The 121,896-nt window shown below is 45.1% G+C and overlaps 4 protein-coding genes across 4 annotated transcripts; 2 read left to right on the top strand and 2 right to left on the bottom strand.

Annotated features, from left to right (window-relative positions):
- Nucleotides 1-3,591: 3,591 nt before the first annotated feature.
- On the bottom strand, nt 3,592-68,570 carry LOC131269332 (netrin-B-like). Its single transcript, XM_058271684.1, has 7 exons — nt 67,367-68,570; nt 8,606-8,794; nt 6,361-6,510; nt 5,183-5,278; nt 4,205-4,270; nt 3,862-4,063; nt 3,592-3,733 (listed from the first exon to the last, which is right to left on the bottom strand). The coding sequence occupies exons 1-7, from the start codon at nt 68,568-68,570 to the stop codon at nt 3,592-3,594; spliced, it is 2,049 nt and encodes a 682-aa protein (XP_058127667.1).
- Nucleotides 68,571-72,955: 4,385 nt separating this feature from the next.
- Nucleotides 72,956-76,504, top strand: LOC131269331 (uncharacterized). The gene is made up of 5 exons (XM_058271683.1): nt 72,956-73,154; nt 74,953-75,132; nt 75,193-75,898; nt 75,975-76,176; nt 76,244-76,504. The coding sequence occupies exons 1-5, from the start codon at nt 72,956-72,958 to the stop codon at nt 76,502-76,504; spliced, it is 1,548 nt and encodes a 515-aa protein (XP_058127666.1).
- A 499-nt stretch (nt 76,505-77,003) lies between these two features.
- LOC131269330 (glycine receptor subunit alpha-2-like) lies at nt 77,004-78,874 on the bottom strand. Its single transcript, XM_058271682.1, has 4 exons — nt 78,795-78,874; nt 78,128-78,308; nt 77,660-77,973; nt 77,004-77,031 (listed from the first exon to the last, which is right to left on the bottom strand). The coding sequence occupies exons 1-4, from the start codon at nt 78,872-78,874 to the stop codon at nt 77,004-77,006; spliced, it is 603 nt and encodes a 200-aa protein (XP_058127665.1).
- A 3,250-nt stretch (nt 78,875-82,124) lies between these two features.
- On the top strand, nt 82,125-86,730 carry LOC131269329 (probable G-protein coupled receptor Mth-like 14). Its single transcript, XM_058271681.1, has 5 exons — nt 82,125-82,161; nt 82,274-82,545; nt 82,788-83,518; nt 84,087-84,250; nt 86,705-86,730. Exons 1-5 carry the CDS (start codon nt 82,125-82,127, stop codon nt 86,728-86,730), a joined length of 1,230 nt encoding a protein of 409 aa, XP_058127664.1.
- Nucleotides 86,731-121,896: the final 35,166 nt, after the last annotated feature.

The raw sequence follows: 121,896 nt of genomic DNA, 5'->3' as shown, positions 1-121,896 counted from the left end.
CTCATTTAACACGTTGACTACCATGCCACCCAAAAGTTGGTGACAGCAACAATTTGTTCTAAAAAGTTTTTGACCTATTTATTGGTAAAAAAATGTAACATAAAAACAATAGTTATATTAAAAACAAGTTCTTTGGGAAGCTAAGTCTTTGCTTGGCTTTCGTAAACCGTCGGATTAACAAATGTTATTAACAAATTTAGGTTAAAAAAGATTGTTCTAAAAACGCTTGTACTGCTAAAAACGCATGGCAGTAAATGTGTTTAATGAAATATTGCATTCGAAATTATGTAAAATGTGCGAAATATGTAAATGAATACTGAATAATGAATAATGAACTATAAGAATTTGTAATAAAACAGCGTGGCCGTTAACGAGTTAACGATAATCTGACTACGGTGCTCACAAAAGGTAAAGTTTAAACTTTTTCTTATTTTTGGATTATTTTTATTTGGTTTGAACAAATTTAGCATTTTTTTAATAAAAGATACTTTAAGGAACCAGTAAAATAAATTTGTTATTGCTATTGAATGGACTACAAGAAATTTGATATATTATTATAAGTGGTTAATATTGCCTCAACTTCCCCTAGACATCATTATTCTTACACCTTTGCGAAGCTTTTCCCAAGCAAGCACCCCCCTGGAAAGTGTAAGGGAAGAAAGAGTGAATCGGGAAAAATGTGCGTCGGTGTACGTGTTTGACATTTAGGCTCCAGCCAGCGTTGTTCCTTGATTTCTCTTTAAGGAAAGAACGAAAGGACGAACCCTTCCATGGCAATACCCACGCCGAGATGTCGTTGACCCTTTGATTTCTTTCGGATATTTTTTGTCTCCCTCTCTCTCTCTCTCAGAAACACACTCAGCCAGACACATGCTCTGTAGGCGAGTAAAAGTAAAACACAACACCTTGTTGGATATTGTTATTGGTTAGGAAAACTTTATATTTATATACATAAAAGATTCTCATCACAATCTTTATGCGCAATTGATTTTTTTCTCACGTTTTTGGCTGTGCACGTGCGCGGAGGTGGGTGGTGGGTGGGGGTGGATGGGCCACCACCACCACCACAACTGCCGTCGCGTCGTACACACTGCGTTCGAGCATTCATTAGCTGAGGATCAGCTTCTCGAAGACACGCGATGTTAAAATACGATCCTATTTGCTACTTTTACCATTGCTGCACGCGTTCGCTCTGGCTACTCTTTCTTGGGTTAGTATCGCACGGTTAAATATCCTCGTATGTGTATGTGTATGCACTGTGCATCCTAGCTCCTCCGCTTTCGTTCACCCCTTTTTCCACCCCATCTTTTCCCATCGACTTGCGGAAAAGAACATGATATTAAGCACGATAATATGTGTGTTATGTACGTATTTGTTGTATGATTTCCTTTTTGCGCCCTTGAATTGCTTTCGCAACCTCGAAAGTAAACGTGTTTTGTTAACGTGTTATGTTTTTCACTGTTTCACTACGGCTAAAACCACGGAATAGGTATGTTTTCCATTTCGCTCCCCCCGATGACGGGTTTTCCCGGCTACGGGTTGCAGAATTATGAACGGGGGTTTGTTTTCGAAGGTTTGGAGAATTTCAACACACGGAGAAATCACGGACAAACACACGACCCGGGAGGTGTAGCACCTTCGTTTTTTCTTCTTTATCTTCCACCCGTCAGCTTCCTCCTGAAGTTTACCCTAAACGTTGAGCGGTTTAATACACAGTTTGCTTCGTTCGTTTCAATATGTTTAGTATTGGCGGTTTTGTTGCTGTTTGTTTGCTTTTTTTTAAATATTACTTCTTGTGCTTCTGTTTGTTTTCGATTCTTTGATAGTGTTTAGTTTCCTTCTTTAATAAGTTTAGTATTATACATGGACCCTTACAAGTCGAGTCAATAATCCACGTGTACCGTGACTGCATCTGTGCGGGTGGGCTTGCATATCCATGTGTGCATTTGTGTACATATGTTTGTGTGATTTTATTAAATAGAAAACTCAAGTTGTTTTTTAATGAGCCAAGAAAAAGCGAAATGCTTATTGGACGAGAGTCGGAAAAATATTTACAAAAACAAGAAGCACAACATCTTGTGGCTGTAAGCACGCACGGACAGATGTAAGTGACCGAAGCATCGAAAGTAAGAATTCAAAGAAAATAAATAAGGCTAGAAAAAGGAAAAAGAATAATGAGAAAAGTGCAAAGTTCAAATCGACCGAACGTAAAAGGGAAAAGTATAATCATTCAAAAAACGCAAATCCCATCAGACGCAAACAAACCGATAGCACACGTACAACTGTACACACATGCACATGGACACATTGCTGCACTTCTGGCGTTTTCGCGACCGACTGCATTCAGGATTGCATTACTCCTTCCTTTCGTTTTTTTTTCTTTCGCGAAAGTAAATATATATATTTTAACATATGTGTATACAGATAATGATAAAAATACAAAAAAAAAAAAACTCCGGAAATGTTCAAGCGCACGTGCGCGCGGGTGCACAAAGCCCCTGTGGACCCCGGGGTTTTTTTTCCTTCCTATATCCTGCTTTTTCTGCGTTTGATCCTTTTTCTTTTCTTCAATAGCTGCTACGAGAAAAAGGGTCATTTTCAGCCCTGTTTTCCTACCTGCCGCCGACTTACGGCTTGTCACGACTGCAAGTTTCTCTATTACGATTACAATTATATCTTCTTGGCGTTACAAGACGACAACTACGACCTTATACAATGGCACCGAAATGAAAAAAAGAATAATAAAACAAACAAAACTTGTTGCATTGGGTTTCATTTGAAGGAAAGCGAGTACATCATTGCCAATTGTGCCCACGAAGTTGCATAAGAATGTTGAAAAGGCGTTTGGTGAGGTTAGAAAAAAGAAACCAAGAAAAAAAGAAAACTAAAACAAACCTTTCCAGTACTCTATACAGCTTTAATAGAAAATAATAAACTATGTTATGGATCAAAACAAATGTTTGCGAAGAAACGGAGCCGTGGTCAGGCAGAGAGTTTGCAACAAAAAAGACGGACGAGAAACAAAGTACATATGTAATGCTTAATATCCTACTTTAAAATGGCGGCAAGATAAGGAGAAACACATTAAAAAATTATAAAAACAGACACTGACAGATTGCGGGGTTCTCTGGGATATACGATTCTACGCTGGAAAATACTATTGACGGTTTGCGGTGTGCAGAGAGGAAGACGCTCCCCCACCTGCCCAATAACACACCTTCTCCACCACAGGACCCCTTCCGCCCCTTTCCGTACCACCTCACACGCTTCCATTCCTGAAACCAATCACGAAATCGAGCGTTTGTGCAGGACCGTTTCTGTTTACGGTGTTTACTCGCTCGATATGATTCTGTTATTGGAGTTTTGTAAAATGTCCCTTTTTTGTTTTAATTTTCCCTTGGTTCACGTTTCGTGTGTATCTTCGTTTGCTTCTCTTTCGCTTTTTGGAACGTCGAATGAGAAGATTTTAAAGAAAACCATGTGACGTGAACACGCTTACGGTTCAATTAAAAGGGTTCCTCTGTTGCCTCTGCTGAGGCCGTGTGACTCTGGGGCGGGAGGTTGGTAAGTGTGTTGGCGTGCGTGGGATGCTCAGTAGCAGGACCCGGCCTGCTGCTGATACCGACGCAGGCGCCGATTCCAGTCGTCCTTCCACTCGATGATGATCGTCTTCGGGCCGAGCAGCAGATTTTCGGGATTGTTCTTTGCGTCCATGCCGAGTATCAGGTAGGATCTGTTTCCACAGTGAAGAAGAAAGGAGAAAACAGCACGGAGAAATGCGAAAAGGAAAACATTGGTTGACTTTTTCTAAACAGGCTTTTTCCCGGCGCGGGAGTGGCCAGATCTCAACGCCGCACTTACTTGTTGATCTTGATGTTCGGACACCGGCAGTCGAGATTCTTCGACGGCACCAGCAGACCGATGCTGGACTTGCGCTGGCTGGCGGACAGGAGCGGCCCGTTCGACTTGAACACTGACTGCACCTGCAGGTTGAAGCGAACCTCGTCACGCGGACCGTGCTTGCCGCCGGAAGTCGTTCGTCCGGTTACCTTCGCCATGATCGCTGGTTGAGAATGGAAAGATATACATTTAGCAAATCGATGGTTTTCCTCCCCAATACGCCTTTAATGATTTTTAACAAATCCTTGAATATGTTGCTGGATACTTAGAAATTACAACACCATTTATCTCATGCTCAACTCACCATAATCACGTTTGCAGAACTTGTTCAAATTCAGCCGCTTCGTGTCGAACTTACATTTGCCGCAATCTGCAAGTACAGAGGTTCAAATGAAAAATAAAAAGCTAACTCATCTTTGCTTATTCACGAAGGATAGGCGGTGTGTCGTAAACCCAAACGAGTGCAACACAATGGTTTTGTTTTCATGTATTTTATACGTAAGCTCACATGCACTTATTTTGATGCGCGGTTTCCACACTTATAGAGTTTTTTTTATCACAAAACATATAGTCTCGTTGTGTTTGCGATATTTGCTTAGTATATATTTAACTTTTCCCCATCGAATAGGCAAAATAAAACAAGTAAGCCATTGAGTTACAGCCTGCAGCTGCTATGGTACATGGATCATTCTCTATAAAAAGAAAAATTTCAAAAAAAATCTAAGAAGAAGATGATTCTATGATAAGCAATGAAAGAAGAATTTTTATTGCTAAATCAAAATATGTTCGAAATAAATGTACATACACAAATCAAACAGAGGTAGTAAGGAAAATAATGCCACCAGCTTGTGCCATTATAACACTAACATTAAATATATTATTTTCATATTTAAATAGTGCTGTTTTCTATTACTGTTTCGCGTTGTTTTTGTTACTTTTTAAATGCACAAAATATGGTTCATGTAAATTCCAATTCGCTTTTGCTTTTATTCTAACTTGGGTTTCGAAATACCAAAAGCGAAAGGAGGCAATATATGTACTAAGCATCGTTCACTCTGCTCTGAACATTTTTGTACCACTTTCTGCTTTATTATTATGTTTTGTTTATCACTTTGTATCTGTTTAGTCTGAGTGTATCATTAAGTCTGAAAAATATTGTACTCGAAACCTTTTAGTTGTCATTTTTTGTAACTTATATTCACTTAAATAGAGAATCAAATTGTTAATTCATGTAAAAAACCAAATCGTTCCGCCAAGCAAGGAAAGGAAGGACTATACTCACTTTCTTTGGTGCTTTCGCTCGCATCGGGATCGTACTGGTACGACTCTGGAGCGGTGTTCTGCGCTTGGTGGTTGATGTTTATGACACGTGGAATTTCTGGAAGCGAAACGGAAAAAACACATAAACGAAGAGGGCGGTGTGTTAGTTTGCCTGCCAGAGAAAAAAAGGCATCGCGCGAACATAAATCAGCCGACTAGCGTATGCTGCGCGATAACGATAAGGGGAAGGTTGCACACTCTCGCACACAAACACACAGCCACACATAAACACAGGAATAGATGAATTCAAATGTGGAACCACATGAGGCAGCATAATGGAAGGAAAAAGGAATTGGATCGACGACGATCTACTACTGTGAGTTACTGCAAGGTAACGATCCTGGGGCAAGATAAGTCTCCGCGTGCAGTTTGGTGTGCCGAAGAGTGTGTATATGTGTGTGTATTTATCTTGAAAATGGACGACGACGATGTGGGATTGTGAACGGCTCCGGGAGGGAGGAACACAAAATCCGCACGATGTTGAACATAAATCAGATCAAAGATCTGCACCGAAGATTAGTGGCGCGCTGCCTTGCCTCCCTTCCTTGTCGTGTCTCCCACGAACGCTAGTGTCAACTGCAAACGCAAAGCAGTGAGAGAAAAGAAAATCCACGCCACAGTGCGATATTTCGACATCGAAACACGGCACGTCGATGTAGGTGCGATTGGTTTTCGACTCTGTGGTTTGAAGTTTTGACCGCGAGCTTTTCTAGATTGTCCACCCAGGAGGTTGGCCCCTTAGTGTAGCGTGCAGGGGATGGGAGGACACACTTCCAAGTGGTGGCCAGTTTATGAACGCTAGCGCGCGTGCACTGAGACCAAGAAGCTCTTCTTCTTCCACATCGTCGACCTCGAAATGGATTGCGATTGTGTCGGGAATGAGGAACGGGGGAGAGAGGGGGAAGCTTTCTTACCGGTATCAGGGGCCGCAGCCGAGGGGAAGAGGTTGAACTGTCCTCAAATGAAACAAAATACCATCCAATACTGGAGCGAAACCCACGTGGGACAAAGCGAACGGTCGGTAGAAATCGACCTCATTTTCATTTGCTTTGCGAGCAGATGTTACTCTACAGCGACATTGGTCGGTTGGGAGGGGAGCGGGTGGCAGGGTTGGGGTATATATGTTGACAGTCTACTTACTTATGCACGGTGCAATATGCGAGCGGCTCTGCTGGTAGCCCCGGGCGCATCGATTGCAGTTCAGCCCGGTGACGCCTTCCTTGCAGGTGCACTGGCCCGTCGTGTGGTTGCAGCTTTTGCCGGACGATCCGATCGGATGGCAGTCGCAGGCTAGAGGTCGGCATATGGGGCAGTAGAAGAGTCGAGGGGAAACAAAATCGTAGAAAAATAGCACTGGTTAAAGCAAAATAGTTTTTGACAAACGTAATTAAATTGGCGCGATTCGCGGATTCATTTCGTCTACAGTCCGCCATATTGAATTTGTCTATGCAGTCGTCGATTAGAGTCAAAAGATTCGGATGTTCTTCAAATTTCAAATTAGACAGTTTAACGAACATTCATAACTCGATGGTATCAGATCAATTTAGTTTATGAGACATTGATACTTCGAGGTATGAAAGAAGAACTTAGGATAAATCTGTACAGTTGCTTCTTCCAAATTTCTGTTACTCGACTAAATAAAAATCAAAACGGTGCTATTGGTAGAATAAACCCTTGCTACACTAATTCTAGAAATATCAGCAATTGTTCATAAGGTTTAATTATGAATACTCCGATTAGTTTCAAATTCTGAATCATGAAACCGAACTTGGAAGAAACTAGTTCCATTCAGAACTTTAAGCCCCAACTGGTTGGGCTACTCCTAACTCGGTTATACCTTTTGTGCTCCCGATGGTCAATTACTAACTCACTGGTTCCTGTCTTTACGGTTAAGGACTCTATGTTGTCCTCCAAGTATTTAAGAAGTTTGTACCTACACTCGCATAATTGCCTTTAGAGAAATGTGTGGCATAGTCTAGGTTACTTGGATGCATCAATTTAAGTACTGCTAAACATTTGAGTTCTATTTATTCTGTGTTGCTGTATCTAGCTGTCTAAGTGGGAGCTCATCCTTAGTCACACATTGGAGTTAAATGCCAACGACAAAGTTATTGGATGAACTGAGAAAAGGCAAAACAAAACGCTCGACAGGTGACATTCATAGAGTACGCTAGTGAAGTGTTGCAGGGACACGGCAAGATGTAATGGACTACAATCTGAATCTAGCAGAAGTCGTGTTATCTCCGCAACAATCGATCGATTGGCAGAGAAACGAGTTTCAAGGTGGTGGTGCAGTAACTCCGGAAGCAATCCCTCAAGCCGGGCCAGCATAAATCTTGTCGCTGTGTGTCGGCATAAATAAATCCTGCCCCGTAGCTGCTGTTGTAGCAACGACACGGTGTACGGGAAACGCTAGCTGTAGCTGCTGCAAATGTCTTTATTATTTACTTTAATTAAAACAAAACCATTCATTCATCACGCACCGGGAGGTTCGGTTACAGCCAGGCAGCACCCGAGCGTACCCCGAGCTGCTGCTGTTGCCGCAGTGTCTGGCCGGGGTGTCTGAGACTCGCCAACCCAGGGAGGGGATTGCCGCGAAACGAGAGGCGAAATCGTAACAGTTGTAAAATATAAAGCCATCATTAGTGTCGAACAAAGAAAAGTGCGATGTCGGGAGGTGGACGACCTGCTCTCGGCGTGGAGGGATCAGGTGCGCTTGGGGCTGCAGATCTGAGAAGGCGGGTGCCAGAGCAAGTGACAGCGCGACACCGCTAGTAAGCACGAGGGTGAGTGGGCGATGTACAGCGCTACTCTGTCTCTCTAGACTGGTCGGCTCCAGTTCCCTGCCCGAAGGCGGCCTCGTGCATCTGGGAATATGGGGCGTCTCGGAGGCCGGTGGGTTGGTTCCGCGTGCGTATCAAGTTTCGGACAAGCTCGAGAGACATGCCCAGATGCCGTGGGTTTCGCATGCCGCTTCGGTGGAACCCAGGCCAAGGCGAGCAGTAGTACCAGCCAATCTCAATATCCCTTATCGCTCGCAGTACCTACTACTCGGCGTGGGCAGTAGGCGTTCGACAGGCGGTTAGCGATTCATGGCCCGTCCCCGCACTTCAGCTCCGTCACGTTGAAACGATACGAAATCGAAAGACGCACATAATGCTCACTGATTCAATTAATTACCAATAAATTGTGGCTTTTCCACGAGCGGAGTCTAAAAGCGGCCTTGAACAGCTCAAGAGGCGAACAAAATGAGCTCGCGAGGACTCATAAAACGCTGTCGCTCTCAAGGGAAGGCTATTTCGTGGGGATTTCTTAACGCTCACCCGGACGGCTGCTTACCAGGGTACCTGAAGGATGGGTGAACTTTACAAACAATGCTACTCACGCTTGCAGGTCTTCTTGTGCGTGATCGGCTTGGTCGGGTCCTTGTAGTATCCTTCGCGGCAGTAGTGACAGTGGCGTCCGGTCGTATCATGCCGACAGTCGATGCACACACCGCCCGAAACGCGCCCGGACATCTTGTACAGGTCGAGGTTGAACCGGCACTTCCTGGCGTGTCCATTGCACTGGCAGGCTGAAAAACAGAGAGAATGAGCAGGGGAGGGTTAAGTTGGAGGGTTTACGTTTAGTATTCGATCGAATCGGGAGCCTTTTCGCCTGCCGTGAGGCATTAAAGGAACATTCAATTGAACGGGACGCTCCAAAATGAGCTGCAAATCGGGAACGGTTGTCCGAAGGAGAAGCGTCAAGTCGCTACTTCACGGCTTTTCGGGATGAGTGTAGGTGGAGGGGAATGGCAAAACAAAGTGCAGGGGGATGTAATTGATAATGCATTGCTCCCCGAGGAGTCGAACCGATGCTAGCGGCACCGGAGAATGTCCCTCCCTCCGGCTGCGCCTATCAGCGGAAGCCGGACCTTTTAAGGCGATTTTGTCGAAGGACGGGCTGTTACGTGCAAACCGCAGCGCGTCGGAGTGTGTCCACAGGCCCAAGGAGAGCCTTTTGGAGGAAGCAATGGTGGACAAAAAGAAAGACATCAGCAATTTGTCGCTGCTGGAGAAGGGGTTTACCCGAAGAGCCTCCGTCTATAACGTCCTCGCTGCGGTGTGAGAGTCTCGGTCCTGCTCGAAACCCGGACGAATATGGAAACCTACCTAACGTCGTGAGGCCATGTCGGCGTGATACAGGCGACGTGACGATGGCTTGGCCCTCCCCGATTGGAGCTGCTAGTGCGCCAGAGCTTCCGAAGAAACCGTCCGCAACGTTCCCAAAGTAGATGGAATTCCTGATACTCCTAACCGCTCCCGTTTGCTTCCAACCAGGTTCCAGAATACTCGACTCTCCGTTTGGATTTGCCCTCCGGAACGCACACACGTTTGCCCAAGTGTTGTGTTAACATTCACCGTGGACGGGAGGACGAATCCAAAGTTTTTCGGAGGCTTCTCCTCCCGATTTTCCAGATTCCCCAAATTCCCTTTTCCAAGGCTGCCGAGGTATGCGACGACCTCTTTTTTTTGTTTTGTTTTTGGTTTGTCGTTGCTGGTGTGTGATTGTTTTGTTTACCTTTTCACCTTCGCCTCGAAAGAATGGCACAATCGAAACCCAACGGTGTATTCCGCTGCCTTCTCGGTTCCACTCTTCTTCCACCGCTTCCTACTTATCAACTTCGTATCGAATCTCACGCTTGTGCGTACCGTGCGTAAGAGACGTCTTCTGGAATGTCCGTCCGGCGGGGCAGCAGCGAGCAAAAACACGGGAAGGATCAGGGCATTCAATTGGACCGGTTTCGGTCGCCGTGTGTCGTCCGTGCGCCATAAAAAGCCGCCATCGGCGAGATCGGCCTTGCCCAAAAAAGGCACTCAAATTAATATCAATAAATACTTGCCAACATTGTGCGCGCCGCCGTGCGCTGCATGCACCGCGGGACCTTCCGAATGCTGCCACACCGGGGGTTGGGGTTGGGAGGCCGCGGGAATTGGGTTTCCCGAACCGCGGTGAGTGACGTATTGGCGTTGATCGATCGATCCATCCGATCCGATCCGTCGATACGCGGAGTTCGAGCGATTACACCGTCCGAGAGGGGCCGCCCGTGGTGACGCGATGGTCTTTTCACCGGGTTCGCCGCAATTCGTCTTCGGCACGTCACTTCAGGAACTTGTTTGTTTTTTTTGTCTGTGTGTGTCTCTGTTTTCGGTTGTTTCTTAATCGGACCTTGAGCAGGCGAGGGAACCCCATCGGTAGCCTTTGATATGTGTGACGCTGTGATGTTGCGTTTGCAAACCACTCCGGTGCTTTCAGCTAGGGTTGTTTCTAATGAATCTTTTAGCGAGATTCAATCATATGAATCTTTCGACCAAGATTTATATTTGAACCTTTCAAGAATCGATTCCTAAAAATGGTTAGATATCTTTAATGAATCTTAACAATTCCAGCATCGATCATGAATTTTGGAGCGTCATGAGTCGGTTACTTAAGGACTCATGCTCGAGATTCACGTTGGATAATTCTTCTGACGGATCAATAAACAGAAGCAAACTGAAGCTGGGAATCAGTTGTTTAACGATTCTTGACTCTCCAAATCGATGCAATGAGTCATGCAGATTCATGAATTCACGTATGAGGATTAAGGATTAAGTAATTATAAAGCATGTGAAAGTAAGCCAAATGAATTTATATCAATGAATTCTTCGGACAGATCAATAGACAAAAAATCAATAGCTCGCAGTGTAAGGTGCGAAGAATAGCACCAAACCAAGATCTATGGAGAGAGTCCTAAAGATTCATGAATTCTAAGTCCTCCTAAATCCCAATTCTAAGTAGTCCTAAGATTTACAACTAAGCCAAATGAATTTAAAAGAATGAATTCATCTGACAGATCGATACAAAAAAAAATTCAACTGCGAGGAATAGCATCAAACTCCAAATCTGTTCTTCAAGAACTCATGAACCTCAAAATCGATGCAGAGAGTCCTAAAGGTTCACAAATTCTGAGTTCTCCTAAATCCTAATTCTAAGTTCTCGTAATTTGAAGTAGTCCTAAAGATTCATAAGCAACTAAGCCAAATGAATTTATAAGAATAAATTCTTCTGACAGATCAATAAACAGAAGTAAACTGAAGGTCAATGTGTAAGGTTTCCGCGCATCAAACTCGGAATATATTCCTCAAGGTTTCATTAATCTAATAATAGATTAATGAGTTCATGGAAAAGGATTAAGGAATTGGCCAAACTCTGTATCTGTTCTTTGAGAACTCATTAAACTTAAAATCGATGCAGAATCAGAAATCTGAATCTAAATGACTCAACTTCTAGCTTTTGTGCGATTACCTTCGACCTCGTATAGTTCCTCAACCTCCAGCAAAGACTCCGAAGAGGTAAGAAACACAAATCACGCACGGCCCTTTGGCACTCAATTCCCTAATGGAAATATTTAAAAACCGGATGGGACGGATCGGACGCCCGATTTTAAAGGCGGCGAGCGGAAGAAACAATCAATCAGCTTTCATCAGCACCGACCCTCAGAGCCATTTATGATCTATTTATTTTTGCACTTCCATGTGAATTCCGCATCCCTTGCGGCGTGTGCTTTCAATCAACACACGCCCGAGCGGTCGAAATGGGTCCCGTCTTCCAAACCGGGAGGTCGGCGGTCTGTGTGAGAAAGTGTCTGTTTGTTTTGGTTGATTTGAACCGTCGTCGACCTTTCGCTACCTGACGACGCGTATCGGGGATGGGCAATCCGTCATTGGCAACTTTACGATGCTATAAAATTAGTACAATTTACAACCGCCAGCAACAACCCCAATCCATCAAAAAATCTCTTCTTCCCACAGGTGTACGCTCGTCTTTCCGCTTCGGAAAAGGCGCTCCGGGGTGGAGATGGTGGGGTAAACTTCCGCCACCATCGCCGTCGGTTCCATTAACCTCGTACACCAATCTCGGGCAGCTTAATTAAGGGAATGAAAGGGCCCCCCTGAGGTCATCCTAGTTGGAATTGGAATGGAAGGTTTTCCGCACGACGCACTAATCTTATCAAACCACCTTTTAGGTGGCGCAATCGAATGAATCACCCCTTCGGGACGGAAATCGTAGATCAACTCTGACGGCGGTGGGTGTTTGAAAAACGACATTCAAATCAAATATAACACGGTTATTGATCGGTGTTCCTCAAGGGTATGTAATTTCACGCAACACAACATACGGGTTCCGATTGATTCCGACGGTTTTGTCATTCGAACATCCCCCTGGCGATCTCGGGCGCGCTAGGAACGCTAAAGACTGCGATTTGGGAATGTTTGCTAGCTCCTTCTCCTCCTCCACCTCCACAGGTGGCGGTGTAATAGTGTGTCAAATCGTACTAATTATTGCACACAAAGCTTCGCCGAAGAACCTCCCGCTGTGTGTTGTCGAGGGCGCAAGGGTTCCACCGCGCACACGTGAAGGGGATGGACAGGGGGGTTTCGGTCTCGCTGTCCCCGATGCCCAATTGTGGCACCAAATGCCAAATCTGGCCAGCTACGGCGTGTGTGTGTGTGTGTGTGTGTCCCAATCGGCCAACGAAAGCCAAATATGGCACGAAAAAGCTGAGGCTTTGGTGAAGGCAGAAGGTCTGAAGAGGGAGGTGACTTTGTGGCAATGCATCAACTCCGCGTGCAATGCGCTGCAGCGGCACACACCGCGGGGGTTACCTGGACGTGTGCTGTGTCCTGTTGTCTGTCACCACCGACCCCATCTTCAAACACATCGCCTTCTCGTCAACACTAACTGTGACGATGCATCGATGCTGAAGCGAAGATCCCCGGAAAAGGAGTCTGCCGCGGTGCATCACGATTTCGCAAGCCAGAGGAGCAGGACAGCGAGAGGAGACATATTGTCCCGATTTGGAGTTCTGCTTCCCGAAAAGGAAAACAACTCTCGGAGCGGTTCGGAGCTGCGTTTTCCCGATCTCCCCTCAACGTGTGAACGCTTTTCCTCTAGCGCGTGCAGCGTGATTGCTTCTGGATGATAACACGGCTGTGTAAGAGGGCACGTCTGTGTATGATTTGCACTCCAAACTCAACCCATCGATTGAGAGGCTTCAACCGAAATGAAGTACAATAAAACAATTAATTAGATTTTGAAAAGCAACGCCTTCGTTGGGAAGTTAGCATTATGAAAGAAGAGTCAGAGTAGAGTTTGAGTTGGTCCCTCGGAAGATTAAGCTATGGTTCTTCAGTTCCTTTCAAACTAAATTCTTATAGCAGGGATCTCTTTAGATATTTTGGACTTCCTCACTCACTCAGATTTTACCTCACTCATATAACCTCCAGAAGTGAGGTGAGGCAGAGTGATACATGTCCATCAGCAATTCCTTAGGTCAATTATCAAAGAATGCTCACGTTTATCAAAGATAATTTTCACATGCCCCTTTTCTAAACGACAAACTTTATTTTAATGTATCGAAAGTATGATTCGACATATTCCGCGAGAAGAGGACAGTTAAAAAGTGTAAAAACTTTAAGTGAAAGTGTAAAAAAAAGTGAATAATAATAATTGTTTTGTTTTTCAAATAAAAAGATAATGTAAAAAGTAACAATCAAAAGGTAAAATAAACTCGGTTTTAACCAGGCGTTGTAGGATCTCAGTATGAATGCTGTTTAGTAACATATAATCAGTGGTAAAAAGAACTAAACATGAATAATTGTGTTGTTTTTGAAATAAAAAGATAATGTAAAAAGTAACAATCAAAAGGGAAAATAAATTTAAGTATTGCAAGGCTACAAAGTACAAAGCAAGACATTTTTTTATATCTCAAGGCTTATTTTATGCTCCTTTTTATCCACAAATTAGAAAATTAGATATTTAAAGGACGGATAAAATATGTACTAATTTTAATTGTTTTGTTATTACTTTCACTTTAGTTCCACGTGAGTGTTAACTAATGAAATTCATGCAAAGAGCGATTCATAGCGAGTGTCAAGTGTGATTACACAGATTTCTTAAGAAGTGGATAGGTTTCAGAGATTAGTTTAGAAGCTAGTTATTAAGATAATAATAATGGTTACGTAATTAAAAATGACTAGCTCCACTCAAATAAATATATGTATTGCAAAACAAGATGATTTATTCATTCCTTGGTTTTAAACGCTCTAATTTTCAATCCTTTTGTCCACAAATTACAAGGTTATGTGGTCGTAATCGTTTTAAGTGCAACAAAACATGTTTTTATTGTGGTTTTTCTTTTTACTTTTTACTTTACTTTTTTGTGATATCAGTTCAGAATGGTTTACAGCTTATGAAATTGATGCAAAGCATACTTCATGTCGAAACCGAAATCTGAACCAAATCCTGAGATTCGTATGGCTCGTGTGGTGACGTATGGTTTAAAAGCTACCGTTAAAGGCCCACCAAAAACGTTAACTCCCAAAAACTCCCGGAGATCTGCTTGCATCAGTCCAAAACCAGTTTACGAGCCCCAGCGCGATGGTGGCTGTAAACCCTGATCGGGTCGGTTTGGCGCCTGCAATCCATCATAGACGTGTTGCAGATGTTTGAAACAAGCGATGTAGGAAATGGTTTACGAGGTATCGCTTCACAAGGCTGTAATCCCTATGCCACATTTTTTCCATTCGAATACGATACCTTCGCAAGGTTGGGTCTCATGTACGACGCAACCCTGTTTCGTTTTGTTCCCCAAAACGTGTGAAACTTTGCCAATAAAAGTCATCGCATCGGAAATCGACATGCTGTCTGTTGGAAGCTGAAGAGACAACCATTTTAAATCGAAATAACATGTCGCCAAATCAAATACCAAATCGACCATTCGGATGGAAGCGTTCGGGGCGTCCTACTTTTCCCGGGGACCTGGGGGAGTGCCGGTTGATTATATTAGAAACGTTCGATTTCGGCGTCCAAAGATGAGGAGTGGACCGCTTGCGCGCTTGGTCCGCGGCTGGCCTCAATCAACAGTTGACGATAATCGAGTTTCTGAGGAGTGACAGAATGGCACGAGAAGAAAAAACACGCCCCAGAAGCGTCGCGGGAAGCGTTATAATGGGAAAAACTTGACTTAATTTCTTCCTTAATGAAGCACACTTCCAGCCCCCGGCCTTAACTGTTATTATCTTCAGTGTGTCGAACGTTACGCTTACTGCTAAGGCTCTCCTCTTTGTAGAACTCGCCACTTTGTTTTACAAACGGTTTTCGAAACTGCGATCCCGAACGAATGATATCCACCGGCTAACAGCGCTTCAGACACGTGTGTCTCGATATGGCAGACATGTTTACAATACGGCCTGACGCCGAGACGCAGCTGATAAGGAGCGCGTCGTGCGGGCGGTGTGTCGAAATCCGGATCCAAAACGGCTGTCCGAACCGGACCATGAGTCCACGGCGGTCATCATAAATTGGTATCAGATTCCGGCAAATGCTTGGCCAAGTGACAGAATGACAAGGTGAACATAGAAACGGCAAGGTGGACCGTCGAGAGACAGAGGGTAGTCAGCAAACAGTTAGTGTCGTTAGTGAGGAAGCTTGGATGCTGCCCGGCACTATGGGCCAAGTACCGCGCGATGTTGGAACAAAACGGGTAGAAAAACAATAATATCCTTTAGAAAAATCAATTGCGGTTAAATATTGTTTCCATAAAGCTTTTCAAAAAGTGGTGATGTACTACTTCAATATAACTAGTATATAGTATAACTTCAATAAAATATTGCAATTAACACCTAATAACCAGAATACTAACTCTAAATGACTATGGTCACGTTTTTATCACATCATAATGTGAGATAAATTAAAAACAGAATTGATTAACTGAAAAGAAGCTCGTCGTAGGGTAGTATAAGATACTAGACAAATATTCTTGTGGTTAATCCACTAGATCCAATGCTCCAAATTGCGTAAAAACATCAAACGTGAGCATCCAGTGTTGTGTAGTGGAAAGCGCCACGCACACACATGTATGAGTTTACCCAAATAATCACCTTTGCTGGAAAGTCTACTGTCAGAAGTGTTTAAACAAATTATATTATATCGATATATGCTCACATTTAAGTGTTAATGGTTGATGGTTAAACTCCACTGTTTTGGTTGTGTTTTACAAATTAATTGAGGAGTGATATATTTTAAAAACAATTTAGAAGAGATATGTTTTAAACATAATTTTCATGATAAATGGCTTATTTACAGACAAATGTCAAATAAAAACTAATAAATGTTCCCATAATGATAAAAATTATTCGAGGTGCAGTGGTTTCTAAAAATTTAATTACCAATATTCAAGTACATTTGAAATTGACTATTTTCCTTTCATTTAATGTGTTTTGTGGTATATTGCAACTCTTTACCAAATTTTGAACGACAGTTTAATACTAATGTTTTATCCCTTCCTTTTTCCCTTAGTGGCGCTGTGCGGTATCGGAACCCGGTTGGACCAAATCCAAATTTCTCGAACAGGTTTGTGTTTTGGAATGTTTTTTCTTTTTTGTTTTTTTAATTCGTTTCTCCTTTTCCCTTCTTGCGCTGGGTGGCGTTGATTTAAATTATGTAAACAGCATAAAATAAATAACGCACCATATCGGTGACGCTTCTCGCCGTCCCGGGGCCTCGGTGCTGCGATCTTGCGAACTCCGATTAAGCTTCTTCGTTCTGTTTGTTTGTTTCTCTCTCGCTTTTCTTCTGAGTTTTCCTGTCGTCCTCGAGAGCACGGTGCTTTCGATTCGTGGCCATTTATCTTCGTTCGAACACTGGTCGATTGGTTTTTGTTTGTATTTTGTTGTTGTTTTGCCCAATGTTTTCGTTACTTATGAGCGTGTTGCTTTGGGAAGAGTTAGCTCTACGCGTTGACATTATTTTGTGACGTTCGTTTGTTCTCCGTCCTCAAATGAAACCATTTTAATTTCCACCCGAAACGACCATCACAAATTAGCGAAATGGATAGCAATCTAAGGTGGTGTGGTAGAAAAAGGGGCACGAAACGTCAAAGAAAACGGAGCTCGGTTTGGTTAGGAACCTCTTAGAGACCAGAGTGACATACTGCCGACTCGATTATGGGGGAGCTCGCGTGGACCGTTTCGAGTGGGACGCACGTCCGCTGTCCGAACTATGATAAATGCAACTCAGGAATTGACCGGACACTCTCCCCCCCTCCTCCCCAGCCGGAACTCGTTCTCGCCGCGGGTTCTAGCAGCCTAATGGCGTTCGACGGCGGATCGTGATCAGATAATTACCAGCAAATCCCGCACGGAGCGGATCACCGGATGGACAGGAGGATTGATGAATCCGTTCCGTTCCGACTCGAGAGCGCGAGGGTGCGACACGTTCGGCTAAGTCCTCAACTACTGGCCCACCCTAACGGTTCGCCCTCTGAACATTCAGATCGATTTCGTTGTTCGAACGACGAGAGCGCCTTTACCCCTTCGCTTGCCTTTTCCCAGAAAATCTCTCGACACACACACGCAAGCACACCACCCACGCAGGGGTGGTCATTCAATTCCCGCGCCAAGGAGGATTGTGCTGGCCGGCTTCCAACACGAAACCCTTTTTCCCACCCCGCAGCAATTCTCTTCCGCCATTCGCGTTCGTTTTTCTGCCTGATTTTTCGTTCTTCACACTGTGTCGAATAATTAACAGGACAAAATTAGTCCCTTCGTCGCAGGCAGCTGTACCCTAATGTCACTTATTAGTGACATTCTGTTACCAACTCCTACCACCCCCCTACCCCGTGCTCACAGCTCAGGTGTGCCAGCGTTCGACGTACGATCGGACACCGAAGGTGTTTGCGAAGCCGGAGCTTTTCGAGGTCCGCCGTTGTGAGCGTTATGGTTACGGATATCATCATTAGTATTAATGACACGCCAATTAAAATCATTCGCACCTCGCACGACGCCGCCTGTGCACGCCGCACCGAGGCCGAAACGTGCATTCCGTATTATTATTGTACCTCTCATATGGCGATTCACCCGGCATTTTCTCTCCCTCTTTTTTTTTTTTTGTTTTTGCCTTTTGGTAAATCTCTTCCCAGGGTAAGGAATGCAATCTACAATGAAATTGTTGCGGAAAGTGAGGCAATACGGACTCACCCGTAGCAGAAAGACTCAATATAGAGAAATACTAATTATTTATATTAATGCATGCCAAAGATATATAAGATTTTCAATAGTTCAATCCATTGATGCCATTCGTGTTGATAACTACTATATAAAACAATAATATATAAGTATTTTTTAAAAAAAAAACCTACGGTCTGTTTATTGAAACAAAAATATTCGAAACTACTATCACCGTCTTCTGTGAACGTCACAGTTTGACGTTACGATTATTTTTGGGTTGAGGATTAAAGGTGTGAACAAATTTGTTATCAAAATAATCGTGCAATTCATGGCTTGAAAAAAGAGCAATGTTGTAAGTCATCCAAAAAACTAAGAAATGAATAATGTTTCCCAGAAAAAACACCACAGCGCGTAGTATTATTTTGACTAGAGTTAGGTAAATCAGATTCGGATTCATTAACTAAAACTACTCTTTGCATTGTTTTCGAGATGCATAAATCTTTGAATGTGAGATTCATGACTCTTAAAAGGTTGGAATGATAGAGTTATATAGTCCAAAGAGTATGGATGAATGAAGAATGGTAAGGATCGACTCATTTTGTTTTATTTATAATGAATCCTTGCTCATCCAAGAATGAAAGATTGACTAGGATTGATAAAGATCAATTGTTGTTTCAATCTATTGATGGTTTAACCAGTCTTCAAAGATTCATTTCATATTAATGAATTTCGACAAATGATTCACCAGACACAATTCTAGTTTTGATTTCGCATTTTGAGAACCTTATATTCGTTTTGACAACTAATGCGTATTGCTCATACCATTTTAAAGATCGTTTGGACAGCCTGTATTGATTTCGGTCGCCAACTCTCTTTTTGTTGTAGCTATATATTGTACTTATTCGTTTATCTCCATCAAAATTATGATGAAGCGTTTCGCTCCATCTGTACTGCGTTTGTATGCGTTTACACCCTTCAGTATTAATTTTTCTTCGGCAATCCCGGAATGAGATGTGAATGCAGTAGTGATGGGCCACCCGTCGCTCGGTAGAGGTCGACCTGACGACAATTCAATTATTGCCAGCCAATCCATCACCCGAATTCGCAAAGCGGTTTCCGTCCTCGATTGCATCGCTCAGCCAGGATTCGAGGATTTCCGAAACAGGTTCCGGAAAGAGGGGAATTTAACAGATTCTGATATTCCATACCGACCCAGGCTCGGTGAGGGTTTTCGAGCAGCAAATAAATCTCCCGACGTGGTGTAGTCGACGGAACGCAATGTGTGCAGCTGAACAAACCACCCGCCATCGTCGTCGTCCCATCGAGGACGTTAAAAGTTTATGATTTTACGAGTTTTCGTTCGTCGATTTTGAATTTCTTCCTTTTTTACCGCCCGAATTTTTTGTTGTTCTGCCAGCAAACACCAATCACAGCATCCGGCTCTCTGCGCAATCGGATTGATCGATCGCCGCCGTGCTCTTTTCGCTCACTTAATGGTCACCCTCTACCCCGCGGACCTCCATCGCCATGCTGGAGGATCATATCAAATGATTTTAATGGAAAATTTATTTGAATTCCGATCCCCGGGACGCCGAGAGGAATGGAACAACGTGTGGTGTGTACCGCTGGAGATTGCGTGCGCTATCCGTCCATCCATCGTCATCCGTGCCATTCGGGGTCGGTATTATCATCGTCCGGATCCGAGCGGCGGGCCCTCGAGGAGAGGGGGTGGAATTTTTTGGGCAAATTGGAATTTATGTGCGCTCGCGCGAGTGAGAGTCCGCCGAGAGTTTATGACGAGCCGAGCAATTAATATCGATTTATCGCCTATCGGAGGGAGCAGACGGGTTGGGCTGAGCCGTCGATAAAAGATGGTGGCGGGTCAATCCCCGGGGTTCGCCCGATGACTTTCTAGCGATGACGATGCTTCTAAGACGCTATTAGAAGTTGATGTTCTGAGCTCTCGGATGATTTTGTACAGCGCATTTCTTAACAACTTATCTTCTGACAGTCAAGAATAGGCTTTGGCACTAGATCTAAACCTCTAGACGGAATGTAGAGGCAAATACTTGGGGACGGTTTCTCAACCCACCGCCTAAGAGGATTGAGTACTTACAAACACGGTGGGGTTATTATGCGGTAGTGCGGGATCCACCACTCGGCTACCATGAACCGTAACGGAAGAGGGTTTAGGGACCAATTCTTGGCCACCGGGTCCACCAGACAAACTAATAAAATCGTCAAAACGTAGGAATCTGAGGCGCATTTACAACGAGCAGTAGACAGTTTTCGCCGCGCGTGGGCAGTCGCCATTGTTACCGATGGCCTTTAATTGTGTTCGCTCGCGTGTTTTTCTGTGGTTTTATTTCGTTTTTCGTTTCGTTTTCGAACCGACTGCCGACAGCTTCTTCGTAAAGCTGTGGTCAGTTTTAACGATCGCCATAAACCGATTTCACCTCGCGGCTCCCATGTCATATGTACGCGAGCGTTTGGGTTTTCTGCGTGCTCATAAAGGGAAGTGGTCGCAGGCAGGCGCCACCAGGCGGGCCTGTACGTACACACACGTCCATCGACACGCGTCGAATGTCGGGGTATAGCTCGGGAAGTAGTCCGTGTTGGATACCGAGCGAGAATTCGACCGAGGTTTCACCCGAGGTACTAACCCAGGAATTGCCCCATCCCTCTTGGGGTCGCGGGTAGGAGGCTTCAGCAACCGGATCCCACTGAGAATACCGCCCCCCCGCGCGCGTATCCCCCTTGGCCTAGCCATGTAAGACAAATAAACCTTTGGCGAAACGCCGATGTTTATGCTCCCCCGACCGAGTCCTACCAAGTGCGATTGCGTGTGTTTCCGTGGCTTCCGCCAATGGCGGAGAAATGGAGCACGTCTCGGCAGGAGTTGCCACGAACGAGCGGGATATGAGGGGTATCACACGCACCATGTGTGTGTGTGTGTGTCGACATATCTCGGGTACCCACATCTGGGTCTCACGCCTTTGCAGCGGGCAGAAGGCATCAGGCAGGCATCAGGCCTACGCGCACTCCTCTCGCACGCGTTTGCGGCCACCATCGTCGACGCCTCTCACCGCGAGTTTTTCTTTTTTTTTTTGCGGTTACGACTTACGAACGCAAATCCACTTTTCTCCCAGCGCGCTTGCGTCCGTTGCGCACGACGTTGGGCAATCGGTCGAAACGGCCCGCGCCTTCGCCTTGGCTTATTACAATAAAATTATAATAAATTACCGGTAATGGTGATCATTACGCGCAGTATCGCCATTATGATCGTGATTATGAGCGCAATATTATTGCGATGCATTGGATTGCTTTGTTTCTGCTGGCACGGGCAGGCAGAGGAGGCGGCATTGCGCCGTCGAGCATCTTACGGCTCTTCGAGACGGCGTCGAGAGTGACGGTGAACGTACACCACATCACGGTACATCTCGAGCGACGCCGCAGCAAGGGCTCGTGCAGCGTGCAACTTGAACCACTCGAGTGATGGAAGGGACGCTCCAAGGTGCTTCCTAGGGTGTCACGCATGCGAAGCCCGACGAATGAGTTAAGTGTCTCGAACCATCCTCCGCTGCTTGTTCGCCCACCTCCGACGCCCGAAGTCGACAGTACGTAGCCGAGTGACAAACTCCAGAGTTCCCAGCGGTACTCCACATGCCTGCGGTCCACGTCCAAGTTGGATCTTCGACAAACTTTTCACGCTCCGTTGACGCTCGCTTTCGTCAAGTCCCAACTGCACAGTGGTGTTCTGGTTTGTCAACATGGATATCGCATGACGGCGGAAACATTTATAGTATTAACGATTTAAAAACTATAGAGTACTCGCACGAATGATCGTTTACTGAGGATGCATAGTATGTTTTGTAATTGGTATATAATGCTTGATATACCAGGGTTTTCGATACGAGACCAATACTTTTAAGTATCTGAACGGCATGACATATGGAACTAAAAAACCAACAGTAGAAACATTGACTTGACCTTAATATTATAACGAATTATCTAAGGGTTGTTGTATTGTCGTCTGATACGGATACTCGCCGACCTCTTCTTGTCAAAATCCAAAGACAAAAAGTTAACAACAAATGAAAACGCCAAAAATTCGCTAACCTCCTTGAGAATAGCTCGCTGTTTTAAAAATTACTCTGTTAGGATCAGAACCGACGCGATCAGATAGTTGGTTAGCCTGATATCTTAAATATGCACCACGAGTTTAATTCCAGATACTTCTCAGTGTTCTATTGACGTTGGTGTTCAACGTGGATTGTTTAAAAATTCTTGTGAAATAACTCGAAATCAGATAAAATATAAAAAACTCGTTAGGTCTCTGAAATACCTCATGTTTTCGAGCTAAAATGCAACTCATAATAGCCTAAGTTGTGTAATTAAGAACATCGATGATAACCAAATGATATGAAAATAAAAAAAGGCGTCGAAGGTTATTTCTAAGCCATCAATGTGCTACTTTTCATGCATTTCAAATGTGTTATCGTGATTGGATCTTTTTCTTAACGAAAGTAAAAATATCAAATTCTTATCAACTGCCAAGCTACTCTCACCTAGCCCACTGTGCGGCTCGGTGCCACGAAATAGGCCAGCGTGTTCGTCACTCCGTTGTAAGGCTAAGATTCGGTCCGCCTTCCGCTACATATTTATTGTCTCAGCTCAATCAATGTATACTTCGAACGGCTTGTTTGCGTTTTTCCGGCACGGAAAATCCTTGGAAAAACGAGGCGGGCACCGTTCAGCGGTGATGATTATTTTTCGACCGTCTCGGTCAACACTGGTCCCGCCCGTTTTGGCACTTCGCACTTTGGCCCGGGAATAGTATCCAGCTTTCCATGACCATGGCGCCCGGCGCAGTTTTCATTTTCATTTTCCCCCACTTTCCACAGTGTGCACAACTTTCTTGCCCACGACACGCGCTCGAATGTCGGTGGCGGCACCCCTTTTTGGCAGCAATAATAATCAGCGCCACTCCATCGACACGTTCTTCGCATGTCGCAAGTGCGCAAATAACACGTCGAGTGTCTTTTTTTCTTTCCAGTAGTAAACGATCGGGATCGCCAGCGAACCATTAACCTCTCGATGCTCGTGGCTGGATTTTCCATCCATGACGCAGGAGTAGGCTTTCTCAAGAAGGTTCGTAAACGTAAATCTACTTACAGGGTTTCCAGCCATATCATGGAATGTTTCAATAGGTAGAGAGAACATTTCAAAAGCATAGGGACTATTTTCAACCGGTTGAGAGAACTTTGCAATCATATAGGAGAATGTTTCAGACAGCTAGGAGAATCGTGCACACCCACCGGGGAGCTTTGCAACCGGTTAGGGGAGCGAGCTGCCAACTTCACAAAACTCATCGTTTTTATGCTAAGGAATGATTTAACTTTAGATAATTCAATATTTAAAAAACGTACATATAAGTTGTTTTCATTTAAAATAAAACAATATTCTCTGATTTTTTAGCTTTTTTTCGACTTGTTGCGAACGGTTCGGTCAAATAGCTAAACGCAAAGTGGCAAGTCAGTGTGTGATATTTGATGTGAGGTTCTCCACGTATACCGTACTAAATTCGTTGCTTGACAAACGTATGTAAACTAGCTGATGCAAAATCATAAACACAAATTTTAATTACATTAATAGACAAGTAAAAATACACAGTAATTAATTTACTTTTCTTACGTGAACGTACAGGGGTGGATCAAAGTAAACAAGCAAATTACAACAAACGAGGACTTTTGTGAGGTTGACAGCTTGCTCCCCTAACCGGTTGCAAAGTTCCCCGGTGAGTTTGCACGATTCCCCTTGCTGTCTGACACATTCCCCTATATGATTGCAAAGTTCCCTCAACCGGTTGAAAATATCCCCTATGCTTTTAAAATGTTCTCTCTACCTACTGAAACATTCCATTATATGGATCTAAACCCTGTACTATTGACGAGGCGGGAAATACAAGCGCGCCCGCCATCGAAGGGTTTCCCGAACAGTGGCAAAACCAGCGCGCTCCACTTGAAACAAGGAGAAGATTGTTTATTTGGATAGCTTATTGACAGCGATCACTTAATTAGCGGCCAGGAGCAGCCGCAGCCGCAGCCGCTCGTTTGGTTTCGTTTTATTTCCACCCCCCCCCCCCCTCCCTTCCCCCCACGCCCCACAGTAGTGTGTGTGGTTTTCCGTTCGGATGTGTTTTATTTTTCAGCTCTTTGCTTCGCAAGCGGAACGGAAAACCGCACACCACACGTAGCGGCACGTTATGGCCGTGGCAAATCATCTGGTAGGTCTCGGTGGATGGAGAGAGGGGAGGAGGGTGGGGGAGGGCTGGTGAGGAAGGTTCTCACGTTGGACAGTTAATAAAACGGTTCATTTGTTTACAACGAGACGCGTCGAGATGTGGCCGGGAGCGCACTTAACATCTTTTCGGACGGGGAGAAGGGCACCGGCACCTGAGTGCAACCGTGGGAGAATTTTCCCCATTTTCCCCCCGAAACCGTACGCTACCGCTCACCGGTGGCAGGCTTTCAACGCACTAGGAAAAGGCGGGCGAAGAGGAAAAACAGAATGAAATCTTTGTTAAAACAAACCAAAAACCCGGGAAGCTCTCGTCGGTTTTTGGCGCAGTTTGGCCATCGGAGTGTTCGGTCCGAAACGGATATATCGTCATCTGTTAGTAATTAGAACATCCTCCGAACCACGCTCGGAGGCCAAGGCCCCCAGGAGAGGCGGCCGGAAATGTTTCGAGAGTGTTAAAAAGCATGTGAGCTGGCGATTCTCCAAAAAAATAAACAGAGTTGGTACGACACCGACCGAGAGACTGACCTGAGCTGATGGTTGCCAGCTGTGGAGAAGGAACTCGATATACCCGCGACACGCCGATGCTAGTTCCCCATTATTGGGGCGTATATCTTCGACGTTTTTATTTGACAGGTTTCGTTCGGGAGGAAAACTTTCGTTCCGAGTGTCAAGGACGACCCGACGGTCGAACGTTGTGGAGGTTACGTTCCTCACGGAGGGCTCAGTATAGGCATCGACTCGCATTACGCCAATGTCCAGGGGAACCGGTCAAAAAAAAAAAAAAGCAACACGGAACATCACACCCTCAAGCGGCATTCGAACGAGGTATGGGTATTTTCGACTAAGAGGAGGTCTTGGAATGAAGACATCAATAACCTACCACCTAGGAGACCGTGAAAAGTTGAGCCGCCGTACCTCATCACCGCTGAGGAGCGCTGCAATCAAATTATGATAATTTGAGCATTACCCCGTGCCCTTCGATTCTACTCAGGAGACCGATACACAACACCACACCGGCGGCCTTCGTCGACGTCGTGCGTGCTGGGTATTTTCGCCTCCCTTCCCTCACCCCTTCAAGAGTAGGTGGATGGGAACCATATATAACCCCACAGTGGAGTATACCCTTTGATTGAGGTGATTTACTCCAAACTTTCAGAGCTGAGCTCTACTTAAAGCGCTTTTCTTTCCCAACTCCCAAGCCGGTTTTTATTCATGTTTTACGACATATCTCTCTGTTAACCAACAGATAGGAGATACTGCGCGAGAAGAGGAGTTTGGGATGCTTTGGGGTAGCTTATCTTTCTCCCCATCCACCGGGAGGCTCGAACCGACGACCATAGGCGCTAGGGAATAGATCGCCCGCTCTACCGTCTGAGCTATCGGAGCCGATGATGACGGATCGACTATTGTTCGAACACAATCGGACGCGCTCGGGCATTGGTCGTTCGTCTCGTACAACGAGACGTGCGGTTCAAACTCCCGACCCTATCAACACGTAGCCACACACACACACACACGCACACTTTGTTTATGGATCTTGAGGCACATCGCTCGTTAGTAAATCCGACGCCAAAGGCTCCATAATCGGTTGCACCTCATCTCCTTCACCACCGAGGTGGAGGATGTCGTCCCCCAGGAGGGAGTGTGGGGGTTCTTCTCATTTTTATCTATAACCCCTTCTCCCCCACCCCCGTGTGTGTGTGTGTCAGTCCCGTTCGTGTCGATTGTCCGGCTGTCAGCCGCGTAACTTTATCGCTCTTTTACGACCATAGGCACAATTTACGGCCCGGTCCCCATAAACGCTCTCGCCTTTTGGGAGCGGGAGTTTGCGCCACCAAGTGAACAAATCTGTCCATCTAATCAGAGGCTTCTGATGACGGGTTAGGCGTGCGAGCTCGCTGCATGCCTGGCAGAACAGGGCGGGAAGGGTAAAGAATCGGACTCGGACCGCGTCGTCTTCGTCCGATTTATTTTAATTATTTATCCGCGTGAGCATTCCGCGAAGGAAAAATTCAAATTCCTGCAAACAACGCCGGGCGAGTAATCCGAGAAACCGCGTCTTTTTATTTCGTCTTTGTCTCTGGTTGGTGTTTTTTTGTTTGTTTTTTTTTTTTTTGCGAACGGGGAAAGCGAACGCCGAATGACAATCTCAGAGACACCCATAAATGTCAGAGCGCTCGTTAGCGCTCTCTAGGATAGACTGGCTATATAGGCTTCCAGCCTCGAGTGAATCATGCGTCGTCGCCCCAGCGCCATCGTTTTGGTGGGACGTTTTTAATCGTTTTGCAAACGACGCCAACTTTTCGCGACAGGCACGAACGCACGCACCGGAGTGGAGTTTGCGGGATCCGACCTCTGGCGACACATCGACACTTTGGCCGACAAATTGAGTCTATTTCTGACGCGCACCAGCAGAAGACCCTAAAAATACCACCAACTGCTGCTACGGAAGTCCGGCAGATGTCGATCCGGCTCCAATGCGAGCACTCATGGTCCCCGTGTTCGTGGGCCTTGTGGGTACTCGGAGCACGGAGTTGGCGATGATTCGGATCGACGCCAATGGTACCATTTCCGATTTTTACGATGTCGCCTGCACCGGAAGGATTTTAACGAGGCGCAAACGGACGCTGCGCGAAGACAGACAAAGCAACTCGATCTTCACGATCGGACCGCTCGATCCGGAGCTGGTGCGTACCAGCCCGATGTAATCCTTTCCCCCAGCGAACCGAACGAGCCGAACCTGAACGTATGATGACGATTGCTGCTGGACCATAAATTATGGAGCACGCCGGTCGACCTTTTACGACTTTTTGGGGTCGCATTCCGTCGCGGGCCGGGCCTGCTGCAAACCGGGAATGGGACGACGACGACGATGAGCAAATAATCACTCCGAGTTAATAAAGAGGAGTGCGCCGCCACCGAGAAGAATGGACGGGTCCGCGAACCGAACCTGGTATTTCTGCACGAGATAAAGTAAGATAAATGGAGTAATGGGCTTACATTAAAATCTCCCAGGCCCCAGTCGATAGTAGAGGTTCTTGGGGAAAACGATTATTCAGGGAAAGTAATGGGTTTTAAACCACCTCCTATTACCTCCTGCTATCCAACTCCGGGGAGGAGTTCACTCAAGTCCAGTGATTCGAGTTCGAAACCGCAAAACTCATGTGAAAAGTAACAAAGGTGAAGAATTAGTTACGCACATAACATACAAGGAGAGAGTCGACATTAGCTCTCCTGGTTGTAAAAGTCGACCGAAGGAAGATTTATCTGCCCCATTTCCTTTAGGGGGAAGGTGCCCATCCAATTATCGGTAGTAAGGAGCTTCGTATATCGTGTCATTGCATCGTCCTGCACATTGCAGCTCCTGAATCGGAACAGATCACGTCTCTGTGGAGCCCCCCGGGGGGGCAAGTTTCTTAATGAAGCACGGGCGCAGTTAAAAGTAAACGGGCTTCCACCTTCAGAACACATCAATCCCAAATGAGTTCCTCTTTGATGAGTGGCTTCTCCCCGAAGGAACTAAGGTAGGAGTTTGCGGGTGAAAGTATCTAACCGTTTTGCGCGATGGTTATATAAAAGGTACTTTTTTTTGCAAAACTCAAACACAACGCACTCCCCAACCGTACCCACTGGCCCCACCCTCCGCGTCTCTCCGTCTCTAGCAACAATCCAAAACATAAATATCCGGCAAAATCCCACTAATCTTAAACGGGCCCGGCAAGATAAATCGTAACGCAACAATTAATTTCCGATCCCCTTGCCTTTGCGATGGCGATGGTCCATAAATTGTGCCTTCGTTCCATCGCCTCCATTTGCTCTCCCCTCTCCCCTCCCGTTTGGCGAAGGGGAGTTTGCAAAAATGCATCCGAAAGGTAAGGGATGAAGACATAAATCAATGCACAACTAATATCTTGATTAGGAGAGTGCGCGCACCGTGCGTACCCTCTGGTCACTCGGGGTTCGCGAAACGCGAAACCGCAGAGGAAGGTCCGTACCGCTGAACCCTCCTCCTCCTAATTGCACAGCGAGAGGGTTTTCGCTTTACTCGGTTCTTACTCCCGGCGAACTCTTTTCCATCCTCTTACAAATGAATTCTTTTCCGAAGTAGTTTGTACCTTGAAGGAACGCAACTCGCGTCCCGAGAACGTAATGAACATGAGCCAGCAAAAACGCACGGTTTTTTTGGGGAGTGGTGGTGGTGGTGGTGGTGGGAGCCGCGGCTACCGAATTGGACCCCGCTCGAGCATATCTGCTTCCGTGGCGAGGGTGGCGAGTTTGCATAATTTCACCACCATAAATCTTCATTTGGAGGTAATTTAGTCATCATAAATGTCAACCACGTTAAGCCGTTGTCTCTGGCTATGCTCTCCCTTGCGGTTCGGGGAAAGTGTAGCGAAACCGCGTGATGAGAGCGGCGAGAGGAGGGGGGGGGGGGGAGACATTGGAATCAGGGCTTTCTCTTTCCTCTCCCCCATCTGACCAACCGATGCCGACGGCGACATTCATTCAGACTCGCTGTGTAGTCTGCTTGGGACGTGACGCTGTGCCAACAGACGAAGACAATGTCCTCAATCTACCTCCAAACACACCCACCCAGCCCACTAACTCACTCATCCCGCGAATCTTTTACGCCTGACAATACTGTGGCGCAGCGCACAATCTCTTTAGCAACAGTGATTTTTAGCGTTGATGGTTGTGAGACGGAATGGAATAGTTGCACGCAGTTTGTATTCCCAGGGAAGACAATGCCTGGGACAATCCATTAATCAGGAAGGGACCCAACTCCAGAGCCAGAATCCTTTGGAGAGACTAAGAATGAATCACACTTTGGAGGATTGTATTAAATTCAGGTTCTAGTTCCCATAATTCAATATCTGGACTTACCGAACCTAGGTGATTGAGTTATCACCACCTATAAACATCATTAGGTAAAAGGAATTGGAATAAAGGGTTCAAATTAGCGAGCTTCCAGACCTCTACACCTTAGAATCCTACTAGGTTCAGTTCTGTCAAAACTTGGAGGGAAGCGGTTGAACTCAAGATATTGTAGAGGTCGCTCCAAATTTGTTATTAACTAACCACCTTCGCTCTGTTGTGCGAGCAAACGTTTGCTCCCACCGTTCATAAATCAAACGGACACCGATCGTGCTGCAAAATCCCCCCCCAAGATATTCGACAGCACTCGCGGGCACTCACACAGTTTATTTATTTTCTTCCTGTTTAAGGCACCAAACAGACTACTCCCACTAGGTGCTGTGGTGCTGATTCGATTCGCTCGCTTGCGCCGTGCGGTTGAGGAGGAGGAGAATGGTGAGGAGCTGGGTGTTGGAGGGCTTTATTGATAGAGTCTCCTCGGAAGGGACAACTGTCTGTCGGTGAGGAAGAAATAGTACGTCCCGACTCCCCTCGGCCTATGTCGTCCAAACATCTCGTGTACACATTCTTACACCAATGCCCGCCGCACCAACGCCATCAACTCTTCCCCGTGACTCTATAGGAGCCGTGTGTCCTCTCTGCATATTGGAGTTGCTGGCGTCTAGCAGGGCATAAATCTTGCTGTAATAAATTAACTACTCGAGCTACGAATTTGTTAAACCGTGGGGATTACGGCCGTTGGGTAAACATGAGTTTACATTTCTTCTTCCATTTTGTATTTATGTGCGAGCGTGTGTGTGTGTGTCTCGTTTTACTTCGATGCTATGTTGTTCGATAAAGATAGATCACAGCACTGTCACAAGCTGGGCCCGTAAGCGGGTGGAGGCCTTCGAAGGTGTCGTTTCGCCCCCCTCCGTTCTTGCGCTCAGATGTTGCTGATGGTCAAGAACCGAACCGCGTCAAACCTCGTCTGAGAGGGCAGCCTCCTAAGAGCTGCGTGTGCGTGTCTCGATCACCAAACAGGGCTAATTGATTTCCGAGTCCCACATTTCTCCAAACACCGCCGAAACCGGGTGCGTGCTTGCACGTTCAATTTCGTTAGCTCCCCAAGACGCAACTCCTTAGTCTCCGTTGACCCCTCAGTCTCCTTCGTCGCTTGTCGTGAAATTATCACCCAAAACAGTGCGCGAGGGCCTAGGAAAACTCAAGCAAACAGAGAACCTGGGGCTTTCACTTACGTCGACGTCGACGGCGGTGAGAAAAGGGTACTCATCTCGTAGCCCGCCGATGCACTGTCCGATGTTTGCGCTGCTCTACCCGGGCTCTTATCGGGTGCGAGACCCATCCTTGGGCCCAACGTTCCTCCGCCGAATTGGCCGATGGATTAGGGCATTTTCGGGTGCCACTTTTGTTTGTTTGTTGTCGCATTTCCTTCCTCCCAGCTCCCTTTCCCATCTCCGTAAGCCGTTTAAATGCGTGCCGCGCATTAAAGTGTCCAACGGTGTGAGGGCCCTGAGGCGCGGTGGTGAGTAATGAGTGATCCTTCCCGCTGGCCTGGTCGAACACTGACGTGTGTAACACTTCACACGTCTCACTCGGAGATACCTCCAATAGGGTGTTTTTCATTGGAGGGAGGGGAAGTTAACCACCCTCTTATAAGAAAAACCCGAAACCTTTCGGACACCCCGGGGCCTCTTCTTCGTCGACGTTTGTCGACAAACCAAACTCGTGTGTCGTTTTAGCATCAATTAGGCACCGTGAAGGCCGCATTAGGCGATGGCGGGATGCATGCGTAAATGAACCATAAATAAAACTGACTGATCTCAAACACGAACCCCCTCTCCAGTCCTCGAACCCACCGCCAGCTGAATTGTTTTGTCCCTCCGGCCGGGTTTGAGATTTTCGAAAAGGAAATGTCCAAACGTTCCGTTTAAGAGAAACCCCCCGCCGGTCGCGCGGTTTGGCATAACAAGATAACGCCCGCGATAATATTGAACTTTACGACTGGAGCTAATTTATTCGCATCAATTCGCACCCCACCGCCATGTGTGTGTGTTGGGTGAAAATGGCGATCAATAATTAAAAACCGGTGCTCCTGTTATCGCAAGGTGCATCGCTGGATATGGCCTAACCGGGCCGATCGTTACCGGTTCGGTTTATGAATCTTTTATCGTTTCGTACCGTCCAGACGTGTAGCTGTAGGACTGAGGTGATCGGTTTCCGTCGATCGGCGGTAGCAGCACCATTTGCATTGGTTGTGTGTTTTTATTTTAATGTCCGCTACCACTCGGGCGCCGAGTTTAGATTCCCGTAGATTTTATCACCCACTTGAGATCGGAACCCGGTACGCAGAGATTATGTTTCCGCAACCCCGATCCCGGATCCCGCATCGTGTGTGGTATTGGGAGGGTTTTAAAATGAAACCTCAAACACGGGGGTTGAAATATCAACTCGTTTATGGGCAACATTATAATCAGCGATATGATCAATTTAAAATGGAAATCGGCCCGATTGGAAAGGATTCGTTCGGGTTTGCGCAGAACGCAATGTAAATCCTATGGTGAAACAAGCTACACTGACTCTTGAGAGCTCTCCTTTCGGGAACGATTCAACATTGCAATATCCGCAGATGAATCCGATATCTTAGCTATAAAATCACTCGGAGCTGGAGATGCAGCTCAGTTTTGGAAGCGAATTATACTTGAAAAAACTGTAGATAAAATCGATAACGTAGCTATTGGATCACATGGAGTTGGAGCAGTGAGCTACGATATTGGTGAGCAAGCTCAGTAGTCTTCATCCACAAATATCGCTCCCTTGAGTGCACATCTTTTGGAATCCAATGAAGGTTGCTATATCTGTAGGATGCATTCAATTTTTTTGGTGTTACATAAATTACTGTTGTAAAATAGTAACTTTTTAGCGTCAGGTAGCTCAGTTGGGATGAGTCCTTACCCTCGAATTTCGTTGCCTTCTGTGCTTTTTTGGGAGCGAATGAAGTTAGGAATATCTGTAGGATGCATTTGATTTCTTAGCTATTGTAATTTTGAGCCAAGAAACAGTGACTTTTAAACATGAGGTAGCTCAGTTGGAGTGAGTCCTGCCCCAGGAGTCAGTGCTCTGACGCGTTAGATATTGACAGACAATATTGTATGGAATTTGAGCGGATGAAGTCGGTCATTCAATTTTATCGTACCCATTTTTTTACTGTCAACAAAATTGGGTTCTTTAAAACGACGTTCTGACATCCGATAAAGTATCGTGTGACAAAATCGTGCGGCTCATGTTCTGCGGATAAACACCCAAATAAACTTAAGCTACTAAACAAACTATCATAAGAAATCTTTTCCGTAGCTTGAGTTTGAGCTGGAGAATCGCGATTTTAGCGTAATTGAACACACTTCGTGTGTCTCCAGACTGAGCTACAATGTGACTTGTAGGTGAACCAGAGGATAGGTCGCTGACAAGCGCATGCAACACCACCAGAAGATTGATTGAAGGTTGTTTGCCGGCGGGAATTGAAGAGGACTCTTTTCCATTGCGCATCCGCACCGATCTTCATCTGGCGGACGTACCGCAAGCTCGACATCAGGTTGAGCTCAATCAGCGTGTGACACGAAATAAAACCCCGCGTCGTCTACGAGACGAGCCCGTGCGCAATTTGTTTGCCGTTCGTCAGAGGGACTGGACTGGGGCAGGAAATTCGGATCGGCGCAATGCAATCAAACGACGAATCGTCAGAAATCCGAGCGTACATCTGCGGCTGGTGTCAGATATGAGCGGAAATAGCGTGTATCGCGTCGGGAGATAGAGATTATAACCATCTGTTCAACATCGTTGACGCAACGCTAAATACATAGTATATCAATTAGAAAAGTGTTAATGCATCCTCGCGCAGCACACAATGTCTTAATTCAAACGAACGGTTACGGAATGGTGATCCAGGCGGATCGCTGGATATTTATACGTGAATTAATGTTTATTGAGCCATGAAGGATACGACACGAAGAGCATTTTCTTCTCTTCCACGGGGAATGAGGCTGGGCGGGGCCCCGAAGGATGAAGTTTTAACCAATTTACGACCGAACCCAAACGCGATGACAACCCCGTACACACTATCTAGCGATCGGGACGCGGTTGAGGGTTAGAGGGGTGTGGGTGTTTGTTTTGTTTGTTCCTTTTCCACCTCGTTGGCTTTCCTTTCGTTCTCCGTCCGTCCGAGGATATATGGTACCCTCCTTCCTTTCGGTCGCTCCCTTCGACGAGGTTCCCGAGGGCGATCCGAGAACGAGGACTGTGGCCATCCCAAACCCTTGAACCAAGGCCAACCCGAAACGATGTGTGAAGAAAGTAGAAAGAACAGGAGACCGGAGTCAGTAGGGAACCCATACACCCACACACCCACACTCCCTCCTGGAACGGGAAAGTGACAATTCTGATCGAGGCTGTTCCAAAAACGTTGGGATTATAAATACATGCGTGTGCCTGCGTCCCCCTCTCACTCCCTCGCTCTCTCTTTCTTCCCCCCGTTTGGAATCTGAGGTCCCCTTATCGTGTAGACGAAAACCAGATCAGGATGTCGCTCGTATCCTCCCGCGAACGGAAGGAGTGTGGAAAAATGGAAATAAAGAATCCAAAACCGCTCCAAATCCATGGGACCGTTCAATTAATTTTATGGCCACTAATTTGTGCCTCCTAGGGTGGGGGCATAGGGGGGTGGGGAGTCTTTAACATTTTTCAAGTGTGTGTGTGTGTGTGTGTGAATGTTTTTTGTTTCTTTTTTTGAATATTAATTTTCCATCCCCGAAGAAGCGAAGAGGTAAACACACATCATTCTATTGGTAGAGCGTCCAACCGAGCGTGTATGTTCCGTCTATGGCCTGGAAGCGAGGGGTGGTGGGGGTGAGCATCGTTTATCTTTACGCGTACAGCTATTCTACCTCCCGTGCCTCATCACTACCCCCTTTATCCCAACCCAAGCTCTCAAAAAGTGTCTTTCGACGGAAAAATTGCCGCACGCGATTAAGACATTCCGGGATGCAACCGGGGTGGACTGTGCAGCGCAAACTGGAGTTTTAGGGAAGTGGAGGTTGGCTGGTGGCAGGGAGGAATTTACATATTTCTCTTCGCGCCGTGCATCCTCTTTCTCACCCCCTTTCGGAAGCCATCAATTAAAAGGCAGTAGTTGCTGATTTTCAAAACCCTTCGCGCTTCGATTAATCATATCGCACCGGTGTGGGGTTTATTCATTCTCTTCCGTCTTTCCGCTTGAAGGGTTGGCAAGGAACACACACACACACACACACAGAGTTGTTGACGGTTCGAGAAGGATCTGTTAAGGAGATGCAGGTACACTGCGCTGTGTCGGCTTCAACATCAAAGGGCTCGGACAGGGCGGGTTTTGCGATCGATCTTGTTGTGCTGCCTGGTGGAGGAATTTGACACCGGTACAACTCGATGTGCACAAGCTTCATGTACACACACACGAACACGCGCGCCGATCGATTGAGGTTGAGGCGCGTGAGATTGGAATGAAATTTGTCGCCGTCCGCTCGATCGAAGCCGTAAATCAATCACGCCAAATGCCGTTTGACACTTCCCCGCCGGCGGGGGAGGGGGACAATGGAGGTGGAAAAGGACGCACGACACCGGCCGTGGACGTGGGAAAGCCCTTTGCCTCACCGTTCCCTGCCGCGGCGGTGGATTCGCGAACCTGAAGGGAAGCCAAGAGCGAAGTCTGCGCCAGCGAAGAAACAAAATTAAAAACAAGAAACAGGTTGGTAAGGACCGCAAACCGGTGGTTCGGTTTGCGGTGGAGGGAGGGGAAAGGCAGAGGGCGTGTATTATTTGCTTATTTATTTTGATTCCCATCATTCTTCCCTCATGTCGGGACCATGTTTTACTGTTTTTTGTTTTTTGATTTTCGCTCCGTGGGTTCCTAACAACAAAGTTATTAACTCGAAAATCGTCGAATCGATCGAAAAACAAAACGAGACGGACGGAGAACAGCCATGCAGACGTGTAATTTTCCCCGTGCAAAGCCGTCCATCCTCGCGAGCTCCCTTCCCGCCGACACATTTTCGATGCAAGGGAAGATCAAAAGTAAAAACAAAAAAACATAAAAATGGACACAGTCCAAATGTATGGACGGAAATGCGAGCGCGATCGAGAGCGATTTGCAATTATGGGACGCGAATGGGTGGTTAACATAATTACTTTGATCGGGCAATTTAAGCTTTGAGGTGCACAGACACAGACACACGCAGACATCAGCAACAAAATCACAGAAATAAAAGAAACAAAGGGATAAGGGGTGGGTACGAGGAAGCGGAACTGCGCCACGGGAGAGGGCAATCATCTTCCCAAAAAAGGGAAAAAATATGTTCCCTTTTGTTTTTTGGAAAGGAAAACACTTGCACGCGGCATTAATCCATCGCACGGTGGGATAAGGAAGTACCATTAAGTGGACATATCAAATATATAAATATCAGTTTGTAAATTTCTCGACGTACTTTTCAGTACAGATATTAAGTACAATATTTCTTAATGAAATTTGCTTATAAAATTTGTTAAACTGACGGTGATCCAAGTCTAAGGCAAGACGTATCTTCCCATATAATTAGTTTTAGTATACCTATCATTTTTATGTTGCATTTTCATATATTTATGGAACAAAAACGTTTTAAAACTAATGACAGCTGGCTATCAAAAATGATTGCCATGGCAATCGCTGTATCATAAACGCAGGCAAATTCGAGTAGCTGAATTTTTCAGGAGGTTTTGTTTATCTGTTTTTTTTTTTAAATAGAAAAAACCCAGGTGCGTATTGAGGCTATGTTTGATTCGCTATCAAAGTTTAAAATTCTAGGTTTTGCTTCATTTTCCAAAACCAAACATGTTATTTTATTGTTTGTTCCTGTTCATATGGGAAAATTTTATTTACTCTCTTAGAATATATTTTTCAATGTGTTAAAATTAAAAAACAAATCAATACAATTCTAAATTAACTAAACAACTCGTATTTCATATTTACGTTAAATATATTCAAAAAATCACTTTAGAATAATACAGCAACGCAACGTCCGCCTCTTATCCCACCGTGCACCGCGGCAACATGTCCGAGACCCGACATCGTGAGCTGAATTGGGCTTCGAACGTGGGTTTCGGGGTTTTGTTTTTCGGCTTTATTTTCCCAAACTTTTCGGGAAGGGCCTTTGCGGGAAAGGGAAACTTGTGTCGGGTGCACAAGTGCCCACGAGATCGATGGGCACATACACACACACACGCACACGCACATACACTTCACAAGGTACTTCGCCCTTCCCTCGCGACCTACCAAAATATAATCAAAACAAACAACGTAACGATGCGAAAATAATTTACGAGCATCAAAGATTATGCGCGTGCGTGTGTGTGTGTGTGCGTACCCTTCAATGCACTTTTGATCCCTTGCTTTCTCCCACCCTTTTTTCTACATTTTTTCTCCCGCCCCAATTCAACATTGTTAAACTCTTGTGCGATAATTCGTTCCGCGTGCTGGAAATGAATTTAAATTATTTGGCGCTGGTTACGAACAGTTCGGACCGAAGTGGTGTGCTAATTTTATATCCAAGCCCAAATTGAATTTTATCTTCACCTCTGACCGGAAAACTTGCCGTTTATGTGTTTTTTAAAATTGTTTGTTGGAGTGTATACGATAGAAAAAAAAACTGCTGTTTCAGTTGGAGCATTCCTCACGAGAATTAAAACAAGTCTATGTTCAGTATTCACCACCAAAGTCTTGTGAACATGAAAAATTGTGTATGTAGAAAATAACAGAAATATAAATAATGTATAATGTAATACCATTTTATTTGTTGCAAATAAGATGTGAACTAAACTGAACCTCTACATGCCAACGCTTCAAGTTGACGCAATCTCATTCGTTATAATATAAAAAAGATTGTTACGAAAAGAGTAATCTTTTGAATCTAAAATTTGTAAAGCTATTTGTAAGCTATAATTTTGAACTAGTAGTAAAGTAATAATACCATAAGTAATGATAAACTCATCAGTAGGGGTTGCATATCAAGTGCTTACATATTACTATGTTAACTAATGTTCTTCTTCTTCTTGGCGTAAGGACCTCTTGGTCATGCCTGCCCGTTAAGGGCTTACGAGACTTGTTTCCCTGTTGTACGTGGATAGTCAGTCCTCTCGTACAGGGGAGGGTCCGGTCTCGGTTGGGATTCGAACCCAACTAATGTTGTGCCTTGTTATTTCACAACTGCATAATTTAAAGCTATTATTACCCCGTCAAATTTACAGATTTCAACATTTTTTAAATTCAACGTATTAAACAATTTTTTGATTGACCTTAACTAGCGGCGAAGTGATCTACACACGTTTACGATAAATTATGTATGTTCTAGTAGAAATATGTGTTTGCCATACGAACGATAAAAGTAACATAATATACCTGTATTTATAGGTGGGTAATTAAAAAACAAGTACGAAGTGTATCCAGTGGTTGTCATTACAAAATGTTATTTTCCAATTTGATTTCAAAAACCATCGGGGATGACAAAATAAAGAAACAAAAATCGTTAAACCCAATCGTTTGGTATCTTGAGTGTTGGATTGGGGAAAAATTAGAAAATTTAGAGAAACTGGATTACTCAATTCAAACAATTACTCAAGATTATCGATTTGTGAAGAAAACATGTTATTTTTGTTTTGTTGTTTAATTTCAACGTTGTTACATGTTTAAATTAAACAACAAAACACAAAAAACATGTTTTGCAACTTTTCGTGACGTGATGTAGACAAATAATGTTCGATTGACCCAATAAACTAATAAACAAATTTAAAAAAAACACCTCTCATAAGTAATGGGTGTTCGTTAAAAAGTATAAAACGATGTTTTGTTTCCGTTTTGAAATGGCAAATTGCTTTACGGTTCGAAATTCATCACCGAATTTGTCTTCGTTTCGCCAAACGACACCCACATTTCGCCGTTGTTGAAACATTCACACATTTCATTCCTCGCGGCGAGCAACAGCCGGTGGTTGCGATGGTTTATTGCAATATTTTGTAAAACACGGTCATATTTTTGCAGCGTTTTAGGATGATTGCCGTTGCTTCCCCCCGCACCCCCAGCCGTGGTTATATTTCAATCTCCTTCTCACCCCCTCCCGGTCGGCTGCTTCGATCGTTTTCATATCGCCACTTCGAGCTCTTTAATATAATCGGCAATTAGCATAATATGCTCATAATCTATGCTAAACGGATGAACCGAAAAAATGGATGATCGAAGCCGTCCGATAATGGCCCCGGTGCGAAGGCTTTCGGGCGTTCGGAGGAAAAACCGGTGGTCGGATTATGGCTGGCTTTGGGAGCCTCTCTGGTAAAGCCTTTTTTTGTTGTTGTTTTGTGTTATTCAGATAAACGGAAGATCGCAAACGGCTGATCGAGTAGCGACAAACGGGGAGAGAGAGAGAGAGGCTTAGCTTAAGAGGCTGGGATTTCTCTAAGAGTAGGACATCAAAATAAAAAGAACAGGAAGGATGACATTTGGCATTTGTGGTAGGCAGCCGAGCATAAATCAATAGCTGCAGCTGTGCGCGCGAACTCTCTGAGCATTCAACGATCGCCAGAACGATCCGGGTTAAGTCGATAAGAAAAGGCTTAAACTCTTTCTTTGAAATAAGGATACTGAAGTGAGGTAGAATAAAACAGCAAGCTAACCATCCTTTTGTCAGGACCGGTCGCTAATTAAATGCCAACCTAGGTTCAGGTTGGGTCGATAATTTTCCAAACACTTTTTCTCTCCCGATCCAAACGAAAGATCAATGGTGATGATTTTCAATCGCCTCAAATCGCAATGAAAATAAACTCTCGAAACTGGGGTTAAAACTTTTAAATGTTCCCTCAAATGGCGCCCAACACACAGTTGCACACACACACACAGACACACATCACGCATCGCGGGAGCATCGCAATCGAGCATGGAAAACTCGGGTGCAACGATGCGCGCACATAAATCTTTATTTTTCCGTTTTTTTTTCCACATTGCACCCACGCCGAAAATTATTCCCAACGCTTGGTGACGCGGGGAGGGGAGGGAGGGGGTCGAAGAGAGGCGACAACCGGGCCGAAATACGTAGAAGAAAGAGAAAAAAAGAGGCGGAAAAACACTAAGGATCCGTGAAGGTGATGACATCAGGGTTTCGAGCAGACTCCGAACAGAATTCAAACAGGGTCGAGGAAGCGGGAGGGGGGTACCGAATGGAATGAAAATTCCATCTGTCACGCGACGTTGCAGCGTCGGGCACAGGGGCTCGGAAAAACGCTGACGATGGCAGGTGATGTTTCACAGACCGCGCGAAAATCCGCCTCCCATCCTACCATCCAGGATATGGAAAAGTGGGGAAAAATAGATCAGCAGCCACACGCAAAAGTTGTCAATTCCAAGAAGAGGAAACCCAACTCATTTTCTCGCTAATTTTGCGTGTCAACTGTCGCATTCGAGCAGACAAAATTACAAACGAAGGTTACGCCTAAAAGTTTATGCTATTTCGAAGTTAAAATGAGTTATTCCAAGGCCTTAAGTTATTTTAAGGTCAAGTTTTAAACTTTCATTCGTTTTGAAGTACATAATACCAGTTTTTAAATTCATTTTTCGAAGAAGGCATGCCTCTAGTAGCAGACAATGTTGTTCAACTAATGCCAGAAGCCAACTCGTTCGAATCGATAACAAAAATTTGATTGTTTACATTTGAGGGCACGAGTTTGTTTTTACATTCTGTATATTTATTGAAGAAGAAAGAAGAATTCTTAGTCCACAATTGAATGTTGAAGCTCCCTTTACCAGCTAAAGTTCAATTTTCTGTCATAAAATTATATTTGCATGATTTATTATCCTGATTGAACCACTTTCTTAGTTTTTAATAAAATGGAATACAATTCTTATAAAACTTGTTAATTATTTTGAACTTTAAAGATAAAAACATTGTTTGCTTTCTCGCACCACGATCCAAACATCGTCAAACATCAAAGTTCTACTCTTGCCCAATAATCTCTGCTCTTATTGGGACTCAACATTAAGGACAGGATAAATATGGTCTCAATACACTTTATTTTAGTAATAGTAATGTTTGTTTTGTTTTTTTTCTGATTGACTATTAAAATTTTTGATGTTTTTGGGTGAAAAACAAAAAAAAACTTTCCCTTTCACTTGCGAGGTGCATAATGCCTCACCTTCCCGCTCTACATCTTTTGATTTCTCTTCCACGCCAAAAACCGGGACACTGTAGAGCTCAGGAACATTCGACCGTGCGTGTGTGTGTGTGTGTGTTTGGAAATGCGACAGCACATCTCCAAATATCCATGTCCCACATGGTGCCCAGCGCTTCCCGAAACATGCGAAATCGTGCAGAGTTGTCGTCCCCGACGCAGCGCAATGCTCGTAAGAAACAACATCAACCCAAAAAACAAAAAAAAAAAGAAACAGAATGCTTCCCTGATTTATTTTCGCACATATGTTTGTCAACATGATCATTAGCGGTTACTGCGTGTGTGTGTGTGTGTGCGCGCGGCAGTTTCGCGATCCGAAGGAGTTGTCAACGAGGTGTCTGGCGAGAAATTGCTTCCAACGATTTCTGGTTTCGCTGGTTCGCGGCGTATCGAAGGCAATTTAGGAGTTTGGCACAATTCCGATGCAATTGAATTCCACGGCCCTCCGAACTCCTGCACAGCCCGAGGACGCGCTGTTCCTGAATTCCATCGAGAATGGGCAGGAACCGCAACACACGCGCGCGCGCGCGTGAGGTTAACAACATAATAAATTAATTGTGGGCTTGCCGACAGGACGCTGAGAATAGAGAGGTTGAATGTTTGGATAAAGGGAAGCTACTCAGGGTGTGTCTCTCCTGTGTGTGCCGCCGTCGGTTCGCCGAATGACTGATATCCCAGCGAGTGAGGAATCCCCTGGAGGCGCGCACTATCTGCCGGTCGAACAGATGGGCCGGGAAAGATTGATGCCTTTTTTTCCTACCATCGCCAATGAAGGTGATGACAAAATGGACCACTGGTTGAAAAGTGGCAGGAAAAACACAGCCACACACACACACACACACACACACACACACACACACACGGTTTGGTAGACACGTTGTTGTTGGCTACAGCACCACCCGCTGAGTAGTCGGTCGGACAGGTTTCGGTGCGAATTACGATGACTAACTGTCCAGAGGGGTTGGTATCTCCGAGAGGCGGAGGTTACTACTGCCGACGGGATAGTTGTGTACATTAGCCGGCTCAGCAGGGACCAGGGTTGGACAACGAGGTGGACTGACGGTAGAACTACTAGAGCGCTTCTGCTGCACTTCACAGAGCGCGTGAAAGGAAAATTATAAAATGCGAGGTGTGACTTATCGGTTTCGACACCTCGCACTCTGGTACGCACAGCTCCCGGGGAGGAGGAGGTGTCTTCGCCTGTGTCGGAAACTGGCCAAAGCTAGTAACTAAATATACTCTGGCCTGGTCTTCCAGGAGTTAGAATAACATCGGTGCGGACGGTGAGCGCAGTCCGGGACGGGAGATTGGGAGTTGCAAACAGACAAACAGACCAACACACTCCAAACATCCCACTGTAGAACCGCGGTCCCCGGTACCTGCTCCCGGCGCGCGCGAGAGAGATAATCGACACTGACACTCCGACTGTTTACCATCATTAATCGCGACACTTGTGCCCCTGCTTGGCGTGGCGGTGACGGGCGGTGGTCAGAGCTGAGCTGATAAGGTCCAGATGAAGATTTATGAGCTGCCGCTGACTGGCGCTACGGTGTCTGCGTCCACCGCGACGACGACAGGGTGTCTGCGCTATCTGCTGTAGGCCTTGGACTTTCGTTTGCGCCTCCATTAGTCACCTTTCGGCGACGAGCGGAGTTCAGGCCTTAGCGCGCTTTCCAGATTCGCAAAACAACAACGGAAGAAAACCGCTACCCACGGGTATTTGGAGGTGTACGGAGGTACGGCGTCCGCTGATAAGTGAGCCGTATTGACACAGAGATGCATAAGCGTCAGGAAGGCAGGGAAAGTCCGCCAGTGGATACCGAAGCGACCGCATGCGAATTCACGCCTCAAGTATGTGAGCTGCGCCATCGATAGGAGCAGAGAGATGACAAGGAGAGCGAGGAAAAGCAGACTCAGAATTGCAGGCAACTCACACACACGGGCAGCTCGAGAACGTCGGGACGGTGGGAGGCGTAGGGAAACGTGATTATTTTTAGGTTCCACAAGATAACACAAAAAGAAAAAAACACCGGCATACAAAACAAAACAACAGGCGGGGCGCACCGCGAATATGTTGTCGCCAGCTTGTCAACCGCTCGAGGGTGCGTGTGTCAGCGAGAAAAGAAACCAAATCTTTTCCGCGCGTACAGGGCACCGGGCGAAACCCCAAAAAACCCTTGTGCAGGCGAGACATCGGTCGGTATTTATACATCTTTATAAATATATACAATTTATATCGTTTAGCACCTTTCTCTTCCCTCGCCTGCAGTTTCCGGGAGCTGTCTGTGTTTTTATTGGATCTTGTTTTGGTTTGCCTTTGGGTTTGTTCTTACGCCGTGCGACGGCACGGAAATGGTGCTGGCATGTTTTACCAACTGCTTATCACACGGGATATGCGTCGTTGGTCGATCGTGGTGGCAGGTCCTGTCAAGCTGGACGGGTGTCACCTAAGCCAAGGTTTTCTAGAACTCAGACGTTTGCCCTTTCGCACGAGGCAGGAAGATGCCCAGAGAACTGTAGAGTGAGTCAAAATGGACGAGGCATATCTTCTGAGGTAATGATTCAACAATGGCTTCGATTAAAAATGGTGTCCCGAGGTTGCACGATGGCTACAACATAGATCCAATCCCCCAATTAAAGAGTTACCTTCCGACTTAAGAGTAATATTTAGGAAAAGAAGAACCTAAGACTTCAGGTATTACTTAATGTTTTCCTCAGTTCCTAGAGCTGTCATTCGAACTGAATTCCTAGCCCGGACCTATCACCGACATTCGCAGTCTACAAGTCCGCTAATGATATTCGCAGCGGTGAAAGAACGCAACGATACACTTGCTTTGCCTAAACGTCGAGGTGCTGTGACAGCTCCTGACAATCCTGTCAGAACGAGTCGCTGCTCATGGTTTCAATGAGCATTTCAATTCTTGCTCCGGATTAGAGAGGCATAATTACACCCGCGGTTGACTGCGATCGTCAAGATAGCAGTACCACACCGTACAGCGAATGATTGTCGTGTTTTGAAACGTCCATCAAAGGCACCTTCCTTTCAAACGGAACCACGACCGGGCGAGCGTGAGAACTCGCCCGATGCCAATGTCATTCGTCGCGTCCATTTGTCGACGAATGGTTTCAATTTTCACCCTTCGCCGTGACTCCAACGCGGGCGCGTGCTTGTACAGGCGGATATCGATTCGCGATAAGTAGTGCGTTATCAAATGCGAACTCCGGATGGGTGCGGAACGGTGCCGCAAATAACACATAGGTGAAATGGGCCGGTTAACAGAATATTTTGAGGAGAGATCTCTGGAATAGGTGGAGGGCATTGGAACCACTCCTGAATCTGGAATGGGAACATCTAGGGAACGTTGGTTTTGTCTATGGCGATATTCGAGGGTTAAATCCCGGGAGTTCGATAGTCAAACCGTCAGAATCGCCAAAATATCGGATTAAAAATGTCCTCTAAGCAAATATAAAGTTTTCCACGAGTTCGAACCCCAGTTTTCCGTTGGAGTAAAATTGTCTATAGCTGAATACGGTGCAGTTCCACCCGTAGAATACACAGTTTTCCTCATTTTGGTGGAAAAAAGGCGGCCAAGCGTCGAGTGATGTATAGCTGCGGCGCATTCCCCAGCTGGGGTTGGGAACTTCTCCCTCGTCGTAGGAAACTTACCCCACCCCGAGTCCCGAGCTAATGGCGTCCAATCCCTTGCGATCCACCAGTTGACCCTTACTCCTCCCTCTAATACCGCCTCCCTTCAGGTCGTTCGCAGAAACCTATCGATGTCACTTTTGGTCACGCATTCGAACGCATGATGCAACCTTAGCCGTTGTTTTTTTCCCTTCCTCTCTTGGGATCTCCTCCATTCCCGCTACCAGCCCCCTCCCCTCTCCCCACCGATGCGCTTTAATTCGATTTTAAATGATTTCAATCCTCCACCCCCACAGACACGCACGCCGATTCGCCTTCCTCCTACTCCCCTATACAACGGGGGTCGGTCAGGTTGATCCGGTTTCGTCAAACGAGGCGTCTTAAAATTAACTTAACTCGCTCATGTTAACTTAACCCCCCGCCCTGGGGGAGGGTTTTCAACGCGCGTTTCCCCGGTTTCCCGAGCGGCTGAAGAGGAAAATGGGCAGTAATGGACCTCGAGGTTGCAGAAATTCCTGCTACGTCAAACACGAGAGAACATGAATCAGTTTTAATGGATGGATGCTCTGCACGTATCGACGTGTGTCTTTTCCCCTCCTATGTTCTCGCCTCCACCCTCACCCCCAACCGCACCGGGAAAAGGTGAGGTTCAATGCTGTGAGTTTATGATCCATCGGAAACGGTGTCGTAAAGTTTAGCGCGCTCTGCTAGCTTTATTTAACACGAACACATTCGGGCCGAATTTTGTGTCTTTTTAAAAAGGCAACAACCAGAAGGTTTATTTGGGGGCCCGGATCGAACGAGTGTCATAGGGAAGTTTGAGATCTGAACCCCCACCCCCCCTGCCCGCTTTATGATCTCTTAAGCGCGATCGGAGCGGTTATAGCGCGCCCGTATCCGTATTTATGCGCTGCCAGACCAATTTTCCCACCCACCCCCACTCCCCCCCCCCACCCTTTTAAAAAAACAACACAATCGGACTTCGACGGATACGGATTAAGGTGCAACCGCACGTTCCGAAAGTTTTATATTTGTGTGTGCATGAGTGTGTTTCTGCGTGGAAAATTGACTCGTGACGAACTGTTTCCCACGCGTGCGTGTGTGCGAGAAAGTTGACGCATTTTCCCAAAGCGCCCAACAAACACACACACATAAATCTGGACTTTAGCTTGAGGACGGAAAACAAAATTGTCTACCTTTTAAGAAGTCATGCGGCGGATATTGGTGAAACGTGCCGCTGCATCGAATTATGCGGTGATTGGCTTATTTCCTTTTGGAGAATGGTACCGATTTCCGAGTCCCCAGTGTTTTGTTACGATTCTCCTTCCATGGGAAAATGTCAAAGGAGATTTACTAAAGAAAAGTCCAATGTTGCAAATGAGTCAATAAAAGCTACGTGTTCAAAACGAGTTATAAGTAAGAAAGCGTTTATCAGGTGATTACAACAAGAACCAAGAACTCAATTCTGACAAACCCATGTCAATAGAATTGTCGATATTCTGCCGAATATAATAAATGAGATGAACACAAGCACCTCTATACTGATTTAAACAAGCTATTTAAAACAATAGATCTTAACCTACAGCTGAACTCAGTATTCTTATCAACAGTGATCGACAAGTTTACACAGGTGAGATATTGGATAAGGCAAATCCTTGACTTTTAGATTAGAGACTATATTCTAGAACGGACAAACTTGTTTTGTCTTGATTAATGCCACGTTTCTATTTTGTCTCTGATATCTATCGTTGAAGAAAGCCGTCAAGCAAGGGAAGGTGACAGACTCATATTACACTCGAGGGAGTTCAGCTAAGCGACTGGATCGGGTTGACATTATCTTAAGGGTCTTCCAAGCAACATCCAGAATTTAAGAGGGACAAGCAACCACACCATTTAAGTGGGCTCCGAATTACCGACGGTGCGGGTTTGAACATCCGGACGTGTCGGTTGCTGTCCCAGCCGGTAATAATTAAACAAATTAACGCGCGTTGTTCGCCTCCTTCCCTTTCCTTTTCGCCAAGGGCTTCCCACCCTATCCCATTAATTTGTACGTTTGTTTTGAGCCCATTCGAAGCTAATCACACGACACACACACGAGCGATCGTTTCGGGATGCGGGAACTCCACGGAATGGGTCTCCGCTTTCCATCCGTTCCCCTTGATGCGCGTATGCGCGCCGCCAACAACCGGGTCCGGCTTTTGGGGGGAAAAGGCTCTCGCGAGGGAGATAAGACGACGCCGAACGTCATGAAACGTGAAATGAAATAAAATAAAATCAAACAAGCCACTTGATGATCGTGACGACGAATCGGGGTCCGACAACGAGGTTGTGGTCGGGCGTCGGGTTGCATATGTTTGTCATCAGTCATGATTTCAATTAACAGCAATTTTCACTTTCACTCCCCTGCAACAGGGACGGTACCCGGGCGTGATTGCCGGGACTGATCGACGAGCGCGGTGCATCGTTGTAGATCAACACCAGGCGGCGGCACACGCATAAGGCGCTCCCGGGTCTGCGAGTCTGGGAACGGGGGAAACACCGCTTGAACCTCGTCGAAGAACACCGTTGGAAATGTAATCCCCCAAGGGACCGATATGGGAAAGGCGCAGCGAAAAACGGTTAAATAACAAGCGCCCGGGACGTTTGTGTCCCAGCAGGCGCGAGAAGAGATTTGTTCTCGCCGCGCCAGCAACGCACCAACGACGAGCGCTGGCGACGAGCGCGCGATGAACGACAGATTGCCAATCATTGGCACCCCTCGGCACCCGTCGGCAGCGCCAAGACACAACAAGATCTCCAAAGTCCGTGCGGTGTTGGGTATGTTAAAAGAGCGCTGAAGACTTCCTCGCGATGCGACGCGTTGCCTTTGAAGTCTAGGCGCACTGGATGCGATTGCGACACCGCTGCACAAACAGAGATATACACACCGCACCGGGGGTTCGGGTAGGCGGATGACCTTCCGGTGGTCCTAGAAAGACATCCGGCTACAGCAAACCGAAGAACTCATCTGTCATCTGGCGAGGCGAAACCTCCAACACAGTACCGTCCCCAAAAAAAAAACACTGTTGTGTACGGACGATACGTTCATATGCCAGGTGCCAGATGCATTGCTCGCGTGCTTGTCAGAAATGGTTCCCGCACCTATTCTGGGATCGGTGCGAGCTGCAGCACACGACTGCACGGTGGTTCGGCGAACTTCCCCGAACCCGAACTCCCGGCGGTAGCGGCTATCCACTCAGAAAAACGTACTTCTTGGCTCGGGCTTGCTCTTTTCCAAATGTAATAAGCACCACCACCATCGCCATTGATGCTGAATGATGCATTGGACGGCTGGGCTGATTAATCGTACCCGGGGCTGGCAATGTTCCTTGCATTGCGTCTCCTACTCCCCCATTCCCCCCCCCCCCCCCCCCCCCCTCTCCAGATCTTTTATCACCTCGCCTCTATGGTCGTTCGCTTGGAACGTAACGCATTCATCATCGGCGGACGAAGCGGCAGAGGGTACTTCTGCACCTCAACATGCTCGGGAGCTTACCCACTGGAGTATTTACACCCCCTCCTCCCCACCGCCTCCACCTCCGACGGAATCGGACGACTTATTAAAGACGAAAGTTATTCCCACCCGTGTCAAGTGATCGATCATCGGGGAAGCGTTACGCTTTTGGTTGGCAAACCCGAAAACCCTTCTCCCAAAAGCGCCACCGTACCCACCCGTCCAGCCACCCGTTTCCAGACGCTGTCACGCATAATTTGTCTCTGCTCTGGATCATTACCCGAAAGAGGGGGGGGGGGGGGGGGTGGAGGGGGGGGGGGGTGGGTACGCAAAATGTGTGTGCCTGTCGACAATGTTCTTGAGGAACGCCGGTTGTGTGCCTTAGTAATTAGTCGGAGTTGGGTTGCGAGTGCGAGTGGTTTGGTCGATGACAGCTATTATATTCCACCGACTGGGTCCCAAGAACTGGACTTATCGGAACTGTCTCTAGTCAGCCCCGGCTCGGAAACATGGCTCTTCAGCGGAGGTGTCTTCTTCAATGCTCGAACTTCTCACAGCTTTAGGAGTTTGCTTTCCCCAAGGCAACACGTTGAAAGAGGAGCAGTTGCGACACTGTCCCGAGACGGACTAAAACGGACGGACTTCTCAGCATCGCGCAGCAAACTCGCTTTCTTTGATCGTTCTTGATGGACGTCTCAAGTTTACGTGCCCTGCCAGAGCTTGGGTCATCAACTGGAGAGCGAAAATAAAAAAAAAACAACAACGTGCTGATGAGTGGAGTTGAAAAGATCACCCCGGTTACGTAGGTCCGGTTTGTGGAAGTCCAGGAAGTTGTTTCAACCAACCTTTCACCTTTTTGCACGTGGCGCCCGGTGGTGGCACGGATAAAACCGACCGTAGCCAGTCGCGAACAAGAATGCTCGCACAGGAAGGGTGCTTCATCAGTCGCTGCTGAAGTGGTTTCCCATCGTCCCCCGCCGTCCGGCTTGGAACCCACTCCCCCGGTCCGGGATGGGACGAACTAATGATAATCATAAACAGGGCAGCATCACTCACGAACACACTAATCAGCGGACTGACTGACTGACTGACAGAGGGCCATCGCGCGTCCGCTCGTGCGGCTCGCTGTCGGTGACGCTCGGTTCGCTTTCACCGTATCGCACGCCGTTTTGCCCAGCGCACGGGTGCTTCGGAAAAGCATCGCTAAGCTTCCGACCGGCTCCTCCTCTCCCAGAGTCTCCGCACAAACCACCCGAACGGTGGCTGTCAGCTTCTGACGGTGCGGTGCGGCTTCAAGATGCGTCACGCCAAAGCTCTGGCCTTTTAGGAAAAGCGGGCCATCGAGGGCAGCACCACAGAACAGAAGCACCAACATTAGTCTCAGGCCAGCAACTCCGAAGCCGGTTTTGCCTTCAGGTGCGGGATGAAGCTGAACCACACACACACACACACACACATTCACATCACAGGACTGGGTGGACCAGACCAGAACGATACACACAGCACACAGCGTCCACAAGCAAGCGCCGGCGTGACGAACCGAACTCCCGACTCGCTCCTCTTGATGTCTCTATTTGCATTGCATTTCCTGATTATGTGTCGCCTGGCGTACGAACGGATGTACCACACAGCGGTTTCCAATATCATACGCCACTCGAAAGGCGGTGAGGTCCAAAATATGAAGAATATTCGTAAAGAAGATCTCTTTAGAATTGTTGTAGAATTGTAATTGTTCCTTAGAATTAAACCGAAGTCTTGGTTGCTCCAAATGGGTTCTAATCAGAGATGTTTCGAATTCTTGAGTCCAAGATTCAAACCTCAAATCATGAATGAATCTGTCATTTCTGTTTGATGCGCATGGATCCAGTGTTCAAATATAATGGGATCTCTCCTTAGCATTCTTAGTCGATCTTTGAGCTTCATGCTCCAGTTATTCAATGACTCGTGAATCTCTCATCCTAAGCTTCATGATTCTCTGAAACGATTTATTCTGATTCATGAGTTACAGTCTGATGCAAAGACGGTTTCTGTTCTTCTGATATTGTTTTGACACAACTTCAATTCCTGGTTTGTCAAAAAACGGGATCAAACGAAGGTGATGCAAGGAATGTGGAGGTACTACACATCTCCCAAATAAAGAGACATTTGATATCTCGTAACGATGTATGTCCCAAACTATACTTTTTGACACTTCATTTCCAAAACATTCCACAACGTTGCAAACTATATTCAAATATTGTTGCTTAAGTGTCGTTTTTGGAATCATTGTTGCTCAATCTAGTAGGCAGAGTGTGCAAGCAACCTTGCACCTGAGGCTGCATTTTTGCCAGAGTCATAATTTGGTTTTTAGTGTTGTATTGCATACTCGGATTTTAGAAAACAAATAGAAACCTTCTTTGCGTTACCTTTAAAAACCTATTTCCACGAATCGAATTTTTAACTAGAAACTCATGTAGGCTCGAGCCTTTAGCTGTGAACGATGTTCGTGGCATATCGAGAAAACAGATATCGTTTCCACACCCTTAGCGAATGTGCCCCGACCCGGCGAGTGTCATCTTCAGCGTTCGATACACACAACGTTTACAGCATAGCGCACCGTCATCACCACGTGTATCCGTTCACCTCGGACAGTAACCGGGATGTCCCAGGAGTACCATAACGGTGGCTCGACCCTTCAACTCGGGTGAGCTTAAATGCGGTGCAAAATGGTGGCGGTGCACGCGAACGTGCGTGCCTTAACTCGTGCAGACAAAAAGGCACCCAACGACCTCTGACAGAGACGCACGGCGGGAATATTAATAGTCGAAACTACTGAACGTCCGCTGGCAGGGGGACGACACCCGGCACAGGTCAGCTTTAATTATGTCTACCGTCACTCTTTGTTGCTCCTCTTGCTCCCAAACCGCTCGCTCTCATTCCGTCGTTTAACTCCTTTCATCCGGAGGAGATACCTTTGTGTCGATGATTCGATAGGCAACTAAACTTCGAAAACAGGTGGCGTTGTCCCTAAGGTACTAAGCTTTGAAATAGCTCATCAAATTCTGTCTCTAACGCATCAGCTTTTGTCTCTTGCCGAAAACATGAAAATAAAAAGCGTTGTTGTGTTTTTCCTTGATAATTACTCTGTAACAACAATTAACATTATTTCATTGATGTGAACACAGTGAACTCTGGGATATAAACTTATTGTCATGGCTGCGGAAAGTCACTTGTTTTGTTTGTTTACAACCCCTGCCGTATGTTCTCCAAATGTTCCTTTTATTTTATTTCTAATTTAGCATTATTTCTTTTTTGTAAACATCTTTATAAAACCACTTTATAAAATGTCATCATTATTACGATGAGTATTAACATCAATCAATCATTGTAAATAACAAACATTTCAGATAGAGACAAAATCGAGATCAAGAGACAAAATCAGATGAACTCAAGACAAAACTGATAAGTTAGAGTCAAAGTCAGATGCGTTAAAGAGAGAATCTGATGAGCTATTTCAATCTTGGGTTAGAGGTGGCAACGACTGTAGGCAATCGCCTGTTCCTCAGTCTGAGCCTGATAAGACACCCCAGGGGGGGTTCCAGCAGTCATAATCATGTTGACACTTTAGTTCGTCTTATTTCTTACGCGGAGATGATGCGCAAAACAAATGTGTGTTCGACTCTCTCCAGGGTTCGATTCGATCCGACCACGGGGTGATCTCGATGGAGCTTCTCCTCTTCAAAAATCCCTCTCACCACACCTTCCCTCAACCCCTTCGGTTGTGGCGAACGCGAACTTATTCGAAAATCGTGACGCTCCACCGCTGGCAGGTTTCGGTTTACAGAACGCGCGCACACCGTGGACAAAATTAGCATTTGTAATACGATGTGCCCACCAACCAACCCCCTTCCCCCTTCCCTCAATGCACGTCTTCTTGACATACCAAGCACGACATCGTCACGAAGAGGCCTCGGACTCGGGTATCTCTGGTGCATCTCTTCCAACGCGAATCGATCCGATCGATCGATTGCCTTGCGATAACGATCGGCAGCATCGGCCGGAGCGTTGCGATTATTCGCCAACACTGCATGCATATGGTTTACGACCAATCCCACCCCCCCTCCGCGTCCTCCCCGGGTCCGTTTTTTCGCGTCGTGTGCCCGTTCCGCGTGAGGAACTCCTGAAGCGAACTCCTGCAGCGTGCGGCCTCCGTATCTCGCGGGGACATGTCGCTCGTTCGGAGAAATTTGCTCTTGCCCCCCTTTCCAGCCCCACACCCCTCTCCCACCCGATTCCATTATTGACACGCAGGTTTTTCTTTTTCTTCCTGTAATTCGCGAAACACACACACACTCTCGGTCGAATCGTGCTGAGCTTTGCCTACTTGTCGCTTGCATGCGTGGTGGTTTTTGTTTTTAAGCACATTTTAATTAACCTGCCATATAGTTTTCCAAAAAACGCGGCTGCCTTAAAGGCAATAAATTACTGTGTGCGTGCCTTGGAAGCCAAAGGAATGTTTTCTGTTGACTACGGTTTCACTGGAAGTTGTTCGTAAAGTATTTTATAAATCCTAAATGAATGTTTGAAAGATACGTTAAAAATAATAATTTAGGTATTCGCCTCTCAAAAGCAAACAAAGTCAAATGCCGAATATTGAACTAACAATTTGTCTCAATTTATGGCCGCTCCGAGAAATATTACTCCTTGGTTCTTTTCCTAAACATGAGTTTCAAAACAATCAAAGTATGAAACAATATTTCTCGTTTTTGAAACTAGTGTCATTGAGTTTTTTTCAGGAACTGAAAATTAATGCTATCAAAATTGATAATCAAAACGACATCTGTTGATTTGGGTTTTAGCAAAACTCTACACCTTTTATTGTAGTTTTCATTTTCTATAAAAGTGAAAGTTGAACTCATTACAATATTTTGAGAGCAGCATATAAGTTTCTTGTTATTTTTGTTTTTCTTAAACGTCTCAATACTTGTTGTTATCGCGATTAACATCACTTTGTTTGGTTGTATAGTTGTTTGAGCTTTGGAAAAAAATGGATACGTTATTAAAATCTTCTAAACATTTTTTACGTCTTGTTAAGAAATATCGACCATTCCGCCCTTATTCGGGTTTTAACCAAACTCTACGCATTTTACGGTAGTTCTCGTTTTCTATAACTTATTATATAATTTTGCGTGCAGCATTTCCGTTTCTTGTTTTTTTTTGTTTTTATAAATCGTGACAGTACTTTTTGTAATCGAGCTAAACATCATTTTTTGTTGTTGTATAGTTGTTTTTGCTTTGGGAAAAAAATGGAAACGTTATTACAATCTTCTAAAAATCATTTGCATGACGTTAAGAAATATCGACCTGTCCGTCCTTACTGAAATAAATAAATGTATAAGAACATGTTTTTAATCGACAAAACCAAAGCAGTTCCGTGCTGCTGACTCCTTTGAGCCTGTTGACAAGCGTGGTTCGCCTACCTTTCGAACGTGATGCGCTTGATGTGGGTCTAGGGTTCCAGTGTTATGGTCGTTTAATTTTCCTCTCACCCTTTGCGAGCAAAGACACCATTCAAGAACATGTACACGCATAAACTCCCACGTGCGGAGACATGAAGCGGCGCACCAAGGATTCTCAACTCGGAAAACGAAAGCAAAAGGGAACCGCAGAAAAAAAAACAAGGAGGAGGCGTGAATTTTTTCTCCTCTATTTTATATTCTGCGTTATTTTCGTCCCGTTCGTCCACCCGCGAGGCGACAAATGACAACGCATCGACAGGTGGCATTCGCATGCGATGCACCTTTGCGGGGTTGCATCGCGATATGTTTGACGGAGAAGAAGAAGAACAAAAAATAAAACCCCGGAGAAGAAGGCAAATGAAATTGGTTTCACTCGCACGCTGCGTTCGGTTGTGTCACTTCCTGTCACGGTGCGGTGTTGGTTTATTTCGTTTTGTTTTTTTCTTTACCCTGTTCCACTCGGGTTTTCCACTGTCGGACTCATCGACCCCTATATGTTGCGTGCGTTCCATTTTATCTCCCCCCCACACACACACAGGATGGACTCATTTTCCTCCCCCCCTTCGTAAACGAAAGCCTTAAGGGGCGGAGCTGGGAAGCGCATGCCGTCACATTCCGCACGCGAAAAACCATAAACAAAAGTATGTCTCCTGCGTCTGTCGTCACGCAGCGTTGGTTGGTTTTGTTTTCGTTTGTTTTACACCCACTGCCGTGAAATATTGTCACGGAGGCACAGTTGCATCCTTTTATTTAAACATTTTGTTCATTCTTTTAAGTTCAACCATAAGGGAAATTATTGATTTGATTAATACAGTGCAGCAGCCTGATAAATTATACCAAATCGATCAACGAATAGAATAATGCAGCACAAAACTAAACGAGCCAGAAGTGAAAATAAACAACTCAAACGATCAATTGAAGTTATAAAAAATTGTTTTTCTCCCGACTTCACTCAAGAAATTTGCAATTCTATTTAAATATACTATCAGGTATACTATATAATACCTGTGATTGTTAAACGGAATACACAATTCCGCTTGAAAAAAATAAATGAAAAGAAGAAGAGAAAGTAATAAACCACGTCACCCATTTTGCGGGTGACAGTAACAATTACTTTGTTCTGCTTAGTTTACTAAAACCATTGATTCAATAGTATTTTTAGCAAAATTTTAACAAACATGATTGTACTAAAAACTCTACCAAAACAGCATCGCAGTTCACATTCGCTCCCTTACTGTTTCACCTTATGTATAATTGTCCTATATTGTTTTACATTTTGTTGCTTTATTTATCCTTCCTTAATCATTTTTTTTTGTTAAATCTAGACTTCCTTAATTTATACATTGAAAACATGTTAACGCGTTGATTGCCAAGCTTTTTAAGTTCATTATTTTTTTTACAAAACGTGTTTCTAATTTGACTTAAAAACTTAACTACCCAAAAGTTTGATATTAAATATTGCTATGGCTTTTGTGTTGCATTTTCATTTAGTTATGTGGCAAAAACTTTTTATAACTAAGGACAGCTGTGCTGAACTGTTATTTCTTTGGTTCAGCACAGCACCCTTCACCTTTTTACGCACACTTTTACCGTTTGAGATACATTTTCCAGGATGCTTCCATTATTTGCCGTCTTAGTGGGTTGTTTTTTCTCTTGAAGTTTATTTAATTATTTTTTAAAAAAATAATACTGAAAGGTGCAACATATTGCCTGGGAGTTAAAACCTGATGTCAACAAATAGTTGCTAAGAGACAAAGCTGGTCTAAGATGTGGTAAAATTAGACCGCAACGGATGCAGCCGTTCTTTTTGCTCGCGAAATAAAATGCAATGATCCAGGATATCTTGAGATTCCTAGAAGAGGTGGCCCTACAACCCATTCCTCTCCCCATGGGGCCAATGGGAGATAGAACGCCGGATAGATGGATGTGCAAGGGTGGGGTGGTGGTGCAGGGCAGAGTCTGCAAATAAAACCCCTCGCCGGTGTGGCCTGGCCGGAAGCCAAGAAAAGCAGAGTCGTCCACTTACGTCCACCGTCGCGAATCAAACCCTCTGGGGGGGTGGGGGGAGAAGGTGGTGGTGCAAAGTTCGACACCGCCGTGTCCGACAAGCGATCGGTATGTGTGTACAGCCGTGCCGAGGTGCAACGGGGCGACAAATTCCACGCCCGCGTTCGCTTCAGCAGGGTTCGAGGCTCAACAGCGGAAAGGGACAGGAACCGCTGAAGGCAAAGACAGACACATTCCGGTACACACGATCCGCCGTTTCCTTTCGAAACGTCCGTTTTCTAAGAGGGGGCGAGGAAGCGTAGCTTAACGTTGCACATTCTCGCCCGGAAACCAGCTCCGATAACCACTTCGAACGATCAGTCCAATGGGCTGATAGGGAGCGCGTTGTTGAAGTTTAGCAGATATATGCAACCAACACCTTCCTTTTCCTGCCACCAAGCTGAGCGCGAGCAATACGATCGTTTCCGGTGCCACTTTGCCTCCGTCTCCGCTAACATGTGTCGTCGTTAATCGCGAATTTATGCTTGGAAAAGTGACGTGGCTTCGCAAAAATGCCAAATTGCATTCCCACAAACTCACCCCCGGGTATATGTGTATGTGTGTGTGTAGGGAGTGTCAGAGGCGGGGGAAAGGGGGGTGGGAGGGTTTCCACCCCAAACGTCACGCTTCGCCGAGGAAAATTCGCCGCCGGAAAATTGCGCGCTTCACTTTTAATTTTTACCCCGAATTAAATGTGTTCAACCGGACCCTTCGTTCCCCTTCCCCCCTCCTTCCCCCCCCTGCAACCAGGCCGGAAACCAGCATAAAGCAGGTATTTTACTGCGACCGGTGACAATTAACACCCTCTCCCGCACCACCCCACCCCCGGGGTGCCAGACAATACGGAAAGCCAAAAATAGCGACCGACCTTCGACATTCGACGTGTGTGTGTGTGTGACGCCTCGGGGTGTATGGTATGTGTATAGCGCCCTGCCAAGTTGGTGCGCGAAAATTCTGCACCACTTTACCTTTGCAGCCCTTACCTGTGGGTGATAGTCGGCGTCCAACACCGACCTCCCCTTCCCCCCACCCCGCCCAAGAGGAATGATTGTCCCCCAACAAACCTTTCGCGCACTCTACGAGACAGGTAGACAGACTTCAAATGCGCTGCGAATCTCTTCCTCGCCGAGACAACCTTTGTCATCGCACGATTTAACGTACCGTAGTTCACCTCCAAACACCCCCCCACTCCCCCCGCGGGACAGGTTTGCAAATCATGCGAGGGATTCTTTTGACGTTTCGCGTCGCATATTGTTTCACACTTTGGGTGACGAAAGAAAACAATTTGGTTGTTAAAGCAATTCGTTGTGAATCAACAATATTTGAACATTTTTGTAGCAAAGATGGAACCACAATTTGATTTGTTTATTCTAAGTGTACTGATTAGACTTCAATAATCAAACTGCCTTTTAAATAATTTAAAAGATACAGAAACTGTTTTATTAAATTTTATTTGTGCTATCATGACAATTAGAAGCTACATGTGTTGAAAGGAGTAGCTTTTCTTCTTTCTGCAACTATAGATTTCTTTAAAATTCTTCATACTACCATTGGAAAGTTGTCGTGTCAGCGTTTTATAATGAACTATAGATTTAATTGATATTATTAAACGTTTATTTAAATAATTTGGTCTCCGTAATATCCGTAGCGCTAGACTTACGGATAAAACTTTGTTGTGTTAAAGGGGTTTTAAACGATTGTTACTTTCACTTAACAGCAACTGTCTTTCACACATGAGAAACCCAACTTAACTTATCGAACGCAAAATAAACAAGCAATTTTACTTAACGTAGTCAGCTCAACTGACAGCTTTAGAAGGAGTCAACAGTATAAAGCCATTTAAAATGATCGTTAAACGAAAAAAAGCGTCGTTTTATGCGGTTTAAGTTCATTCACAACGCTTAATGAGTATGATGATTAATTTTGGAGTTAAAATAATATAACTCATTCACAATTCTGCATAGTTTGCTTGCAGCAAACTCATCATTCCCGGTTGACAGTTCGCGTTAATTTGTTTTGAGCCGGTATGCACCCGTTGAAGAGTTCAAAAACTTTCAGTCAACTGAAATGAAGCCGAATGAAACTTACTGGTATCGATCTGCACCTTCAGACCTACCTTTTGAGAACCATAATGCATTCATATCTCACCATTTTGTTTTGACACATTGCTTTAATCGACAAAGAAGTTCTCCATAACTCAAAGATGAGGCATATTGTTAAAGTGACGTTTTGTGCTGCAAATTCTCTAATGCGCGAGTTTCATAGTTTGCTTTTTCGTCATGTTTTAGGTTCATACTATCACAATTTGCTCATGTGTCCATGCTAGCTAATTCAAGTTGCGAAATTCATGTTATATTATGATGTACTAAATTTTTTTTTGTTCTCTTACGTTTTTGTAACTCTTTTTCAAAAAGTTTTTTTGTTCTCTTACGTTCTTCTTCTCAGTAGTTCTTGACATTTAAAACTGTATGTTTTAATTACTTAAAAAGTATGTTTGGTTCATGTATACATATATGGTATGATATACCTGGTTCTAGATGCAGTAAAGTCCACCAAAGGCATTACCAAATTGAGGTAGCACTTTTGATGGTGCAGATTTTCCCCTTTCGGCACGATTTCCGTCGATGAGTACTCACTGACTGTTGAGGTTCCCCATTAACGAACAAAACGTGCATAATCAGTCCAGCGAGGGAAACAGGTTTCGATGGGTTGCCGAAAGTACGGCATGGAAAGGTGTGGAAACAAGACTAAAGTGAGGCCACGAGAGGAGGGGGCCCGACTGCGCCTTAAGGAAAGCAAAACAAAAAAAAAAAGCGGGGGCCAAAAATCCTGGACAGCTCGTAAATTATAGGTTCGGCGACCACGTTATCGCAGCCATAATTGAAAGCCGTCGGTGCACGTTTTAATTTCGCTCATTTCGCCAACAGCCCCGGGATGCGATGAAAACGGCGATGGTGGGATAACGAACGAATTCCGGTAAGCACGAAACGTGTGAGGCCTTCGGCCGCTCACCAGACTCCGGAGGCTTGTTTTTAGTGGCTCATCTTCTTCAGAGGAGTTGTGGTATCTTTTCCGTGTGCGGGAATTACCAATGCAGATCGTCCTTGCACCGGTAGAAGCGCCCCGATACCACTTGATTAGGCAACAAAACATTGACAAAGCACATGACCGAGCGAAAAGAGTGAACGAAAAATGGCGCGCGCGCGCACAAAAAACAACACACAAACACATATCCTCAGCGAGGCTCAGGTAATTGGATCAAAAAATAATGGCTGGATTTCGGCTATCGGCACTAATTTGTTCGACGGAATTGAATTATTATGCGGTGTCGTTAGCTGGACGGCGGCGGACCTACACATTCCAGGATCCCGCAGCGGCGACGACTCTCGACTTGCTGTGGACTTGTTTCCTTCATTCTCTCTCGTTCTTCTGTTCGTTCTCCCGCGACCAGTTGCCACAGTTTATCTGGAACCTGGTTGGTCGAACGATGTTCGGTTTAATTCTGTGTTCTCCGCTGTAAGCAGCACCACTAAGGAGTAGTAGCAGTAGTGGAAGGAACTAGGTAGGTTCACCCCACAACACCGAAAACTCGTCAAAACCGTTGACAAACAGGAGCTGACAGAAGCTAATTAAATCTCGCACACCCTCCCGGACATCGGGTAGAGTAGAGTTTCCCATCTCCGTCCACAATGGAAAATTGAAACTGGCAGCACTAGTCTCCCTCTCTCACACATACACACTTTGGTCTAATTTTTCCAAGCTCCCAGCAGCGTCCTGAACTACCTTGGCGGCTGCGGTCCTGGTAGAAATAGATTTTAATTAGGAATTAAATATGCTCGGACAGAGTGTCGTTAACATTCCGTCTGGCAACGTGTTTTTAAGAAGGGCCCGGGGTAGAAAAAGCATTGCAAACGGGACGAAAAACACCTTGCCAAACATAGCAGGCAAATAAGGATGGGTTTCGTTTTTACGACCTCGCAACTCGCTGGAGAAGTGTCAGCGTCTATCGAAATGTTTTGTTTTTTTTTCCGCTTCAGCAGAGATTTAGTTTCTGTGTCCCTCCGCGACTTTCCCGTGTTTTTGTTTTTTAGTCCGTGTGAAAGAACGAACATATTTTCCAGCTCAACGAACCGCACGTCAATCTGAAATGTATATGCTGGATCGTGGAGTCGGGCAGTGACTCGCAAGACATCCTCAAGTCCCAAGTCCCGATTGGTGAGAATAAGAGATGCCGGTTTGTTTATCGGTCCCGTACGGATCACATTAAATTGATAGATCCACCTTTTCCTAGCTGGTTAGCTACCCCAGATAAACGAGCGCAGATTAGAGCAACCTTTATGGGACACCATTCGCCATAGTCTGAAAGCTAACGACAGCGCCATTTTGGTTTTTTTTTTTGGTCTCTCATCCCAACCTATTCGCGAATGGATCGATGCAAATTAAACCCGGTCTAAAATGGGAAACGCCGATCCGACCCGTGAGTCCTTCGCACGCGGCATCATATCCCCAGGCAGGCTTCACCTGAATGGGCTCCAATTAACAGCCCGTGGTGGCGACGGGAGTTGCCTTGCCTTTTCCCGCATGTCATCTCTGGGGATTTCAAAAGAAAAATACACCGAAAAAGAAATTAATCCAACGCAACGCCGAAAAGAAATTCGCCGGACATCGCAGGACGTCATCGTGGACGCTTCAGGATGAGGAGAGGGTGCGGCCGCAAAGGCTTTTGTCGACCGATACCTTAGCCGGTCTTTCTGCGCCCACTTCTTCCCGTCTTCTAAAATGTGTTCGCGCCGCTAAATCAAATTAATTAGGCGACGGCATCCGAAGGAGTTGACGCTTTTTTTTTGTGCCCAAGATCCCAATTTGCTCCTGCCTCCAAACAACTCCTGAAGGAACTAAGGCAAGGTAGGGTACGTAACCCGGTGGCGTTCGTGAACTAAGGCGGTTCGGAATTCTGATTGACCCCTTCGGTGACCCAAACACACACCGGGAAACACCACAGGAGGTAAAGATAGGCCGCACGGGGCCAGTGCGTTGGACTCTAATAAAATTGTAACCGGCTGTGGAAGACTGGCGCAGTCCTGCGGAACACGAGACACGAATCGAAACGATTTCGGCGTGTACAAATCTGCACACAAAATAACCCCATTGTGGGAACGTTCGCCTCATCGGAGATCTCCTTTAAGTGTGTAGATTTTTAACTCCGTTTATGTTCCACTTTGGTTTTGGTTCGGTGTCCAGAAAGACACCCTCGGTAGGGGGGGGGGGGGGGGCTAATGAAAAATCGAAGAACCAAATGAACAAGAGCGAGCGATCGTTTTGGGGGCCGTCGATCGATTTTCTGCCACGTTTAGGCGATCGTTAAGGCCCCGCTGCCGTTATCTATCGGCGGGGAACCTCGATTCGGCGAGGCTTGGAGCTTGGAATTGGGCTGCCTCTCGATCGATCCGGGGAGAGTATCGTGTGTCATCGTGATCGAGATAAGCGAAACCTCGAACCCCGGGTGGAGAAGAAACCCGAGCGAACGGCAACGGTTACAGGTTCTGGATGGTGGGTTACTTTTAGCTTTAGGTTTCCGCTCGCGCCTTGGGATTTTGTTTTGTTTTTTTTCTGACATTTGTACGCTTTACGTCACACACGAGCACGCAGATCCGGTCGTGGCATCTCAAACCCGCTCCGCTGGCAGCGGGAGACCCAGCGGGCGAGAGATCGGGAGTCCGAGATTATCGCCGAGCGATATCTCCGAAGCGGTAGCCCTCTGGCGATCGTGGGGTTTTTAAGACCCGCGTGGCCCTACCGTGTGACACGGTGACGGGCCCGCTGCTACTGTCAGAGACGTCTCCGGGGCAGAGTGAGAGCCGGAGGCCCTCCGAGAGGCTCGTCAAGCGTCAGTCTCCGCATCGCCGGAGGTCGCCCTGCGCGTATCCGGGAGCTACATTTTCCAAATTTCTTCCCATCCAGAACCAACCCGCCTCGACAGGCGAGTGAAGGGAGCGGACACCGCTGTCCGCCGCCAAAGTCTGTTTGCCTAACGGCGGGAGATGGTCCAATTAGATCAACCCCTCGGTACCTGGCCGGGTGGGGTGTTGCTCCAGCGCTACCGGCCGGATTGCGGGCCCCGGTGCGACTCTCTACACGACAAAGGCTTACCTTATTTTTATTTCTTTAGTTTTTTAAATGGCAACCGTTCCCAACACACACACACACACCCAACGCCGTCAGGCGTGGTGCGTTTTTTATCTGAATGTCAACCGAATAGATTTTAACCATATTTTAAGCGGTGGCCCGCGCAAATCCCGATGACACGCCATCACTTACCCGAAAGGCGCCCTCCCGGAACGCGTTCAATTAGCCGAGTTTGTTCCAGAAGCAACGAGGCACCTCCTCCCCGATCGGTAGCTTGGAGCTAAGCTTGGAAAGCTCCACCTCTTAAAGGTCAACGGCGTGCGGTGCACGGCCCCGCTGTTTATAGGCATGGGTTTGTGTGACACACTTTGGGTCACACCGCCGGATCAAGACTTCGGACCTCCCTTGTGGTTCGGGCTCGTTCTCCCCAACCGAGTGTGTCAACAGCATGGTCCATTTCGAGATTTTAAAATGGATTTAAAGTTGTACAAGATATCAATTGCTGGCAGGCACCGCAGGTCACCAAACTCATGTGGTTCCTTGGGGTATCGCTATATTGTAGGACCCTTTTGGTGAATCGAATTATTCAAGACTTCTTTCAAGAGTTTGGATCTTTCCAGTCTCAGTTTTTATTCTAGGACATTTTGTGTTAGAGTCATATATCAAAAGAGACATCGACAAAGATATGCGGATATGTTCTGTGAAGGCTTAATAAGCCTGTCATTTAAAAGATCAATCTTGTCCTCAAGCGCTAAAGATGTATAATCTGTGTCACTGTATATTTTGTTTGGGTTCTTGCGATTTAACTTAATTCTGTGGAACTCCACAAACGTCTACTTTCACCTCGTACGATATCTCCAGATGAAGTCGTTACAGGAAGAGGCTAGACAAGCTTTCTTTCAACGCCTTCTAACCACTCTTCGGGTGTGCTTTATTAGATAGCAATGACCTTAAGCCAAATCTAAACAATCACGCCTAGCCTAGGGTGCAGGGGTTCGCTTCCGCGTCATGCATCTTCGGGCCTAAAACCTTCCCGGTTATCTTATCTCTGGTTTGTTTGGCATGTTGGCGCGTGTTGGAACCACACAAGGAAAGGTAAATATCCCCCGGCTGGCGTAATGCCGTTAGATATTGCTCTATAGAAGAAGTATTCGTCACCGCCCAAACCAGTACGTCATCTTTAGGTTGCCTGACGGCGATATGGATTGATTTCGCGAACTCGTTTGAAGTGCAGCGGTGAGATTTGTCATCAGGGGGAAAGATGCAATCATTTCCCGACGAATCCCCCTGAGTTCCGGTACCAACCTTTTCCGTCACGGTTTCCCCGCGTACCGCGAGTCATACACCAAACAAGGTTCACACAGACGTCGGCCTCGACCTTCGATGCCACGCGCCCAAGCAGAGTGCCGCAGGCCTCGCTAGAAGAAACGAGAGATCCTGGTGCATCTCCTCGTCCCGCTGGTTTGATGCCCTCCCTCTTCCAAACACACCCAATCTGTCAATCTCAATTGTCCAGGCCACTTTCAACAACTTCCAGCATGATACCCGCAGCTGGGCAGCACTCCTATCAGCCTACTTAAATCAAACGAGGTCTCGACCATCCTCTCCGGCCCTGTCGATTTCGTTTAATTGGTTCAAATTTAAGGCCACTCCACGAGGACGTGCATTATATGCGTTTCCTCTTCCCCCTACCCTCACCCGTCCCCGATTTCCCCTTTCGCTCGACCGATTTGTGATATCGATTCTTTTTTCCCCTTGCGTTCTTTTTCCCTTCTTCGCCTTTCATGTGTGTGTGTGTTGGTTTTCAAAAGGGTTCAAGTTCGAGTGGCTTTTTTTCCTCTCATGTTTTTCTTTTTTGCCATTTATTTGCTCCTGTTTGTTGCAAACCTCTCTCTTGCAAACGTTTGGAACACTGCACTTTTCCGCGATGCCAAGGGGGAAATTTTTGGAAATGACCTTGCGGATTATCTTTTCTATATTTTAACCCCCGGGGTTTTTTTTCCGGAACAAACAAGCAAAGAGGAGATGATGAAAAGGAAAAGCACTCGCAAATGGTTTAAACTCAAAAAGGAAGTTACCAAAAGGTTTCCGGATGCACTTTTTACCTCAGTCAAAGGACAATCATGTCGATTGCAGTTTTTATCTCACTTTATTAGTCTTTGTAACAAGAAAATTTGTACAAAAGCGAAGGAAATATGACACAACATTAACTCGCAAACATGTTAAAAGTCGCTTGATAAGTTAATATAGTGTGTCTAGGACATTTTTATCTATTTTTCTTCTTTAATTTCGAGCACTTGAGTCCGGTTTTGGTCGGTTCAGTTAGTTCGGTGCAAAAAGAGCAACGCATTTCCGGTCCCCTTTTTCCCCCCCTCCTGCCGGTTTTTTCCGAACACTTAAGGGAGGGAAATAATATAAGGCACACGTGGCAGCCCCGAATCCCTACGTCCCGGCCTACGTCCCTTCATTCCGTACGGAAAAGCCGGAGCCGGAAAAGAAGAACACCAAACCACGTTTTCCCGCTTGTTGCTGGCTCAAACTCCATGCAGCTTGTTTTCTTTTCCCTTCCTCCCGATATTGCCTTCGCGTTTTGCAGCCGATCGAATGTTTGACATCGGAGAATCGATCGAGAGAAAGGTTTTTGGCGATGGCCACGATCCCCGACCTTTTTCGGGCAAAAGGGAACGAACGAAATGGGTTGAAGGTTGTAGAAAGAAAATAAAGGACGACGCTGGAAGGCTGCCAGAATCCTTTGCCAGCCGGGTTGGCGTCGGGCACGTCCCGGAGTCGGCGATCTCTCCCGAATCCGCTCGACTTGACCCTCGGAGGGGTCGAAAAAAAAGGAAAAAGGATTCCGGGGGTCGGCACGGAAAGGGAAATGGGAAATGAAAAAGGTTCACCACCACCGCACCGCCGGGGTGGTCGACCCGAGCCCTTCGGGACCCCGTGGTACCATATATGTTGACGTTGCGTCACAGCCGGCGGCGAAAAGTCGTTCTCTCGAGCTCTCGGGCTCGAATTGATATTTGATTGCACAGTGGTAGAAAGGACAGCTAAAGATAATGCCACCGCTGTTGCTAAAAAAAGGCGGCCACTTTCTTCCCCGGGTCACACATGTGCTTTTTTTTTAGTAGCAACTCGAATTTCGTCCGCTAGGAATGGCGAACGGGCTCGGGATCGCTGTAAAGCAGGCAGCTGCCAGGGGGCCGAGCGTGTTACGTTTCAGGAAACATAAATTTCAGCAGCGAAAAGGCACCATTGTTGTATCATCAGCCACCCACCCAAAGTGTCTGGAACAAGGCGTCCTTTTTGCCGAGCGTAGCCGAGGTGGGAAAGCAAAGCATGAAGCAAACCGAGCACTAACACAACATCCAAGCGTTTCATTTCCAAAAGTAAAAAAAAAGAAAACAAAGCACATCGACTGTTTATGTTTGATGTGAGAAAAATAACGATCGATCAAATCGATAAGAAACCCCCTCTGAAGAGAAAAGCGAAATGAAACTGCAAGAAAATTTCCCAAACGCACATAAATACCGAATGCTTTTTTCACAGTTTTCTAAACCACAGTCAACAGAAGCAGGGAAAACAGTAGAACGAAGAGACAAATCCGAGCTTCTAACCTTTTTTTTTCCACGAAACAGGTCCGTCGGTATTGGGAAGTGCATCCTAGCAAAAGAAAAACAAACCTCGCCAGACAGAGTGGAGTCCTGCGAGACCGGCACTGAGTAGCCAGCTGAAGGGAAACGAGTTGAGGGGAAAATGAAGTCGAGTAGTAGCTCCAACATCCCCTCGAATGAAATGCGTTCGAAATAGGATTCGTTGGTTGCATATTTTATTGCTCCGTATACGATTTCGTAATTAATTTCTCCGTAGGTTATTTTCTTAATGACAGAATTTGATGTTCGAAATCATACATTTCCACAACAAACACAGTTACATCTTCTTCTCTATTTCTTAACAGTTCGAACGAATTTTTAACGTGTCGATATCAGATGTCCAACCAGCTTATTATGTGTGTTTGTTAAATCTAACAACTTTTTTATTTCAATGTTTCCTCATTGAGCTTACTTTTTCACTGAGTGTCTTTTCACTGGAATGAATACAACATGATTTCTATAAGTTCCAACACTATCATCTTTTGTACCGAATAATGTGTTTTCCTCGGGGGTGTTCTGCTTCTTTATTTCAATACGAAATTTCAAAGGTTGCCTGAAGCCATCGTATTCCAGTGGAAATCTATCATAACCACGTTCAAGCTGGAGCAACCTGACTTGTATTTAGTTTTAAAAGGCGAAACATGTTAAAGAGGAGGGCCAAGCAGGTTGTTCGATGAAGAATGTTGTATACAAACACAGCCAGAACTTCCAAAGAACCACCAGAATTAACCAACAAGTCATTTACGACACTATTCAAAGTATAGAAGATAATCTGGAGAAGATAACCTAGAGACAGAAATAAGTTGCGGCTGTGTTTTCCAGCGCGTCGAGCTCTTTTTAAGTACATTTTCAACATGAGTGTTGTAATAAAAGCCAAATACGAAAACTAGACACGTTACCTAACGCATCTATCTGTGAAAATAATTTTTGGGACTTTTTGAATATATTGAAGTTTCTACGACAAAACGGAGCGACAAACGGAAACGATACATCTCAATGTGAGTGTTACGCGTTCATTGTTGTGACTATTTTACATTTTTGCGCTTCGTGTGGAAAACCCTCGAAATCTGACCAAACACTGAGCCTCATAAGGGGTTTAGTCTTAGTTCTAAAGAACGGTTAAGCTGATGGTTCTGAGCTGATCGTATGTTATAAACTGACCAATGACGCCAGGTAATATGCAGACCAGACACATACAATTATTATTGGCACGATTTAAGCAATAGAGGAGTGGCTCGATCCAAGAGAAATTTTGGAGGACGAACTCTAATGGTCTTTGGTGGATTTTCCTATGATTCCAAATTACCCATCTACTGGAACTCTACAAAAATGAACTCGACTACGTACTGCAACCTCTTGGCAGATGGCTGTTGATTCAGTTTTTGGAGGATCAAGGGACGGTTTGAGGCGAAAGAAATCACCGTTTTTCAATGCCCAGCATGTAGTCCAGATTGCAACCCTATCGAGAACCTTTTGGGGCATACTGACGTCGACGCCAATTCAACACCATGAAAGATTTGAAGACATGCTGGTCAAGGAGTTCTGAGAACAAATCGACCGGGAAACTATCAAGAGGCTGGTTGCTTCGATTCCCGACAGAATGTTTGAAGTCATCAAGAACAAAGGAGGAGCTACCAGGTACTAAATCAACTATAATTTGCAAACGCTTGGATTTTACTGAAAAAGACCTGATGTGCGGCTAAACGAATGCAACCCTTTGCTGTTATAAGTTTTTGATTCGAACTACAACAATTTTTGAAGAAATCGTATAACTTTTATAGCACGGAGAGACACAAAACTTTGGTGCGGCTAAACTAATGTATCGCAGTGTGTGCGCTTTTGAAAAAGAACAACCATGTTCTTATCTAATACGTCCCGCTAGATGTTGCCGTACATTTGAAAACGTTGGTTACCATCCCGAATGGAAATCGTTTAAAAGAACTTAGTAGAGACAAAGATATTGCTTAGGAGTAAGCCTCCCCAGTGATTGCGAGTCAAACATTTAGCTAAAACGTTGAGGTAGTTTGATACACAGGTTGACGACAAGGAGTGGATGTCTTCCAATTGTCCAATCATCCTTGGAGTGGAGTTTGAACAGGTTTGTACATTTGTGGATAGGATGAGTGTTGACTATGTTAGAGAGTTCTGAGCTTGAAAATGGGTTTAAGAGTTGCTGAACGCTCGGCTCGGCCACCTACCTTTGCATTCGTTCGCGTCCCGCATGGTGCCGCGGCCCCAGGGCCGGTCGAAGAAGAACGGCTTGCAGCGCTCGCAGTCCCGCCCGGCCGTGTTGTGCTTGCAGTCGCACTCCAGCTTCCCGTCGGCGCCCTTGACGCAGCGGGACGCGTGCCCGTTGCACTTGCAGCGCCCGCCGACGGCAAAGTCCGACAGCGCGTAGGTGAACACACCCGACCCGGACACACCGTCACCGTGCCCGCCATCCCCGCCCGCCTTCGGGTAGGCGGGCAGGAAGTCGGCCGCCTTCTTGGGCACGCCGCCGAACTTGCCGCCGGCCGTCAGCTCGGTTGATTGCTGCGACTTGCCGGTGGAGGAGGAGCCCCCGCCTCCGCCGCCACCACCGCCGGTGGCGGGCTGGAGGCGGTGGAAGATGACGCGGATGTCGGTGGCCGTCACCCAGTCCTGCAGGATGACCGAGTTGTCGAAATCGGACGCGGACGGGCGACCCTCGAGCGTGCTGAAGGCGATGCGGGACCCCTGCACGCCGTCGACGCTGTAGCGGTTGTGGTCGACGCAGCGCGCCTCCTGCTCGTTGCTGGCGGAGATGGTGGCGCGCGTCGGCCGCCCGTACAGCTTGCGGCACTGGGAGCTGTAGAACTGGAACGGCAGCCAGTTCTTGCCGTAGTCGGCGCTCTTGTAGATCGCCATCGAGTCGGGGCGGATGGCGTGCGGGCAGAACATCAGGCTGACGTACGTAAGCTCGAACTTCTTGCCCAGCGACAGGGTGAGCGTGACGTTGTCCGGGCCCGCCTCAACGGTGCCCGCGCGCGGCTCCGACCGCCAGCAGGTGACGTTGTTCGAGTTGTGCACGTCGGTGAGGGCGGCCGCCGGGTAGCGCTTGGTCGGATCGGCCGCGTCGCAGATCTCGCAGGACGACTCCAGGGTCCCGCTCCGGACCCGGTCCGCCTCGCTCGACTCCCGCATGTCGCAGAAGCGCGCCGGACTGTCGCGCCCACAGGTGGAGGACGCCTCGATCGGCACGCCGAACGCCGCGTTCACAAAGTCCGGCATGCAGCGGCGCGGGCGGTCCTCGTCGTAGCACGGATCGTTCACCGAGTGCACCGGGAAGCTGCGCAGATACTGGGGCCGGTGGGCCGCCTGCCCACCCGAGCCCACCAGCACCACCAATCCTACCACCGCCAGCCACCAGCCGGTGAGCCTCATCTTCACCGACTCACTCCCGCCGCGTCCCATGGGCTCACGCTTCACTCACACCACACGCACGTACACACACACACAACCCTACCTGCGACCTGAGCTGCGAAATCCTAAGGGCGAAAAACGGAATTGACGGACACGATATCTTAAACCCTCTGGAGGGGATCCTGAAGAGTCGAGTCTCCTAGCGAAGAACCTAGGAGCAAAGCAACGCACGTCGCGATTGTTGTTGATGTTGGTGGCGACATCCAACCAACCAACATAAAAACTAAACGCACGCACAACTCTTTTCAAGTAGCCTCGTCTCTCGGCTCGGAAAACTGGAAAACAAAACAAACCGCCCAATAGTAGGACCGGGGGAGAGTGCGCCCCCCCTCGGGGGGGTAGGCTTGTCGGGATAATGAAAGACAAACAAAGTGCGCGCCACCGAGGTTCGACGCTGAAGAGATCGGTGTGTCTACCGCCACCCACGCCGAGTTAGGAAAAAGATGGAGTCCTTTCGTAGGCCGCAAGGATAAATCAAGAGCTAACGTCGGGGCCTCGTTGTTGGTGAGGGGGGGGGGATGTTCCGCTCGTCACGGAAAGGAAGAGCACATACTAGCGTAAGCACACACACGGCGGGCACGAGACAAATTCACAGGAACTTCACGGATGGTCTCATCCTTTGCCCCCTTTTTTGGGGGTGACGGCTTTTCTGGGAGTTCAAATTTTGACAGCGACGTGTTCGCTTGTTGATTGAGCGTCACTAGGCTTCGGTTTGGTTTGATTGTAGATGATGTCGAGCCGGAAACGCCAAGGCACGACCCTAACGGCGGTACACAAAACCCCACTCAGAGCCACAAACCATCGCCTAGAATATACCTACGGAATTTTCTTTCAGGCTCTAGGCGAGAAGCAGGACTAGGAGGAGGAGGAGGAGGATGGCAGAACTTTTAATCTGCCCTTCTGCCCCCCACAAGCACACACACTTTCTCCCTCTCCCTCTACAACACTTTGATCCACCCCCGTCACGACGAACCGCGGGGACGAAATGTCTCTCGAGATATCGCACAACTTCAGAGGAGCTGGAAAAGCGTTTGCGTTGTCGTCACCGAGCGCAAAAAGGTCGAGCGATCCAACCAGTCGCGGTGCACAGATTACACTGACTAGGGACTCGCCGCTGCAGCAGCTCGATTCCGAGACCGTTGTGTGCCGTATATGCGCGGCGGCCCGTTTCACGACGGGTGACGGCTCTCTCGTCAAAACCGACACGCCGAATCGCGCTGGGGTGAGAAAAAACTCTCACGCGCGCCACGGAAAGGAAAAACACACAAATCACAACAGCCAGCATCTCACCAATGCACGTTCCCCCAGCTGAGATTCGCGCATACGAGGGTGAAGGCGAGAAAGAGTGAAAGAATGAAGCATTTCGCTTCGTACGAGAGAACAAGAAAAGGGAGGAAAATGCAAACGACAAATACAAGAGAGAGAGAGAGAGAACCGCGCAGAGAGCAACAGGCATCTCCGACTGCAGCGGCGCTTTGGTGAAGATGAAAGTGCGAGATGTTTATGCTCTCGGGTGGACCGATTCTCTCACCGAATTCGCACCCGAAAAGGGACTCGACGCCGGCATGCGGGGGAAGCTGCGCGCGTCCTAACTGCGATTGGTCGTCCAGTTCGGACCGGGCACTCACTCTCCATCTTGTGAGATCTCGACCGACCCCACGATTGGTCAACGCAGCGAAATCCACCGACCGGGAATTTTCCCTTCCCTTGCGAGATACCTCCCGGTGAGTTCCCATCCTGAGGTGCGTACACTGAAAACGAACCTCCCCCCCCCCCCCAGAAGCAGAAGGATTGCCCACTTGGTTAGCATCTATCGTGAGTCTGATAATTTTATCCTCTGTAAATAACTCCATGTCGGGATGAGATCAGGTTTGTCTAAACCTCATAGCAACATTTTTGATCCTGCACATACCTCCTACGAGAAAGGTTGCAGTTATATTGTGACTCTTTATAGCTGCAAGAAACTTATCTCTCGTTTTAGAATTGATAATTTAAACGAAAAAGCACTTTCAAATGATTGCAACTTTCACTTAACAGCAACTGTCAAGCGCTCTTTTCACTCATGTGAAACCTAACTTAATATAGCTAAACGCCAAATAAACAAACAATTTGAGTTTTGCAACCAGGATTTCACTCAACATAGTCTATTTAAAAAAATATGTTATAGTAATTAAAATTGTTTGATAACTTGTTCCACAGACAGCATTAAAAGGAGTCAACAGTATGAATCCGTATAAAATGATCGTTAAATGAAATAAATCACGTCGTTTTATACGATTTAAATTCACTTGCATGAAGTTTGTTTATCGACCCAAGATTGCCAGTTAGTCAGTAAATGAAATAAAACTATGATCCAACCAACAGTTGGAAAAAAAACCCACTCTGATTAAGGTAAAACAAGCAAAGTTAAAGAAATGTTTCCCTAACTCACCTTACCAATCCGTAAAAACTAACTTATTTGATAACTTAGCACTCAAACTTGTGTAAAGATTCTTTAATTAGCAGTAGTTATCTGGAATTTAGCCTGATGCTTGCTATTTACGGCGTTAAATGTAACATTCCCGACAAAACGAAACCAAGGGAATACCTTTAGAGTAAACTTGGTTTTGAACACTTTACAAGGCGGGTACTGCGAAGTTCAATGTTTGCGTCACAAGTTTTGTTTATAGAAATTTCTTATTTTTAAAACTGTGCTTTGAGTTTCTGCAGATGAAGCACTACAAGACTTTCAAGTTGTTTCGGCACTACACACTTAATTAATCGAAATGTGTTTGCAGGTAAAGGTACTTACCTATGGTGTTGTTATTGTTGTCTAACTGTAAGCTGTTATTCTGAGCTGAGCATTTTGTATAAAATACGGTGCTTGTTTGACTAAAATTGTGCTTCAATTTCAAACTTTTGCAATATTTGGAGCAGGTTGTAAGTGCCTTATTCAAGTATTTGGAAATTAATTTGGGTAGTTTGCTTAGCATATGATTGCAAAGTCAGCAGCAAATAGTTATTGTGTGCAATTATCCATTCTAGGAACGCCGTTTGCTTGAACGTAACCCATCAGTTTCTTGTTTGGTAGTTTTCAATATTTGTCTTCTGAATTTTCGTGAATCGTCATTCACGCGTTAGCGACAATATGTTTTTGCAGACAACGAAGTCTTAACGCGATTTGTTTTTAGGGAGTCAGAAAAAGAAGTGTCATTTAGTGTCTGAAAACACTGTTGTCCACCAGTTGAAGGTAAAAAAATCGGTTTAATTGCCGTCAGTCACGACAGCTCCACGCTTTGTGCGTGGTTTCCCACACTCGGCAACTCGAACTCGGCGTGTCAAACGGTAATGCGTCGGATTGGACTTCCCCTCTCGGTGGGGAAGCTAAACACCCTACCCCGAGACACGTCCGCACAGTTTTCCCTTCCCCAAAATGAGCTCGCGGTTTCGAGAACAAAGGGAAATAATCTACGCATTAACGGTGACATGAACCTACCGAGGCTGCACTGATGACTTCGTTGCCCGGAGAGTTGACCCGACCAGGGGGGTGGAGCACTACTACCGTTGGCTGCCTGAATTCGCGGTCCACTTCGCCAATTTTAGACTGGAAAGAGGGTTCCCCGAACTCCTCGACGAATCCGTGACATACGCACACTCCCACCAGCTGTTCACCTTGCGTTTGTTCGATTCCCGACCGATCAATCTCAATTAGGCAAAGGTAAAGGCAGCAGCTGCCCGGCTGCGGGTCCTTGTTGGCGACTGCGGGAGATGTGATCCCGCGATCACCTTCAAACTGCCGCCACCGACTTCCAAAAAAGCCCACAAACCAAGCGGCGACCTGATTAAAGCCCGGGCCGATTTCGATTTTTCATTCGGAAAATAAGCCCCTCCGGAGGCCGATCGTGCGGGCAGTGAGCAGATCCTTCACGCAAAACGCCGCAGATCCGCCAGCAGATGCAGATAAATCAATAAATATCCGTAGTACGTGCCGCCGTCGACCGACGTCGATTTGTCCTTTCGGTTTCCATTTTTATTCCATTTATATTGCCACTAATGGGATAACGAATCGCGTGCATGCCCTGGACACATGGTGAGGGAAGGTGAAGAGAAAGCAGCAGGGTGGGGGGAGGGGGGATGAGACACAACATGCCGGTTTCTGCCTCCTAGGTCACGATGGCCACGCACGCTGCTGACGGCAGTAAAATATTAAAAATATGTATTTGCTCACCGAAGAGATCGAATACTTTCGATTCGGAACTCGGACGCGGAAGAAGGCGATTTGTAACGATTTGCCAACGCTCTTCAGGGTTTCCCGGGTCTCATAAAGGCACCGGAGTCGATTGGGAGTGACATTTATCGTCATTCCGATGCCTCGTCCATTTGACGGCATTGACCTATCGGTCGCAGACGATGAGCTCAGCGGATCGGGTACTAACTTCAACCCTAATTACGCCCTTGCACAGTCCACTCGGATGCATTCCTCCACGGTAGACAAACAACGCACGTCACGACACACGGCTCAGAAGGTGGTGAAAATCGGGCACGCATTTTCCTTTCCCGATCAAGGTGAGCAGACGTTTCCATCTTGATGCGCGAACCGAGGAAACCGTTTCCTTGGCGTAGCAGCCTCATAAATCGCATGCCTATAAATCCAGTCGGCTACCTACACCTTACCCTATACGCCATTGTTTCTGATTTGTGTGGCGTGGGCACTACACATTGGCGAAAATAATTCACCAGGCAGCAGGAAGTAGGTCACGCAGAGTGAGGAGATTGGGGAAGGGGGCTAGACGGTGAGTTTTCACAACAAACCCCTGAGCTCGGTGTGTGTATACTGACGTGTGATTTTAACATTCCACCGGCTTGCTGGATGTCAATTGATAACGCATCGCGCCCACCTTCGAGGTTTGGAAAAGTGAAATTCGTTTCCAGGTACTATAATTTCATTCATCGTAAGACACGCGATGAATAATAAAGTACCCAATCGCCAGCAGAAGGGAGGAAGGGGACCTGATGGTGAACACCTCACTACCTCGAAAAATCAACTGTCAACGTCAGCCGCACGTCGTCCGCGTGCCAAGGACTCTTTAACGTCACGTTTCTTCCACAATTTTCCTCCGCTTTCAATTTCGGGAAACACCCAACACGCTGTTTCCGCCGGTGCTCGGAGCGGGGAAGTGCGAGAAGTACTTTCCATTTTTACCAGGGACAGGGACGTCAAGATGATAGGCCGAGTTTGATGGACGTAGAAAAATCGGCCTGGATCTTCTCCCGGATCTCCGGAGCCTGTATAACCAGTAAATCTAAAACAAGTTAGCAAGTATTTGTCGACAAAACCTCACCATGGTGGGCCATGATTTGGTATTCCACCAGCATCTATTCCACGCTGGAGGTGGGGGAGGGTCGAAAATCTTGCTCCGCGCGAAACGTAAGCAAGCGCTAATAGAGAGACCCTTACCTTCACCGGAACTTTGTAGGAACTGGGGGGAATCGTGTGCTTTTGGACTGGAATCTTGTGAGAACCCGAGGAATCAGCTTCCCTGGCACAGAGGTATAGGACTCCGGACGTGGGGTGGATCCCTGTACGTGTCGAACAAAAGCGGCACGTAAACAAAACAAGAGAAACCGGGATTTAGTTTTGGGTAGTGGATCAAACAAAGTGTACCCATAGGGAATGTACGCGGATAGACGAGCAAGCGGCAAACTGTCTACACACTGTAGACACTTTATGTGCCATAAAAAATGTCACATTTCCCCACATTGAACTGCATTAGAATTCGCTACCGATTCGCACCCCATTTGATCCACAAATCTGTCAGTATCTCACCTTGGCAGTGACACCTAATCCTATAGGAATTTAAGAGAATAACACAGTTAATTATTCGTTATTACCTTCGCTGGTTGCTGTGACGCATGAACAAGAATTCCGATGGAACTTCCGGGTGGGCAACAAGTGCAGCAAGGCAACGCAACCCGTCCAGCCACAGCTGACAGGTGAACGGTGTTCGCATCCCCCTCCTCCCGAAGAGCGTCACCGCTGCATATAATAAATTATATCCGTGCGGGAGATATATGGAATGACATTACATTCGAGTACACGTAGCAGCACTAGCGATACACATTGCCGGAACATCCGTCTTCGTCGGGGCGGAATCAATGATGCCTCGTGACATGCGAGAAGAAAGAAACTAACTACCGTCTGAATGTACAGCTGCAAAATTCTAACGACTTACCGAGAAACTGGAAAAATAAGTTCGGCCGGGGGAGCAATTAGGTGGGAAACTTTACGATCAAGTTTCATTACACTTTGCCCGTTACGGTGTTGTTCGAATTAAATTTTCATGTTCCACTAACGCTATAAAAGAATCGAAGAAGGTGTACGAAACGAGCAGTGATTTATCGCGCCCATTCCGGGGTTGGTGTAAGAGTGGTGTCTCGATGAACTTTTCGGCGATAGTATTTCGTAGACTGTATTCCAAGCTCTTCAAGCTCAGGAATGATGGTGACTTTTTCGAACTGCTCGATCTGCAGTTGATATTATCAGGTAACAAGTACTAACCTCAAGGAGCAGTATCTGATGTCTGATGCGTATCTCTCTACGCAGCGATTCAGCTGAAGTCGCCTCGACTCTTGTTCCGGGTAGTCTTTATATTGTATCAGCTACTACTTCCGACTCAGTGCGTCTTTTGGTATATCCGCATATGGGTGGTAGCTACTACTGACCGCAATATACCGCTCACCGTTACCCTGACCTGCGCTGCGCTAGCGGTCACCAGCATCGTCATCCGGTATGCACTGATCCTGCAATGCTGCGATCGGTTCAGTGCGGTTAGAGCCTACATCAACTCTCGCCAATATCTGCGTGACCTCCCGGAGGCCCACGGGATCCGCGAGCGAGCCTTCCGGACGAACAACACCATCCTGGGGGTGTTGCAGGCGTACGGCCTGATGAACATTACCGTGTTTATGGCGACAGACATGCAGCAGCACGAGATATTTCGCATTCCGGACTATATCCGGCGCACGAACGAGCCGCTGTTCTGGGTGATGCATTATCTGATGCAGCCTATGGTCCTGACCGGTCTTGCGACCTACATGGGCACCTTCCTCCTCCCAAACGCGCTTTTGATTGGGTTGCGTGCCGAAATGCAGCTGGTGCAGCTAGGCTTCCAACGAGTGTTCCAGCTTGTTGACGTACGAGCTCAGGAAGCGGATCACCAGCAGAACTCGAACGCGCGCGAAGATCTGACCTGGCGTACGCTCCACCAAGAGCTCGCTGCCTGTGTGCATGAGCACTGCAAAGTCCTGCAGTGAGTATCACCACAAGGGCCGCTACGGATCTGCTAGCAGATTATGGAAGATTAAAAGAACGTGCACCTTTTACAGGAACGTGCGAGAGGTTCACCGAATCCTCAACATCTCGGTCATGGTGCAGTACTATTGCGCTCTGCTGGCACTCGCCGTCGACGCGTTCTTCATTTCCTATCACGGCTTCGACTTTGTGGCCTTCACCGTGGTGGTGTTTTCACTGCTACTCGTTTTCGAGTGGTTCTACCGCTGCAAGCTCGTCGAGGACCTGCAGGCGATCGTAAGTAGCAGCAGGAGGTTCGCCATTACAGCTACAAACACTCACCACCTTTTTACTTCCAATCAAGCACAATCACATTGGCTGGACGCTGTATAACGATAACTGGCCGGCTTGGTTGCAGTGCAGCCGCCGACACCGGACGTCACTGCGACAGTTTCGTGACACCCTCAACACCGTACTGGCCATCTCGCAGCGCAGCCTCTCCTGCCAGGGCAGCGACATCGTGGAGGTGTCTTGGCTGGCCTTCAGCAACCTGTTCAAGAGCAGCTACTCGGTGATGATGTTTCTGATAGAGATGCGTCGGTTAAATCGCACCAATCTACAGTGATATCCCTGTGTCAGCTGACATCATATGATCCTGCGCAAACGAAATGGAAGCTCTACCGCACCGGAACAGAAAGCTCCCAAAAGCTACCTCTCTACTTGCACGCAAACGTATTTTATGGCAACTAGCTTGCAAGTTGTACGGAATAAAAGTACGCAGCCAACCGCAGCCATTCCAGCAACAGCTTGAGCCTCCATCTTCCTAAACCAGGGCTATCGCAACGATTATGGTGGGATTGGTGGTTCGTTCGTCAACTTGTAATGAAGGGATGTGCTGATGATATGCCGCCAATGCCACAAAGTTTTAGTATATTGATTGGAGAGGCTTCAAGCTACATCAACACTTTAGATACACTACACCAATAAAGTCAGTATACAGTAGGCAAACCAGAAACAAACGCCATTTGCTTTGTGAAGAACAATTATTTAACCAAAGTATAAATGAAGAATTGCTCTTTGAACCATTCTCTTCATTTTTATGTACATTTGGACACGACACTAGTTTAGGTTCTGGACATATTCCCACACACTCTAAAAAGTGAGTTCACAGCACAATGTTTCAGCATGTGTTTAGCATTTGCTTGGTTGTTTGATGGTTGTTTGGGGTTATATGACACCAGTTTTGAACGCTTTAATCAGTTCAACTGTTCTGATGACAAATTTACTTCTTAGAGGAAGAGGTAGAATATCATCTGATCGCATGAAACTGAAGTTAAAAGCTACTATAAAGTTGCTGTTTTGTCGAGCATGAACAAAAATACAGTAACAAGATTGGTTTAGCGATGGAAACATGTGAGCCGTCTTGGAAATTTAGCAAGAACCGGTTGTTTGGCCGTCATATTGAATCATATGAGCGGGATGATGAGCTTTTATAATGGCAAATGGCTTTTGTTTCTGGTTTTCCCTGCTGTGTACTGACTTTGTTGGTGTAGCGTAGTAGGTTGTTGGTTGTTGTAGGTGGTGTTGGTGTAGCATTGTATATATATAGGGTTGTCGACGACTTACATGAGAGTTTACCATTAACGAGGCGCTGATTCCGGAGCAGCCTATCGATTTTGATTCCACGCGGCACTCGTCCACCTCGAACCTCGACACCATGCGTGCTGGAAAAACCATTCCCCCCCCCTCCCTCCCTCCCTCCCTCCCCCCACTGCAATACTCACAGCTTTCGATCATCATCGAGCAGATCTGCGTGTCGTGCGGGTAGGACTCGAACTTCATCGCGCACGACAGCACCAGCGTCAGCTTGGACATGTACAGCAGCGTCTTGTCGTGGTACAGCCAGAGGTAGTGGTTCGGTATGCTCATCTCGTGGAACGTCACCTTCTTGGCGTTCTTGAAGAAGCAGTCCGGCCGCCAGATGCTATGCAGCCAGTCGACGTCCAGTATCCGGTACTCCTCGCTCATGTTCTCCGGTAGCCGCAGGCGCGGATCGCGCCAGCTTTGTGCCAAAAAGATATCCGCCACGTACGTCTGGTCGCGGCGGAGAGGGTAAGCAGAGAAAGCAGCGAATTAAGTCCCGAATGTGGCACATTGGCTTCTTAATGGGCCGGGCGGTTGTTGCCCTAGATCGTGTGTGTTCGTGTGTTTTGCTGCCGGATGGGCGCGTATTGGTAGGATCGCTTACCATGGACTCCTCGTTGATGGAATCGATCGATAGAACGGTGACATGGAAGTAAACGACCGTCGGTTGGCCCAGCAGCTTGGGCGCCCGGTTCTTATCGTACGTCTTCTGTTGTGTCGGCAGTATGTCGGAGAGCGATAGGCTGGCGTGGTTCTTCGACAACTCGCCGATGTCGGAGTAGTTCCTGCAGAAACGGAAATGGACGCGGTTGAAGCGGGTCTTTGCGAGCAACATCAACCATAACCTAGGAATCTTCCTGGACATCCGTCCATCCAGCGGTAAAGGTTTCTTGTTCTGATTGCTGAATGTTCGAGAGTCTCCGTTGAAATATGATCGCGTAGTTTTGGGGTTTCCGATTGATAGAGCGGGGGAGAGAGAGAGTGAGTGAGAGGGAGAGAGTGGTTGGGCGACGGTTTTGTTGAATGTTGAACACTGCTGTAGGCTTGCACGCCGTTAGAACGAGGCCCGTACCACATGACACCAGACCTTGGCCTACTTTTGCAGGGCTTTGCGGACCACTACTCCGTGTATCCGGAGCTTGTTACTAGACGACACACCACTATATGTAGGCCACTGAGTTGATGAAGTCCATATTGGTTTCTTCGAAGCCGCTCTACATATATTCCACAAAACTCTAGATCACTGTAATCTCCTAGGAACCACTACTTACCGGTAGCCTTTGGCGTCCACTAGCAACGGTCGCAGACTGGCCAGCACCAATCCGATCACGACGGCGAGACTTTTCGCCATATCCGCGCACTGTTCGCCGGCGGCCTCGGAGAGCTCGAGCTAGGCTCCGGGGTGTGAACACACACGCACACACCAGGTCCCAGGTATTCCGTCGCACGGTAGCCAGCGGAAGCCAAATCCCGGTCCGTCGACTTTGGCTGCCTAATGGGTATCTTACCTTCAATTACTTGAAAGAAGGAGAGGGGGGACGGGACGGCGGTGGCCTTGCGTTTAGTTTTTCGGTTCGGTTTCTATGCGTTTTCGGAGTCAGCAAGGCAACTGCAAACCGAGGCCCTGTTCTTCCGCTGCGCTAATCGTCATCGATTTTCGTTCGCTGCGAATATGTGTGTGTTGTTTAGTGTCAACCGGTGATGGATGCGTGCACTCGTTCCGACGTTCCGCGAACCGCTCCCTTCCCCCGCCCGAGGTTGTGGCGATCAGTACCACCTCCACCACCGTCTCGACTTGGTCTTCATTGCGCTTGCGTGCCTTTCGGTAGTGTATCGGCTGATGTAACCAGTCCACTGGCTAACGGGCCACTGTTGTTGATCCCCGGCACACCTGGTGGCCGTTGTCCGTCTCATACACCACAACCTCCACCACCACCACCACCACCGGTCACTAGCTGAACTCCACGAACTCCTAGTACTAAAGACGTCCGGTGATTTCTTTCGATCGTAACGTATCAGGTCCAGCGTCGCACGACATCTGCGCCAGATACCGATACTACTCCTGACACCTTGCTCACCAACTCGTTGATCAACGCCTCTGGATCGTCGGTGAAGGCTACAATGCTCCAACCGAGCACATCACCACGCGCGGATACGTCTCGCATCGAACTAAGCCCGAGCGGCCGGTCAAACTCCCGAAACTCCCGAACCCGACGGCGCTCGGCTGGTCATCGGGTCTCGCGGGTCCTGCCCAGCTATATGCGCCATTACCACCCCCGCCCCGCGCGCCATCCGGTTCGCCATCCGGTAATGGCGATGGCGGTTTACATAATCCTATTTGCGGCCTGATATTCCTCCTATTCCTATTCTGCGCGATAAAAGGTCCCGGGGGGATGTGTGCAGTCGCTTCAGAGCCATCCATGCACACATACACAGGGGGCGTATCAAAACAGTGGACAGGTTCACCTCGGCGGTGGCAAGCGATCAACCGTTTTTCACACGTTTCGTTCCCCATCCCTCCTCCGCTTCCTCGTCCTCCACGAGGGAAACGAGATCCCACGGAGGTTTTCTACCGGTTGTGGTGATGGTACCGTTTTCGGTGTAGTCCTTCGAACTTGGCCCACAACCCCGCTCGAGTGTGTTGATAGTTGAAGACGGTGTATCACGTAACCGATACGCGAAACATGGCCGCCTACCCTCCCTCGTGCTCTAATGAACAGCGCGAAAACAGAAGGAGGAGGGGAGGTGTTGAAGGTGGAAACCTGCACATAATGTGATTTAATTTGTCCATCGCGCCCCACAGCCCCCGGCGAACCAACACACGACGCTCGATACGAATGGATGGTTCCAGGAAAGGGCTCGAGAGGTTACTCGCCTGTTTTGCTTACTGCTGGTCCCTCGAATTAAGGCGTTCCTCCCTCCCAGCTACTCCCCCGCCTGCAACGGCCCCCTTTTGACAGAGGATCACTAGGCACAACATTGGCAACGGTGACGTTGCTGTTCGCCGCCTTTTGCTACTCGCTCGCGCCAAAGTTGAACACCACGTTCGGGTATTTGATCACGGGACCATACTTGCACGATATGGCGTCCGTTGCTTCGGCTCTGGCAGTATTGGTAAGAGTAAATTTTCCGTCCCTGATTCGGCAGCGCGGGAATAACATTCCTAATCACTTTTCCTCACTCTTTTCGGTCTGGTTGTAGGATTCAAGGAAATATTTGCCATCCTTGAACGTCTTCAATACGATGTACGTGGACATTGCGAATGTGTTTGAGTATGATAACAAGAACAAGCGCGAGATATACGCACTTCTAATGGTGTTCTATACCGTCACCTACATACCGCTGTTGCCCAAGGGTTCTCCAACGGAGGTGATCTAATATGGAACAGAAAGATGCTCTGCCTCATGGATTCGTCATCTACAGTGTCACCGTGCCATTGAAGTTCGTGACAGCTGAGCGGTACCGTCGGTTAGAAAATCGTACCATAAGCGCCAGAGCTCACCATCTCGACGGCGTGGGTTCGAATCCCAACCGAGCACATAGGGTAAAAAGTCTCGTAAACTCTTACATGAACCAACAAGGTCGTTACGCCATGCATCATTAAAAACAATAAAGTTTGGAATGGAACAAAGCACGGCACGGAAACAGCCTATGGAAAATTCACAACTTCAAGATAAATTCGTGACGCTATTTGTGGTCTTAAAAATTTTAAACTATTTTTAAAAGGACTCAGGCCTTATCACCTGTATCATATAGGCCAGCATTCCAAAATCAGAGCTCTGCACAGATGCTCCGGATGACGCGGCAGTAGCATGCATCCACACCAACTGATAACGGGTCCCGTTATCAAGTAATCAGCCCAAGGGGTATCGATCGGGTCATGTCCTATCACAACAGTTTGGGATTTATCAACATTCAGCTCAAACCAGTCGGTTTTGGAGGTGTGGAGTCGAAGCCTCTCCCTTTAACCCGGAAAATAGCAACTCTTCCATCAAAGCCGTACGCTGTGGTTTAATAGTAATCCCCGATTACGCAACCTTCTGCACCTCTCTTGTATCGGTATGAATCCGTATCGTCCCGGTACACTGACGCGTTGCAGCGGTGATGCGCGATTCAGTTATCGCTTATCGCTTTATCAGTAAATTTATCAGTGTTCGTTCAGTGTTTATCCAACTGAACAAATATTGAAGGAAGAGTATTCGAGGGTGAGCTCCCACCAGAGACAGATCCCTCTAACGATGGTACGCCGGTAGTGTTAGATCTAAGTTCCGCCCTAAGAAGCCCAAAGCACAGAAGTCTCAGAAGTGGTTCGCGTGAGTGTGTTATTTGATCAGCGTGGGTAGTAGGGATGCTTTAGCGACCTTTCCAAATACCCCCTATCCGATGTGGGCCACATAAAACCCCGTTCGGAAGTAGAAATCGAAGAGGAACCAGAAGTGAACTCTCCACAGAAGACCGACCTCGTGGTCCAGGTGTAGCCAAGAGTTTCGCGCATAACTCTGAAGCGAGTGCTTAATCGAGAGTCAGTGACGATGGTGGACGAATCCTTTCGAAGTTCGATGGTGCTCTGGTGTGTGTTGGTGATGTGCGCGTGTTTGACAATGGTTAATGCTGCCCAGCTTGAAGGTAGTGGACAAGGTGAGTACTGCACGTACCAGGAGTACGACGAAGGTCCCTAACATAGGCTGGAAAGTTTTGGTGGTGGATGATGTGCTCGATCCAATCACTGACGATAACATTTCTCACTCAGGATACAACGACAAGAATGGGCAGGACATCGTGTCCGGAAGTCCAGTTCACGCGGGCGAAAGAAGTTCTGTCGTTCCGAAACCAAACGTGTCGGTTAGTGGCACTCCAGAGAACGCTACCGGGGGCGTGCAGCAGATCGTAGCAGCCGTGAAGCAAACCACAGTGGGTTTCGGCGAAGACGTTGAGGCAGCCGTAGAGAATATCTATACCAACATGACGACCTTTGATGGTGTGATGCCCATAGAGAACGTGACGGACTGCACTGGATATCAGGTAGGCACCCGACAGATAGCGTCCGTATCGCATAGTATGTCGATAAAGTTGGACTCACGTCCCGTGCACATGAAACGGAAGTATTGACTCGCCATATCAACAACACGTAGGATTTACGCAGGATTAAGTATTTTGCAAGAAAAAGTATTGAATATCAGACAAGCGTGCTACGATAATGTTGCGATATTGAGCAGTGCAAACCCCGTGATAACGTTGCTGTATTGCTTCGGTTTTGATTTTAGGTACTCGCAGATCAACCGGTGTACATTGGACCGTCAGTGAATTTCATCCGAAAATGCTGCCCCCAGGGACAGCGTATGGTACACGACGGGGATAACATAATCTCCTGCCAGCCGGAAGGGCCCCAGACAAACAGATCCACCATGAGCACCATCGTTGCCAAATTCTACGACGGATGCATCGAAGATTTAGAGGAAGACGCTGCGCTCGGGTTTATCTACGGTAATCCGTGCGTGACGGAGAGAGGTCTGGTGAGCTACGGACCCCACTTCATGGACACACTGTACGTAATCCAGAACGGATCGCTGCTCGTTATCTACAAGCGGCCGTACAATATCGAAGTCTTCAACAGCTACTGCTTGGATTACCGCATCTCGGACGCTACGATCGTGGCGTACGTGTGCCCGGAAGAGGTTAGCTTAGGTGCGGACTTTCTCCCGTGCCAGCTGATCTTGCTTACCGTGTGCCTGATATTCGCCATTCCGCTGCTGCTGCTGACGGCATTCTTCTACATGATCATCCCAGAGTTGCACGATCTGCACGGCAAAGCGTTGGCGATGAATTGTGTTAACTTTGCGTTCGCACTGCTGCTGGAGTCGTTCTTCCAGCATAAAGCCAGCGGAAAGCGGATGAATGCCGACCAGATCGTGCTGAAGAACTCCGCGGAGTACCTCATCCTGGCGACGTTCTTCTGGCTCCTGGTCAACTGTGCGAACAACTGTTTCCATGCCTGGTAAGAGGTGCTAACAGGCGGCTGGTGCTAGTGGACACCAGAGTGCATAAACAGTACCCTTTCCATCCATTCAGGTTCTACGCACCGAGAGCAAAGGATATCACTGCACGATGGGATCGATATCGATTTATCGGATACGCTTTAGTAGCGCAGTTAGTTCCTCTTTGGATAATACTATCCTTCTCAATCACATCACAAGGTAGGAGCGGTGTCTCATTCTCTCGCTTTCTCTCCAAACTGATTCATATTTTCCCTTTCTCCCCTCAGGGAACCCGGCCATAAAGAATTACCTCTTCCGGACGATAATGGTGATTTTGGTACTCACCTTTGTTTGTCTAATCGTCTGCTATGTCGGATTACGCCGGGTGATCAAACTTCACACTTTGTACAACGAGGTCAGGCAACGCTTACTGGAGCGGGGACAAGAGTTCAATGTTGAGCAGATGGCTCCAACACATATCCCGGCGGAAAAAATCAACAAAGTAATCTATATGTAAGTATGGCAAGTGTATCCCATTTGCGTATAAGCCAACCGATAATGGACCGTATCTTCTTCTTCTTCTTGTAGGACAAATTACACCGCCTTACTCTTCGTCGTGATGGCAATCGTATGGGTCTTTATGACGGCGTCGTACTACAGCACGTACAAGCTGCCAATCTTCTACGACATTCTTTTCGGCCTGCAGGGTATCGTCATGTTTATCATATTCATCTGTTTGCCCAAACCGAGAGGTGCGGTGAAACGGTGGCTTCGGGAACGTACCTCTGTGCGGCCGACGGAGTGCCAACCGTGCGACCAGGCCACCCTACAAACAAGTGCGAGTGCCATCATGCTTGTCCCCTTAAACGGAACGCAACGACTGGCCAATCCTCTGTCGCATTGCGGCCCTGCAGCAAATTTAAAACCCGCTCGCGAGCAAAACTTGCATGAACAGTGAACCCCAGCGGTGGATGAAAACGTTCCTGCATTTATGCAACGGGAATAACTCAGATGTGTGACGTGTAGATGGCGCTCTCTCCAACGATAGAATATTCGACACTGAGACTTTCAAAATTGTTGTCGGTGCCGATTACAATCATTTCCTCATGGCTCGGCGGAGCGTCGCCCCGATGGAGCAGTTCCTGGATGTCGCCAAACTTCGCAACGAGTGAACGCCGCAGTGCTCATTTTATTACCTGTCATCCATCATTGTCCGCCTAATAGAGTCGTTTAAGTGACTTAGTGTTCGAAGGCTACGTATCGTAGGCAACGTTGTAGATATGTAGGGAATAAATTTACGTTGAAGTAAGTCAATACTCTTAATGAAATGTGTATGTGTGTCTCTCTTTTGGTGTGTGTGTGTAATTTACCACCCATAAATCCGATAAGTATCTCAAGGGTACTTAACACTAGAATACATTACTTTTTATTAGTCGTTTTGACCCCTATTTTTAAAACGCTATAACTTCACTACATATTTTGTAAAATTTTTTAATTCTGTCAACTGTTGCTTTTTGATATATTTGTTGACTATCTGTTGGCGTTTTTATATTTTTTGATGTACCACGTCAATGTATCATTCCGCTAAAAGTTCAATGTGAATCGAATTTTAATCTTGGGGTAAAAATTACCCCAATTTGGATTCAAGTGTGAGTGTTCAAACGTGTGTCTAATACGTCCTACGTGAGTTTTACGGATACAATATGAATAAACAGAGAAAACAAGATGGTGCTAGTTATGCCAAAAACCATATCGGAACTCCCTACAATAGTTTAAGCTATATTAAATATTTAAATAAATTATAGCAAACAAGTAAAGCTTCGTCAATATGTTACTTAACGAATACAACAAGAAAATTGGATTCATACTCCTTTCATTCTTGGTTGTAACGACAAAAATTGAAGCAAATATTAATGAGGATTAAAACCCCCCGGCTTATGGGGGGGGGGGGGGGGGGGTCGGTCTCGGTTGGGATTCGAACCCACGCCGTCGAGGTGGTGAGCCCCGGCGCTCATGGGCCGATTTTCTAACCGGCGCTACCGCTCGGCTGTCGCGGACCCTCCAGTACACTAGTATGGATTGCGAAAAATCAAAGTTTTCCACATAATAGCAGTATTTTGCCTCACATTACCTTACTGTATTAAAATTGACTGTAACAATGTGCGACACATGTTGCTGCTGTTGACGATGGAGACGCCTAGTGCCTCTGGAGTTGGATCGAAGGTCTGAAGGAAGGCAAAGATACTAGGTTACAACTACAACCGTCCTTGCTGAAAGACTTATATAGGTCTTTAGAGTAATAAACGACACATAATGCAATTTTATTAGATTAAGCAGCTCATGGTTTTCACCATGACCCTGGAAACAGTTTTTTGGTAAACGCATGCAACACAAAGATAATTTGGTGGCTTTAATCCCTCCAATTGTAAGCAGTCCTTCCTTATTAAACCGCTACCGTACGGTTTCTCCATCCCACCATTTTCTTTCCATTCAACATTCCTCCCTCCTTGGCCCTCCCCACCTGCTCCTCCTTCCTGAGTAACTGATCAAGTACTTCGGTATTTTAATTTTTCTTGTATCTTTTATTCGATTTCTCTCTACAACATGATGATATATTGATTTTTCGTTTCTATTTTCCTACACGCTCCTTCTCTTTCTCTCTCTTTCTTTCTTTCTTTCTTTTTCGCTCTGTCTCTCTCTCTCTCTCTCTCTCTTTTTCTCTCTCTCTATCTCTCTCTCTCTCTCTCTCTCTCTCTCTCTCTCTCTCTCTCTTTCTCGTCTCCAATTAACTTTGTACGTTGGAATAGTCACATCTTTTCCGTTTCTTTCTGCTCAAACCATGGCTGTCCGCCTTCACTCCGTTCGCGTCCGTTTACCTTCGCCCATTTAACCTCGATTCGCAGTATACGCGTCGTATACTTTCCGCGCGTCCAATAAGTCCAATGGCCAATTAGGTTTATGTGTTATGAGTTGTTTACATGCTTGCCTCGTTCGGTGTACGTTCCAATCTGATTTGCCAATTGCGTCTCAATTGTTTTCCATTATATCCGCGGGGATCCTTCAGTAGTACTTGGGAATGAATTTTTTTTTTTGTATTTTTTTCCACTTCAAGATACAAGGGTTTGTTGGAGTGTTTGGTTTTAATTCTTCGTTTTGATTTTGCTGTTTTTCACTGGCTGCTTTCCCTCCTTCCTTTTCTCTTATAGATACCACGCTGTACACTGCACCTTGATGCCTCTGCACGACGAGGCCAGAGTCGCCGTTCCCCTTACCTCATCCCTTCCGCTGCAACCTTCACCTGGCGTGCGCCGCGCGTCACGACATTTGATTTGGAATCAAATTTACATCTTTGTTTTGTTTTCGTTTTTGTAGTGTTGTTGTGTTGTAACATTCACAGCGGTAAGTTTTAAATTTGCTTTTTAACATCAATCCAATGTGTTTCTGTGTGTGTGTTTGTATATCTGATCGGATGTTTGTCTGTAGTCTGGTAGCGTGTGGCGTATTATTTGCTCCAGTAATTCACTATCTGCAGTATGAGCTGTGGTCTGTGGGGTTGTATCTATAATTTTGAGCAGGCCCACAAATCTCCCGTGAGTCCTTCAGCTCTTTAGCATAATTTTTCAATAATTATACCAAACAAAAAAGGCTTCCACCAAAATTTGGCCACCGGAAAGGCAACACATATTACACCAAACACAATTAAGGTTTCATTGATGATTTAAAGTTGGGTTAATCTTCAAAAGATAGGGAAACTTTTGCGAATATCAATCAGAAAGAGAAAGATTAAACCTATTCCGTACTGTGACCAAGTGGTGAGGCTTAGTTAGTGTTGAAACAATCGCTTGACGCTCTAGAAAAAGAAGACCCACGGGAGACTGTACGCCTTGTCTTCTGTGTTCTCATTTTTAAGTGTGACTGTCTTTCATGTCGCTTTCTTCTATAGCTTTTTTTCTTCTTTTTCTTCTTTTAAATTGTATATATGTACATACATTATTATTTCTTTAATATATATCTTTATGCTTTTCATTAATTTATATATTTGATTCCTAGCGGGTAGGTTTCTTCGGTTTTTTGTTTCTCACTATTAAAACTTTTTCCGCCTCCTGCTGCCTGCCCTATACCCTCGTTTTGTCAATATTCTCCCCCTACCAATCGCCTACCACTTACTCCTTCTCGCCATGATCGAAAGATACATTTTCCAAAACAATCCATTAATTCTAATCACATCGCCCACCAACACCGAGCTCGCTGGCCATTTTCCGCCCTTTACCGTCTTCAGTTCGCACACATGCAGCCACAAAATACAATCGCAATCACATAGTCCACCCGAGCATTCCCCTATGACCTCCTCTTTGACAATTAGGCATGCAGCTTCTGCTCTACCGGTCATCGCCTTACGTGTCCCACTTGTTTCTCTAAGTTTACTAATACTCTTTTACGAATACGAACTGTCAGCTAGACATGAAAAGTTTCAAATCGATCCACCCGTCGTCGCGACCGACACCCTCTCCCCTCCCCCGGGGTGTTTCATAGAGGGACAAGACGGACGTTGCAGAAGAAAACACAAATGGTAAAGAATTGGGGACAAGGCGTTGAACATGGTTTTCCCTTCAGTTACCACTTTACTTGCTGTCGCATGGAAGTGTTTCTTTTTTGTGTAGTTCAAACAGGTGGGTGTCTTGTCTTAACAGGGAAGCTGTGAGTTGTTTGTCTGCTACTTCAGAAACATATGACATGGGGCGGGAGTGCGGGGGAGAAGGCTCGGTCACCTGTTTGGTGTGAAATGTTATCATTCCGCTATTATTTGCTATTATTTTCTTCGTTTGTTTTACTTTCAAAGATTAACTGAGTATGCTTGTCTGTAAGTGTATCAATTAGTAACATCCTATCCGGTGGCTAATTTTACTTTCTTCGTGTGTTTTTTGTTTGTTTACTATTCCTCATTTTTTCGGTTTTACACGTTTCGTCACTATTGTTGATGATTTACTTCTCGACAATGTATCCTTTTTATTTCCTTCTTGTCTTTGTGTTTATTTGTATTCTGTTTTTCTACTTATTTGATACTGTAACGAAAAACATGATGCTGCTTGGCGGGACCCAACCCTGGCTTTCCTTCCAGTTCATTTCTTATCATTCAGCTGAGTACTTCGTGTCTTGTTTTCTTTTTTCGTTTATTTGTTACTTTCTTCATCGCTTTTCATATATTTATAAATAGTTTCATTTACTTATAACAGAACAATATAGCTTTCGCCATGCTTACGGGCTAGCTCTGCAAGGGTTTGTTATATCTAGGCTGCGTATGTTCTGTGTGTGTGTGTGCGTTAGTTTGCCGTTATAAATTCATAGTGTCCCTCCATTGTGCGTATGGTAAAAACGTTTCGAATGCACAAATCTGGCTCAGCTGGAGAGCGTAAGGACATACACAGCTAAGACGCTTTTCATCTCCTCTGCCTCTCTCTTTCATTCTACTTTCCTAAAACAACTTTCCACGCTTCGTAACGAAACTTCTGCACGGAATAAAATGCGCATCGGATCTTTAGATAAGCAGGATTAATTTATCTGTCAAACTGATTGTGTGTGCGATTGTTTTCTTCTACCGTGGGGAGAATTTGTCATGATCGGTACATTTTGTATTTGTTTTAATTAATCGTTTTTATCAGCGTGAATATCCAAAGCTGATTGGGTAGGTTGCGTTTATGGTAGGTTTTCAGGTTTACTTAAGATACTTAATGTAGAGAGAATGGTCGAATCAATGAACTTACAGTTGAATTTGCGAAGTGAAAATTCTAAACTAAACTGCCATAAACGAAAGGAAAATCGCTCCGTACAACTACAAGATAACACATACAGAGCTGCCAAACTAAATAACAGATTAGTAGAAATGTTTTTTGGCAAATAAATCTACCTTCTTTCACTTCCCTTAAACATTCTAAGTTTGTTCCACCCTCAAGCAGTGCCAGTTGAGCCATCATCGGTGATCTATTGTACGCGTGGTATTGTTTCTATTTTAAAGTCCTGATCGTGCTCCGATCGCTGTTGCTATTGGGTTGTTTTGTTTGTTTTGGATGTTTTGTTTTCTTAACTCTTCAATATTATAATTATTCGTTTGTTAGCATTATTATCGGCATAGAAGCGCCACTTAGCATTGCGCAGTATTCTGGCCATCAGGCCGTGCATGATTGGCTGCAAAGAGTTTTGCTATCAGGGGAGTTTAGAAAACAGTATTCTCTACTAGGTATTCATTTTATCCTCTCTTGCGCTGCTGCGTTTCTTGCTTTGTTGGCGGCATTAAGTTCTATATCTAAAACAACGACCATTTACATTAATATATGTGGTGTGTTTTGGTTTTCTTTTCTTTCCCGTCCTTGCCGCCCTGTTCCGACTGTAACCTTTTTTTTCGTTTCCTGCTTTTCCAAGTAATTCGTCTGGGTTTATTATCATCCCAGACGTTCTCTGTTGCTTGAGATTCTCCACGTGGCGGAAGCTGGCCACTTCTGAGTATGTGAGCGCACCACCTGCAGCTCAATCACCAGCTTTCCAGTGTCTCTTTCCCCGAAGCTGGGTCATTCTGCGTTGATTCCGATGGTTTACCATGCTCTGACCATTCAATGTGAGCGGCAAACCGATTACTGGCGAAGTTACGAGCGTTTCTTTCTGACGCTCGCTAGGGTTCCTCCGAGGAAAGTAGGTATTCTGAAGGTGTCTGACAACTGAACGAAAAACATAATATAAGTGAAGATCAACTAGCGCAGATGTAGGTCTTCTACGGAATCGAAACATCCCCGAAGACCGTTCCGCCATTTTAAAACGTATACCACGGTAAATTAAACATCTTACACCCGGCTGGAGGAAGTGTTCTTCGCCCTCGGCAACGGGGCTCAATTTGGCGTGTGGCGGCGTTGGATCTTGGGTGCCCAAAGCAGGCGCAACATCGATTCCACCCCCTCTTCCGACTCGCGCGGCTAATCCAGGCTAAACGACCCTGAGATCTCAGTAGCACCTAATCTAAGTATATATCGTATAAGATCCCTTCAGGGATCCCTAAACTACTACGTTAACTAGGCGGACCGCTAAAGTGATTGTATTACATTGCCTCGTATTCGCTTTTACTTTGCATTTGCTTTTGAAGTGTGCGTGCGTTTGTGGGAAGTTTTATGATTATTATTCTTAATTTTGCCTAAAATCTTTATAACTTGATAACATCATACACTAACTGTACTAATGCTTGCTGACTGTTGGACTTAGCTATTTACCACGTATAAGCTTATGTACTTGAGATAGTTTCACCCGACCCCTCGACCCCGGTCGCTATTGCATTTCGGTTATTTCATGAGGCATCCGGTAATATTAAGGTACCTAGCTTACAACCTACGAGTAAGTGTGTGCGTTACAACGTTGTGTTAAAGTAGGGATAAGAACAATGAAGTTAAAAGGGTGATAAAGGGGAGGGAGAGGATCGGTTTTAAGTGGGGAAATAACACCAGGTATTCGAAGGAATCCTGTGTTTCTTTACTCTAATGCTAACTTCGAATTTGTAGTGGTTGTGATTATATTGATATGCTAGAGGAGACGAGTGGAAGATGGTGTCGGGGTTGGGGGAGACAGTAGTAGAAGTGCGCGATCGGCTCTAATAGGCTGAACACGAGTCTGCGCATGTCTCTAGTCACATACCTTTATGTTTAATACTAAGCCTATGCTGGATTAATTTACTTATTACTTTATGCAAGTAGTTTATGTGTTTGTTTGTTATATTTTGAGTTCCTACTCCTTCCTCGTTAGCGACTCAATGGGTTTCCCCGAGCCGTCAAAAAGAAGCTGGAGAGGTCGAGAGGGGTCTGCATTAAGCCGACCGTGTGTGTGTGTGTATCACCGTATGTTGGAAGCTGCTTTAGAGGGCTCTTCAGTTAGCTATATGTACATTGGGGTCGTTTTTGCCAACCGTTTGCCCAAAAGTAGTTCAACCCTACTGCCTATATGTACAGCTACATACTCTTACAGGTACCAAGCGAACGTTTGTCAACGATTGTTCAGGTGTTTGGATTTACGTTTTAGCCTAGCGCTGGTAGTGTTCGGTGCATTCGATATTCGACATTTATTGCGTTGCGGGTTTTCGCTTACTTGGCTAGTGTTTTGGTTTTTGGGAAAAGAACAGCTAACTGCAAACAGAATCGTGCCCGCAATGCCTTCTTTCCTTCCTGCTTTCGAGGATCCTCTCCATGGCGCCCGTCGGCAAACAATACACCTCTCGACCACGAATTTTGACGTTTTTTACTGCTGTGTGCGTGTGTGTGGGTGGGAGCTTGATGTTGGTAGAGTTACACTGTTCTGCTGTAGCGCAGGCATGACTGCTGACGGGCGCACGTTCTCCTCTTTCGCTTGCACTTGTCACTCCCCGCGGTTGACATTGCCTGTCAAACTCGACAGCTGTCAACTTTCCCTTAGTCAAGTATCCATCCTTTGACGAGCCGCCATACTTCTCGCCGGACTTGCGCGCACGCACACACAAAACACTGTCCAGGATAGGACGCTAACCAAGGTGACTACAGCGTCGAACATGTCTCCTATTCCCTAACATCTACGTGTGTATGCCTCCTTGAGATTGGTTTCGAAGAATTGCCTTTTAGTTGCTGAGCTCACTACGTTTTGAGATATAGAATTTATTGCACTCCTGCCAAACCGACCGCGTTGGGTGGGGGAATGGCACGGGCGCGGGGTGGCCGGTGTCGTTTCGTACGTTCTGACACCCTTTCCCCTACCTTTTCGACCTAGCGACCGACCACCCGGCTCGGAAGACTGATGTTACTGTTTGGTAGGGTTATTGCTGCTGCTGCTGCTGCCTTGCCTGGTGCTACTGATACTGGTGTCAGTCACACACTCCACTAAGGATCAGTGTTGTCAACTGTCACAAACAGCCCCGCGAGTGCTTTCCACCGCCGATCGAAATGGCCCGCTGGCGTGGACAGTCCACACAAGACTGGCCAACCGTGTTCGGTTCCGGACACCGGCTGCCTCACGGCTCCAGCTGTCAAGCCCCAAAACCCCTGGGGCTCTGAGCTTGGAGGAGTTCAGAACGGTATCGGGAGGTTGGTTCCGCCAATCTTCCAGACCTGAGCTGTGGATGGGTGATCTTCTCCCGCAACAGAACGGCCAGTGATGGTGTATAGGCTCCAAAGGTGTAGCAGGGCGTCTGTAGAGACCAGGTGGAGAAGGCAGACCGACACCTCTCCCTAACCTTCCCTCCTTCCCCGTTCGGCAACACGGTTTGTATGCATCGACGTTCGTTTCCCAGCAGTGGTGCCGTCTGTCGTGACCGTCCTCGCGCGTCGCCATTTCTGCTGGCTCTCGGGAATCGATACGCTTCGCCTCGCTTCAGACGTAAGGCCAGCCACACGCACAATCATTTTCATAACCTACGGGCCAACTCCTCGCTCTCGTCCCAACCATCGTTGCCATCCGCAAACAATCGTCCTTTTCATGGGGCTCACCATCAAGCAGACAAGAGTTCACGAATGACGTGACCTATGGGAATCAGTTACGTTTAAGCTGTGTACTTAAAGCTCAGAAAATGATAAACAAGACCTTAACCAACTGTAAGACAACCGATTAAACCAACACAAGTGAACCTAAATAGTGAAGTGCAATCATCTTCTCTCCCCCCACTATGAAGGATCTCCCGAACGAGCGTTCTGCAGAGCCGCCGCTTGTCGCCAGTTTTACAGAAACACCTCTTTGAGGGCACAACGGTGCAGCAGAATACGACCAAGGGCTCGACGACGCTGCCCTGCGGTGAGTTTGGCTCAGTCCACCGCGTGGTGACAACGTGCCACGTTTCTCGTTGCCGCTGCTGTTGTGGCTCGAAAGCGTTGTTCCTTGACGAACTCCGGGGTGACATCTGGATATGGTTGCTGCGCGGCTGGATCCTCCCGTCGGGCCTTCCCCGGGGGCTCCAATGGAGGCCCTACAGGTAGCCGAGCGTGGAGTACGTCTTGACGTACGGTGCATCGTCCGCAGCCGATTTCTCTCTGTCGCGGGAAGAAAGAACAGATATTAAGGTACGTGGGATTCCAGTCATATTTCATACATTGATATTGTTAAGGAATAGAAATCTTGAATTTAGATTAAATGTAAACGATCTGAATAATCATTCTGATGGAAATCAGATCACTGAAGATAACCTGGATATAAAATGTTATTCATAATTTTGCTCATTGTGCTATGAACAACATAAATACTCGAACATTACATTCAAATAGGATACGAAATCTTTTGACAACGGCGTAGGGTTTCCGTTGTCCACACTTACACGCAGATTTCCTTCACCTTACGCGGAATCTGCGAGTCGTTCAGCTGCCAGCAGCTCACGTCCTCGGTGACCCACGGGTTCGACGGCAGCGACGGCTACATCATCGGATCGTACTCGCTGAACGTCTCGTAGTACGACGCGAGGCTCTCGCACGCCTGCGACATCTTCACCCGGTTGCGCCCGAGCGACGCCTTCAGGATGTCCACCTCCCGCTGCCAGTCCTCGACCGTGCGCTTGCGCGGCTTACCCTGCCGGTCGCGCGACGGTATGGGGCAGGGCTCTAGCGGCGTAAACTGGCGGGGTGGCGGCCGGTGGACGCGCCAGTAGGCGCGCTCCTGCGAGTCCCCGACGATCTTGTCGCCCTTCTTGCGCCCCTTCGCCAGCCGCACCTGCTCCTCCGCCTGCATCATGATGAAGTCCCACTTGCCCTTCAGGTTCTTGTGCAGGCTCGCCAGCGCCTCCGTCTCGTAGTCCTCCAGGCCGTGCCGCTGCTTGTTGCGCAGCGACCGCTTCGCCAGGTAGATGGCGTACTCGATCTGGTCGGGTGCCTTCTGCTGCCACGGCCAGTAGTACGGCGTCTGGAAGCGGTACAGCGACGAGTCGTCCTTCACCATCAGCGTCTTCGAGTCGGATACCGGGAAGAAGTAACCGTGCTGGCACAACTGGTTTCTGATGTTCAGGGCCTCCGACTTCTCGATACTTAGCCGCTTTAGCAACCACTTGATCAGATCGTTCCCTGAAGAACCAAGGAAACATAGAAAATGAAAGGAGAAGAGAGAGAATTCGGAGTGGAGAAAGAATCCTTTTCAGTACCTACCGGTAAACGCTGCCGAAACAGTGGTCAGACACATCTTCTGGTTCCGCTCTGGAACTCCCGTTTCGGGGTGAAGCAACTCTCGCACCAACGTCTCCATCTACGAGTACATAAAGCAAACACAACGTTAGTGTTGTGTAGAGAGTGAAAGAGGTACCTCCAGTGCTCCGCTCACTTAACTGAGCGCGCTCTTGCGCTCTTAGTTGGACAAAGAGGTACCTCTTTGGCGAGCGATTTTCGCAACGTAGAGCACTGCCGAGCGCTAGCCCCAATCGCTCCGCAGCGCTCTACCGAGTAATATGCTTTCAAAATTTCTGGATAACTCTATCACACACGATATATTCCAGTCACTTTGAAGTTGGAATAGCGCAGTAGTTGATTATGTAGCACATAAAAGAACTGATAAACATGCAAACATCAAAAAGTCCACCTGATAGGCCAACAAAATAGAATTTCAGAGGACATTACTGATATTTTTTTAAGATAAAATTTACTACATCATTTATGTTGCGTTTCTAATGAAGGAGATATGTTTACATCCATCATATTTACTGTAGCAGCACTGTATTATCGACACGGCTAGCCATGAGCAGATCGAAACAATTACCGTGGTACTAACCGATCAAAGATTTCCGAAAATTGCAATTTATTATGATTTAAATTACTTCAGCCCCAATATACTCTACACGGGCCCGTGTAACCGGGCCGTTTTACCTAGTAGTTTATAAACGATGAGAAGAAGGCCGATCTCATCGATAGGCGCGGGATATGGAGGAATCGTAGGGGGCAATAACGTTTCGTACTTCGGGCCAATTGATGGACGAGGGAGACGAGTCGCGGTAGCGACGATAGGTAGCGCTGTAGGCTCGGCCGTGAGAAGGAGTGAGACGGAAATACATTTGCCACTCAAAATTGCTATTAGGGTAGAGTTAAGGTTGGAGGAGTTCTTTCTGGTCCATTCGTCGGGTGTACCTCATGGGAGCGTCTTGAGTCCCCTCTTTTTCTCATTTTTCATCGTCGACTGTCCTGGAGTTCTACCAACTTCTGCTGGTTGCTTGCTGTATGCGGATGATGTAAAGTTCCATCTTCCTGTATCCTCGTCTAATGTTGATACAAATTTTCAAGGATGTTTTTTCTACTGAGTGTGTCACCAACGGCCGTGTTCTGTGCGTGTCTAAATGTTGTGCTATCTCGTTTAGTCGTTCCTCGGATAGACTGATACACAACTATTCTATGAATGGTTTGCCGATTTGCGAGTGTCATTTGTTAAACATCTTGTGGTGTGGCTTGATGACAGCCTATCTTTTGGGTCACATCTCAAATGGGTTATTGGGCCTGAAAGCCCGAATGGCTTTCGAGATTCGATCCTCTGTACCGTGACCAGCGCTGTACTACTGCTGAGTGCATCCCATCCTGGCGATTGGTTGCGTCATCTGGTCTCCCGCTGGTGTCATTCCACTGAATAGGTTAGAGAGGGTGCAGAGGAAGTTCACTCGTTTCGCCGTGAGGCGGCTTTAGAACCACACCAGCGCTACCTTACCTCCCTACCGCGCGATTCCAACTTCTAGGGCTAGACAGTCTCAGCTAACATCCACTCTTTAACATTGAATCCTCTTCGCTGTTTGCGGCTATTCCTCTTTATGTACCGTTCTATCAACTCTATCGTTACTTATCCTCACCCGCCGTACACTATTCGCTCGACCCACGGCGGTGAGGTCTGGGTGGTGTCGGCTGCGCGACATCCGAAATGGATGCGAGGAAGCGAGTGTCTCCGGAGTATGCGAGATCGAGCTGGAACCGGCGGCCTGCAGCAGGCCGGTCGAGGCTAGGAGCGCCGTCGGTACGGCAATGCTGGTCAGCTGGGCCGGCTGCAGGGCGCTCCGGCTGTCGCTCGCTTCCTGTCCACAGGCCACTCCACCTCCGGCGCCATGACTCTCTCCCGCCGCCGCCGCCATATTGAACCCGACTGGAGAGGTCTGGGCGTGTGCTCGATGTTGTATCTGCCGCAGAGTTACGGCGGTGCTAGTGCCGCTCCAGCCGGCAGCAGAGTCGGCACTGGGTTCAGGACCTTTTGGTGAAAGGATGACGTCCGGCGATTCCATTGCCAACACTTACGCTCTTCGGGGTCGCAGACGTCGCTCACTCTAACTAGGCCCGACAATTTGTCCAGCTGCTACCCCGAGAGATGTAGCTCCTGGTGCTGTTGTTGTTCTCAGTAGTGCAGAAGTTTGCTGTAGAGAGTAATTATAAATTAATTTGCTCGGTCATTGTCTCTATCTAGCATCCTCCCACCATGTAACCTGAATATAAATGTTGCAATTGCAAGTAAGAATATACAGACAAACAAAATGCAATGCCTCATTAACAAACCCCCATTTCAATAGACGAATAAAAGCCAAAACAACAGCGCGCCAAACGACGCGCGCCGTAATAGTCTTGCGAGTAAACGAAATCAATCTGCACCGATGTCATATACGGTACGAGAAAGCGTGCAACTTATAAACAGTTCTGTTTTGTAATGAAATTCCGTGTCCGATGACCTGCAAGTCATATGTCAGAACGAGATCTATCCGCGCCGAGACGTCATTACGCTGAGCGGAGCTTGCCAGTCGTTGTTCACTGTCAAATATATTTGAGCGAAAACGTTCAAGTGGTGTTCGCGAGCGTTAAACGATGTCGTTTCCTGTAGAGCAGGGGTCGGCAAAGTGCGGCCCGCGGGCCAAATCCGGCCCCCCAAATGATTTTATCCGGCCCGTAAGAATATTTTAGTGCTTCATACAAAAACCCATCCCACTTTTTATCGGATTTGCCAGGTTTGTTTTTGTTGTGCTTCTATGTGGGTGTACTTTATTATAATTAACGTTAGCTTATACTTATGGTAGTGGTGGCTGCGGAGTGGTACGTGCGTTCGCCTTGAGTGTCGCTGGTGAAAAGGGGCGAACGACCACGCTATCTCCAGCTCGTGTCATCTCGCTGATGACGTATGATCGGCATGCATTTATACCTAGAGGTACACTGCTCCAGCCTCCAACAGTTTTCTTCCCAAAAATGGAGATAAAAATTGTTTAACCAGGTGTTCCTGTTATATGTTTACCGATAACATTTTAAATACTTTATCTTTTCCCACTTTTTATGTAATTTTGCTATTTAGAAAGTTCCTCCCTCCTTTACAAAGGGTTTGAAAACATTAACGCATCGTTTAAAGTATCCGGCCCGCGCCTTCGGTTTCTCTTAGATTATCTGGCCCTTTTTGGAAAACGTGTGCCGATCCCTGCTGTAGAGGACTGTAATCAGGAGGAGTATAGAACGGTTGGGTAACATACATGGCATTTGCGAGTTCATATTGCGTTGAAGATGCCCTAGGACGTATAGTGCTCGGCCTGATGTTCGAGTGCAACGAATGATCAGCTTCCAATGTAGGATAAGAGGGAAGAGTTGTTTTGGACGATAACTATTTCCCGCTGAGAACTGATTTATGTTTTGTGGGGAAGAAAATCTTGAATCTAAGAGGATTCTCCAGACCTCTGAAAAAGTTATCCAAAGCGTTTTTCCTAAAATTGTTTATATGCACCGTGTAGTTAGTGGAATATTTTGGATTGGATTGGATTTGCATGATTATTGCCGTTTGTAAATCATTCACCCTGCTAAAGTCGCAACTTAATGATTCTGATGGTTTTTTTCCGAATCATGGTTTATTCGTTATCCAATATTTTATGATTTTTTTTGCCCTTAGAGTAACGGAGAAGAGTTTTTTGAATTGTGTTCCAATTAACGGCAACCCCATTCGAATCCAACATCGCTTCAGCATTAATTTTCCTTCGAATTGTACCCTAAGTGATATGATACTCGACGGAATCGAGAGGGAAGCGTTCGTACATTTTCAGTCCATTTTCCAATTGTAGGAACGAGTCGGCCTACATCGGCCTACGAGTGAGTTTATTGCACAGTTGTCGAGAACTGCAGAGCAGGCAATGTAACATGAAACATGGAAGGCTAATGCAGGAAAGGGAACGGGAAGGAACGTGACCCTTGACGACGGGCGTCGAAACTGCAACGCAGCGTCAATCATTGGCCGGTGCGGCAAACATGGCTTTAGGAGGGTTCATCATCGAGGCACCGTTTAAAAGGGGCTCATTTTGTATGCCGAAATGTTCATTTTGTGTTACCTGGTTAACACCGTAGACATCGTGGGGTGACGGTAAGGGTGGCTCCCATTCAATACCAAATTTCAACAGTGGTAAAACTACCTAACAAGTATCAGTTTCGTAGCAGTTGTGCTTTAAAAAACGATTGGCCTTAATCACAATATGCAATTTTACAATAAAATAATGATGTTGCTTGACTCAAAAAGTACGCATACAACTACATGCATACATACAGTGGCGGATCTAGCTCTTTGGAGGCCCTGAGCGGAATTGTAGTAGAGGCCCTGCAAAGAATAACTCATTGTAAAAATTCAGACTACCGAGTCAAAGGGATGGAGGGGGGGAAGGGAGATGGTCCACAAACCCACTTCATCGATCACGATTAAAAATGAAAAATAAAATGTTACGATAACGCAATAAGCATTTCGTTTTTGTAAGAAAATGTTTAACTTGATTTAATTCATGTTGTATTTTTCTTTTTATGCATGTTATGATTAATGACATTTTTATAAATTTCAGTCAAAAGTTCAGGGGACATATTCCATATAATATTTTAAAGGGTTTTAACACTGGCTCGTATTCCTTAGCCCTTTGTTATGATATAGATTTTACATTATCACTACCTACATAGAATGTGTGAATTACGAATTCTTCTTTGATTGAAAAATTGTGTTCACTGTTTCGTGTCGCTTACGCTCACGATTTTCTTCTGAAATAACTGAACTAAAAGATCACTCGTTAGCTGTTATTTCTACATTTGCGAAATCTGCGCGAAAACTCTGGATGAACGTTTCTAACGATTGCAAAAATACTGATCCTTGCAATAGTTCACATTCAACTGTTTGAAGCGACTTCCTTGTAGCACTTATTTTCTGAAGCAGCGTGTTCCAAATTACGGTCATGAAAACAACCTCATATTTACTCATTTGTTGGAGAAGCGCGTTTGTTTCATTTATTGTTATTGCTTTTTCGTCTCTATGGTTTAAAATTTCTTGCAATGCATTTTTGATTTCTCCATACCCGGTTTTTAAAGCTAAGACCGCATCGCCTCTAGCTGACCACCGAGTCAGAGAGCACCTTTCCAAAAACTATTATTGAATGATTGTGTTCTTTTTCTCAATTTTTTCTGTTATAACTTTCCAACGATGGGTTGAAGAGGAAAAACTGCGTTTTTAGCTGGAAAACTTACATTGTTGCCTTAAAATTGTTGGCTGTAAAGTTAACAATTGAATTTTATGAGTGATTTGCATATGATATATTCCACTGAGATACATAGTAGCACCTGCGCTATTCCGCTTAATGCTTGCGAGTAGACTCAAGTATTTACCAGACATATTTGATGCAACGTCAAATGACTGTCATCTACAATTTGCAATAATTTTTTTTTTATTTAACACTTCTTGTTTTAAGTAAGACGAATTATGTTTATCGGTCGGAATAAATCTCTAAATAACTTGATAATTTAATAGTACTGAATAACATATTTGCTTTAGCACTTCTCTTCAATAATTGTGTTCCTTTCCCCTTTCTTTTATTAACTCCCTTTCTCGGTAGACCTAGCCCAGTCACGCTGCGCTCGCTGCGGGCGCGCCGCCGTTTCATACTCAATTCTTCAGTCGAACTCATTGGTTTATGCTGTCCATCTTGCCTAGTTTAACCGATTAGTTCAAACCATTACAGCTTCTAACGCAAATTCAACGATTTCAAATATTCAAACTGAACTGATGTACCACCTATCGCATAATTTTCAGGCGCAAACATGGGAAAAATGGCGACGATGCGGCGAGTAGGGGGCCACTTTGGGTTTTTACCAGAGTTATTTACTTAACATCTTTAACTACAACGAACTAAAGTTGTGTCGAAAGCCGTTGTTCTAAGCACTTCCGTCACCTTTTTTTCTTTTCTGGTTAGGTTCCTCGTTGCGACTGGCATTGCAGTTACTATTCGAACTCCACAAATGATGGGCAGTTGCCATGGCTATGTAATGGGCGTCTTTGCATGTGTTGGAACAGAAAAGATTTCGAGCCAGAGTTTGCCTTCTAGTATCGCTCTTGTTTATAGTTTTCGTTCATCCCATGTTGTCTATTTTTGTGCTATTCGCAACCGTAGACAATCCGAATACACTCCAGTTAAACGTTGTTACCAGAGAAACTAAGCGAAAACTTTGGCCACAAAGATAGTAATGTCCGAATACAACGTACTGAACGTGGGAAACATTCAACTAATCTAGGGTACGAACACTGTCACACGGATCACGCTTCACAAACTTGAGATCATTATTTATGCTGCAATATGTTTTTTTTACTGGATCTGAATGACCCGGTTTGAATCAATAGTTTATAGTTGATCAACAATGTACGAAGGAGGGTGATTTCTATCGAAAAATGGATCAAAATGAGAAATGTATGCTACAAGCCTTTCGATAACATCGATTCGATTTCAAATTTCCTAATCCTGCATTCGAAATTAACTCGCATGATACAAGCTAAGATATCCGAACTATTTTCAAAACCACACAAGTGGTAAACAATACATAGAAACCATTCTTATTCTTCTCCGGGTAAACTGGGGGCTTCAGCTAACCTTCGACGGTAAACAGATATTACTTCACTACACAACTATTTCCGCATAAGCCACTTGGTGTTACCAGTTGTTTTTACGTTTCCACTGCAATGAAATATATTATCCTCTTGAGGGATTCAATTCCACTTCGTTACGGCTTTTGGCCTTCTGCACACGCGCTTATGACCGATTTTTTATATGTTGGTTTTCCTTATCTCATCCGTGCTCGCGAATTAACAACATCTTGTTAACGGCAGACTCAATGTTTTTTACTGGAAAAAACGCAAAAGTTCATATCCCCCAATGTTTAACGCAAAATACGTCAATGCTTGCTAAACCCTTTTTAGTATAATTGATATTAGCCAATTAATAATAAAAAACTTGGCTAAAAATCTATGTAATTACTAGAACAGTCCTTATGCCATGCTCCACAATTTTGCCAAATGTTGCATATTACAAATGTGAACGCTCATAACTTTTCACCAATGTCAGGTCAAGACAACTTCCAAGATTCTACGTATGATTCGACATAAAAACAAATGCAAAACCAAACACAACACAAACAAAAGTAATGACAAATTCCCTTCACATTGGTTTCTCGAATAAAACGATACTCCGTTTTTTAAAGTGTTTTGAAACACATACAAAACGCGTATTCATTTTAAACGCAGTCAGCCACAAACAAAAAATCGAAGTCCCAGATGCACTTAACAATCAAAACACAATGCACGGTTCACTCATTTTCTAGCAAAAATTTGTTTCCTAGCTGGCAAAGATTGATTTGACTTCTGACAGTATCGATATCAATAATTTGAAAAGTGACACTTGCTATCTAATTGAATTTGAAAAAAATGTGAATGATTGTTAAATTTAACCGTAATCCTATTTCTTTGAAAACTAAAACAAACCCGTCCTCAAAACGGTTTTGGTGTGAAATGTTTCAGTTTAGATCGACGTTTTAAAATTGTCCGATTCTTAGAACGATTTAACGATTGCAAAAGATTCACTAGCGCAGTGGAACAATGTGCTCAACCCAACCTGTTGAACGTTCCATTCAGATGTATCTAACTAAGTCTAAGCTTCGTAAAACCAACCCAACAGCGTCTGCACCGACCTTTGCGTCAAAGTGAGCCGCCTAGACTCCAGGACACCAGCAGTGAGCACCAAGTCAACTGTACAATGCACTTCCGAGCTGCACGGCAAACTACACAGGAATGACACTTATGCCGCTCGCTGCATCGCGTTTTGAGCATCCGGAACACTCATCGTGTTGAGCCGAGTTCCCATTGTCTACGAAACGTAACCGATTCCTCTCAACCGCTTTGTATGAAGCCATCTCACTTCTGTTCGGACTTTTCCTCTTCACTGCGCTTGATTTCTCTAGTCTACGAACTATTTCGAATCGCTCATTTTTGCATGCACCCCTACTCGTTGCATTACCGCTCCTATCAACGTGCTCGGTCCGATCGGAGGAAGGAGTTCTGTGTTAGCGGATTGTTCGATTCTCGCGCTCGACTCCAAACTCGGGTACACGAAATCTCGGTCCGATGATTCTCTGTCATCGAATGGAAAAATGATTGAATTTTTACGACTCCTATGCTATGCCCCTCATGCATTGTCATTTCACCGCATCGTCAAAGTAATTGATTAATTGTGCCTCAACCAGTTGCAAGCAATAAATGAAGAAAACGACAGTTAACGCGATTTCCACGGTTTTGAAAAAACGATTCCTACGAGTAGTCTTTTTTCCGATACATATCACAAAGTGTCATATACTAATGATAATTGACGTACTCAGATGGTGGGAGGCCCAATGAATCGATGATTGGAGTCGGGCAAGACACATGCAAAAGAATGTCCTTTTCTGCGCCAAAACAAGGGTAATCAAAACAACCCTCCTAGAGCCATTGAGCGAAAAACACTTCTTTGAAAAGATATTTCAATTGACAGGCTAATTAGGTTCCAAACACTACGAAAGGAAGGAAGCCCATTTAGTAGGTATCTAAAACCATTGAAAATGTAAAAATGTGTCAGCAGCATAGAACTCATATCACATTTTATGATCATGTGTTCATTCATTAGCAGCATGTAGAGCTAAATGAAATAAAAAAATATGGAATTGAAACCACATAAAAATTATCACTCCGATGCCTGCTCATGCATTGTCAGATCACCCTTTCGTCAAGATTATTGATAAAGTGTACCTCAATCAGTTGAAACCAATTAATGCAAGTGTAAAAAACGACAGTTAACACGATTTCCACGGCTTTGACATCTTATAAGTTATCTTTTTTTCGAAGCACATATCAGAGACTGGCATGCACAAACGCTAATTGATGAATTAAATATCCGGAGGCGCCATGAAACAATAAATGGTCTACTCGATTTCAAACTTTCTAGAAGTGTTTGGGAGGGGGAGAACAAAGTAACCTTCGTCAAATTGACGATTTTAATTCACTCAGCACTTGTACAATAAGCTCTTTATTTAGAGTGAATGATTTCATAACCCCATGTGATGGATAGAGTTTCCTTTACTGTGTGAAAATTGAAACTATATTTGTTTCTTTATTGTAGCACCGGAAATGTCCGAGAAAGTAATTTTTTAACCATTTATAAGGTAACGTGACAAATGATGCAACCCTATAGGGATAAACCTTGATTTTTTGCAGTCCATTGCAGGTAAATATCAAATGATCCTCTATTCTCTTTTCTAATTGTTAAAAACTAAAAACGACATCAAAAGTCTTAGATTACTGTTAACAAAAATAAGTTCGAGGACACACGCGGCATTTAAAATTGAGGAGATCTGTAGATAGTGGAGCAGAACACACTTCGTTCATCACTATCTGATTAGAGCTATTTATCGACACTTGATAGTTGTAGAGTATGTGCAATTCTAACACAAGGTATTATATATTTAAGTTTAAATAAATGTGCTGCTAATTAAAATGTGTTTTGTTACAGTAAATTTCACAACATCTGTTTCAATATTAAATATCTAAAATTAATCATTTGTGTGTTGCAGATGCAGAATATGTGAAAACTTGAGTTAATTTAGCTAGAACAGTGCACTACTACATACATTTGCGCGAGGCCAAGCCACGCGAAAACTATACCAATAACGCGACCTACCGCAGAAACGAAACGAAAGTTAAAGCAGAAAAGGACACAAGTAACGAGCTGCAACACGTTTATTTCGATTGTGTATTGCAAATGCAGCTATGTGCGAGCACTAGCCAAGCCGTCGAAGACTGCTCGAGTTCGCTCCTCCTCATCTGCTACAGATAGTCGGTGACGAGTTGTTTTTATTTTTGCCAATCAAAACACCTTGTAATATTATAATATATCTACGCGTGAACTTCCGGCATCACGGTTGCCCTGATATATTACATATTTTCTTCACTCCTATTTCTTATGATAATATATCTACACGTGAACTTTCGGCATCACGGTTGCCATGATATATTTCATATTCTTCTTCACATCACTTTCTTAGCAGCTTCACTGCTGACTGTAGAATGCCCCTTTACTCGTGGTGGAATTCACTGATCACTATGCACCTGTAAGAAACCCATCCTTCCTCCTTCTCGAGACTTTGTCCCGAAATAAAACACAAGTGTGGTTTCGTTTCTATAGTTGCCTAAACTGATCGAACTGTGCCTTTTGTCTATTCTTCACTATAACTTCTTTGCTGTCCTTGAACGGGGACGGAACTGAGCCTGAGCTCAGTTCTAAACTGACCCAGACCGAAAAATTGAGAGAATTTGTATGGGGATTCTCCGTCTCAGATCGGCTGCGATCGTCGGTTCCGGATAGCTCGCTTGTAAGCGGGAAGTCAGCACTTCAGCACCCGAAGCAGATTGATAAAAAAAACAAAAAGCTACACCCACACCCACCCACACCCACACGCTTTGCTATCGTTCATATTTTTCCCTGTTTCTTATCACACGTTTCTACTTCCAGAACGGATGGTCAGCTGTAGGGTTCTGAATGAATGCTTTGACTGGCCAGTTCATTTCTATTTTTGGATACGAATCGAGTGATAGAACCAGGGAAGGTATGAAAAGTTCTAGAGTAAAGCGCGCTACCGGTTAGGCTATTTGATAGTGGATTCCTCCCGCCGTTAAAACTGCAACATAAACAATGGCCAGCGGGCGTGCGGTTTTGCTTTTGCCTGTTCGCTTTTCTTTCGCTTTCTTCGCAGTGGTTGCAGCGTTTTGTTCGCAACAGCTTTTTATCGAACCTCCGCATCGGTTTTGTTTTACCCACCGATACGGCGTGCGTTTTGATTAGATGTTCGTTGACCATGTGAATCGAACTATTTCGGATTGATTACTTTATGAAATTATGAATATTAAATCGATCAGGTATTTGGCAAAATGGTGAGAATTTTTTTTTGTGTGATTTTGTGACGCGATATGAACTGTAAAAAAAAGTAATTTTCCGCTCATTCAAATAAGAAGGTTAACTTTCCAGTGAATAAAATGGATCTTGTAGCGACAAGTTCAAGTTATGTTTCTTACTCTACGAAGGAAATGTATTTCATGTTAGATTTATTATTGTCTGATCTGCGAGCAAACATTTTCCGCATCACGATAAATTCAACAAGAAGACAGAATCATATTTCATGTTGAATTATCAGTTGGAAATCAATCAATTGATTTGAAAAATCGATCGCTGCCGTTGGCAAAATTTTCAAATCTAGAAAGCGATCGGCAGTTCGAACTGCCGGAGCGAACATTCAATGGACCGGGTGTGTGGAACCTGAAGCGGCGGTGTTGGGACGAGGTGGGGAATCGGAAGCTTTAAAACGACGAAAATTCTTCAACCTCGCTGGCCCGACTGCGTTGATAGACGCGGTAATGGAAGGAGGTGGAGAGGAGGATCCTCTATCGGGTCTGGCGAAGTAAAAATGGGTGACTCGGAAGAATTGATGGACGAGGGAAATGGAGCACGGCGAAGAGGGGTAAAAACCGAAGTTTCGTAGGCTGCTTTCTAGTGGACAGAAGCGAGATAGCGCCATACAAAGTGCTTGAGGTAACTCAATCTTGCGGGCTGGGACTTTGTATGGCGCTATCTCGCTTCTGCCCACTAGAAAGCAGCCTACGAACCTTCGGTTTTTACCCCTCTTCGCCGTGCTCCATTTCCCTCGTCCATCAATTCTTCCGAGTCACCCATTTTTACTTCGCCAGACCCGATAGAGGATCCTCCTCTCCACCTCCTTCCATTACCGCGTCTATCAACGCAGTCGGGCCAGCGAGGTTGAAGAATTTTCGTCGTTTTAAAGCTTCCGATTCCCCACCTCGTCCCAACACCGCCGCTTCAGGTTCCACACACCCGGTCCATTGAATGTTCGCTCCGGCAGTTCGAACTGCCGATCGCTTTCTAGATTTGAAAATTTTGCCAACGGCAGCGATCGATTTTTCAAATCAATTGATTGATTTCCAACTGATAATTCAACATGAAATATGATTCTGTCTTCTTGTTGAATTTATCGTGATGCGGAAAATGTTTGCTCGCAGATCAGACAATAAGAAATCTAACATGAAATACATTTGCTTCGTAGAGTAAGAAACATAACTTGAACTTGTCGCTACAAGATCCATTTTATTCACTGGAAAGTTAACCTTCTTATTTGAATGAGCGGAAAATTACTTTTTTTTACAGTTCATATCGCGTCACAAAATCACACAAAAAAAAATTCTCACCATTTTGCCAAATACCTGATCGATTTAATATTCATAATTTCATAAAGTAATCAATCCGAAATAGTTCGATTCACATGGTCAACGAACATCTAATCAAAACGCACGCCGTATCGGTGGGTAAAACAAAACCGATGCGGAGGTTCGATAAAAAGCTGTTGCGAACAAAACGCTGCAACCACTGCGAAGAAAGCGAAAGAAAAGCGAACAGGCAAAAGCAAAACCGCACGCCCGCTGGCCATTGTTTATGTTGCAGTTTTAACGGCGGGAGGAATCCACTATCAAATAGCCTAACCGGTAGCGCGCTTTACTCTAGAACTTTTCATACCTTCCCTGGTTCTATCACTCGATTCGTATCCAAAAATAGAAATGAACTGGCCAGTCAAAGCATTCATTCAGAACCCTACAGCTGACCATCCGTTCTGGAAGTAGAAACGTGTGATAAGAAACAGGGAAAAATATGAACGATAGCAAAGCGTGTGGGTGTGGGTGGGTGTGGGTGTAGCTTTTTGTTTTTTTTTTATCAATCTGCTTCGGGTGCTGAAGTGCTGACTTCCCGCTTACAAGCGAGCTATCCGGAACCGACGATCGCAGCCGATCTGAGACGGAGAATCCCCATACAAATTCTCTCAATTTTTCGGGCTGGGGTGCTTGAGGTAACTCAATCTTGCGGGCTGGGGAGATTTCACTATATCAAGGTTTCTGCGGAACTGAGTGTCGTGAACTGCAGTGCCTCGAGGCTTCTGCTCAACTGAGACTTCTGCTCAACTGAGACTTGTACTGAACTGAGACCTGTTCGATCATTCTTTGGCCCTTTATTTATAGTACAATTTCTTCCTTAAGTTTAACATTTCTTTTTGGATTACTTCTAATGGGTTCCCACGGGTCATGTTCTGAATTTCTAAGAATTTTGATAAAGAAAATAATAATGAATTTAACACTTTTGTTTGTCTGAATTTTGATTGGTCGTTTATAGATTTGATATCGATTTACTGTCTGGCTAACTTCCTGTTTACTTAATTATGATTGGTTAGTTTGGTTAATATGATCTTACACGTGCCTATCATGATCGAACATGTTCGTTCGCCTAATTTGGGGTTCATTATTTTACCTGAAAGTGTGGGAATCCATACATTGTATTTGAATGCGTTTCTAAACGTTCTTTTGCCCTTGAACTAAATACAGTCGACTCTCGATAATTCGAAGTTGGAGGGACCCAGAAAAAAGTTCGATTTATCGAGAGTTCGAATTATCAAGAGTGGTAGGAAATAAGCAGCTACGGTGGCTGAGTTATGAACTGGATATAAGTATGCGTGTATTGATTTACGCTATGTCTTTACCCACCGTTTTCGCTAACTGTTTTTTCTTTACTTTTCTTTGTGCACCTTCCTACAAATCAGTTGTGCCCCAAATATGTCCGTCCGCCCGTCTACACCATGTAGTCTGATTCGGACGAACATTTTCGTATCCATTCAACAGAGTGTTACAGGGCACCCACAATGTGACGCGTTCTACCACGTTTCAACTTGCTCAGAACTTCGAATTGTTGCGAGTTGAGTGGGTACAGCTTCGAATTACCGCGTGAAGAGAGCAAACTAGCTTTGAATTTTACTTCGAATTATCGAGTGTACCAAATCGTATTGTTTTTATTCGAAATAGTGAGAGTTTTCCAAGGGACTACTGATATACTTCGAATTATCGAGAGTTTCGAATTATCGAACGTTTGAATTATCGAGAGTCGACTGTATGTTGTTTATTGGCGCGATTGCATGTGCACCCGAAATCGTGAGAATTATCTCGCGGTGTCATTTTGAGACGAGTCGTATGCTACCTAAGGGCGTATGCACTTGAAAGCGTGGGAACACGCATTCCCAACTACGCATGCATTGCTTCTTTAACATTTGGTTTACTGTGTAAAGTTATTTTGGTTTTTCGTGGTTGAATTTGTTATCGGTAAACAATATCAGGTTACAATATGCGTACATGACCGTTTGGCTTTGATTGTGATTACGTTGCATCGTTGCGTTTTATCTTGCCTTGCAATTGTGTTGCATGCCATATTGCATTCTACATTGTATTCTACTTAGAACTTGCTTGGAAGATTAAGTTCTGCAATGGAGCTTGAAATGTTAATTGTTTTAAGCTTATTTTAATCTGCACTTTGGTAATTGCGCCTGCGTGTATGCTTGGTACAGCACAACCTAACATTCATAACGAGAGGAAGTGAACCTTTTCTGCTTCCTTGGAATATAAGTCCTTGCAAGGTTACACTGTGTAAAAAGTTAGCTGCTAGGTAATGCACATCCCGACGCTGAATAAATCAAAGATCGATCGAATTTTCATCACGAATGTCTTCAATACAACTCTTGAAATCGGAAATGTGCACTTAATTATGGTTGGGCTACTTCTCTATCTTGAACCGATAAATCTAAATCTATAAAAATGAATGTTTGTTTGTTTGGGATGCTTGTCGATGTCTTCGAGTGATTTGTTCCTTTCAACCCAAGGAAGGTTTAGGAAAACACTAAACTTAAAAATTCCCAAGGAAACGCCAGAAAATTTTAAAATTCGTCAAAACGGCTTTTTCCATATAAAAAAATTTACTGTTTGATAAAAATTTAATGTTTTAAGATTTCCAAGCGAAATCCTGGAACCCAGAAAACTCGCTTTTATACAATAAATAATGTTTAATTGGAACGCTAGAACTCAAAATCGGCTGAGCCAATCTTGAAGATGCCTGTGGATGATTTCTTTCTTTTTATCGACGAAAGAATTAGAAAAAAAACATTAGAAACAGCATTAGAAATTCCCAAAGGAAAATCCGGAAAGGTGAATTCGTTAAAATGGTTTTTTTTCAATATAATAAAATCAAAGTTACAATTTACAACTAAAACTAAGTAACTGCTTGGCCAATCTTAACGACGTTTAGGGATGATTTGTTCCTTGCTGTTCCCAAACAAGATTTGGGGAAGATGAACAGTTTGAAAATTATAAATGAAATGCCGGAAAATGGGAAAATTGGAAGACATAGCGTTTTTTGCATATAATCTATCAATATTACACTTTTGTCCTAAGAATGATATTCGACTTACACTATCAACTTATTTAATTAAAAACATCATCACTACCATCACTTTTTTCGTGTAGCGTTTAACATTGTGATGAATAACGAGTCCGAAATCACGGATCATCGAATTATTACATGTTGGTTAATCAACCAGGATTGCTACACGCACACATATTTTTACGAAAGGTGGAAGATGCTTCCATCAGATCAAATTGCAGAAATTTCTGTTCTAATGGTCCATGGAGCCTGCGGACTCTACAATCCCACTTCGTTAGTATGTTTTACAACGAATTAAAAAAAGCTCCCCATGTGCTTGTTCCTCGCTTTTAATAAAACCTTTTTTGTGATCTCTTTAATTCACGTTAGTGCTTCAATCTCATATTTTTCCCATAACAACACCGCACCTTTTCTGCACCAAAACACAACTCTGATAAGTTTTCACATTTTCATATTGTTTATTCAAAAGTTAATTCACAAACTTATCACGCATTTGATAAGAGAAGCAAGTTTTTTGCAAGCAAAAATAAAAATAATTTCACCAAAAATTATATTTTTAAAAGTTTTGGCCCTTGAAAGCTTGGGTCCCAAGCACCTGCCTAATTTGATTACCCTATGATTCGCCCCATTGTCTGATGCATGCCATATCACCCTTCGGGTGTATTTGGTGAAGTATATCTTGACAATAATTGTAAATTGAACACCGAGGTATTGAAATACGCTTCCTAGCAGTTTTGGTTTTCACACACAGTCAAACCATAGAGCGAAACGTATTAATTATAATTGAATGGCGTACTTAACTGCCCGGAGACGCTACGAATAAAAAATTAGTCATCTCTGAGGCATACCGCTTGTTTACAACGAAAAAAAAACAATAAACGCACTATAAATTATGACGTGAATGCTCGTTAGGAAGAAGTAGCAATTGAGATGGTAGTTATATTATTTTATAATTGTTAGATAAATTAAAATGTTCATATGTAACATATTGAGTCACTTATAGACATACCGAATGCGTTGTACGTTGATGACGAATTGGTAAAGGACATAGTTATAGTGTAACTACTCTGTCCTCCGCGATTATTCGGGGTCCATCTGCACTGGCCAAGTCACTATGGAGCGAAAAGAGCAAATTGCCGGGATAAAATTCGGAATCAAATGTTTTGCAATTTTTTCTTTGTAATATCGTGTAATACTATTATATTACACGAAATTATGATGTTCCTGGACAATCCCGCCAGGTGGCGCTGCAAAAACCATATATTTTTGGTATTTTCGATGGGTGCATTATTTTTTCAATTTTTTTTAAATATTAACTTAAAGATTTTTTTAGTTCGATTTAAAACAAACTACATTTACAACAAACTTTCATTCAAAATATTGTTATCTGGAAAATAATTGATATTTAAGGCATCTAACGCGGACATAATGTCTCCTAACGAAGAGATACTATCTGGATATTCTGAACTTGTACCATCGTCTTCTTGGTTTTGAATTGGCAAGGGTCTGTTACTATTTGAGGAGCTGTAATCTACGAAGAATGTTGTTACTGCGTCTGGGTATGGGATTTGTTTTTTTACTTTTCAACGGTTTAGCCAGAGATATTGTTGAAATGTATGGATCGGATGATTGTAATGCTCTCCAAAACATGTGGTTAATATTGAATTCTCGTGACATTTTACGGGCGTGTTTTCTTCTATCCCTTCTGTATATTTTATTTGTACCGTCTGCTGCTTCCTCTGCTAAGGATCCCAATGGAGCTGGGGCATTTACAATGATTTCACCTACATGCGCAAGAACTTTATGGACAGTAGAAGGCATTTTGTACCAATTGTAATGATGTATGTAAAACATGTATGTGTCTTTGCAATATAGACTTTAGACAATATAGAATAAAGACTATATTTTTTGGGTTTAAAGACTGTGAACAGTTGATGGCTATTAAAATATTTCGAAACCTTTCTATAAGTTGTGTTTCTATTTGCAAAATATCGCTCAATTTTTCTATGTTTGAAAAAGCCCGACGACAAACATTTCCCGTCGTACTATTTCCACCCATTTGCCTTGGTTCATCTACTTTAACACCAAATTCCTTGTACATCTTTTCCAATACAAATTTTTCGATCATTTTACATGTTTTTATAATGTTCATTCATTTATTTATTAAATTCAATGCTGTACGAAATGTGTAGCAAGCATTCGAAAAATCTCATCCAACAGTGCAGTGGAGATATTCCATAAGATAAATTCTCAGGATTTGCAAGAAATCCATTTTCTAAGTGCTCTACACTGTTCATAGACAGAGTGTCGGTTAAATATGCCAAAATTGTTCCATCATTAAACTCATGTAATATGAATAGTTTGCTGCCACATAACTTGTTTCATTTAGCTGAATTGTATGAGGAACTAACCTGGTTATTTAGGTTATTAGGTTTTGCCGGCCAATTGTTATCGAGTTTGCGAAAGAGTCAAAAGATAAAGTTATACAAACAGTAGACGAAATCCAAAGCTAAACACTTTGGGACATCAATTTCATCCAGATGATGTCTGAATCATCACTAATGAACGAAAGACGGATAGGCGTTAATGCCGATACTAGTAAATCACTGTCTGATGCAGTATTTTCTCCGGAACCATGAAACAGTTGATTGTAAATGCTGTGTTCACTAGATCCGTCAATGCCTCACGAGCGCAATATTACGACGCTTAGTGAATCACACAAAGAAGATGAAAGGTGCCGCAAGATTTCTGCTTTTTCATTTCAATTATTCTACACGCAGTGTGATTCACCAACTCTTGAAGATTAACTTCAACTTTTACAGGTAAGGGTACAAACAAAACAAAATGTTAGTGTAGGGTACATTAGTCCGAGGAACTTTGGGTATAACATGATGGGTTTGTGAGCTGCAGAACAAGTAAAAGCGACCTGATACATTCAAAGCAAACCAAACCAAATTTCATTCTATGCCGGTGACTTGGCTTGTCTTTCCCCTTTTACATGATGTTCAACCATTACCCTACTTCATATGTTTCATTGAATGAGAATTTCAAATATTTCTTGCCACACATGATGCTGCATATTGCATGATGGAGACGCCTAGTAGGTGATAAACTATAAGCATCACATATAAAGTACAGAATAACGTAAAGATGCGCGCGTATGCGCAAAAAAAACTATCAATTATTGTTACAAAACATTCTAGACTATAAGTGGGTATGCATCATATTACAATCTTTCACAATCCTTAGCGATGGCGTAAGGTTAAAAACAGAAAAATGAAAAAATTTCCAGGAGTTTTGCGAAACAATGCTTAATATTTTGTGACATTCAATTCCAGTTTACTTAAACTGTCAACAATTTTAAAGTATGATAATATACCTTTCCAAAACTGTGCTTGAAATTCAATTCCGGCCATTATTATAAGAGTTACAGACCTTCAAATTTGGTGAATTTTTTTCAATTTTTCACGCAATATTTTCACAAATCTTGACTTTGACGGGCTGTTTCTCAGAACCTGGAAGAACAGAGGCTCTAGTTTTTGCGTCATTTCTTAGTTTCATCTTGTAGTTTAAGAAAACATATTTCATTTTGCTGAAATCCAAAAATGAATTTTTGATTTTTATCCCGGCTTCGCTCCATCGTGCAAGTGCGCACTCTCATTCCAATGTGCATTTGCATGTCCTGCTAGATAAAAATAACATTTAGCCATTGCTGCCGAAGTGCTCCAGCATGAACAAATATAAAATAGACGAGGGGAATAATTTTGCCCCAATGGCATTACTATGGCCTTGAAAAACACGAGCATACCCGAAGGCATATCATGGAGTTGCTCCTCCTACTATACTAATGACGGATGACGTACTCAAATTTCGGTGACGCCATGAGACAATGAATGTCCTCCTTGCTTAACAATGGCTTTGAATGGTTTACTCAACCATATCCTAGATACTATTACGGATCATAGTTTCCCATTAAAGGTTACACGAAAGCAATGTTTGACAATCGAATATTGCTCCACCGATCATATATTTCGCTTTTCCAACATACATACCATACACGTTAATGGTTAATTGGTAAAGAACATAGTACAAGTATCACTACTCTCTCCCTCGCGGTAATTCGTGGTGCATCTGCTTTGACCTAGTGCGCACTCTCATTCCAATGTGCATTTGCATGTCCTGCCTGTAGAAACGAGGGCGCAGTTGCCGAACTGTAAAATAAAAAAAAAACGGAACTTGGCACCATTGCCCTTGAAATTGTTTCCTACATTTCATAGCATTTCATGATCAACCGTTGTCAGGACTTGGTGTTTTGGAGTGCTGCAACATTTCGCTCTACAAAGTTACCGTTCGTTTAGTGGCATATATTTTAAAAAAAATTATTAAAACTACAAATTAGGAACGCATAAAATTCTTAGTTTTTCAAAGATTGATTGTTCATTTGATCATCATACATTAGATTTCAAATAATGTTAAAACAAATCGGACAACTCTTTTGAAACTAAAGATACATGTTAAGTGAATATAATACAGTACGTGGGTAAACATCCACGGTTTTCATTGGGACTAAATGAAAGGAGCTGTTCAAATGGTGTCTAAGTGTGCGTGATCATATTTTAATAATTTATAGTTTTTCTAATCCGCTAGTGTCTCCCATCGAGTGGATATAATCATGCCAGATTGCATGCATGAATCTTTCGACTGGCTGATGGGTGTTGTCAAAATGTATGCAGAAAAACTTAAATCGTCGGAGTACAAGACTCTTACACAAATGACCCTTGTGCTAATTCAAGATGTCGCGAATATTTATTGGGAAAATGATGAAGTTTTTAAGGAGTTACTTATAAAAATATTAAGACTAATTACTGCATTGAGAAGGCTGGTAAAAAAACAAGATATGATTGAACAAAAATCTGTGGAAATCGTGAAATACCATACTTTATAAATAAATGATCAAGATGCTGAGCTTGCACGATCGAACACAATTTCGGATATACTTATTGTAAGTACAATCGATTGATAAAATTAAACACAAATAGAAAGTTATGAGTGCCTAGATGAAATGAATATTGAGCTGCTAAAATTTTAACTAAACTTTAAATTTAAACTGTGGTGAATTTTTAATGAAAACAAGCACTAAACAAGTAATTCAATAATGACAATGGCCTGAAATAGCAAATGGTGAGCAGAGTGGGAGGTATGTCACTTAACAGCACACTGGAACGGAGTCAAGTTTCTAAATTGAATGTGATATGATCGCTGACTTTTATTACTATTGTAGGAAGGAGAATTTGACTGTGTAGAGAGCCTCAAAAGGGAACAGGTATATGAGCTAGGTCTGTCGAAGGAAGTTTGTTATACTTTTGTGAAAAACATGTAGGTATATTGTCGCATAAGAGGAGTAACCACGATCGAAAAAACAAAGGCCAGGGCCTTTTTACTTTTTACCACCATTTTGCTTTGCCTACCCTAAAATAACATTGTTCCATTCTCTATTTTCCTACTTTCACAAAAAGTGACTAACCAAACGTGATCTGACTCGAAACCGTTCTCGATTTGAAAACATTCTTCATCCATGCGATCGCTGGAGTCAGGATTAGAGGAATGGTAAGTTACAATGAAACTGATACTAACGCCATGTTATTTCTCCTGATACAGATCTCACTTGGATGCAACTACAAACCAAATCGTTCAGACCAGTACGTCAAGCGTTCACGACCGGAGGATTTGTTTGTTGGCATTTGAAGGCTTTCATCGCGATGTACAAGCGTTATTACCCGGATCACGTTTGCTGGAAGAATCTTAAGCTGGATCGTATTTGCCGATCAGCCAACAGTTGGCAGCATTTCGATGGGTTTAAAGAACAAGCTGATGAACTATTTCTCCTCTTTGGTGTCTGAGCCACTTAAGTTTGACGACAACAATACTGGTAGCCCGTAGTAGATGCAGGTACACCTGGTGGATGTAACATATAAATTACTTGATACAAGAAGTAAGCATGGAATTTCAACTCCTCTATGGTGGTTATAGTATCCTATGTGTGAACTCCTACAGGCCATATAGCAGAGGTGTCAAACATGCGGCCCGCGAGAACGTTGGATGCGACCCGCGACCCCTTTGAAACAATACATGGAAAGTTTTGAACCTTTAGTATTGGCTTTCGTTTGAATGGAAAAATCTTTTGTGTACGTGGTTTCACTAACTTTGAATTCGAGCAAGAGGACTAAACCACCGTACATTTTAATCAATTTCTATAAGAAAGGGATACTCACCATAGATTCACATCATGCTGAAATACAGATTACAGATTAAATACTTAAATACTTAAATAAACTTACTTTTAAGATGAATTACAAGAGCTTTCGCAATGAAATTACAGATGAATTACAAGAGCTTTTGCAATGAAATTATAGATGTGTAGCAGTGTTTATAATAATAAACAAAGCAACGGGGTTTACTGTGACAATCAGCAACAATGTAAAAACCTGAATCGCCGAGATCGAGAGAATTTTTTTTTGAATTGCTCAAACCGGAAAAAACGAATAGAACAGATATTTTTTATGAATTAATGAATTGAAGTTCGCAGAGGAAACTGTTTCTTTTTTATCAAATCAGAGTTCTCTTTTTATATTCGATCTGAGTTCGATACAACAAATATGATCGTTTGTTGTCTGTGATCTTAATTTTGATTCATTTAGAAAACAAGTTATTCAGGATTAAAAGCTATTTCCCACAAATCGGTAACATGGTTGCAATTGAATTAAATTTTAAATAATTTATAATAATTTTTTTTTTTCCAAGAATGCATTTCAACCAGCTTATGTATGCTTCTCCTTAAGATTTGTTTTAGAAAGCATTTTCATTCATTAGAAACGGTGAGCTGCAAGAACTCTGTTGGAAGCGCATTCAAGGAATGCAATCGTTTTTTAATTTTTTAAAATATATTTTGCAATTAAACAATATTGTGCTTTTTGGTAGAGAGTTCAGATAAGTAAAAGTGCATAATTATTACAGCCAACTGATTGCTGAACATCTATGTATAATTTAATTTGTTCTTCACATGAGTTATTTGCTTGTCTCGAAAAATCTGTGTAAAATCGTTGATCTTTACCAACGGCATAAATAGGCGTGAAATTAAAAAGTTGGATATGATTCACAGAAAATTTATAAGAAGTATTATAATTCACCAAAAATGTAAAAGTGTAAATTATAATTCTTTAGTTAAGTGCACACAGATAAGAACCCATTTTCATAAATCCAACGAATCCGTGAATGCAATGTTACGTTTTGGCCCGTACCCCTATTTTGGGAGAAAATGCGGCCCGCGGGGTCAACTGAGTTTGACACCACTGCCATAAAGGTTGATGTATACATGTAATGATTCTAGACATTCAATTACATGCTGTAAACGTCACGACAAAAGACGTCTTTTTAATTGTTGACGTCCAATTTTTTCTTGCTCTTTCAAACACCAACGCCTCTATGCTGCGTCATTGCAGTGGTTGCTACGCATTGCGGTAGATTTTCCCTTTTCTGAAAGCATGGAGATTTTCATATCAGTATTAGTAAATGTTTCTTACATACCTCGATGTATATGGAACTAGCGACTGTATATTTCTTGTCGAGCTCCCCGAACCGTTGGATTGAACAAGTGTTTTTAGCCAGATGGCATATGTAATGAAGCAAAAGTAGATGTATGCATAATTTTATCACAGGCGTTTTTTATTGAAATTACTTACTCAGATTAATAAATACTATAAACTTCCATACAACTATGAAACAATAAATGCATGTATCATTGTAAATCGTCAGAGTGGTGTTTCATAATTCTAGTTCTTCTAGCACATTCCAACAGCAGAATGATTGCATGGTTTTTCTGATGAAAATGTTCGCGAATCCAAACACTTTCCAATAGCTGTTTCGAGAAAAGACAAGGTGGTTAGTGCCCGAAGGTACTGAAATCAATTTTATCTGAGTATCCAATTATTTCTATACACCAAACTTTACAATGGGTGCCCATGGCGGTGCCCATGGCGCAGCGGTAGGGCGAGGAAAAACCACACCACAGGTGTGGGATCGAATCTCGAGTCCAGTACCCTACGGTATTACGAACGGCTGACCACTGCCCCAGTACACGTGCACCATGCCTTTACCTTGGGGTTGTTTACATCCGCACCCAACCTCAGTTCGTCTGAAACCGTTTGGGATGACTTAAATTCCTGTATCGAGAAGATTCAAACAATGATGGGACATCGTGATTCTGCTTATGCTGTTTGGCTATTAGAAATGTTCCGAAATTGTACAATTGAGACTAATTTTTACTATCACAAACTAGGTTTTTTAGGCCAGGTACCTGGCCCGTCGACAGTCCCTGGTTCCCCTACCACCCTATTGAATGTTCCATACCGTCCCCATTACAGTTTCTAGGTCTTTCTGTAGTAGACCTATTGTGTCGGCAAATTGTCGAACGAGCGGGTTAAAATACAAATACGAATTGAAAGTTCAAAATTGGAAACGATATAATCTGCCCCTCTCCCTGTTCGGCCAGTGCCTGATCTTGGCGCACAGGATTTTTCCCTTTAACTGAAGCCCACCTCGACATAAATGCAAAAGCACTTTTATATCGCAAAATGTTACCACATTATTGTCATGCGAATTGGGCACTGTTTCGACCAATAGGAAAAATCCCCTCAAACAGGAATAAAACAATTCAGAGAAGCCGAGAGTACTGCATTGATTACTCGCTACCTGAGCTTACAGAAAAACGCATATGTCCGGCACACATGCCTTCTCTCCCCATGCCATCCGTGCCGCACTCGCTGCACATTCTGCGGATCACTATTCCCCACGTGTAGGTTTCTTCTTTCTTTCGTTTGTACTGCAGAACCCTTTCATGCGTGCGACGATTCGTGAAAGGCGCAGTACCAGCTCTGCCTCGGATAACGATCCCCACTTGCCACTGTATGTTTTGTTTTGTTTCCTTGTAGTGGTAGATCCGTAAACACTAGCAATGAGATTCGAGTTCTAATTGACTGGATGCGTTGTAAGCTAGTCCTGCTATGCGCGAGCTATGCGAAAGTAGTTGTTCAGACCCCTCTCTCACATAATCGCTAAGTCAGTTCGGACATACTCAACCAGCAAAATCTGTCAATGTTTGGTGACGGTCCGCAATCGGGTCTAACGGAAGCACGAAAGACCGTCAGTACAAGCCGATGGGTGCACGCACACATGTAAACACCTGCTTCACGCACACATAAGCAGTAGAGGCAGCCATTTTTGTTATTTAATTATTATTCAAATAATGTCAATAATAAATTCATAATTTCAATGCACATATTCGTTTATTTCAATAAATATACATTGAATTACAAATTACAATAATTACTATTACAAAATTACTATTCGTTACGATAACAATATGTTTAAGCTTAAGATGTCCGTCCTGTCTCCGTGTAAAATCCGGGAGATGCCTTTTCCATCGACTGTACCGCTCTGCGTCCGGATCAGCTCAACGTCAGAATGCCGGGATAGATGATTCGGGGTATGGCTTCTTGGCTGCATCTGTTGAGAGGCCTCTTGCTCTGCACAGCGCCAGAATGCTGGGATATGTGATACGGACGATGCATTCTCTATCGGCTGCAGCGGTTGAGAGTCATCCGGGACAGCACGGCGCCAAAGAACAGCTGCCGGCAGTTGCCTTCCAAAATTGTAAAAATTGTTATAAGAGATATTCAAGTCAAGAAAATTTCTTCGCCCATGTTCGCGCGCCAAACTGCTCCAATTACGTATCGCGGCTGCCCTGGCGGCTTCGTCTACTTCATCTTGTCACCTCAATTCAGGCCTACCACGCCTGCTCTGGCCTTAGAAGCAGCCTAAAAGGAAAGGGCTGCCTGAACTGCGCCGGAGCCTGGCGAGTCTAATCCACTGTTCGCCAGTGGGGTCTCCGTATAACTCGTAGAGCTCAACTAGCGTAGAGTCAAACTCGATGCTCGATAATTTGAAAAATGAAGATTAAAGGAGAACTGCGTTGTAAACAAGCATGACTTCGTATCTTGTCAGGGGAGTCGTATTTCATTAGCATCCGGAAAAGTGGAAAAAGTGGGTTGTTTTGATATGACGACTGCGTGAGTACTGTTGTTTGTGTGACGGAGATTCCTACTCCTTAGAAATCGAACTCACGTCCGCAGCAGTTGGCTTAAGAAAGTAATTAAAATATTCTAAACATGATGCAAGGAACATAAACATCATAATTTCAGCCATTATGTTGAAACCTTACATTATTCAGCAAACAGACGTGTAAATCCGCTAAAAATCTTAGGATAAAATAAAACTCGACGCCTCCACGCACATCTCAACCCAACATGCCCTCAATATCCCTTTTGAAAAAGGCAATAGCAATGGCCAATAACTAATTTACATGAAGTGCAAAGCAGCCATTGCAAACGGTAAAATGCTGTCAGTTGGTTACTCAACTGTCAAAGTGTGTGAAAATGTGTTTTTCGGCTGGCGAGTGAAAATAGATTCACAAAAACTAACGCACCTGGTATTGAGCGCGAGCGTGTAGGCGCAAGCAATACTTGTTTTTAGGTTGCTACCCGTCAATCAAGCTCATCCGTAAGAGGCTTACGCGTTTGGGCATCCGAGGCATACGTTTCGTGTGAAAGTCGGTCAAATCGCACCTGGATCCCGTAATGAAATGCAACAGGCTTTTAGAAATGCTCTGCGGAGCAGGCTGGCTAAGAGACTCTTCCGCGATGGTAGATAATTGGCTTTCTGCGCATAGTGCCCTTGAAATCGTGGATCTGACGGACGTGCATTTCGATTTGAACGAGTTGAGTTTAGCAACCATAAGGTTCACCCAGGTTGGTCCTTGTTTCCCATACCCGCCAACTTCACCTTTACCTGATAAGAAGTCATGGTCAGGTCAAAATAATTGGATTACGATCGCTACTAATGCTTTTCCGCCTAGTAAGAAAGTCCATCTGCGAATGTAGCATGATTGTCGAGTGTCTCGTTAACGGATGTAGTTTATTTTCAAACACTAGTCCCGTTTCTCGGCAACCCCAAGATTCGCCTTGGTGGGTAGACGGTGGCAAAACGTAGTGCTGCAAATCAAAACATTCAATCAGGCTATGACCTGCGGCATTTCCTTCGCACGCGCCAACAACATTTGTAGAAGCTGACATAAACAGACGCGTATTTTCTTGCTCTTTGAATTTTCGTCTTCCTTTTAACTATTACCAGGCTGTTGAAAAAAGGGGCAAGATTTAGACGTTTCGAATACATTAGACATCATGCTAAATGAGACATATGGTAAATGTATTATGAAAAACACCGATGCGTCCTGGGTGTATAGGCGCTCTTTCCTTGATGGCGTGGACAAATTTAAAATCAACAACTACATGTAGGGTTATACCCGGCGGGCAGAATCATCACGCTTTCTCGTTTTGTTGATAGCAAATGTCAATTGAACAGATACTGCTATAATAGGGCCTTACGAAACTCAAACGTTTGAGAATCATCTTCGAGTTTTCGTTCGGCTTCCGTTCGAGAACTTTTTTGTCGATCAAAGCAATCTGTCTAAAAATTTAGGAAACACGGGAGTTCCAATAGTAAATTCCGATACATAAAACACATTCGAAGTCAACTATAGCGTTTTCGTAATGCGAAGACATCTTTTCGCTTTAAATTGGAGAAAAAACACACACCAAACTCTTCACAGATTTTTCATTGTTTACAAAATGCAACAGTAGATTTACACCAGTTTGACAGTTGCGCTTGGAAAAAAATCGATGAAACTTTCGT

The sequence above is a fragment of the Anopheles coustani genome, chromosome X (assembly GCF_943734705.1).
Source record: "Anopheles coustani chromosome X, idAnoCousDA_361_x.2, whole genome shotgun sequence".
NCBI classification, from domain to species: Eukaryota; Metazoa; Arthropoda; class Insecta; order Diptera; family Culicidae; genus Anopheles; species Anopheles coustani.
The sequence above is the reverse complement of the archived record's forward strand: the minus strand, read 5'-3'. Positions and strand labels throughout refer to the sequence as shown.

What these genes read in the sequence shown, in the direction of transcription:
- LOC131269329 (XM_058271681.1), top strand. Translation starts at nt 82,125, where the DNA reads ATGGTTAATGCTGCCCAGCTTGAAGGTAGTGGACAAG. An exon ending in CGGACTGCACTGGATATCAG is followed by an intron (nt 82,546 to 82,787) that starts GTAGGCACCCGA and finishes TTTTGATTTTAG; the next exon opens with GTACTCGCAGATCAACCGGT. An exon ending in CTGTTTGCCCAAACCGAGAG is followed by an intron (nt 84,251 to 86,704) that starts GTGCGGTGAAAC and finishes TTTCTCTTATAG; the next exon opens with ATACCACGCTGTACACTGCA.
- LOC131269330 (XM_058271682.1), bottom strand. Translation starts at nt 78,874, where the DNA reads ATGGCGAAAAGTCTCGCCGTCGTGATCGGATTGGTGCTGGCCAGTCTG. An exon ending in CCATCAACGAGGAGTCCATG is followed by an intron (nt 77,974 to 78,127) that starts GTAAGCGATCCT and finishes CGCCGCGACCAG; the next exon opens with ACGTACGTGGCGGATATCTT. An exon ending in ATGATGATCGAAAGCTGTGA is followed by an intron (nt 77,032 to 77,659) that starts GTATTGCAGTGG and finishes CTCACTTTTTAG; the next exon opens with AGTGTGTGGGAATATGTCCA.
- LOC131269332 (XM_058271684.1), bottom strand. Translation starts at nt 68,570, where the DNA reads ATGAGGCTCACCGGCTGGTGGCTGGCGGTGGTAGGATTGGTGGTGCTG. An exon ending in GCACAAGAAGACCTGCAAGC is followed by an intron (nt 6,511 to 8,605) that starts GTGAGTAGCATT and finishes GCCGACCTCTAG; the next exon opens with CCTGCGACTGCCATCCGATC. An exon ending in GAGCGAAAGCACCAAAGAAA is followed by an intron (nt 4,271 to 5,182) that starts GTGAGTATAGTC and finishes CTGTACTTGCAG; the next exon opens with ATTGCGGCAAATGTAAGTTC.
- LOC131269331 (XM_058271683.1), top strand. Translation starts at nt 72,956, where the DNA reads ATGCCTCGTCCATTTGACGGCATTGACCTATCGGTCGCAGACGATGAG. An exon ending in TCTGCAGTTGATATTATCAG is followed by an intron (nt 75,133 to 75,192) that starts GTAACAAGTACT and finishes CTCTCTACGCAG; the next exon opens with CGATTCAGCTGAAGTCGCCT. An exon ending in GAGCACTGCAAAGTCCTGCA is followed by an intron (nt 75,899 to 75,974) that starts GTGAGTATCACC and finishes CACCTTTTACAG; the next exon opens with GAACGTGCGAGAGGTTCACC.